General features: G+C 35.4%; 1 protein-coding gene across 2 annotated transcripts; it reads left to right on the top strand.

Annotated features, from left to right (window-relative positions):
• The first annotated feature begins 26,797 nt into the window (after nucleotides 1-26,797).
• usp43b (ubiquitin specific peptidase 43b) lies at nucleotides 26,798-118,162 on the top strand. Of its 2 annotated transcripts, XM_051102896.1 has the most exons (15): nucleotides 26,799-27,993; nucleotides 33,125-33,277; nucleotides 58,348-58,457; nucleotides 67,090-67,182; nucleotides 70,480-70,615; nucleotides 71,389-71,533; nucleotides 75,966-76,134; nucleotides 83,586-83,697; nucleotides 86,029-86,132; nucleotides 88,903-88,980; nucleotides 89,120-89,249; nucleotides 93,022-93,367; nucleotides 99,803-99,961; nucleotides 108,865-109,023; nucleotides 111,397-118,162. In XM_051102896.1, exons 1-15 carry the CDS (start codon nucleotides 27,406-27,408, stop codon nucleotides 112,440-112,442), a joined length of 3,528 nt encoding a protein of 1,175 aa, XP_050958853.1. In that variant the 5' UTR covers nucleotides 26,799-27,405; the 3' UTR covers nucleotides 112,443-118,162. The 2 variants fall into 2 exon arrangements, with proteins under 2 accessions (XP_050958854.1, XP_050958853.1); XM_051102897.1 differs by lacking the exon at nucleotides 108,865-109,023 and having other exon boundaries at nucleotides 26,798-27,993.
• Nucleotides 118,163-142,523: the final 24,361 nt, after the last annotated feature.

The raw sequence follows: 142,523 nt of genomic DNA, 5'->3' as shown, positions 1-142,523 counted from the left end.
GTAACTTACTTTTCGCAGCATCAGTCGCACGCACTTACAAGATCACCCCGTTCTTATATTTGAATCATCACTGGAGACTTGCTCTAAACGGATCATTTGAATCAGTGAGTTGCCGACTCAAGAACAGCTGCAATCGGATCATTCCAAATCGTAAATGAATCGTTTGGTGTGATTTGCGAAACAATTTAACAGGTTCATTGAAAAGAATCAGTTTGTTCAAGAATCAGACACCGCTTCTGCGTCTTGGAGCACGTGATATACTATAAGGAGTAATTATATGTTTTATGAAATGTAGTGAAGTGAAATGTAAAAGTTAAAGTTGCTCAAAATCCATAATAGGGGCACTTTATTTGCCATGAGCTACAGTTGAGGTCAACTGGTGGTGTTTACATACACCATGCAGAATCTGCAAAATGTCTCCAAAATAAGAGGGATCATACAAAATGCATGTTATTTTTTATTTAGTACTGACCTGAATAAGATATTTCACATAAAAGACGTTTACATATAGTCCACAAGAGAAAATAATAGTTGAATCTATAAAAATTACCCCGTTCAGAAGTTTACATATGCTTGATTCTTAATACTGTGTTGTTACCTGAATGATCCACAACTGTGTTGTTTTGTTTAGTGATAGTTGTTGCTTGTTTGTCCTGAACAGTTAAACTGCCTGCTGTTCTTCAGAAAAATCCTTTAGGTCCCACAAGTTCTTTGGCTTTTTAGCATTTTTGTGTATTTGAACCCTTTCCAACAATGACTGTATGATTTTGAGATCGAATTTTTCTCACTGAGGACAACTGAGGGACTCATATGCAACTATTGCAGAAGGTTCAAACAGTCACTGATGCTCCAGAAGGAAACATGATGCATTAAGAGCCGATCTCTTGTCTTCTGGGAAAAAAATGTAAATATCTTCTGTAGCTTCTGAAGGGCAGTACTAAGTGGGGGAAAAATTATATTTAGGCAAAATAAGAAAAATGTACACATCTTCATTCTGTTCAAAAGTTTACACCACTGGCTCTTAATGCATTGCTTTTCCTTTTGGAGCATCAGTGAGCATTTGAACCTTCTGTAATAGTTGCATATGAGTACAATGTAAAAACATGTATGTACACAGTAAGTGCATTGTACCTAATGATTAATTTCAATGTAAGTGCATAGTTAAGGCCACCATTTTTCTCTCTTACTTTCTTTCTATTAAATTAAAATCCATGCTTATTAATCTATATCCGAAACAGCTTGATCTAGACAAGCTTAAGTTCATGTTATGTTGAAAACGTCATGCTTTTCTTGGGACACCTTCCATCCATCTTCTCACCCTCATATTTCTCCACATGCCTCACAATGGGAACTTTTAAAATCTTTGCCACTTCTGCAATTTTAAAGTTTTCCCCCAGGCAACAACAGTTCATTCTGATTCCACACTCCCATGCCCCATTTCACATCCCTATAGCCAAATGTAAATTTATCCACTACCTACAGTTCAAAAGTTAGACACATTGAGTTGAAGCTCATGCTCGAGAATATATGAGAGCGTTTACGCTAAAACCACCAAGTGGTTTGCTTAAATTTAACAATTCATTTGCTTTGTAAATCTGAGTTTTATACAAATCCCCCCATAAAAGCAGAAGGGAATTGTATAGAATTTTATTCTCATAACTTCTGTTAAAACAATATTAAGAGGACACACTGTCAAGCGTCATAAAGTGCTTTCATGGTGATACTCTTTGAAGAAGTCATGGGAAATTCAAAACTCCCTTTCAACAATATCATAACAACATAAAGCAGCTGACCTAACACCTGTAAATTTCCAAATGTGGAGAAAGGCAAGAAGGAAAGGTTGGGAGACGTGTGCAGCTGGAAAGCTGCAGTACAGATGTGCACTTCCCCACTATGAGAGAGGTTAAGTGCTTGTGACCTTGACCTTTTCTATAAACTTTGATATAAAGCCAGACTTTCCCCAGCTTTCAAACTCTGAATCGTTCATGTGATTTATACAGATCAACCTTTACTCAAAAGTAAAGCCTCATAAGTCTGTATTTATTACAACAATAAATAACAAGCAGCAATCATCACTGTCCAGGCTGGAGGGTCAAGGGGAGAAAATGACCACAAATGCTTTAGATACTTTTAAACAATGCTGATACTGATTATTTTTTAATAATAGAATTTTTGTAGTTAATTACTCATTACAGACCACAACTCAACTGTAATTGGCTTAAGTTTATGAAATGGTTTACTGTAATTTGTCAAAAAATGAAACATCTTTAGATGAAGCAAATTCAATGCAAACTGGATTAATGCCCTTAGTTAGGTTTATAAAAGTAATTTGCTAACACTTTAATTAAAGCCTTTATGCATAATGTGTTATAAAAGTAGTTTTAATGCATTAATTTTGTGTGTATGTAATGTAATGCACCTTATAATGCATTGTACAATGTCATGAAAAACTGTAACCACAGTTAATACATTATAACACTTATCAGTTCATTGTTACACTACTCATTGTGAATTTGATTATAAATATGTATTACAAAGCACATTATGAATAATTATAATGCATTATACCCTTTACTAACCCTTTTTAATGCATTATACATAAAGGCTTTAAGTAAAGTGTTAACAGTAATTTTTCCAGGAAATTCAAGCTGGTAGAACCACAGGTGTCAGTGTTATTTTAGTATTATTTCTATAACATTATAGATTTTATTATTATATTTTAAGCTACCGAAATCAAATTTTAAAATGACTAAAACTTAAACTATAATTAAAATGAACACTGAAAATTATATATTTTTAGTAATTAATGATTGATTATTTTGTAATTTAAAAATTCTATTTAGCTTTATTTAATTTCAAGTTCAGTTTTAGTAATTGCAGTACTACAGTTTATTTTACTTCAGTTAGTTTCCAAGCCATCATTTCTAATTTTTACGTTTTCATCTTGGGGGCAGCTGTGGCCTAATGGTTAGGGAGTCGGGCTTATTCTCTGGGTTTGTGTTCACGGTGTGTGTGCATGTGTTCGTTCACTACTCACTACTGTGTGTGTGCACTTGGATGGGTCACCAAACTTGGCCTCACATCATGTCCTTTCCTTTAATTTGAATATTATTTCAGTTTTATTTAATGGTAATGATTTTTAGTTTACATTAACAATAACAATAACAATGCTAGAACATTTTCCCAACCCACATGATATGTAGATTTAGGGTATGCTTACAGGACAATGATGTCCTAAAGTGGAAAAAAATGTTTCCTTTGCGTTTTTCACATAGGGGTGAGTGGGGTAAGTTCAGCCAGTGGGTAAGTTGACTCACCTCCCGTATCTTGGCAACTGTACACTTTTACTGTCATGTTACCATGTATTTGTAATCACACATCATTTCTACCAGACTGTGAAAAGAAGAAACACATGGGAGGAGTGGAAGGCATTTACTTTAAAAACTGTTTTTGGCTTGTCAAAGTAAAATTTTAGCATAACAGATGTAATGACTGTTACATCAAAGCAAATGTATCCAGGTCTAAAAATATTTATGATGCATTTATCCAAATATTAGCCTGAATTTGTAAGCTAGCTTAAAATAATTTGTTTCCCTGCTGCCTTAAAATGTTAAGTTCAGTCAACTAAATTAAGTTTATTCAACTTGAAATGTTAAGTTGTATTAAGTAACAACTTAGATATTTGTGTTTGCTAAACTTAATAGATGGGTAACCCAGCTGCCTTAACATTTTAAGTTGATTCAACTCAAATATCCAAGTTGTCACTTAGTATAATTTAACATTTCAAGCTGAATAAACTTTTTTTTTAAGGTCAGAGTTGACTGACCTTAAAATTTTAAGGTAGCCAGGTTACAAATTATTTTAAGTTGACTCAACAAATTGTTTTTTACAGTGTATGGTGATAACAGACGACAATATTCATAAGCGCACTCTGTAGTTTTGTCGCTAGCCAATTTAATTGCTTTTTAAAGTCGGCCGTATTCTGATTGGCTGTCAATGTATTAATCATTCATCAAGTGGAAGACAATCTGAAAGTGATTCCTATATCCTTCTGTGTCCTTATTGCACATAACAACAAACACAGTTTGACCTGTTACATCCACTTTATAAACGAACTACTCTTATGAGACAAATCAGAAAAATTAATCTTTAATTCAGCATTTTACGTCCCTAATCACTCGTTCACTCACTGTTCAAGCAGTTACTGAGTCACTAAATCGTGAGTAATTTTCCATCATGTCCAAATGAAGGACCTGACCATCTACAGTGAGTGATTCTGTAATTTGGCATCTCAAAAAGTCATTCGGCTCCTAAATGCTTTCATTTTTGGAGCCAGTGGCCCGCTAGTCATTTTTATTTTTAGTCTGGATCCCTGAACCGCATTACTCAGGCATTATACGCCTTAAGTTTCCTGTAAGAATCAAGCCTTCGACCAAATTGGTCTCAGACACGCAAGAGTAGCACACATAGACACTGTATTTTTACAGCAGAAAGAAAGCCATTTTGTAAGAAATATGAAGACAGAAATGTGCGTTTTACTAAACGATCAAGGAAAAAGAAGAAAGAGGGAGAGCAAGAGATTCTTTATAATAGACGAGAGTTAATAGAGGTTATCCCCCAGCTGAGGAAACACAAAGGTTGGCAATGAGAGGCTGTTTGTGGTGGATCTGAAATCAGGGGCCAAAGAAAATGTTTGGGTACAATAGCTCTGCAATAAAGCCCTCAGTCAACACAGGAAACCAAGGTCTTACCGCAAGACACACCAGCCTACACGCAAGCGCACTGACGCTGACCCTCTATCACACACGGCCACCCAGAAATACATCTGTGTGTTTACAGGAAGCCAGTTCTTACAAATGTCCACGGTCAAAATCATCACTGTCGTTTAATAGTTCATTAAATTCACAGGGCGGCTTTCCAAGCCGTATTTCCAATATTGTGTGTGACGTTCAGTTATGCACTGGGCATAGAAATGGCAGAAAGATAGAAATACGATCTCGGTCATTGATCACGGTTCCTGTTGTGGTCAACTGATTGATCCTTTATGATTTTACGAGTACAATGTCGGTCAGAACATTATGAAATCTAGTCATTCATTACAACTCTCATAAGATTCACACACACATATCTAAATAGGGATATGACATAGACTTCTATTGTTTTTATATACAGATAGTTATAGATTTTATAAGCTAATCCTAACCCTATCCTTCACAGAAAACTTTCAGCATTTTTACAATTTAAAAAAACTTTACTTCATTTTTATACCCGTTTTGTTAATGAGGATGTCTCCAAAGACATCGTCTAAATGTGCCTATTTAGACGATGTCTAAATAGGCACACACACACAAACACACTTTTTGTTTCCATGTTTTATGAGGACATTCCATAGGTGAAAATGTTTTTTTTTTTTACTTTTCAAACTTTTTTAGATATTCAAAAAACTTTATTCTGTATTATTTAAGTTTGTTTCCTCATAGAACCAAAAATGTGGTATTATTATATTTGTGGGGACATTTGGTCTCCATAATGTAAGAAATACCAGGTACACACACATACACACCTTCATACCAGACTTCAGTTGTTTTGTTTTTTTTCCACAAAATATTTTACTTTTTCATTGTAATTTTTCATGAGGCCAAAGGTTAAGGAACACTGAGTTACTTCATTTACAGCTTATTGTATTACTGTATTAAAAGCAGTGTATTATGTGTAGTAGAGTATTATGAGAGAGAGATGGACTGAGTGAGTATGATTAACTGCATCTGATACAGCATTCATTCTTCAGCTTAATTTCATATTCACAATAAAACATTAGTTTGAATATCAGTTTGAATATCTGCTGAGGAAAGCGATGTCTTTGGTGATTTCTGATGACTGATAACATTTGTTTGCTGCATCAGGCTGTTGTTGAAACTAAATAACTTCCGTTTACAGTGTTTTTTTTTATTATAAAAGGTCTTTACTCGTGACTCATAAAAACAGTCTCTTGTTACCATCTAATGGCGAAACAGTAAACTAATCACCATCATGAACACACGCTGTTTCTCAATGCTTTCCATATCAAGTGATCTTTAACAGACATCTTGCAGAAGAATGTGTGCTATCTAGGAACAGTTATCATAAAAGTCACACTGAATTTACATAAACACGTTGAGATTTTGCCAAACGAGTAATGAGACCAAAGACTGCATGTTAGACTTACCAAAAAAAAAATTATATCTCATGTTTAACAACTATAGAGACAGAGCCAGCAAATTCCAGAAGATCTGACCAAAGTGAGATCAGCGACGCCTTGGAGCTCACATCTCTGAAAACGTCGAAGCAAATTTTCTGTATTTACAAACGGAATATTTGAACTATAAACAAGTACATTCTCACCTAAAAACCTCTTAAAATTACATTCCGTGACACAAAAACAGTAATATTTTTAAATTATAGTGGATTTGGACGTCCGCCATGACACCTGCTGCGAGAAATACCGCAAGCGGAGTGATACAATTACAAACGTGAAACGAGTGTTGGAGTTCTGTTGGACTGTAATATCATTTATTTATTTCGTTTTGAAAATAAATAATTAAATAAATACATTTAACTATTTATTTATTCTGTTGTCGTTTGGGCTGCTTCAGATGCTTCGGCTGCTAGCGGACGACAGATGCTGTTTTTACTTATTTGAAACCTTGCATACTACAGACGTGAAGCAAACAGGGACAGAGAACCGTACACCACAGAATGACATGGCAAACCACAATGTGTTTTGGCAGCTTCTGGTTTGTGGGTACACTGAGTGACCAAACAGCAAACATCATCTCCCTGGGAGAACATTATACATCGAATGATGAAAGCATAGGAACAACTAAGGTAATCCTTCAACTAAATGCGTCTTCAGTCCTTGGAATGCCTGTATTTAGTGTTGTTTGCCGTTGCCAGTGTCCAATTCACTTCTCATTCTGGATTGCAATAAATTTACGTGAATTTGTGAATCATTTATTACAAAGTTTAATATCTTTGTGTTAACATCATGTTCTTGAGTGTTGCAAACCAGCTACTGCTTGCAAAACATTGTTCAATGCTCAGAAATGAAAAATCTGTCATTAATTACTCACCCTCACATCGTTGCAAAACTGTAAGACCTTCGTTCTTCTTTAGAACACAAATTAAGAATTTTTTTATGAAATCTGAGAGCTTTCTGACCCTGCATAGACAGCAATGCAACTGACACATTCAAGGCCCAGAAAGGTAGTAAGGACATTGTTAAAATAGTCCGTGTGACATCAGTGGTTCAACCGTAATTTTATAAAGCTACAAGATTGCTTGGAAAACAAAAACAATGTCTTTATTCAACAGTATCTTCTCTTCTGTCTCAGCCTTCAGTATGCGTTTAGGAGAGTACCACGATGTGTGGTGCTGCTAACGCAGGAGACACAACTGTAAAAAAATATATGTAAATAAAAATAAATTAAAAATAATTTGGAACGACATAAGGTGGCTTGTTTGATCTCCAGCGAACCATGAACTACAATTGTTACTTTTTAATAAGTGTAGTGCAAGTCACTTTGGATAAAAAGCATCTGCTAAACTACTACTAAAATGACTACTGACTCGTTCGGTGTTAACTTTCTTACTGGGCATTAATGCATCAAACGATAGACAGATGGAGTGTGAATGTCCTGTGGACTCAGGTTGGACCGGTGTGTCCCTGCAGACGGATGCCCATTGATTTACACAACCTCATGGTGTAAAAATAACACCAGTGGATCACCCAGGTGGAATGCGCCATTTCCATGTTCCCGCTCTGCCTCGACACCTAAAAGGAGACGTGTGGAGGTGACGGACCATGACCTATGAAGAAACAGAATGGAATATGCATGAGCGTGGTGTTCAGAGACTGGCTCCTCCTGGAGCCAATAGCTGCTTGGGTTTGTACTCCCGCCAGGAGCTGACGTACTGAATCATTTTCACACATAGACATTTCTTTCCCCCGTCACCTCTTTTCTGCCCTTTTTTCACTCAACTCTTTGTTCTTACCTTTCATCCATTCTCAGAATAACTTAAATATAGGGTAAAAAGCACAACATTAAGCATCATCTAGGCACTAGCGAGAGGCCTTACACAACCATAACTGCAGTCATCCATTGCAGTGAACACAAGGTCAACATTATGCAAGTAGAACAGTGTATATATATATATATATATTTTATATAGCAATGCCTAAGTTAAATCTATTTGCAATCTACACATGCCAAAGTCTTTGTGCACAAAAAGTATTCTTGCAGCTTCATAAAACTACAGTTGAACCACTGATGTCACATTTTGTCGATGTTCTTGGTACCTTTCTGGGTCTTGAACGTAGTAGGACCCTTGCTGTCTATGGAGGGTCAGAAAGCCCTCAGATTTAATCAAAAATATCTTAATTTGTGTTCTGAAGATGAACAAAGGTCTTACAGGTTTGGAACGACATGAGGGTGAGTAATTAATGAGACAGTTTTCATTTTTGGGTGAACTATCCTTTTAAAGTTAGTGGCACACCAACAGAATTGAAATAATCTACAAGTAGTGTGAATTGTGATTAGGCTACCATCACCTTGCAAACTATTTATCCTCTCATCACTAGGATGACTACTACTTAAAGACTTTGAGGTGCTTGAAGACCTGCTTCAGATCTGGAGTGAGTGTGACTGAGAATAGCCAGGCTTGTAGTAGACAACCTCAGTTACATCACTCCATAATTGGACTCTATGAGCAGCCGAAGAGATCTCAGTGTATTCTGGGATACCTCAGGACTTTGAAACCTGTCTCAGAAGAACATAATAGCTCATTGACATTGCTGAAGTGGCTTTTTAAGGTCAAGAGTAAGGCAAAGCTGCCTGGTCCCTGCTTTATGAAATGCTTGGAGAGAGGATGCCATAGCATGAATACAAGAAAATCTTTTTATACTCAGCAGGAACGCACTGCTTCAGGCCCAGTGGTGTGAAAATAGAATTACAAAATACACTGAGGTGGGATATCATGTTCAAATACTAGGTACATTCATACTGACTACATTTTCTCTCGAAGTTCCCTCGACTAATGCAATGAATTCAAAAGCAGAGTGCATGAGCTTCAGGAGGCCTTTTTGTTCAGAGGCATGTTGTCTTTCACATCTACCTTGCTGGCAGCAAATCTAATTTCATGTCAGCTCACTCAGTGCCACTCACACTGTGTTATTACTGAAGCAGTATAGCCTCAAATACCTATGGCGTGTTGCAGAAAATCTACAAGCTGAAGAGGAGACTATTCAGAATCTACAATAATGCAGCTTACATGGCACAGATGTTAGTGTCCTGGAACACCTCAGCAATGACCTGGCAACCACTTAGATCACCTTGGCAACTGTGTAGCAACCACCCACACAAAGCAACAAAACCAGAATACTCTGGCATTAAAAACCAAAGAATTGGCAACCACCCACAACACCTTAGCAACACCCTGGAAACCACCCAAATGCCCTAGTGATTCAGTAAGGCACGGAAAACAAATAATGCATTCTAATAAAATAACGCCAGTGGCATGGTTAGCTGCTTGCTAGCAGTAGCCTGTTAGATGACATACAATTTCACTTACCACATAAACAGATTAAGGGGAGATGACTGAGGACGATGGTGAATGATTTGCAGATCCTGAGCACCAGTGACAAAACTAATCTTGTAAAATATGTGGTAAGTACTGCCACTCTAGTATACAGAGAGAATGTGCGATAAATCTCGAAAGTGAAAGTAAAATGCGATTGTGCATACAAAAGCAGTTTTAATGCCCTGCATATTAGTAGAGGCTCCCTGATGCCCGCAATTTATATACAGCATAATTACCCAATGATATAACTGCGAGAGAATGTACTGAAGTATATATTTTCCTCCCATCTCATATTTAATCCCTTTAGGGGTTCCGTAGAACACTTCATTCTTTCAAAACACAGTATTGGGATGCGGCGGAGAGGGGGGGGTCATGATGCCGCCTCAACATTGTGATGTGTATCAGGACAATGGCATTGTCTATCGGCCCAACCCTATTAGCAGCAACACAGTAGACCCCCACATTACCAACTAATACACTGGCAACCACCCAGAACACCTTAAAAACACACTGGCAACCACCCATGCATAGCAGCAACACAGAAGACCCCCGTATTACAGACTAAAGCCCTGGCAACTAACCAGAATGCCCTAAAAAATGCCCTGGCAACCACCCAGAACACCTTAACAACACGCTGGCAACCACCCAGAACACCTTAGCAAAACCTTGGCAACCACCCATGCATAACAGCAACACAGAAGACCCCGCATTACAGACTAATGCCCTGGCAACTACCCAGAATGTCCTAAACATGCCCTGCAAACCACCTAGAATACCCTAAAAATGCTCTGGCAACCACCCACAACACCTTTGCAACACCCTGGCAACCACCCATGCATAAAAGCAACACAGAAGACCCTCGTATTAAGACCTAATGCCCTGGCAACTGCCCAGAACACCTTAGCAACACCTTGGCAACCACCCAGAACACCCTAAAAATTCCCTGGCAACCAACCAGAACATTTCTGCAACACCCTGGCAAACATCCAGAACACCATAGCATCAACACAGAAGACATCACAAACCAATGTCCTGGCAACCACCCAGAACACCTTACCAACACCCTGGCAACAACCCATGCATAGCAGCAACACAGAAGACCCTGGCATTACAAACTAATGCCCTGGCAACCACATACAACAGCTTAGCAACACCCAGGCAACCACCCAGAACGCCCTAGAAATGCCCTGGTATCCATCCAGAACACCTTAGCAACTGTGTAACAACCACCCACACATGGAAACAACACAGAAAACCCTGGCATTACAAACCAATGCCCTGGCAACCACCCAGAACACCTTAGCAACACCCCGGAAACTACCCAGAACACCTTAGCAACACCCTGGCAACTACCAAGAACACCTTAGCAAACTGTGTAGCAACCACCCATGCATAGCAGCAACACAGAAGAACGAATGCCCTAGAAACCACCCAGAACACTTTAACAACAGTGTACCAACCAGCCATGCATAGCAACAACCCAGAAAATCCCAGAATTACAAACCAGTGCCCTGGCAACCTCCCAGAATACCTACCAACGCCCGGGAAACCCTTTTTTTTTTTTTTACTTTTTTAAAATGACTTTTTTTTTTAAAAATCAGACTTGTTTTAAACTGACTATTAAACGTACCTTATTGATATAAAGGAAAAGCAAAGATAAAAGATATATATGTAATGTACTCTAATTACAAGTATTTTTTTTTTACATTTCTTTTAATCTGATTATGTAATCCAGTCAGATTACATGTAATCAGTAACTACTCAGCACTGATCCTACATATGCCCTGAAGGCATTCATCTCTGTCATATCGCATTTGTAAAAGTGAGTTTACCACAAAATAAATATGGTTTTGGGGAAAACCACCAAAAATATGTTGTTGCATACACTTACAATTTCCAGTCAGTTAAAATGCCATGAACAATGTTTTAATGAGTATTTTAGACTAGTACAAATTGGAAAAAAGCCTTAATGGTTAGTTGTCATTTAGCTTTACTCACAATAACACACATTTATTTAAACTAACTAAATCAGTCTGTACATTTTGGACTGTGTTTGCATTAGTCCTCTTGAGAACATTATGTTTCGCTCAGATGGGCCTAAGTGGTGCCCTCCATTATTTGCCAAAATGAGCTTCAAATTATCACAGATAATGTCTGTTCCAAACACATTAATGAAAGGAGCATACTGAAGAACAATAAGACGTATTTCCATAATATAATGTGTCTGTCTGCCCCTGTGTGAATCATAATTTTCACTTCCTTTCAAAGCCCGCTTTCCAAGTTCAAAGTCACATCATCTGTTAAGACTCTTGCTCTTTACAAACCCTCTTTCGTAAAGTGTTCTGGAGGGTGAAGGGTGAAGAAATGTGTTGAAAATGATACTCGCAGTAGTCTGGGTCGTATCACTGTCAGCTTATTTTAGCCAAATTACCCTGACCTCACTGCACCGCTCTAATTACGCTCTATGACTGATTACATTTCCTACATTTTTCTGTTTCTTGTGGTTTTTAAAACCAGGTACAATTCCTACATGTCTGGTGACCTTAAAAGATTATCCTAAAACTGTAAATGTTCACATATTGTTCAGTTGGATGCATGCAACATTTTAAAATTCACTCTGAATATGTTTGATACAGTTGTCTATGATGGAAAAAAATAAAAGTCAGGCTTATCAGTAATGACAAAAATACACTGAAAACATTAAAAATAGATTATTAAAAATAATAAGTATGTGTTGATCGAATACAGTAAAAACACAACTCTCATGAAATATTATAAAATGTTTAAATTTTAATATATTTTAAAATGTAATTTATTCCTGTGATGCAAAGCTGAATTTTCAGCATCATTACTCCAGTCTTCAGTGTCACGTGATCCTTCAGAAATCATTCTAATATGATGGTTTGCTGCTCCAGAAACATTTCTTACTGTTACAATGTTTAAAACAGTTGTGCTGCTTATTTAGTGTAACTGCTTTTTAGCTGAATTTTTTTTTAAAGGACTAAATCAACAGGTTTTTTTCAAGTGGTTTTAGCTGGTTTTCACTTCAATGAGCTGGTTTTAGCTGGTTTTGCTAAATCAGCTGTTTTTAGTTAAATTAGCTGGTTTCAGCAGGTTTTTTAGCTGGTTTTCACTGCTTTGAGCTGGGTTTTAGCTGTTTTTGCTAAATCAGCTGGTTTTAGCTGGTTTTAACTGGTTTTAGCTGTCTTTTTCTAAATCAAGTGGTCTTTAGCTGTTTTAGTTAAATTAGCTGGTTTTAGCTGGTGGTTTTTAAGCTGGTTTTCACTGCATTGATTTGGTTTTTGCTGTTTTTGCTAAATCATCTGGTTTTAGCTGGTTTTACCTGTCTTTTTCTGAATCAACTGGTTTTAGCTGGTCTTTAGCTGTTTTAGGTAAATTAGCTAGCTGTTTTTAAGCTGGTTTTCACTGCATTAAGCTGGTTTTAGCTGTTTTTGCTACATCAGCTGGTTTTAGCTGGTTTTAACTGGTTTTAGCTGTCTTTTTCTAAATCAACTGGTTTCAGCTGGTCCTCAGCTGTTTTAGTTAAATTAGCTGGTTTTAGTTGTTTTTTAAAGCTGGTTTTCACTGCATTGAGCTGGGTTTTAGCTGTTTAGTTAAATCTGCTGGTTTTTGCAGGGTTTTACTTCAATGCTGTTTTGTAGCTGTTTTTTGTTGCATTAACTGGTTTCAGCTAGTTTTGCTGAATCAGCTGGTTTTAACTGGTTTTAGCTGTCTTTTTCTAATTCAACTGGTTTTAGCTATTTTTGTTAAATTAGCTGGGTTTAGATGGTGTTTTTTTAAGATGGTTTTCACTGCATTGAGTTGGGTTTTAGCTGTTTTTGCTAAATCAACTGGTTTTAGCTGGTTTTAGCTGTCTTTTTCTAAATCAACTTGTTTTAGCTGATTTTTTGCCGTTTTATTCCAAATCAAATGGTTTTATCTGGTCTTTAGCTATTTTTTACTTAAATTAGCTGGTTTTAGCTGTTTTAGTTAAATTAGCTGGTTTTAGCTGTTTTTAATCTGGTTTTCACTGCATTAAGCTGGTTTTGCTAAGTCAGCTGGTTTTTAACTGGTTTTAGCTGTCTTTTTCTAAATCAACTGGTTTTAGCTGGTCTTTAGCTGTTTTAGTTAAATTAGCTTGCTTTAGCTGGTTTTTAAGCTGGTTTTCACTGCATTGAGTTGTGTTTTAGCTGTTTTTGCTAAATCATCTGGTTTTAGCTGGTTTTACCTGTCTTTTTCTGAATCAACTGGTTTTAGCTGGTCTTTAGCTGTTTTAGGTAAATTAGCTAGCTGTTTTTAAGCTGGTTTTCACTGCATTGAGTTGTGTTTTAGCTGTTTTTAAGCTGGTTTTAGCTGTCTTTTTCTAAATCAACTGGTTTTAGCTGTTTTTAGTTAAATCTATCTATCTATCTATCTATCTATCTATCTATCTATCTAGCTGGCTTTTAAAACATAATTAAAACAAAACTATTTCAAACTGAAAAGCTTTTAAAACTACTTCAAACTTTCTGGTTAGGCTTTTTCAAGCCAACTTAAAGTTTGTCTACAAACTTTTTTTTATCTAGTTTAAAATGTAATTTATTGCTGTGACCGCAAAGCTGAATTTTTAGCATCATTACTCCAGTCATCAGTGCCACATGATCCTTCAGAAATCTTTCTAATATGATGATTTGCTGCTCAAGAAATATTTCTTATGTTAAAATGTTTAAAACAGTTGTGCAGGTTAATATTTATGTGGAAACTGCAATACTTTTTTTAATGATTTTTGATGAACAGAATGTTTAAAACAACTGTTAATAGGTTTATTTGCTGATCTGTAATTTATAGAACATAAATCTGTACAAATTTCCATTAGAAAGCACCACTACACTGCAGGCCAAACAGCAAACATGCATTCTGTATCTCCTCAAGGGATTCTGAAGGCCAGCTCTGAACATCTGGGCAACGTTTAAGAATGATATTACAATGACCTAATGCTAAAATGATGGAATGATTGTAACTGTTAATTTGCTACATTAACATTTGTCACTGCAGCGTGGCTCATTTTCACATATGCTGCACTCATGTGTCTTTGAAGACTAGTAGAACTCACATATACACTTACAAAAAAATAGTAATGACGTCTTTAACAGCAAGAGCTCATGTGGGCGTCAAAATGACCAATGATTATGGTTCCACATATGTCTAAACCCAAAGACCTGTCTTATACAATAGGAAAATTACACCCATACACCAACGACTACCTATTCGACAGTTAATATAGATGCATTTGACTTCACACTGACCCTCTGTTCCCATGTTATATAAACCAAGCGCTAATTTAAAAATGTACCTGCGGATATTCACTCAACCAATCGAGTGCATCTAAGCCTCCGCTAACACCAGAGTCTAGCTGATTAGGGACGGCTTACTTTGGTCTTTTACAATAGAGTTGCAGGAAAGAAGCCAATTCAATATGCTTTTATCTTTTGGCTTGTCTTAAATAAATGCATTCGTAAACAGTTCTGAAACAGGTCACATTGAACACTTTGATTATTCGTGTGTGAAATAGTGATGGTGACCACACACAGATCTTTCTTTTACAGCTCATGGAATCAACCCAGCATGAACCACTGGATCAAATCAATGCAATCCATGATGTGTTTATGCAAAAAATAAGGCGATAATATGGATCAGGAAGGTTTTCATTTAGCTGTTTAATGTTGATGTTTAATGTTTCAGTTTCTCTTGCAAAATGTTGAAATAAAGGCTGCAATGAATTATACTGAAACAGGACAAATTGGAGTGTTTGGCATTGAAACAAACATCCTTGCTTATTTTCTTTTATGTGTCTAAGTGTTAAATTAGTGGACATAATGCAATTTCACATCAGTTGATTTGTATAGTGTTATATACAACACAAATCGTTCCAGTGCAGCAACAAACAAGGTTATTAAAACAGCTTTAAGATTGGATGTGATCAGATTGACCAAGATGATACAAGTTAGTTGAGTTTATGTAAAATGCCACCGGTGTTTTTATTGTTAAACTAAAACAATAAGCATTTTTCAGTAATTAAGTAAACTTAAATTTGAATCAAAATCAGAAATGGTGCAAGAAACTGAAAAATAAGTTTTGCCTTGAATTACTAAAGTGACTAAAACCAATACAAAAAAGTAATTAAAGCTATACAGGGAAAAAAAAGGAATAAAAATGACACAAGTACTTAATCATATTACAAAACCATAAACTTAAACTACTGTAAAAGTAAAACAGGAAATTAAAGAATAAAAAATATAAATAAATAAAATTTAAATAAAAATCAATTGAAGCAATATAAAAATATAAAAACAACAACAAAAATGACAAAAGCACAAAACAAAAACTTAAACTAAACCTTAGGAAAATTACAGGAAAATGAAAACTGAAATTTAAAAAAAAATAAAAGCTAATAAATCCAGTTCCACTTTATATTAGGTGGCCTTAACTATGTACTTACATTTGAATTAATAATTTAATACAATGATACAATACATTCATGTGTTTTACATTGTTCTTATATTTTAAAAATACCTGCATGTAATTACATCCGTGATTAATTTCTGCAATTGCATTTATAATTACACTCTTGACTCATCCTTTACATCTTAAACCTACTCAATACCACCAAACCTGTTCCTAACCTTACCTATATCCCACCTCAATAGCAGCATGTGTTTTACAATACAATATGAATACAATAAGTACACTGTACTTATTTTTTTGACATAAAAATAGTCGTTCAGGCCACCTAATATAAAGTGGGACCACAAGACCTGATATAATCCTAAAAAGCACTGAACGCATTTCTTTCAGAACAGTGCCCTCTTTTGGTGAAAGTGCAATTTGCAACTCATTTAGATCACTGTAAAATCATCTTTGGTTAGCTTTCTAATTTGATCCAAAGTATATGCATCAACTCGGATCTGCACCTCTGAATCAGTCCATTTCGAAATGTCTGTATGAAAAGAACAAACCTTTCCACATGATTTATTAGGGTCAAAACATTCCAGTTATGACTACGACACAGTTGAATAGAGATCTGTTTGATGAAGTCTAATAGTCTGGCTCGTCCTTTCCTCTCCCACACATAGGGGAATCTCGAAACGTAAGGTTCTCTCTCAGCTGAAAGTGATTCTTTGTGTACGAGAGTCGTTTACTGTTAAACTGATTCCTACGCTGGAAAAGGTCAGCGACAAAAAAAATCCTTCTTTCAACAGGACAGCAAAGCACTTGCTTTGTTTGAGTCTGTTTTATGACTCTTTTTATGGTCATTTATCACACATGCTTATTGGGGTCTTCTTTCAAACATATGTTGACTTGAATGGATTTTGTGCATACTGATGGGTGGTCCAGCCCGGATACGACCCCAGTTTGACCTCTAAATTGCCCATTTCTGAGCAATATGAACTGAACAGAGGTGTCAGGGGGCAAATGGTCAATACACATTATGCATAATCGTCCATCACATATACAGTAGATTCCAGTAGATTTCTTAGACCGCATGTTCTGAATTATTCTAAACATACAAACTACTTCAAAACATTACAGTAGAGAATTGCTACTTAGCTAAACCATCAAATACAACTACAGAAATATTAGCTAAGCTTGGCCATTTTAAGAAAGTACAGTACAAGCTACATGGAAAAAGTGGCTTGCTACAGTTAAGCTAATCCATCTTTGTCAGTTCTACCCACTTCTTATTTAATAAAACAGCGTAGCTATACTAAACAATAATTAAGAAGGTGTGCACCGATTAGAGTTATTATAGTTACAATAAATAAATAACTAAAATTAAAACCAAGCCTCGTGGTTAGTGCGTCGACATATAGCGCAACTACGCTGACGGCGACCCGAGTTCGATTCCCGTCTTGAGGTCCTTTGCCGATCCCGCTCTCCTGTCATCTCTCTACTGTCCTATCGCAATAATAATAATAAAAAAGACATATATATATATATATATATATATATATGTATAACATTTTATTTAAATTCCGCTAGTTCCTTCATTTCTCTTATGCTCATTTAGTTTAACTTGATGTACTAAAATTAATATTAATAAATAACTGACATTAAATAATATAAATAATTAACAAATGATTTGTAATATTTTTAGTTAACAAAAACAACATTGATAAACAATAAACAATTTAAATAGCCAACATTAAATAATAATAATAATGTAATAATAATAATAATAATAATAATAATAATAATAGCTAAACAGACGTATAAAAAATGTACAAAACACAGAAAATGACAAAAAACTTTTCAAAGAAGTTACAATAAAAACAGAAAAATATAACAAAAATATAAAAGCATCTCACTGATACTAAAATAACACCAGTGTTAATTGCTTTGAGCCTGTAAACAACGTTATTTTAGTATAACACAGATACTATTAATGCATAATATTTTAAAGGAGTTTTTTTAATGCCATAATTTAGATCAAGCTTTATTTGTTTGTGGTTTTGTAATTTTTATTAGTTTTAAATATTTCCATTTAGCTTTATTTCTGATTTGAATTTTACGTTTAGTCATTTTAGTGCTTCAACTTCAGTTAGTTTTTATTTATGTTTTTCACTCTAATATTATTTAACTTCATTTTAATTAACAAATGATTTGTAATATTATTATAACATTGGTAAACAAAAGGTTTTAGACTGAATTAACCAATGCATTGTGCTGAACAACATCAATATTTGTCAACCATACTTATGCACTTAAGTTTGCAATATTTCTTCTTTCACTGAGTCATAGTCACTTAAATAAGCCATTTCAAGTTGTTTTCACAGCATGGGAGAAACAAACACAGAGGACCTGATAGGCCAAGATGCTTTTAAGGCCATCAAGTGGAAAGAGATTGATGCCATTTTTTTTACACTTCAGGAGCACTCCATCAGTGTTAGCCACAAAAGAGCAGTCATTCAACAACAACAACAAAAAAAAAACAGTCTTTATTACTCTTTATTACTCTTACTCTGTCTTTATTTAGGCCTATCACTAGAGGGCGCCCTAAGCTAACCCATATTGACGTGCACCTCACTGCACCACATCTTTAATCAATCTAATGAAACGAAAGCTTCTGGAAACGAAAAGTGTGTTCATAATTAAGGTAATACATTAAAATAATATGGTAAGACACACGAATTTGCAACATCAAGCAGCAAATCGAGCTGTTTTATACAGCTAAAAACAGCTGAATGGATGAGACCAGAAGCCAGACCCGTAAAATTTACAAATGGCCGTGCTAGCTCTTACGAGAAAAACATAACTTGGATAGAGACAGCCATAATGAGGTAATAATCTGCAAATGGTTTAGTGACACTGGTATCCTTGATCTAAAAATTGTGATATGGATGTCATGACATAAAAATCTGTGCTGTGAGATTTTAGAAGTGTTCACATCTTTCAGCCTGAAAAAAACAAAACAAAACAAAAAGATTAGATTGCAGTCTAGCATACTGCACCAGCAAAATATGCTGATACTTACAGTAAACATTCACAGTATGGAGCAACAGGCATCTTTCCCAGAACCAATGAATTCATAACCAAAAAGTACAAGTCAAACAACAGCTAATCAGAAATGTTAGACACGCACCTACTGTGCTATATATGAAAACATAATTAGGTCTTTATTGCTAAAAAGGTAAAAAAGCTGTCACTGAGGTACCCATTTGTACCCTTTTTCACCCTGAAGATGCATATTGGTACCTTTTTTTAGTGATGTAGAAATATTTTATTCTAAAACAATACATATTTTTCCCTGATACTCAAACCAAGAATCAGTTTTTTTCTCTTTGTGTCTTCATAGCGGGATTCTCTTATAGTAGGATTTCTCCCTGTAAATGACAAAGAAAATTAGTAAAGAAAAAAAGAAAGAATTTGCCTATTTTTAATCCCATAAGGGGATTATTCCTTTCAGTAGAAAATAAAGCTCCTTCATTATCAGTATTTGGTGTAAATCTGTTTGGTCTGCACAGCTTGCTAATAGAGTTGCGTTTGCAGTGCTGTGTTAACAGCGTGTTATCATGGCTGTTTAGAGATAATGATTGTTTTTAGATTCAGCCGACCCTATCATCACGTTGATTATTTATCCCCAAGGTCTCTCTTGATCCTTTCAAAACAGTTGAAGATAAGGTTAGACGTTTAATAAAAAAATGTAGAGAACCATGACGCTGTGGCTTGGCAAACCAGACTAGCGAGAATTACTCTGGTAAATTAAAACCAGACTTATAACTTCTCTTCTCATTTTCCAGTCCAGTCCACATGCAAACAGCCTGGTTAGCAGTTATGTCATGCTTTTCTGCATTGTTCTGTGTCTTTGATCACACAGAAGCAACTAAAAGAAAGAAAGGAAGGAAGTGAATGTACCTCCAAAGATAAAAATATCTTCGAATATGCTCTTTTGCAAAGGGATGGCACACTGAAAGAGATAGCTGCCAACCTGCACTGCAGTACTTTGAACTCATTTTGCATATAAGATCTCAGTAGAATTAAGCGCAAAGAATCAGCAATCTATAAATAAGATCATTTTGGCCATTATCCTAGACATTCATCTCCTCTGATTGTTCAAATGTACAGAGGACAGAATGAGTTTAAAACCACATCAGTGTTTTGGCAGTTTAAATGCTGGATAAATGGGAGAACTGTAGGTGGTCTGGTTTTGTGACAAAATTCTGTCGCTGTGGCAGTGAAGAGATAACCGGGAAACAGCACTGACGTGAATTCTGCTCTGACTGAGCGTCTGTTCTCTGTCCACAAGAGGTGATGATAAACCAGTGAAGGTGTGGGGTTACTCAGAGGCCAGCTACAGACATATGGCAACAGGACGCAGTGCCAACATCATGGAGGTGATGGAGCGATATTAAATAATCAGAGGTGATAACAACATTTACACCAATTCAACGTGAGGAAAGCAGATAGCATATATCATCAAATTTTTAAAACTTTTGTCTTTGCAGTCTATTCATTATATCAGATCAATGGCTGGTCACTGGAGCTACAGTGCAACATAATCATGACCTACTGGATACCTCTGATATTTAAACAGCAGGGGGCATCACATTGTTAATCTCCATGCAAAACCCCTAACCAGACAGACAGACAGAGGTCACTGCTATTTGAAGTTATCCTAACAAGAGTAGAAAGGGAGGTTTTTTAAAGCATATTTCATAATTTGATTGTACTCTGAAGCACAGTATAAAAAACTTGAAAAACATTTACAGATACCTCCAAGTTACTGGTGTTAATCTGGCACCTGGAGCTAATTTTCTCAATTATATGACAAACCATATTAAACTGGCAGCATTCCTCCAATTTTCACTGAGATTGCAAGATAGCAGGCCGCTTTAGGGTGCCTGAAACTCTGCGATGGCCAAAAAGATGACACTTTCAGCCACTGCAAGAGAGATTTCACAAAAATTGCAGGTTTACAATGACCCTGAATCATTCAAGTCCCCCAAAAAGGCTGGTCGTCCACGTAAGACAAATACACAAGAAGACAGGATAATGCAGAGACTCTCAACGGGAAATCGGTTCAGCACTGCAGCTGGAATTGCCAGCCATTTCAGTGCTGAACAGGGTACGGATCTGTCTGGGCATGTTTAAGAAAAGTCAGACTGAAGGCGGACTCTGCAGTGACTAAACCTCTCGTCAGCAGGAAGAATCAAAAGACTAAGATCACCTTTGCTGAGGAGCATGTTGTGTGGAGAGAGGAGAACTGGTCCAAAGTTTACTTTATCAATGAGAGCAAGTTTAATTTATTTGGGCCTGATGGGAAACATTCTGTTTGGCGTCAAATTGGGGAAAGGCTGAACCCTAAGTGTGTAAAGAAATCAGTGAAAGGTGGAGGACGAAGTGTCATGGTTTGGTGGATGTTTTGTGCAGCAGGAGTTGTGCCTCTCATACAGATATGGCAGAGTGAATGCAAATGTTTATCAGAAGCTCCTTCAGCAACATGCAGCTCCTTCAATCATCTCCCAATCAGCCTGCAATTTTCATGCAAGATAATGCCTCCATCACTCTGCAAAACAAAAAGCAGTTCCTTGAAGCTAAAAACAATAATGAACAAATAATGAAATCTCCGGCTCAGAGTCTATTCTAAGCTCGATCAAAAATCTGTGGAAAATCCTTGATGACAAAGTTATGGCTAAAAAACCCACTACAGTTACTGAACTATGGAAGAAAGTGGAAGAAGAGTGATCGAGTGACACCAGCACATCGCGAGAAACAAGTGGTGTCCTGCAGCCGCAGATGTGCTCAAGTCATTCAAAGCAAGGACCTCCACACTTCCTACTAATTTCTGCCAGCTGTAACCCTCCAAGATTTTACTTGTAATATTTTATGCTCTAATTTTGACCACTGTGTTTTCCACAAAATATAGGTTTTTGTTGAAATGCCCTGGTTATTTTGTCAAACATGTTAGTAGAACAGTGGTAAATTTGAATATGATGAAGATTAACAATATTTAAGAAAAATAGAAAGAGACAGACAAACAGACAGACAGATAGGTAGATAGATAGATAGATAGATAGATAGATAGATAGATAGATAGATAGACCAACAGATGGATGGATGGATGGATGGACGGACGGATAGATAGAACGATAGATAGATAGATAGATTGATAGACAGACAGATAGATAGATAGATAGATAGATAGATAGATAGATATTTGGCTTTCAAAAATTATAAAGTAACATTAGATAGATAGACTGACAGATGGATGGATGGATGGACGGACAGACGGACGGACAGACAGACAGCTTGATAGATAGAGACAGATAGATTGACAAAACAACAGAGACAGACAGATAGATGATAAAGTAACGTTAGATTAGATAATGTTAGATACAGACAGACAGAATGATAGATAGAACGATAGATACATAGATAGATAGATAGATAGATATTTGGCTTTCAAAAATTATAAAGTAACATTAGATAGATAGATAGATAGACTGACAGATGGATGGATGGATGGATGGATGGACGGACAGACGGACAGACAGATAGACAGCTTGATAGATAGAGACAGATAGATTGACAAAACAACAGAGACAGACAGATAGATGATAAAGTAACGTTAGATTAGATAATGTTAGATACAGACAGACAGACAGAAAGATAGACAGAACGATAGATAGAACGATAGATAGAACGATAGATAGATAGATAGATAGATAGATAGATAGATAGATAGATAGATAGATAGATAGATAGATAGATAGATATTTGGCTTTCAAAAATTATAAAGTAACATTAGATAGATAGATAGACTGACAGATGGATGGATGGATGGACGGACAGACAGATAGACAGCTTGATAGATAGAGACAGATAGATTGACAAAACAACAGAGACAGACAGATGATAAAGTAACGTTAGATTAGATAATGTTAGATACAGACAGACAGAAAGATAGACAGAACGATGGATAGCTAGATAGATAGATAGATATTTGGCTTTCAAAAATTATAAAGTAACATTAGATAGATAGACTGACAGATGGATGGATGGACGGACAGACGGACGGACAAACAGATAGACAGCTTGATAGATAGAGACAGATAGATTGACAAAACAACAGAGACAGACAGATAGATGATAAAGTAACGTTAGATTAGATAATGTTAGATACAGACAGACAGAAAGATAGACAGAACGATAGATAGATAGATAGATAGATAGATAGATAGATAGATAGATAGATAGATATTTGGCTTTCAAAAATTATAAAGTAACATTAGATAGATAGATAGATAGACCGACAGATGGATGGATGGATGGATGGATGGACGGACAGACGGACGGACAAACAGATAGACAGCTTGATAGATAGAGACAGATAGATTGACAAAACAACAGAGACAGACAGATAGATGATAAAGTAACGTTAGATTAGATAATGTTAGATACAGACAGACAGAATGATAGATAGAACGATAGATACATAGATAGATAGATAGATAGATATTTGGCTTTCAAAAATTATAAAGTAACATTAGATAGATAGATAGATAGATAGACTGACAGATGGATGGATGGATGGATGGATGGACGGACAGACGGACAGACAGACAGATAGACAGCTTGATAGATAGAGACAGATAGATTGACAAAACAACAGAGACAGACAGATAGATGATAAAGTAACGTTAGATTAGATAATGTTAGATACAGACAGACAGACAGAAAGATAGACAGAACGATAGATAGAACGATAGATAGAACGATAGATAGAACGATAGATAGATAGATAGATAGATAGATAGATAGATAGATAGATAGATAGATAGATAGATATTTGGCTTTCAAAAATTATAAAGTAACATTAGATAGATAGATAGACTGACAGATGGATGGATGGATGGACGGACAGACAGATAGACAGCTTGATAGATAGAGACAGATAGATTGACAAAACAACAGAGACAGACAGATGATAAAGTAACGTTAGATTAGATAATGTTAGATACAGACAGACAGAAAGATAGACAGAACGATGGATAGCTAGATAGATAGATAGATATTTGGCTTTCAAAAATTATAAAGTAACATTAGATAGATAGACTGACAGATGGATGGATGGACGGACAGACGGACGGACAAACAGATAGACAGCTTGATAGATAGAGACAGATAGATTGACAAAACAACAGAGACAGACAGATAGATGATAAAGTAACGTTAGATTAGATAATGTTAGATACAGACAGACAGAAAGATAGACAGAACGATAGATAGATAGATAGATAGATAGATAGATAGATAGATAGATAGATAGATAGATAGATAGATAGATATTTGGCTTTCAAAAATTATAAAGTAACATTAGATAGATAGATAGATAGACCGACAGATGGATGGATGGATGGATGGATGGATGGATGGACGGACAGACGGACGGACAAACAGATAGACAGCTTGATAGATAGAGACAGATAGATTGACAAAACAACAGAGACAGACAGATGATAAAGTAACGTTAGATTAGATAATGTTGGATACAGACAGACAGACAGAAAGATAGAACGATAGATAGATAGATAGAACGATAGAACGATAGATAGATAGATAGATAGATAGATAGATAGATAGATAGATAGATAGATAGATAGATAGATAGATATTTGGCTTTCAAAAAATTATAAAGTAACATTAGATAGATAGATAGACTGACGGATGGATGGATGGATGGACGGACAGACGGACGGACAGACAGATAGACAGCTTGATAGATAGAGACAGATAGATTGACAAAACAACAGAGACAGACAGATAGATGATAAAGTAACGTTAGATTAGATAATGTTAGATACAGACAGACAGACAGAAAGATAGACAGAACGATAGATAGAACATTAGATAGATAGAAAGATAGATAGATAGATAGATAGATAGATAGATAGATATTTGGCTTTCAAAAATTATAAAGTAACATTAGATAGATAGATAGATAGATAGATAGACTGACAGATGGATGGATGGATGGACGGACAGACAGATAGACAGCTTGATAGATAGAGACAGATAGATTGACAAAACAACAGAGACAGACAGATGATAAAGTAACGTTAGATTAGATAATGTTAGATACAGACAGACAGAAAGATAGACAGAACGATGGATAGCTAGATAGATAGATAGATAGATAGATATTTGGCTTTCAAAAATTATAAAGTAACATTAGATAGATAGATAGACCGACAGATGGATGGATGGACGGACAGACGGACGGACAAACAGATAGACAGCTTGATAGATAGAGACAGATAGATTGACAAAACAACAGAGACAGACAGATGATAAAGTAACGTTAGATTAGATAATGTTAGATACAGACAGACAGAAAGATAGACAGAACGATGGATAGCTAGATAGATAGATAGATAGATAGATAGATATTTGGCTTTCAAAAATTATAAAGTAACATTAGATAGATAGATAGACCGACAGATGGATGGATGGACGGACAGACGGACGGACAAACAGATAGACAGCTTGATAGATAGAGACAGATAGATTGACAAAACAACAGAGACAGACAGATAGATGATAAAGTAACGTTAGATTAGATAATGTTAGATACAGACAGACAGACAGATAGACAGAACGATAGATAGATAGATAGATAGATAGATAGATAGATAGATAGATAGATAGATAGATAGATAGATAGATAGATATTTGGCTTTCAAAAATTATAAAGTAACATTAGATAGATAGATAGATAGACCGACAGATGGATGGATGGATGGATGGATGGACGGACAGACAGACGGACAAACAGATAGACAGCTTGATAGAGACAGATAGATTGACAAAACAACAGAGACAGACAGATGATAAAGTAACGTTAGATTAGATAATGTTGGATACAGACAGACAGACAGAAAGATAGAACGATAGATAGAACGATAGAACGATAGAACGATAGATAGATAGATAGGTAGATAGATAGATAGATAGATAGATAGATAGAAAGATAGATATTTGGCTTTCAAAAAATTATAAAGTAACATTAGATAGATAGATAGACTGACGGATGGATGGATGGACGGACAGACGGACGGACAGACAGATAGACAGCTTGATAGATAGAGACAGATAGATTGACAAAACAACAGAGACAGATGATAAAGTAACGTTAGATTAGATAATGTTAGACACAGACAGACAGAAAGATAGACAGAACGATAGATAGCTAGATAGATAGATAGATATTTGGCTTTAAAAAATTATAAAGTAACATTAGATAGATAGACCGACAGATGGATGGATAGATGGATGGACGGACAGACGGACGGACAAACAGATAGACAGCTTGATAGATAGAGACAGATAGATTGACAAAACAACAGAGACAGACAGATAGATGATAAAGTAATGTTAGATTAGATAATGTTAGATAGAAAGATAGACAGAACGATAGATAGCTAGATAGACACAGACAGACAGACAGACAGACAGACAGATAGAGCATGGCAAGTAATATGCATCACTTTATTGTAGAAATAAAATCAAAATAAAACTTTCTGGTTTGTTAACAATCCCTGTTACGGGTTTGAAACCTTAGCTGGTTTATGCTGGTCCTTGACCAGCAACATGACCAGCCAAGGACCATCATAAACCAGCAAAGGACCAGCTTAAACCAGCATCAAAACATACCCAACCAGCATCCCAGCATCAAAACATGCCTACCAGCATATGCAGTTTTTAGGTTTTATTTGTGGTAAAACCATCCGTAAGAGTAGCCTACAATTTGCTTTAAAGCAAGACAAAACTGGTCATATTGCCGTGTTGAGCTGACAGAGACGGTAAACATTGAAAATGTAGAAGCACCTTAAAATTCATTTTAAAAAGCTGATTCCTTTAAAAAAAAAAAAGTCGCCCCCGTGAAAGTCATTGCACAGTTTGTACAGTGATCACTAGGTTTGCCGTACTGACAGTTCTTCCTGTCAATCATTCCATCGTTTCCCGCCAATATGAAGTTCCAGGAGAGCTCGTGCTGACCGCGGTTAACGGAGAAATGTCAATCATTCATTCGTTCCTAACCGCCTGCCACTATGACGTCACATGAGTTGCCGTACTGACCGCGCTACCTGTCAATCATTCCTTCACGGCGAGCGTAAGGAAAATCTCCGCGCTGATATGCGCATGAAACCACTACTGTCCACAATGCTGGATACCGACGCAGCATCAGGTGAGGATATTAACACTCGGTGTGCTTGAACGGTTCGGTAATCCAGAGGGAAATAAACACGAAGTATGGATAAACGCGACAAGAAAGCGAAAAGGGATCCAGGGAAGTCTACGAAACGCACAGGGAAGCTTTTCCGGAGGAAATCGTTTAAATCTGTGGAAAGTTTGGTGAGTAAGATCCTGAAAAGTTTGGGGAGCTTGGCCAGCGGCGGAGAAACAACCGAACGCTCGGATGCTGAGGATGATGACGGTGGGTTTGGAGAAAGCGCACCTTGCGCTGGAAACTCGGGACAGGTGAAAAAAGAGGACAGCAGCCAGGTGAGGAAAAGTTCCTCGCTTCCCTGCCGTTCCTCCGCGAAAGAGCGACTGTTCTCGCTGTACGGGGATAAAACGCCAGGCGTGCTGGGTCTGAAGAACCACGGGAACACCTGCTTCATGAACGCCGTCGTGCAGTGCTTGAGCAACACGGACCTGCTCGCTGAGTATCTGTGTTTGGAGCGATATAAACTGGATTTGTGTCACAGGGGAATGAACGGATTTATAAAGAATGAGAACGGGCAGCACGAGAAAGGAGAGGTTACGGAACGGCTCGCATCTTTGGTCCGAGCGCTTTGGACTTTTCAATACACTCCTCAGCTCTCGGCTGAGTTCAAGGTAGAGTCGACTAAATTATTACTTTACTGGACTGTCACTTCTCTGACGCTTTTATCTGCCTATTACAGGTACAGGAACATCTAGACATCCAGTGAAGGTTTCACAAAAAGGCTATTTCATTTAAGGAACTTAAATATGCATTTCAAGCTGCGTTATTATGCGGTTAATAAAGGAAACTATGAGTGTCCATAAAGTTCTTGCAGGAACTTGTGGATATGCATGCATTTTTATGACAAAATACGCTTTTTCATTGAAAATATGTAGTTTTAAAAAGTAATGCAATGCCAGGTAGCCTATTAAAATGAATTAAAATGGTGAAAAACTGGGAAATGGTGTCCGTTCAGCACCTATAACACACTTAAAATCTTGATGTTGACAAAAAACAACTCATGGGCTTGTTAAGTCAGCTATATATATAACTTGAAATCAGCTTGTGAAGCTTTCTCTGACCAGTTTGTTTAGTATGAGAGCGAATGCTTTCCCACAGGATGATCTCTCCGGAGCAAAAAATAGATCAGGATGAAAAACTTTCCACAGATAACATTATCACCAGAGAGCAAACTTAAAAACTAGAGTGCACTCTCAGATAAGACATCCCCACACTGGGTACTGACCACAAAGATGAGTGCAATCTGGAATGCACAAGGTCTTACGTAACACTTTGCTTTCTCAGAAATCTACTACTAGCGTAATACATTTACTAGAGAAATGATGACAAAAGAGTTTGCCGCTGTCTTTAAGACAGAGAGGGCAGATGGCAGAAAGCTAAAGGTTTAGCATGAATGTTTCTGCCCACAGATTTTTAATTCGGCCGTTGTCATCTACATAAAAGATATAGTCAGTATTGCCAACACATTCATTCAGCAACACTCTTAAAGATAAATGTTCTTTATTGGCATTGATGGTTCCATTAAGAACATTTAACACTCATGCACTCTTAAGAACCATTTTTGGTTCCCCAAAGAACCTTTCAGTGAACAGTTCCTAAAAGAACCATTTTGAAGAACATTTTAAAAATACTTTTTCGACTATAAAGAACCTTTTCTGCATTTGAAAGGTTCCATGGATGATCAAGATTCTTTTGTAGAACCTTTTGTGCCAATAAAGAACCTTTATTCCACAAAAGATTCTTTAGATTATTAGAATGTTCTGTTATGATATCATCTGCTTCTTAAAGCTCCACACAAGGTTAAGCCATTTATCTTGAGGAAGGAGTAGCTGAAGAAACTAGCAGGTGGGAGAAATCCAGAAATGATTTCAGTGGAAAAGCGTCATTGGGAAGAGGTGGGAGTGTAGCCATAAGGTGGACCTGATGCTCTGCTGGGAAACAGAGGCCCAGTTCTATTCACACCCTACTATCAGAAGACCCCCAGTCTGGGCCGACTGTTAGACGAATGGAGAATTACAAGATCGCTCAAGGCAAAATATAAGTCTGTGCCCACTCGAAAACAAGATATTTATGGATAAATCTAAATCAAGGATCATCTGCTGTAACAAGACAACATTAAGAGCCTCATCTGACTCTGAGTCTAATGACTTGCGTGTCATAAATTTACATGAGGCCGTCTGAGGCATGATTTGCTTTTTCCTGTTGACAGAGCCCAGAGTATCTTGTCTAGGGACGACATAAATAAACTCGCTCTGCCTGTCAGACGTCTACGAGAGTTAATGAGTGCCTAACCGCAGATACGGGGAGCCATCTATAAACAATCAAAAGCTCTACCCTATAATTTAAGTCTCCCACTGCGCTTAACTTCATTTGCGTAATATCAGCTTCAGTAAAGTGCAATCTATTCCTAATTAGACTGAAAAGTACCTGAATTATACAGTGAAAGCATTACAACCGAAGACCAAAATCTTGTGAGCTGGAGCTCAAACCAGGGAGTTGTTAAAGTGTGAAGGAGGTTGTTGGTAGAGATAGCATGCGGTTGATGGATGACAGGCTGGTATTTCTCAGATCACAAGGTCGTGTTGTGTGTAGTTCCTGACTGATATCTAGTCCAACTCTTGAGGGGAATGTAGCAGAGTTAATGGTTGAACAGAGTCTACATTAAGTCATCAAGTCTGCTGTGTCAGTTTTGAAGGAAAACAACTGAAAATTAAAATTTTAGTGCATGCCTTTTGGCTCTGACACCATAGTGTAGATATCACAGTGCAGATATACATGTATACATTTAATATATACATTCGTTCTCTCACAGGAAACCAAAATTGATGCCTCATCTTGTCAGGAAGGGTGTATAGAAATCTGAGATAAGAGCGTCTAAATTACATGTCCAACTTGCAAAGAAAAGAAAGTTATCATGGAAAACCTGGAAGTATTGCTTGAATTCCAGTCATCACGAACAATTTCAGTGGAAATTTATGTTTTAATATGAAATAGATCAGCACAGGAATAATAATTTCATGCCAAATAATTTCATGAGGTCTAACACTATTATTTTTTTTTTATATTTGGATTCACTGACGAGATGTTGAGCAGAAAAGGCCTTTGAAGATCAAAGCTTTGATATTTTAACGCTCCAATTTCTTTAATACTATTTTTTATTTTTTAATTATGTAATAGATCATGGCTCTGGGTGCTTTTTCTTCTATAACTCCTGTCCTTCAAACATTGGGATGTTTCTGTATGTATGCGGTACAAAACATTTTTGTTAGAATGTGGCTGGGGGGAAATCAAAAAAAGTCTGTGAACATCTAGGTTATTTAATCAAAAAAAGACCAATGAAATTCATGGCTAGACTATCTTTAAAGGACCTGCTTCCATACTAGTTCATCCATTTCTGCACAAAACGACTACTTGCAAGTCAAACCTCTTCAGGCTGAGCGCTCATTGATGAAAAAGAAGCCTTTCTTTTCATATAAAACTGACAGGAATACTTTCTTTAATACCACAGATAAGTGGAGGCCTACATTTCTCAAAGCTCTCACACACGCCAAAGACATTTCACAGGACTAGAATTTACTGTAAATACTCTCCTGTGACTATTGAGTATATGTTGTAAATTAAACATATATCGGGCTACATTTTCATTCTTACAACACGTCTTGTGACCTTTGACCTCTTTGAGGAGTTTATAGCAGTTTCTCTGTCACATGCGTTTAATTAGAAGCTGCTTTGAATAAATAGTTGTTCCTCAGAATAACTCCTTTGAGGGCGAGGCATTTAGAATACCATTCTGAAAACTAGGCTTTCATTCTTTTAAAGATGGGTTTAAACTCTGACCACATGACCCACTTTCTCACTATATGAATAATGTTAAGATTATTAAGTTATCTCAGTCTGTAGGCCTACGGCTTCGTATTATCTGCAATTTGCTCCCAGCTGTTAGATTGAGTTCGAATGGTTAATGCGGCTGTAATTAATCTTTATGTCACTCAGCATTAAAGTTATGATTTTTAAATACACCTGACATTCACATTTTAAATGATGTGTCCTTCAAGTCATGTTGGAATGAAAGAAGACTCTTTTGCTCAGCAAAGCTGCATTTATTTGATCGAAAATACAACAAAAACAGTAATACTATGAAATATTATTGCAAGTTAAAATAGATATTTTGTATTAGAATAGACAGTTGAGGTGAAAAGTTTACATACGCCTTGCAGAATCCACAAAATGTCAATTATTTTACCAAAAATAAGAGGGATCGTATGAAATGTGTGTTAATTTTTTATTTAGTACTGACCTGAATAAGATGTTTCACATAAAAGATGTTTACATATAGCCCACAAGCCCATAAAGTTTAATTTATAAAAATGACCCCTTTCAAAAGTTTTCATACACTTGATTATTAATACTGTGTTGTTACATGAATGATCCACAGCTATTTTTTTGTTTTGTTTTGTTTAGTGATAGTTGTTCATGAGTCCCTTTGTTTGTCCTGAACAGTTAAACTGCCCTCTGTTCTTCAGAAAAATCCTTCAGGTCCCACAAGTTCTTTGTTTTTTCAGCATTTTTGTGTATTTGAACCCTTTCCAACAATAACTGTATGTTTTTGAGATCCATCTTTTCACACTGAGGACTACTGAGAGACTAATATGCAACTATTACATAAGGTTCAAACGCTCACTGATGCTCCAGAAGGAAAAACATGCCTAGTACTGCCTTTCAGAAGCTACAGAAGACACTTACATGTTTCCCAGAAGACAATATAAGTTAAATTTACCCTGATCTTCAAATTCCAAAAGTTTTCACTCCCCGGCTTTTAAGGCATTGTGTTTCCTTCTAAAACATCAGTGAGTATTTGAACCTTGTGTAATAGTTGCATATGAGTCCCTCAGTTGAAACACAAAATCATACAGTCATTGTTGGAAAGGGTTCAAATACACAAAGAATTTGTGGGAACTGAACGATTTTTCTGTAGAACCACGGGCAGATTAAGTGTTCAGGACAAACAAGGAACTCATGAACAGCTATCATAAAAAAAAAACCACAGCTGTGGATCATTCAGACAACAACACAGTATTAAGAATCAAGTGTATGTAAACTTTTGAACGGGGTCATTTTTATAAATTCAGCTATTATTTTCTCTTGTGGACTATATGTAAACATCTTTTATGTAAAATATTCTATTCAGCATGCATTTTGTATGATGGCTCTTATTTTGGTAAAATAATGAACATTTTGCAGATTCTGCAAGGTGTATGTAAACTTTTGACATCAACTGTATTTCCAAATATATTCCTGTGATGCAAAGCTGAATTTTCTGCATCACTACTCGTCTTCATGCTGATTTGCTGCTCAAAAACATTTATTATTATTATTAACAGTTGTGCTGCTATTGCTCTTGCTAAAACCATTCCATAAGAACTTTTTTGCGATCACAGATGTTAATTTACACAGTTGTTGTCATGATCAGCAGTGAGGAGCATCATTCACTGTATAGCAGAATGCAATTTACATCCTCCATCTGTTCTCCATCACATCTCAGTAACTAACAAACTGTTTGTTCTGAGTCAGATCCACTGCAGCTATTATTCAACCACTTCAGATTTTAGAGATTCATTGGAAAACTCAGCATCATATACGTGGAGTGAATAAATAGCATCATGTTTAGTAACTTTTTGTGTTCAATCTGATACTACTACTACTACTACTACTTGTGTGATCTTTATTTTGTTTCTTGTCCAGATGACCGTATCTAAATATGGTGCACAGTTCCGGGGGAATTCCCAGCATGACGCTCTCGAATTCCTGCTCTGGCTTCTAGACCGCCTCCATGAGGACGTCAACTCATCTTCAACTCTCCCCAATGGGAATAACAAAAGCAAATCGAGTGGCAAGGTAAGAGCGAGCGTGGCTCAGAACCCACCCTGGGCTTGAAACAGCGTTGAAGAATTAAAATGATGCAACATTCAATCTCAAAAATTGGCTCAAAATTGGATTTTTTCCTCACGTTATGATATATTATTATATTCTGGACCACAAATCATCACCTGAAATATTTGCAATATTAGGTCTCATAATTATTTTGCAGAATAATAAGTTAGTATGAGTCACCACCAGCACTTCTAAACCCCCATATGGCTAAACAGCTGTTACCTTCACCATTAGAGTGACTTGGCAAGGTCAGAGAGTCTTGTATACACACCCTTGCCACCCGTAAACAACACATCTGTTTATGAAATATGGAGATGCATGCCACGCGCCACAGCGTGCATTGAGTTACAGTGGTCCTCTTGTACATAACCTTGGAATTGCCCAGATGAATAGCTTTTCACAGAGCCTGTGATCTTCACAAGGCGAGATTCACGGGGGTTGGGGCTAAAATTGATTTGAAACCCATAGTGTTTCGCAGGTCTACATGTGTGTAAAGGTTTCCACTCATCTTGGACCTCAAATGGAGCCACATCACCATGGCAGCAGGTTGCAGAAGCCTCTGCAATTATTGCCACTCGAAGAGAAACATGCGCTTGTTGTTTATTACATTAACTTTACACTTCATATAAAGGATTAATCTAATTTTGTAATGTAAAATTATTAGGGAAAAAAACATCTGCTATTTACTGTCTGAAATTAGGTCATGAGGATTTATGCACTGTATCTCCACTATTAGTGTTTGAACACAGCAGTGCCTTAATAATAGAGTAGACTATTTTTTTAATAAAGCCACTGCCTTATTTAGAAACCTTTTGTCAAGCGGTTTTCAAACAACTAGCACTGTGCTAGCTACAGAAGGCTGAACATTTACAAAAATCTGCTTTCATGCCAACTATCAGAGCTCTTCTTTTCTGAAGAAAGGCTATTCTATTTTTAAAATCACAAATGTAAGCAGCTGAAGATCACTGAAGATTACAGGGGCTTTGATTGGTGATGGTTTTTGAGGTCAGATGAGGTCTTTTGTTAACAAACATTAGAGATTGAAAAGAAGCTAATCACCACTGTAAAGTAAGGAGTTGTTGTCTACTAAAATAATTTTTGACAAAATAAATAAATTAAATATAAATATAATATCACAATATATAGCCAATGGAACAAAAAAGAGTAAATTATCGGGCTTTATATAGTTTGTATTTTATATGATGCACTATGAGCCTAAAAGAAAACATGCAAGGTTAATAATTTTAAAAGCTTTAAAAAAAACCTTACATATTAAAGAGATAGTTCACCCAAAAATGAAAATTACCCCATGATTTACTCACCCTCAAGACATCCTAGGTGAATGTGATTTTCTTTTTTCAGATGAATACGATTGGAGTTAAATTAAAAAATGTCGTCGAGCGCTACGTGGGCGTCCCGAGTCCGAATCCCGGCTCGAGGACCTTTCCCCATCCCGCCCCCTTCTCTCTATCCCACTTCGCTTCCTGTCAGCTATGATCTGTCCTGTCATAATAAAGGCAAAAAGGCCAAAAATAAATCTTTAAAAAAAAATTAAAAATATCCTGGCTCTTCCCAGATTTATAATGGCAGTGAATGGCTGTTGAGAAGTGCACCCATCTATCATAAAAAGTGCTCCACACAACTCCAGAGGGTTAATAAAGGCCTTCTGAAGGGAATCAATGTGTTTGTGTAAGAAAAATATCCCTATTAAAAAACTTTACAAGAGAGTGGCGTTTCAGCAGATGACGTAGGATGTAGGTGTAGCATAAGCTCTGTTGAGAATGACTCGTGAGTCTTGTGAGAACCAAGTTTTGTTACTGCACCGAAAACCAGTCTCCTCTTGGTTTATTCTGAAAGCATCCAACGTTTTTCTTTACAAATCCTCATTTTGTACTTAACGCTTATGTTATGCCTATGTAATCTGCTGGAACACCACTCTCACGTGAACGACAGTCAGCAGAAGCCAGAGATTACGGTTTATAAAGTTTTAAATATGGATATTTTTCTTACACAAACACATCGATTCACTTCAGAAGACCTTTATTAACACCGCAGAGCCATGTGGAGTATTTTTTGTGATGAATGGATGCACTTCTCAACACACTTTCACTGCCATTATAGCGCTTGGAAGAACAAGGACATTTTTTATATAACTCTGATTGTATTTGTCTGTCATATACACCTAGGATGGCTTGAGGGTGAGTAAATCATAGAGTAATTTTCATGCTGGGCTGAACTATCCCTTTAATTATATATTAGGTTGACTTATTTATATTTATTTAAATCCAAAGCAGATTACATCTTTGAGACAGTATGGGGTGACAAGTGACTTAATCATTTAAATCATTCACTTAACCAATTAAATTCAATTTGAATGAGTCATTAAATCAAATGACTGATTCAAAAACACAGATGCATTAAGGAACCAACCAAGTGACCATTTGTATTGGTGAATCACTGACAGTGAAAAAAAATGCACATTTACTACTATATGAAATACTGCTAATGTGTGTTGCTCACATACACCTAATCTGGCTTTGTTTAGAAGGGGCGTAAACAATTTCTGTAACTTCTAATGCTGCCTCATCTGATTTGGTGACCCTGGTGTTTATCTGTTGCTCTTCACATCAGAACAAAATGCTCTTTGGAGTATGAAACAGTGGAGATTAGTCATCACTAGAGTGAAGACAACAATAAAGTAATTCTATGTGAAGTAAAGGCAGATGACAGATTTCGGTGCTGCCTTGTCAGATTTGGTGACCCACTGTGTGAGCATTGTTGCTTTTAAATTGTTTATATATATATATATATATATATATATATATATATATGTGCTACACAGAGATCTTTGACCATCACACCACACACAGAAATGCAAAAGGTCCTGACAACCCATTAAAACTTTGATTCAACTTGATTCAACTTGAAGAAATTGTGACAGGAATATACAACATAGCCTCATTAGAAATATGTGCCTCTATATACATTTCTCCTATATGTACGAATCACTGCAGTTTCCAGTTGAAATGAACACTAGAGGCAGTAAAACTCTGACAACTTTTATTCCTTTTCACACAAAGTATGATTCACAGGTACAGAGTTTTCGATTAATAAAGCCTAATTTTCACGCCATTACTTGGAGAATATTATGTTATGACTTCAAAACAATTTTAACATTCTGTGCGATTTGAAAACTGAAGTTTCAGTCACATATACAGCTTCATATGCATGAGTTTTCTAATTCAGTAGGTTTGCTCAGTAGCTCACATAATACGGCGTTGCACTTGAGAGATAAACAGTTCCGGTACGAACCCTGTGAAACTGCTTTTTGACAAAACAGCTCAAATCTGCATAAAGAAGTTTAAACAGCATGGCTGCATCAACAAATGCGTTTTTATATCACTTTTGCATTTGTTAACACTATCAGTTAGGTCTAAGGTTGGGTTTGGTGCAGGGGATATTTCCAGCACGATAGAGCATTGATCTTTAGCGACACTCCCCGGATATTTGAATTCTGAACAGCCACAATAGATATCACAAACAGCGTAATAAAAACTCAGCAATACGTGCCTGTACCAGCATAATAAAAACGTGCCACGGTTACGTATTGAACGTGTGTTTTAGCACCGCTCTGTGGACATTTTACTTTGAAACTGCTACAGAACGTGCAATCACAGTGTTGCATAAATGTACGTAGAGGCGTGTATTTTCATGAGCCTGGGTTGGGAATATATTACTATTGTTAATTTCATATGGCCCTAATATTGTAAAAAATGTAACAAATTCTTAAATTGTTAAAGTCAGTGTATTCAGTTAATTAGATCTGCTTTATTAAAATAATTTTGGAAAGAAATTGTGAAAAATAAATAGAAAATTTGAAAAAAAAAAAAATAGAACTGAATTTACAATGCCCTACGTTTTTTGTTAAACATTTTATAGATTATTGTTAAATGGTGTAAGTTGCATGGTTTTAATTAATTAGACAGGCTTTTTGATTACTAAAAATGTATTTAACCAATAGAACAAAACAAAACAAAACAAAAAAATTAGATTTTAGTGCCCTAAAACTGTCATAAAATGTTACACACAATTCGCTGAATCATAGAAAGGATAAAGTTCTTTCCACTCAAAAGTTTAAAAAAAAAAAAAAAAAATACTGACATGGATGATTAAAGACACACATGATTATAAAATGACATTACACAATTCATACTGAAATGCTGGTGATATGCACACTAACTTAACACTTAAAAGTGTGACATCCCACAAGCTTTTACTAGTTCAGTGGCTTTTAGCACATAAATGCCATAATATGCCTACAATCTTCTGCCGTTGGCACCATGATGATTGTCTCTTTTTGAACTCAGCAGTGCTTGAATAGTTATCAGATGTGGTTTGATGTCGTTGGTTTTGTTCGCTAATTAATAATTTGTTTAGTGACACAAATTTGCATTGTTGCGTAGTGATGAACCAAGATTTGAGTCTTTGATTTTCTGTAAAACAACTGGTTTAATCAACGGTCTGGTAGCGCAGTGCCATACTGTCTGTAATTGATGATCTTTGTGTGTGTGTGTGTGTTTGTGTCATGAACCGGTTCAGCTCCTCCGGCTACGCCTGTGGCTACAACCCGGCTTATTATCTCTGAGCAGTACTTTCATCTACTCTCTGTTGGTTCACTTTTTGACTGAACTTGATCCATTATTAAAAGCCTGTTCTTGTTTCTTTTAAGATATGTTCCTATGCAGGCACACAGATAAAGTCTTGTGGTATTACGCTGTAAGAACATGAGATATACAAGTCTCAAAAGCCACGGCGAGGTCAGTAACAGTACAAACTGTTTTCTAAACTGAATTGACCGTCGGTGTTGATACAGCCAAACATCTGAACAACAATGATGCTAGCTATCACAAAACATACTTGGGAAGTACTATAGTATTTTTTTTTAATGTTTGAAGGAAACCTCTGTATCCCATTTCTATCCAAGTACAAATACCTAAAAAAATCTCAGCAAACCAGACTTGGTTCTGAAAAGCTAGAGCAGACTTGACTTTCAAAGGTAGTTGAGGTCATCAAGAAAGATGCCAAAATGAGACAAAAAGACAAAAATCAGAGTTGTTGCAGTCTAATTCTGATCTCCGCTTTGGCCACCCACCCTGAGTTCTTTGCTTCCGTCTCAAATTCAGTGTATTTTGAGTCAGGCTCAGGTCACACGGATGGTGGGTGCCTCAAAATGCCTCATTTATGAGTCAGTACACATCCTAGACTGAGCGCGACCATGCCAAAAACTCCTCCATACCAGCAAATGTGTAAGGACACAGCCAGAGCCCAACAGACTCACTTTTAAAGACATACATTATACATATTCTAATGGAGGTTGACGAGTGTATGTCTGTAAACAAACAGTTAGATCTATCTATTTTACTGTCTCTCTTTCCCTCTCTCTCTCTCTCTGACCCCTATGCCACTGATTTTTGGCATTCTCTTCACTGTGTTTACTGGGTATCACTCTGGAAACAGAACTGGTGTGAAGCCATCTCTCAACGGAATGAAAGGAAGCTTTTGTGAACAAGTGGATGAAAGAGGTGCTTGTTCTGGACATATGGACTGAAGGAGAGCAATAGAGAGAGGTGCAAAATCCTCCCTGGAGCCCTCATACAGGGTTTAAATTAATTTACAGTGATGTAATCATGACTGCGTCCAAAATTCTTACAAAGTTACGCATTCCCTTTAACTTGTCTGGCTGTTAATCACAGTAACTCAGGTAATAGTACCATCTGACGATAAATGATGGCTGTATTTTACACTGCACTATGAATGTAGCAAGTGCAGTTTGGAGGTGAATTGTAGGGCGAACATGCTAATGGACACTTAAGTAGCAGATGCGAAATAAAGCTAAAACAATAGTAATAATAACAGAATAAATACACTAAAATAAAAGAAATACATCCATCCACTTTCCAAACAGCTTGTTCTATGTAGGGTCGCAGGATAAATTAAATTAAATTAAATTAAATTAAATTAAATTAAAATAAAGCTGCAAGCAGCGATTACTGGAGTTCAAGCACTTAAGGCGTTTAAGCATATAAGTAAAAAGACATTACATATTATTTAGCAACGCTGTATCCACCTAAATCAATTATTAGAAAAGCAAATCCAGGTATTTTACTGTAGAAATATGATGTTTTTTAATGTTTCTGAATGTTATAGCGCCAGCTGTGGTCCGATCCACTTAAAACTTGGCATGCTTATTTAGAATCACCTGTCACATGTGCTCAGCAGGTTTCGTAAAGTTTTGAGTTTTTAGGCTTTATAGGATTTTGGGTAAATTTGGACAAGCCCATTTTCTAAATGACCCCGTTATAGCTTCATAAAGGGTAAATTTCAACATTTCTTTGATAATTATTGGCCTTGAAAGTCCAGAAAATTGTACTGCATTGTTTTTTTTCCAGATTGAGTGAAAGACCTAGGACTAGTTTGCAAAAGTAGGTTTTTTACATCATTTAACAATCAATTTGAATGACAGCAGTGGTTCTAGAGGCAAAGTTTTCTGGAATGAGAAGTTCTATCATATGATATGAATACGATGCGTATGTGCGAAAAAATATGCAACGTACAATCGTTTACGCCCTTGAAAAATGCGATATCGCCCCCAGTTGCCGATTTCTTTCATTCGATTTTGGCCTCTGATAAACTTGTCTAACAGGTGCTCAAACTTTGTCAGCCAATGACGACAATGTTTATTTTCATATTTTAATTATAATAACACAATTATAATGTCATTTTAATGAACCAGTATCGATTCTTAAATCTCAATCGATCATTTGGTCTTTGCTGTTTTCATTGGATGAATGAACAGTACATAGTGCACCTTCCTTCCAATAAATTCCTTCCAATAAAAGTCTCAGATTATAAATTCTGTCCATTACATTAGAAAATAAATATCGTTTTGGTGCTTTTTAATGTGGAGTGATAGATTGTTGTAGCTTCTGTGTACTCACCTGTGCGTAATTAAACGGCTTGGAAAACATTCGATAAAAAAATTCTGTCAATGACGGACAATTTTCGGTTAAAGCATCCTCTGGTGCACACTGATTTTCATGTTGATAGGACAAATGGTTGTGCAGTTATATCCATTTTTATGTTTTTTACATTCTTATTGCACCACCAAGTGGCCAAGCTCCATGATGTTTTTCCTGTGACCTCAGATTGAGCTCTTACATAAGTGTTCTGAGTTAGGCGGAGATATTTCATTCCGCTCAGGAGTTAAAGGCATTTTACTAAAAGTGGCCCTGCCCCTTTCGAGTGATTGGTCTGCATGATTTGGTCTGCATGATCGGTTTTACGCGGAGATCGCCGGTCAGTGACCATTCTAACAATTACAATAGGGTTTCAGCGATACGCACTTGAACTCCTAGTAAAATAAAAATGTAAAATGTGTTTTCTCTTGCATGACTGCAAACTTGTATATAAATGTGTGAAGAAGTTTGTTTCTAATTAGGATTTTGAAGGCGAGACCATAATCGTCTCTGCGGGAGTTTTTGAGGCCATGGCACTGAGAGTGTCTTTTTTCAGTCCCAGTCTAGCAATGTAAGAGTAGGTCGTGCCACCTGCAGATGTTTTCTGTGGACTCGTCATTGTAGTTTACACATCAGTAATGGAGATGAGTCAGAGTAGAGGAAGCTGCTAGAGGACTTCTGGTGTGCGGAAAACCACCTGCTGCTGAACATCTGCAAGACAAAGGGGTTGGTGTTGGATGTCCGGCAAATCAGGAAATTTCTAAAACTACCCAGAGAGACAGTATGGAAGTCGTCCAGTCTAAACTACCTGAGCACAGAAATGCCAGAGCGACCTGTACTGTCTGCACTCTTAAAGATAAAGGTTCTTTTTGGTGTCTACAGTTACATGAAGAAACTAACATCCATGAAATCTCTCTATTGCACAAAAGGTTCTTTTAAGTTGAATAAGGATCGTTAGATTCTTAAAATGTTATTCGGTAGGGCGTCGTGGGGATTCTTAGATGACAATGGGCACTGGCACACAAGATTCAATCATTTCATCTCATGTAATGTACCGTAATGGACGACAACCGATGCCATGTCTGTGATGTTTCACGACATCACCACAGAAGGACTAGCATGTTTCATTTTTTTTCATTGTCCACAACGCTGGCCAGTAGCAGCACACCTTCATGCTTTCAAACTTTTAATATTCCTGCATTTATGATATTTCCTGAACTACCACGACAGAGTGAAAAAAAGGTTAAATAAACACTATTTTACCTCAGTTCGCTTTGACAGTATTCTTCATTCAGTCCAGATTTGTGTCTGCTGTCTGTTTTTCATTCTTTTTGGGCTTTTCTGATGACAAGTCATGACAAAACTTGCTGTTTGCTAGCCATTGTTTGTTTACGCTCATGGCACCTTCTGTCTAGTCCCACCATATTGATAAAGACTGTGCACACAGCACGCACATCATTATGAAAAAGAATGTTTCCTTTAAGAACAGATCACTGAAAGGTTCTTTGGGGAACCAAAAATGGTTGCTCTGTGACATCACTGTAGAAATGTCTTTTGGAATCTTTATTTGTAAGAGTGTGAGGTGTAAAACATATTTTACATAAAATACATTTACATATAGTCTACAAGAGAAATAATAGGTGAATTTATAAAAATGACCCCATTCAAAAATTTACATACGCTTGATTCTTAATACTGTGTTGTTATCAGATGATCCACAGCTATATACATATAATGCATCGTGTTTCCTTCTGGAGCATCAGTGAGTGTTTGAACCTTCTGTTGAAGTTGTGAATGAGTCCCTCAGTTGTCCTCAGTGTGAAAAGATGGATCAAAATCATATAGTCATTGTTGGAAAGGATTCAAATACACAAAAGACACTGGAAAACCAAATAATTTGTGGGACTTGAAGGATTTTTCTGAAGAACAGCGGGCAATTTAACTGTTCAGGACAAACAAGGGACTCATGAACAACTATCACTAAACAAAACAGAAAAAAAAGCCGTGGATCATTCAGGTAACAGCACAGTATTAAGAATCAAGTGTACGTAATTGTTGACAAGGTCATATTTATAAATTCAACTTATATTCTCTTGTGGACTATTTGTAAATGTCTTTGATTTTGGTAAATTTATATATACAGTTGAGGTCAAAAGTTTACATACACCTTGCAGAATGTTATTTTATTTAGTACTGATCTGAATAAGATATTTCACATAAAAGACATTTACATATAGTCCACAAGAGAAAATAATAGCTGAATTTGTAAAAATGACCCTGTTTAAAAGTTTACATACACTTGATTCTTAATACTGTGTTGTTACCTGAATGATCCACAGCTGTGTGTTTGTTTGTTTGTTTGTTTTTTCTTTAGTGATAGTTGTTCATGAGTCCTTAGTCCTGAACAGTTAAACTGCCCACTGTTCTTCAGAAAAATCCTTCAGGTACCACAAATTCTGTATTTGAACCCTTTCCAACAATAACTGTATGTTTTTGAGATCCATCTTTTCACACTGAGGACAAATGAGGGACTCATATGCAACTATTACAGAAGATTCAAACACTCATTGATGCTCCAGAAGGAACCCCAATGCATTAACTTTTTGAATTTCAAGAAACATGTTTCTTCTGGGAAACATGTAAGTATCTTCTGTAGCTTCTGAAGGGCAGTACTAAATGAAAAAAATATGATATGTAGGCAAAATAAGAAAAATGTACACATTTTCATTCTGTTCAAAAGTTTTCACCCCAACCTTAATGCATTGTTTTTCTTTCTGGAGCATCAATGAGTGTTTTAACCTTCTCCTCGGTGTGAAAAGATGGATTTCCAAATCATACAGTCATTTTTGGAAAGGGTTCAAAGGGTTCAAAGGGTTTGTGTGAGCTAAAGGATTTTTCTGAAGAACAGCGGGGAGTTAAACTGTTCAGGACAAGCAAGGGACTCATGAACAATTATCACTACACAAAAAAAAACAAAAAAAAAAAAAACAGCTGTGGATCATTCAGGTAACAACACAGTATTAAGAATCAAGTGTATGAAAACTTTTGAACAGAGTCATTTTTATAAATTCAACTATTATTTTCTCTTGTGGACTATGTGTAAATGTCTTTTATGTGAAATATCTTATTCAGGTCAGTACTAAATAAAAAACACCATGCATTTTGTATGAGCGCTCTTATTTTGGTAAAAATAACATTTAGCAGATTCTGCAAGATGTATGTAAACTTTTCACCTCAGCTGTATAGAGAAAGATATAATTAATCAAAATACATACATACATACATAAATAATCAGTGCATTATTTACTATGTTATTAAAACCCACAAATATTGAATACATTTTCTAGTATTTTTCCTAATTTAATAATGCTCTGAGGTCCCAGTAATATAGTAGTACTCTCAAAATTGTGACAAGTGATATTGAGAAGCGATATCAGCGCCCTTCCTTTCATTAGAGCTCATTTCGCTTTCATTCCATCACAGGTGCCTCACAGAGGTAAATACGCTCCATGAAATGCCCCTCATTATTATTCATTTTGCATACTCTCGGTTCTCCCCGTCGATGTCTGAAAGGAAATAAATGCTGCTCTGCATCCAGTTCTGAAAGCATGCCAAGAGCTCTTCTCCACGGAGGACTAGCTTTTCTTTCCCCTGCTCTCTTTATCTCCGTCTCTCTGTGTCTCTTTGTGTATTTGCCCACTGGCATCTCCATAGAAACCAGCACAAGGTAGGAAGCCAGCGTCTCACAGCATTGCTGGATGAATTGCTGCCCACCTCTAGGGAAAGACACAGAGGGAGAGAGAACTTTGAAAGAGACACTTTTTTTTGTGCACGTCCTTATTGGACTCATTCTATTCTTAGCTCTCGCTTAGCGGAGCTTCACTTCCTCTTCCTAAACAGATGGGGAGATTGTCTGTTTGCACAATGTTATTGATCAGTCACACTAATGAGATTCTCCTGCATCTAAACACTTAAAATATTCATCTGATGCATTTCATCTCAACACAAAGCAAATAAACATACAGGCACATGATTGCTCCAGCATGTTTGCATAACAGAAATTATGACCAAAAAGTCCACATACACTCCCACTAGTTTCTTTCAGTGTTTTCTGTGTAGTCATATAAGACCAATACTGCTGCAGAGTTTTCCACTCCTTTTATTGCTGTATCAACATTTCCAGATAAGTCAATCCCTAAATCACATATATAAAAAAAAACAGTATTGGTTAGACAGTCTCTTCCTGTCTTACTTGTGGAAAAAGCAGATATAATTGCAGAATCCAGTCATAAAAACTGAACTGAATAACACAGAATGCAATTTTTAGATTAATCAAATTGCAAATACAATTAATCAAATCACAATATGTTGTGACACTACAAACCTACAAAATAAAAGTTTGGTTCAACTTGAAGAAATTTTGTATTATTATTTACCATTTATATATATATATATATATATATATATATATATATATGTATAATGTAACTAATTAGACATGTTTTGATTATTACAATTTGATTTAACGAATCTAGAAAAATTAAAATGACAAACTCTGGTGGAAAAAAAACAACTTCTTAGGGCCCTGCTTTACACACGTCTACTTACATTAAACGAGTTTAGCATGAAACTAAGACATTATTAAAGCTAAAAAAACTTAAATATGTAGTTTGCATGTGTCTTGGAGTGACTGAGTGTCAAATATGCACTGAAACTCAAAAAGTTTTCATTACAAATGACCAAAATCAAATGGTTTAACTTGAAGAAATTGTGACATAAATATATTACTATTTATCATAAGAAATATGCATAGGTCTTTTCACACTGAGGACAACTGAGGGACTCATATGCAACTATTACAGAAGATTCAAATGATCACTGATGCTCCAGAAGGAAATACAATGCATTAAGAGCCTGGGGGTGAAAACTTTTTGAATTTGAAGAAACATGTTCATTAAAGCCTTGTTAATGTAACTGATTGACCTGCTTTTCGATTATTACATATTAACTGACCAATTAAATCAGAATCAAGAAAACTTATGAAAAAGAAAAATATGAAAAACACAGCTTTACATTACAGTTTTTCTCAGTCGCTTTGGTGCATTTCTCACAACACTATTTACATTTGCACAACATTTACTTCAACCTCCACAACATTTAGTCATTTGTGCACATCATAGTAGCAGTTTCTCATTCCTTCCAACAAATTGCAAATGCTTTTGGACATGCATCAATTGCTTTCATACAACTCTCTGCTGTTTTATAACATTATCATTTGCTTATGTCATGTCAGTCAAAATTAACTAAACTTGTGAATGCTGAATAGTCATTCCATATAAAACTAATAGTCCTCATTTCATTGCTTGAGTCATTACATACAAAAATGTTGAACTAGTTGTCAAAATCTGTCAAGCAAATTTTATAAAAAATTTTAAATCTTTTTTTTCCTGAAAATGTCTTCTAAATTGAACAATTTCTGCAAATGTGCATGAATGATTTACAGACCTATGTATGTTGTAGGTTCAGTTCCAATATGTACTGCAATATTGTTTACAATTGTGCACAGCTCTACCCAAAGGTAGTTTATGTTTGTTGTAAATAAGGGTGTATTTATTCGTTTGCACAATGCTTTGAATAAATTAGAATTGCAAAGAGCATATGCAGTAAAAATGTGAAACATACATATTCAGTGTCTTGTACTCAGATACCTCACTAAATACAGTAATGTCTAGCTTTACTGTAGTTTTCAAATGGCTGTGCAAATAGTATATAGTGCTGTCTTGAGCATTTTCAGGAAGTTTCACCAAAATCTGACTTTTTTGCATAGGAAAAAATTTACAGAGTAAACTGTCATAATGAAAACATGACAAAGCCATTTGACTATCTTGTTCATAAACAATGGTGTCAGGACTTTTCATCTTGATGACACTGACACTTTCATTGACATGAATACTTGCTTTTGAGGAATGAGCTATCCATTTTGAGCAAGTGACACGCTTTTGCAGGTTATCAACTAGGTTTTGCAGTTTGTACTAATTGTTTTGAGAAATGCATTAACTGTTGTGCAAATGTAAATAGTGTTGTGAGAAATGCACCAAAGCGACTGAGAAAAACTGTAAACATCAAAAGTCTGGTTACACAAGATGGGTTTAGAATAAACTGGAATTTATTAAAATTCTGACTTAACACCAAGAGGCCAATGATTTTTTTCTTACAAATTTTTCTATTAGTTATGGGTGACAACCAGGGTCAGAAATTAAACTTTTCTATTAAGGAGAAGTATTTCCCCACTGGCAAATTATTTTCTTTATATTTATTTGTTTGTTTTTGACTTTTGTAAGGCCAGTTTTTATTTCCTTATTAGAAATGTCGAAAAATTGAATGTAATCAAATAATTCAATCAGTCAGAATACTGTAGTCTGTTACCAATAAATTGTGATCAACATCAACAATAGCCATATTTACTTACTATAGGGCTGCCCCCTAATAGTCGACCAACCATTAGTTGACGAGAAGAGGCTTGGTCGACCAAACTTTTATTAGTCGCTTAGATGCAATAAAAAATAAAAAATCCACAGGAAGTAGTGAAGTCACGCAGATTGCGAGATTGAGGACAGCTGGTCAGTGTGGTAATATAATTCATCGGACAGGCTTTCATGTCTTTTCATCTGAAAGATGTATATAGTGGCAACTTTACATGGCAGCTCAATCTAATGTTAACCTAGAAAAATGTGCGCTATTGAAGTGTCTGTGAGTAGTGTGGAAGCTGAACAGTAGCGCACTCACTGTATGACAGATGAAGATGCCGCTCACTTGCTCTTAAAATGCTCTATAAAATAAAGTAATACATCTTTCGAATCTGTAAAGACTCGAAACGTTGCACTTTTGTAAAATAATTAAAGCAAACAGGATGCGCTTTCTGCCATCTTGGTCTCTGTAAACTTGAGTGTGAAACTTCGAAACTCTGTGTATATTTGCCTTACAGACATGAAATGTCTACTTTTAAATGAACCAATTCAAATGGAAAACAAATATTCTCAGATTATGTAATTCATATAAAACATGCATAAAGGCGCATCACTACACTGTAAAAAATAAAAAAACACAATTTGTTGAATCAGCTTAAAATAATTTGTTACCCTGCTGCCTTAAAATTTTAAGTTCAGTCAACTAAAATAAGTTTAGTCAACTTGAAATGTTAAGTTGTACTAAGTAACAACTTAGATATTTGTGTTTGCTAAACTTAACAGATGGGTAAGTAACCCAGCTGCCTTCAAATTTTAAGTTGATTCAACTCAAATATCTAAGTTGTCACTTAGTATAATTTAACATTTCATGTTGAATAAACCTTTTTCGAGTTAACTGAACTTAAAATTTTAAGGCAAATTATTTTAAGTTGACTCAACAAATTGTTTTTTACAGTGTACTGTGTAGATGACAAGTCAGTGTTGTCGACTTCATCTCTTAAGCTGAAAACAAAGAAAGCACTAGATTATTAATAAATTATTAAAACGGTCTTTACCTGACACATTCATAATTATTATATCTGCCAGTGAGCTGTAGCAAGCTTTTTGCATGCGCTTGAGCGCTTATTAGGCTATGTACACAATTAAAGGCTCATTATGATTATTTCAGTGGTGACGTTTCACAAAACTATAGGGTATGGCAGTGGCATAAATCACGGCTTGTTTTTTAATACACTTCTTAATACAAATCCCATAATATAAGCACTATATGCACAGGATATTTAAAACATATGAAAGTATATTGGCTACAAGTATACGTTAAATGCTAAGACTCGCTCTACTCTCTTCAAACACACAGGCATAGTGTTTTGGTAAAGAAAACGCTGTACTTATGTTAAATATTGTAGTAGATCCAAGATTTGTATTGTGCTAAAACGGATCTGGTTGCCCAGGTAAGAACAGTAAAGAACAGTACAAATACAGTATGTGGACCAATTTATACAAAAACACCCTTAAATCATCAGTATAAAGACCCTTCTCTCTTTGAACGTATTTAGTGTGTCATCCTTCAAGAAAGAAGATCAGATCTTTACTGGAGGAGGAAGGTGGAAACCTTCTGTGCTGTAAATGATGTTTAGATCTTGTAATTACACTGGACTGATGCACATGAAAACACTGCTGAATTAGTATAAACACTGACTCTGCTCAGTCAGCACATCTTCTCTAACACTCGTCTTTCCATCGCTCTCTTGCTTACATTCTGACTGAGCAACGCTAACATTAGCGAGACAAACATCCACAGCTTCAGACACATCATTTAACAACTGTCTCTGACAGATTGACTGGACATAATCAGTTTTAATTAAATGCCTGCCCTGTTTTACCACAGTATATTTACATGGTTAATGCTTTATTGCTTAAAATGAAAGAATGCAAACAGAATCATGCAGATGACATTCATCTAGATTAACTTATTCGTTATTCTATTTCCTATTGGAATTAAGCAAACAACTTTTGTAAGAAATGTGGAAGAAATGCAAACAACAGCGATAGGGCACAAACAGCGCCCCCTATTGATTTGGAGACTTAATGTATGAACGTCATTGCATTAAATAGGAAAAAATAAAACCGGTGGAGAGAAGCACAATTTTAAAATTCTGCCTGAAGTCGACAAACAAGTAATTAATTCTTGTTTTTTTTTTCTTTTCTTTCTTTCTTTTTTTTAATTAGTTATGGTTAATAACCAATAAGTGGCGGGTATTTAATTTTTATTTTTTCTCTAATAAAATTAAAAAACTAAAATGTAAAAAATGAAAATGAAAAGTGTGAAAAATGAATATTCATTGCAACATTTTTTTTTAATTAGTAATGGTCGATAACCAGTTTTTTTTTTTATTAATCTAATAAAGTTACAAATAAGATGTAAAAAATTCTACAAGTGAGTTTAAGCTTCACATCATTATAATTATAAGTGTTAAAAATGAGTATTCATTTTAAGATTTTCTAAAGATTGCATTTCCTGTTTGTTGTTAATTTGTTTTTTTGTTTGTTTTTTTTTAAATATAACTTTAATCAAAACAAAATAATGTTATCAAAAGTAAAATTGAGGTAATGATCATTTCTGAATAAATATCTAATATCAACCAATACTAGTTTATGAATTAATATAATAATAATGATAAACTAAGCTATCATGTATTATTAAAATCAATTTTCAGTAAATATATGTATATATTTACTGAAATACCATTTTATTGTATTATATTATTATTTAGCATCACATTATTATTATTATACGTGTGAAAAATTAATATTCATTGTAAGATTTTCTAAAGACTACATTAAAGTTGTTAAATTAGTGTTTTTAAAAAATAACTTTGATAATAATGCTATCAAAAGTAAAAATAGAAGGAATGAGCATTTACAAATAAATATCCAATATCAACTAATACTAGTGTATTAATAAAAAAAAATAATAGTAATAATAAACAAAACCATCTTGAATTAGTAAACACTATTTTCTATTAAAAAAATATTGGAACAGTTCTGTCTGATACTAACAATAATTATAATATATTAATTTTAATATATTAAAATAATAATTTTCTTATTCATTTTTTTATTAGTTACGGCCAATAACTAAGAAATGGCAAGTTCTATACTAGTTTAACATATAAATAGTTTTTAAAAATGTTTAAAAATACTACAAGTGAATTTAAGCATCACATCATTACAATTATAAGCGTGAAAAATTAATATTCATTTTTTTTATTATTATTAGCTATGGTCAATAACCAATAAATAGCATGTATTACATTTTATTTTATATATTAAATTAAAAAAAAAAAAGTTTAAAAATGCTACAAGTGAATTTAAGCATCAAATCATTATTATGTACAGTTTGAAAAATTCAAATTCATTCTGAGATTTGCTAAAGGTTACATTTTACAGTGTTATTAAATTATTAGTGTTTTTAAAGAGGACTTTAATAAAAACAAACAATCTTATCAAATCTAAAAATAGGACAAATTAACATTTACAATTAAATATCAAATATTAACGACTACCAGTATTTAAAATTAAAACTGAATTGTAAAAAATTGCTATAGCCAACTTTCTATAGTTTTATTGGTGCAGCACTTTTCACAAAATAATGTTTTTTTGAGTGATATGTTCTTAAAACTTAAAACTAAAACTTAGCTTTTTAAAGCGTATTTGTGTTATCTTTATTTCCCAAACAGTTTTAGGGACACTACAGTAGATTTACTCCATTACTCATGAATTACTCCTTGTAGAGTTGCTTATACTATATGTTACATGTTTTCTGTTGTGAGACCGGTGCAATTTTAGAGTCTGTGAGCAGGATCTCCTGTAGGCCATAAGTAGAGGTGCAATTGTTCATCCCTGGTTTTCTCTCCATCTTTTAAAAGGGGCGATATTTATAGTTTAGAGCCCAGCAGGTAGTTTTTCTCAGAGGAGTGGGATGTCCATTATTCATTAATGCTTCCAGTGTACGTGTGGGCATGTGTGTGTGTTTCTGTGTTTAAGTGTTGTAAAAGGCCCTTTTTGCTTATCTGGGCCACGCTGTGTTGTGGCCGCAAGAACAGATGCAATGAATGTATCGCTTCACAAGGTACGCATCCATCTGTCTGATCAGGGTTGTGAATTATTCATCGTAATGCCATTGCTGTGACAGCATGTATTGCCCGACTAGAGTTTTCAGATAGTTTTCAAACATATATCTTCCCAGTAAAGCGCAGTTTTCTTCTGCATATCTTTGACGGTTATGCCTGCTGACACTCAAGACCGCAGAAGGATGAAAGACTGGACATAAATTCCACTGAAAATGGCTCACACGGGCTGATTTAGGAAGCTCAGCCAGAATTACACTGACAGAGGAGAGAAAGAACAAATGATCAGAGTAAAAACCGCCTGCTTTAACTATTTGCTCATTTAAAATAGCATTTCTCCTATCATTTTTAATGTTGCAGTGCTTTAATTAAAAGGAAATCTGTGCAAGCTTGCAAAAATGCATGTACTGTATATGCTAATGACTGCAGAACAAATCTACATACTGACTACACTTAAGTTTCTTAGACCAGCTCGCATTTGCCCTGTTAACTAAAACTCCCTTGCAGCACAAGTTTTAAGGAGTAGTTGACCCAAACATTAACATGTATGCCAACTCCAAGAACACTTTAAAGCACCAAGTAATCCATTTGACTTTTTCCAATTTTTTATAGGAGAATCTAAAACAAAAACTGAAGAAATTGCAATAAAATTTCAAAGACAAAAAAGACCCATTGTCTGTCGTCAATAACGTAGTACGGCTTAAAAAAATAATAATAGACCAAATTCCATTTTCATGACTGGATTTTATGATTCAGAGTTTTCTGCATCATGGCCTATACATTTAATCAAATGTAATACACTTTACGAAAATATGTCATTTATTAACATTAGTTAATGTATTAACATTGTCAGTGCAAAATTATAACAAATTAAAAAGGATTTATGCCAATATTGTCCAAAACCCCACTTTTCTAGGGCATTTCCAAACTTTTGGAGGACAGTGTAAATATGCACACATACAATGTATATTTTGAAAATATTTACATGTATATATTTGTATTCATATAATTGATATATATATATATATAGATTAGTTATATATAGATGTAGTTACACAACTACAAGTAATGAACCTTATTGTAAAGTGTTGCCCTTTATTTTAAGAAATATTGCAATTTTTCTTTCATATCTTTATCTCAACAGTAAAAATCTGTTGGGCAGTAATTTGTTCACCAAAAATAAAAGATGTTACATTTGATTGTAAAATATATATATATATATTTATGTATATATATATATATATATATATATATGTGTGTGTGTGTGTATATATATATATATATATATATATATTTTTTTATATATGTAATGTATTTAACAATGTATGAAGCAACAAAGCAGCTTTCAGAATCTTTCACATGTGAAAATCTTTCACCCTTATGCGAAATTCTAAATCACATGGTTTCATTTTGAAATAACTGGAAATGACCAAACAATGGTAAATATGACTACATCATCAGTTACAGGACCAAACATGTTTGACATAATGGGTTGCACCCTATATTTGAATTAACACACCATATAATCATATGGATTATGGTACTTTTCTGGTTTCTTTTTGTTTCATCTTTAATTTGTATAAAACAAAACAACGGTGAGTGAACAATGACACTATTGTGTAGGTGAGCATTGCCGAGATGGCCTGCATGTTATTTTTTAACTTCCAGTTAGTTGTACAGTCATGCCCAAAAATATCATCACCCTTGCAATTCTGTCAGAAAATGCAACACTTCTCTCAAAAAATTGTTCCAATTGCAAATGTTTTGGTATTTACATGCTTATTGTTTTTGTTTGCACTGCAACAACACACACACAAAAAAAAAAAAAAAAAAAAAAAAAGAAAAGAAAAGAAAAGAAAAATTTCACACAGAACTCAAAAATAGACTAGACAAAATTATTTAGAAAATAGAAAAGTTGACTCAACCTTTGTGTTGTGTCACACTGAGCATGGAGAAAAGAAAGAAGTGTATAGGAGTTGTCTGTGGATTTGAGAGAAAAAAAATGTGGAAAAACATGGACAATCTCAAGGCTTCAAGTCCATCTCCAGAGATCTTAATGTTCCTGTGTCCACTGTGCACAATATCATCAAGAGGTTTACAGCCCATGGCACTGTAGGTTACCTCCCTGGACGTGGACGGAAGAGCAAAATTAATGAAAAAGTACAACGAAGGATTGTTCAAATGGTGGATAAAGAACGCTGATTAACTTCCAAACAAATTCAAGCTGATCTGCAGACACAGGGTACAACAGTGTCAGCTCGCACTATCCGTCGCCATCTGAATGAAAAGGGACGCTATGGTAGGAGGACACCACTGCTGACACAAAGGCGTAAAAAAGCAAGACTGGAGTTTGCCCAAACTCATGTGACAAAACCACAATCCTTCTAGGAGAATGTACTGTGGACGGAGACAAAAGTAGAGCTTTTTGGTAAAGGACATCATGGCACTGTTTACAAGAAATTAGGCCTTTAAAGAGAAGAAAACAGTTCCTACAGTCAAACATGGTGGAGGTTCAAAGATGTTTTGGGGTTGCTTTGCTGCTTCTGGTACTGGATGCCTTGACCGTGTGAACGGTATCATGAAATCTGAAGATTACCAAAGAATTTTGGGGTGCAACGTAGTGGCCAGTGTTAGAAAGCTGCATCTCCACCAGAGGTCATGGGTCTTCCAGCAGGACAATGACCCGAAACACACTTCAAAAAGCACTCAGAAATGGTTACAAACAAAGCGCTGGAGAGTTCTGAAATGGCCAGCAATGAGTCAGATCTGAATCCCATAGAACACCTGTGGAGAGATCTCAAAACAGAGGTTGGGAGAAGGCATCCTTCAAATCTGAATGACCTGGAGCAGTTTGCAAAAGAAGAGTGGTCCAAAATTCCAGTAGAGAGGTGTAAGAAACTCATTCATTGTTACAGGAAGCGACTGATTTCAGTTATTTTTTTCCAAAGGGGGTGCTACCAAATATTAAGTTAAGGGTGCCAATAATTTTGTCCAGTGCATTTTTGGGTTCTTTGTGGAACTGGATCAGATTTTACTTTTCTTCTCTGTTTTTTGTGTTGTTCCAATGCAAAAAAGCTAAAAATAAAAATAAACGTGAGTAACAAAACATTTGCAACTGCAACAATTTTCTGAGAGAAGGGTTGCATTTTCTAACAGAATTGCAAGGGTGCTGATATTTTTGGCCATGACTCTATGTTAATAGTTGCATAGCAAAATCATTGCTATAAATCCTTAAAATCAATCATGACAGTATTAAGGTGTCAGGAGAGGCGACGCTCTTCCCGGTCAGGACACGGTTAAAGATGAAGCTGTCATTAAACACACTCACTTAAAGGCTCCAGATGCAGGACATCAAAGCGCTGCCCAACCTGCCATTTTCAAACGACACCTTTGGCACCGGGTACATTTGGCCGTGTTTCAAGCAGCTTGGACTCTCCTACTTTGATTGGACCAATTCACTCATCCACAACCTCCTCTGTTCAAAACAAGGATCACATAGTGGGGTCATCAAGCGCTTTGATGTCAGCCTCATTCTGCCTGAAGCATGAACAATATACAGTACTGACAGGATTAAGATCAACCAGGCTTTTAATTTATCTGTAATGTCCTTTAATTTAATCACAGTGTGTTTGTCTGTGCCATCGAGACTATGATTAGAGCAAAGTATGTTTATTAAACTCACAGAACAAACTCGGTGGTACAGAAAACAGTGAGTCCACAGATATAAAAGTTGCAGGTATACAAAGAAAACATTTTTTTAAAATGTTAACTTTTTCATTTTTAATTGTTATAATTCATTTAATGCACCCTTGGACCACAGGTTCTCTCGTTCCAGCAGTATGGTACGTTTGTTGAGTTACTATCTAAAGACACATTCCCAACTAAGTGTATGGGAGCATTTATCTTCTGAGACCTTCACACTCATTAACCAGGCTGGGGCAGGCAGAAGAATTTAAAGAAGTGATAAGCCCACTTGTTGAATAATGGCCTGAAGTCTTTTCCTCCTTCTTGCCCTACACAGATAACAATGGAATGTGTATCTGTACAGCACTGCACTTCGTGGTGTTGCCTATGGGACTTACTAACTTAGTACTCGTCTCTCAGTGGAGATCACAGGGCTACTAGGGGGGAAAAAAAAACTTCACTTCGTAGACAGCAGCAATAAATTTGATGCTGCAAAATTCCCGGTGCACTACTAATTCATTATTTGCAAAATCAGGATAATTAAAATTCCATTAGAGAGCCTCTGTTGTACATCCTGCAGTAAAATGATAATGATTTCGTTTAATATGAGTAGCTAGTAGCTTGGCAAGCTACAGTTTCAAAGTGGTGAAACTACTTGTTTGAAAAAGTATGAAGCTACAATACAAGATGTTAACCATAAAATAGCTACCACAAGATATAATACAGAACTGAGTTAGAATCGTATGTTTTTTTGCTGATTTGCTGGAACACATTGGATTTTCCAATGCTACATATGAAAGTGACAAACTGATTCACTAGAATCAATGAGACTAGAGTGAATCAGATCATTTAAGATGATATGATTCACTACAAATAATCAGAACGAAATGAATCAGATCATTTGGGATTATACGATTCACTACAATTAATCAGAAAAGAATTCAGTCTGATCATCTGGGATGATATGATTCACTAGAATTAATCAGAACAGAATGAATCAGATCATTTGGGATGATATGATTCACTAGAATCAACAAGACTAGAATAAATCAGATTATTTAGGATGATATGATTCAGTACAATTAATCAGAATAGAATGAATCAGATCATTTAAGATGATATGATTCACTACAATTGATCAGAACAGAATGAATCGGATCATTTAGACTGATACGATTCACTATGGTTAATCAGAACTGAATGAATCAGATCATTTAGGCTGATTCAGTTTACTAGAATTAATCAGAATAAAATGAATTAGAACATGTAAGATGATATGATTCACTAGAATCAATGAGGCTAGAATGAATCAGATTATTTAGGATGTTTCAGTTTACTAGAATTAATCAGAATAAAATTAATTAGAACATTTAGGATGATATGATTCACTGGAATCAATGAGACTAGAATGAATCAGAAAATTTAAGATGATGGTTCAATATAATTAATCAAAATAGAATGAATCAGATCATTTATGAATATAAGATTCAATACAACTAATCAGAATAAAATGAATCAGATCATTTAGGCTCATACGATTCACTACAATTCATCAAAAGAAAATTAATCAGATCATTTAGACTGATACGATTCATTACAATTAATCAGGACAGAATGAATCAGATCATTTAGGATGATTCACTAAAATGAATGAAATCAAAGCATTAAGGATGAACCAGTTCACTAGGATGAATCATAATAGAGTGAATCAAATAATTACCAATGAAATAACTCACTAGAACAAAGCAGACTAATTTAGACTATTGAGGACAAACTGATTCACTTCAATTAATTAGTTCCAATGTAATTTAAGAGAGAGAAGACAGTTTAGCAAAGTGTGTTTGATTATTACCAGTGTTGGGAAAAGTTACTTTTAAAAGTAATGCATTACAAAATTGTGTTACTCCTTAAAAAAGTAACTAATTGCATTACTTAGCTACTTTTTATAGAAAATAATGCATGATTTTCTTTTGGACTGGGCATGCTTCTTTGTTTTTTGGCAAATGTAAAAGCCCCTTCACACTAAAAGTGAAATGAATAAGCTGAAGGAAATGTACAGTCACGTCTCTACAGAAGAGGACACAGTTTAAACAAACCTTTTAGCTGTGCTGCCCTAACACAAATTTTATGTTTCTCTAAAGTCATTTTTGCTTATTAGTATGGATAAATAGTCATCGACGGTCAGCAGCAAAGACATTGTTCAGTAAAATGGGATTAAATACATACAGGATATTTGTTTTATTTAACATTTAATTATTGCAGGTTTGCATCATATTCACTGTTTTTATTAATTTTGAGAAATACTAAATCTGTTTTTGTATAAGTGAGATGAGTAATGCATGTTCACATTTAATCTAGTAACATTCATGCGCACAAAACGCCTCTGCACTTAGCAGTACTTCTAGTGAGTTACTTCCCAACACTGCTCTTTTTTCAACTCTAAAAACTACTAGACTCACAAGTTCTGCAATTACGCCACTGACGCCACTGAATCTCAAGCTTTTAGAAAGACAAAAGAGGATTTGTTCCTCTTTGTGCTCTGGAGTACCATTCTGCATAAAACTCAAGGCCCTAATTATTAGCTAAGGAGAATTAAGTAGACTAGAGCACAAAAAGAGCAAAAGAGAGAAAAACAGGTAGTGGTATTAAAAACGAAAGTGGCTATTTGAGAGAAGTAGAAAAGGGAGAAGATAAAGACTGCATGTTCTTGGGTTAAAGAAAGGAGGTGAATGAACGCTCCCTTCATTCAAAACTCTTTGATGGTGTTTCTTTAAGGTAACATTTCCTTTACGCACTGGTAAAAGTAGACTTTCTAGTCAGGACTTTGCTGTGTCTCTAGTTTCTCACATGTAAGACAACTTTCCAACCATATATTTCCAAAGCTTTCAGATTGTCAGTGAGGGGGCAGACGTGACTCAGCTGACAGCGAGGAATCGTGGGGAGTTTGCTCTGCCAGACTTCTTTGAAAAGAGCCAACCAACTGAATCGAACTGCAAAGCTTTGATAAGGACAATATGCTTCAAAGTGTTTTGCTTAAGCTGCTAGTAGAAGTCTAAGTTGTGTGGTCTGCTTTTAAGAGAATATTTACAGATTAAAGCTTGATAGAGTCCTGAATTACTTGTTTACATGAAATTAATGACAGAATTTTCATTTTGGGGTAAGTTATCCCTTTAAATGAAGGATGTATTGTTTTTTTTGTTTTTTTTGCAATGGTTTTATCAATAATGCATCTGAGTTGTCTGACTGTGGTTAAAAGTCCTCACATCTTGGTTATATTAGATTATCATGCACTAAAACAGATGATAGAAGGTGTGTAGAATCATTAATTCGTTTAGGTCTCGTTGGCCACCGCTCAGCTTTCATCTCATGATGAAACCGCTTGAAACTTTTCAATCAGTTGTAGTTCATACACCTGCCTTTTCGCTCTCTTTGTCTGACATAAAATCTTAAGCTGTAGTAAGCATATGGTCTCTACCATCTCTATCTTGTTTTTTGACCTTGAGAAGTGTGGAGCAGCTCTCCCCGTGGGTTTCATCCTCCTGTCTTTCTTTTAGCTGTTGTCAAGTTCACTACTGCCGGTAGAGAACTTCAAACGAACTGTAAGAGTGAGAGTGCAATATTGGCGCGCTGTGTGAGGCAGAAAGCAGGTCGATGTTCTTATTAACACTTCCTGGAAGTGTGGCCAGTAAGGCACAATCTATCTAAATGTCTACATGACCTTTTTGTTTTCGTTGCAGGGTCAAGAAGGAGGTGATGAAAAGCCCGTCTCTGATAACCTGACCTCACCACAGACACAGACTGGTGTACATCACAGCTTTGTGCAAGAGCACTTCCAGGCACAATATAAGTAAGTCTACTGAAATGGGTCTTTTTAGCATCAGTAGCGAAACTGGTGAGAGAATGATCCTGGGATATGGTCAGGTAAGTCTATAGATTTTGAGATCCATCTTTTCACAACTGAGGACAACTATTACAGAAGGTTCAAACGCTCACTGATGCTCCAGAAGAGAAAAACAATGCATTAAAAGTCGGGGGGTGAAAACTTTTGGAATTTGAAGACCAGGGTAAATTTAACTTATTTTGTCATCTGGGAACAATGTAAGTATCTTCTGTAGGTTCTGAAGGGCAGTATTAATGAAAAAAACAATATGATATTAAGGCAAAATAAGAAAAATGTACACATCTTCATTCTATTCAAAAGTTTTCACCCCCTGTCCCTTAATGTATCATGTTTCCTTCTGAAACAGCAACAACAGTATTAAGAATCAAGCGTATGTAAGCTTTTGAACGGGGTCATTTTTATAAATTCAACTATTATTTTCTCTTGTGGACAATATGTCACATAACTTCTTTTATGTGAAATGTCTTATTCATGTCAGTACTAAATAAAAAATAACATGCATTTTGTATGATCCAATTATTTTGGTAAAATAATTGACATTTTGAAGATTCTGCTAGGTGTATGTCAACTTTTGACCTCAACTGCATATAGGACACCTTAAAGCTGGTCTTTTTAGCATAAATAGTGAAACTAGTGAGAGGATGATTATTATTCACGACCAGCAATGTGGGAAATAAAGCCTTCCCAGCACCAGCTTTCCAAATGTGACACTCCACTTGCTATGACATAAGATGAATCGGTTTATGTTAACTCCTGGGATATGGTCCCCTCTTTTCACCCAGTCCAGCTTATCATCTGTGTTAACGAATATTGATAAAGCCAACAGATTTGGGAGGCAGCATACCGTATGTCCAACTGCAGCAAGCTGTTCTTAGTCAGAAGATCCAAGCAAACCATCACCATCAAGCAACTGCAATCAGGCCAGATGGTTTGGTTGTCCACTAGGGATCTCCATTTGAAGTCTCCATCAAAGAGATTTAGTGGTGCATTTAAAGTTTGAAGACAAATACCTCCAGTCGATTTCTACTAAAACCAACCTCACCTTCAGACTGACTGCATAGACAACTCAGACTGTATTTCTTTATGTAATAACAAACTATATCTAAAAACCATCGCTACAGTTGAGGTCAGAAGTTTACATACATCCTGCAGAATCTGCAAAATGTTATTTTACCAAAATAAGAGGGATTAGTACTGACCTAAATAAGATGTTTCACATAAAAGATGTTTACATATAGACCACAAGAGAAAATAATAGTTAACTTATAAAAATGACCCTGTTCAAAAGTTTACATATGCTTGATTCTTAATACTGTTTTTACAGCTGTTTTTTTTTTTTTTTTGTTTAGTGATAGTTGTTCACGAGTCCCTTGTTTGTCCTGAACAGTTAAGCTGCCCACTGTTCTTCAGAAAAATCCACAAATTCTTTGGTTTTTCAGCATTTTTGTGTATTTTAACCCTTTCCAACAATGACTGTATGATTTTGAGATCCATCTTTTCACACTGAGAACAACTGAGAGACTCATATGCAACTATTACAGAAGGTTCAAATGCTCACTGATGCTCTAAAATGAAAAATGGTGCATTAAGAGAGAGGGGGAGGGGGCTGAAAACTTTTGAACAGAATGATGATGTGTACATTTTTCTTATTTTGCCTAAATATCATATTGTTTTTTCATTTAGTACTGCCCTTCAGAAGCTACAGAAGATACTTACATGTTTCCCAGAAAACAAAATGAGTTAAATTTACCCTGACCTTCAAATTCCAAAAGTTTTCACCCCCAGCTTTTAATGCATTGTTTTTCCTTCTGGAGCATCAATGAGCATTTGAACCTTCTGTAATAGTTGCATATGAGTCCCTCAGTTGTCCTCAGCAGTGTTGGGGAGTAACTAGTTACATGTAACGGAATTACATAATTTAATTACAGAATAAATGTAATTGTAATTAGTTACAGTTAGTAAGAAAAAAAGTGTAATTAAATTACAGTTACTTTTGAAAAATGCCAGTGATTACAAAGGGGATTACTTCTGAATTTTTCACACACCCATCCCCACTTACAGATTCAATTGACTTCTTTCATAAATTGCACTGACTGCTCTAAAATGAGACACCAATGTTTCAGAAGTTTAGGACACAGAATAGGACACATGCTTATTACATTTTAAACTTATTAATACTTATTACATTTTAAATCAAGTAAATTGTAATCTGTAACCCATTACATTTCCAAAGTAACCTTTCCAACACTGGTCAGTGTGAAAAGATGGATCTTAAAATCATGCAGTCATTGTTGGAAAGGGTTCAAATACACAGAAATGTTTAAAAACCAAAGAATTTGTTTAGGATTTTTCTGAAGAAGGGACTCATGTTTAACTATTTACTAAAAAAAAGGGACTCAGAACTGATCATTCAACAAACAACACGGTATTAAGAATCAAATGTATTAAAAATCAGAACAGGGTCATTTTTATAAATTCAACTATTATTTTCTCTTGTGGACTATATGTAAACATCTTTTATATGAAATCTTATTCAGGTCAGTGCTAAATAAAAAATAACATGCATTTTGTATGATCCCTGTTATTTTGGTGAATAATTAACATTTTGCAGATTCTGCAAGGTGTATGTAAACTTTCGACACCATGTACTTTAGGCTCATAAATTGAAGCAGAAGTGTACGAATCCCATTCTAAATTCTAAAACCTACACAGTTCAGATCGACCACCTCATCCTAACAGGCATATTCCCTCTAAATCTTCTTCTCGCTCCAGTGGGTAAAACATTTTTGAGCAATTTCAGCAGATGCATTTTTGCCAACTGCTTTCACTGCAGTTCTGGACTGACATGCGTCTGAACAGTTAGTCACTCATCCTGCCTCACGTAAGCTGTTACCTGTGTTCTCACTGTCATTCTGAGACATCATTACTTTACTTTATCCTTCTCTTTTGGTATCAACATTTCTGTTTTTCCCACCCTCCATCTGCTCCTAGCTGGTTAATTTGTTCACTTTACGTAAATTTTATGATGAATCACTGACAACAGTCGAAAATTACTGTTTATCATCTACCAACCGCTGACAAAAAAGTTCTGCGCAAACACCTGGCCTGCAGTCCAGACATCAGCAAGCCTAAACACGCAACATTGATTAAATGTGTGACACAGGCTGAATCTCTCGTTTGTAAGAACTGTAATTAGTAGTTTTGAAAATTACAGCATACCAGCCATCTGCTCCTAAAGGAAGTAACTCATGTTTTTGCTGTACTTTCAATCAATATCTGCCATTTCATCATAGTGTTACTCAGTGGCCCTTAAAAAAAAACACTTGAAATCCATCAATAGAGTGCAACAGTTGGATTCAGATAGACAGATCTGTTGTACCGTCGCACAATATGATTCACAGCACCAGAGATTTCTGGTAATTACAAGCAAGTTCAGGCCAAAGCGTCTCTCTCTGTTGATAGTTAGGTGGTACAGTATTATCCCACAGTCACTTTTATCCTGAGGCCCAGAGGTACGCCTTGGGTTCTGAGAGTTTATGGAAGAAATTATTGAGAGTGCTTCAGCTGCAGCATAGGAGAAGAGAAGCTTTAAAAGCCACAGATTCATTGCGCTGTATACCGCGACGGGCCCTGTGTGGAATTTAAATGACTCCCACTCAAGCGGACTTCATACTAATGCAGATCATGGCATGAATGCAATTCACATCAACGTCTTCCAAATATTTAGTGAGCTCCTTCTGTTGGCAGGATACGTGTAAATATTGAGCTATATGAAGAAGAAAGATTATTTCAGAAGGGTTTATTTGCTTGTTTGTTTGCACTAATAATGTGATCCTTAATTGTCAATACGAAATACAAATATTACGGTATGATATGATACTACTTATACTAAAAATTGCCACAATGAGCAGTATGCAACAATATATTTTTAAAAATGTTTTTTAAATATACACTACTAGTCAAAAGTTTTTGAACAGAAGTCGCTTCTGCTCACCAGCCTGCATTTATTTGATCCAATATAGAGCAAAACAGTAATATTCTTAAATATTTTTACTATTTAAAAAAAGTGCGTTCTGTTTAAATATATATTATAAAATGTCATTTATTCCTGTGACTTCAAAGCTTAATTTTTCAGCATCATTACTGCAGTCTTCAGTGTCACATGATCTTTGAGAAATGATTCTAATATGCTGATTTGCTGTTCAAGAAACATTTTTATCATTTATTGATATATTGATATGTACTGAACTTTCTATTCATCAAAGAAACCTAAAAAAATTCTACTCAGCTTTTTTCAACATAATCATCATAATAATAAATGTTTTTAGAGCAGCAAATCAGCATATTAGAATGATTTCTGAAGGATCATGTGACTGGAGTAATGATGCTAAAATGCAGCTTTAAAATCACAGGAATAAATTACATTTTAAAATACATTCAAATAGAAATCAGTTATTTTAAATTGTAAAAATATTTCAGAATTTTACTGTTTTTGCTGTGCTTCAGATCAAATAAATGAGGCTTGGTGAGCAAAAGAGGCTTCTTTAGAAAACATTAAAAATCATCTTTTGACGGGTAGTGTACATATTTGTGCGCCCTCTGCTGGGTAGGTGGATTTTGGAGTTATTGGGGGTTGATGTTAGTAAAGTTGATTCTGTATTAATGAGTAAAACTGATTCAGATGGTACAAATTGTTCCCATTTTCTCAATGTGATAATGGTAGATGCACTTGGGAAATTCTCTTTGTTTGTTAATATGTGTTGACGGTGTCTCGAGATGAATAATCCATTTGATGACCTCTTTTGTCTGGGAAGTTTATTATCCCAGGCAACTTTGTATTAATTAACCAGATTTGCATATTCTTCATCTGTAATGGAGCACTCAGTTATTTTGGGACATCCCTCCAGTTGTGAACTGGTATGTTCAAGCTCTACTTAGAAGGTGGGATTTGGCAAATACAGTGGCAGATAGCGTTGAAGAATCGAGACCTGTTCCTTATTCAGCCCCATTAAAAAACACAGAAAAAACAATGACGTTCAGTTCTGTTAAAGATTCTTGTTCTTGTGTTCTTCCAAATGACAGCACCAAACATACAATGATAGAATGATTCTTGAACAAAGGACTGTTCTGAGCTGAATCTTTTTTAGTGAATCAAACATACAACCTCAATTTGCAACCGCATACTCTTGTGAGTCGGATTGTTTTAGTGAATCAAAAACATACGGAGAAGCCAAATTATCCTCATGAATTGGTTCTCTTTGAAATTATACAGCTCAAACAATGTAGTCCAACCGATTCCCTAAAGAATGACTTTTTTAGTGAACCAAACACATACTACAGTTTAGGATTGTATAAAAAATCAAATTCAGCGAAATAAAGGTTTGTACACATTTTATGGAGTCATAACATCTTTCAGCTACGAGTGAAATGCGAAGTGGCGGTCTGAGATTCAGTTTTCCTGGCGAACAGCAGCCCATCATTGGCTTAAATTTAAGAATAAGTGCTATTTCAGTGAACAGTTATTACAAAGAAAGGTTGAATACACTTAAATTAAAATGCTACTTTTAAATGTACCATTTTTTGTTTCTAAAATGCTTGGTAAATGAGTTTAAATAAACACTCTAAAAAAATGCTGGGTTAAAAACAACCCAACTTAGGTTATTTGGCAACCCAGCGTTGGGTAAATATTGGACACACTCAAAAAAATGATTCTACAACACTGTTCAGTTTATTTAAAATAATCATTTTCATTTAACACCATTGTGTTAGGTTTCCCATTTAAACAATTGCATTGTCAAACTGACTTGAAACAGTTGCGTTTTGGTTCAACTCAATATTTTTGTTTTGAAAGAACATGTTTCAATTAAGGAGGCCAAAAATAACATTTGATGCTTGTTCAATTTACTTAAGTAAATTAAGTTAATCCAACACAATTTTTTACAACCACTTTACTTAATTCATTTGAGTTGAGAGTACATTCATTATTTTACTTGTGTAACTAGGAAGTGGATTTTCCCTTACCATCATGCTCTGCACACGGTTGGATAAGGACAGTAAATGTTGAAATAAAATGTTATTTTATGCATTTTTTATTAAGATGATAAAATTTTTAATGTTCTTCTATGTTTGTACTTAAAACAGTTTCTGGAGAGTTAATGTTTTTGGGGGTTACCATTGTGGTGAAGTGTAGAGCATGTGCTTGGGTTGAGGACCTGCTAACATGAGTTAAAGTTGTTTTAATAATAAAATAAACAACTACTTCAAATGGGTATGACATTTTACCTCACATGCTGGGTTATTTTATTTAAGTTAAATATTGTTTAAAAATTATTATATTGCTGGTTTAATGTAGACTGGAACTGAAAAACACACACACAGAATTACTAAAGGCAACAGGAATAATCAGAAGATGAACATTTATTATTAAGCGAGAGAAAATACAAGACATATTTGGTTTATTTGGGTGAATACAGCATAGTTTACAATATTACATACATTTAAACTTGTGTAACAAGCATTTTAGACATAAAAATGTCACATTTAAAAGTAGCATTTTAATTTTAGTGTATTCAACCGTTTTCCAAAATAGCGCTAATTCTCATGTTGGTGTGTCGCTGAAATCTGAGCCAGTGAAGGGCTGCTGTTCGCTGGGTTAGCTGCAAACTTCAGACGGGTTTCACTCGTAACTGAAAGATGCCATGACTGACTTCAGAAACTGCCCATAAACAAACAGTACTGAGATTAGAGAACATATTTTAAGATTAAACTCTGTACAATAACAAATAAAATCCATTTATTTTATGCAAGGCAGAAGGCGTTTCCATCCTGTGAAACAACCGCTGCTGACGCAGCTGACTGACATCTTGTCCTTATCTTGCATTGCATAAAATAATACAATTTACAGCACAGTAAAGGCTTTATAAATGAAATAAAATAAATACAAACCTTTATTTCACTGAAGAAGTGGAAATCGGTGGCACTGAGAATCGGTTTCTCTGTAGAAGACTCAAAAAGCCCACGCTCTGACTGACTGTAACTCAGCACCTGGATTGTTTGGTCAGAGACAGGCTCAACTCAGTGGTTGTGTAGAAAAAAAAAAAAAAAACCTGGGTAAAAAATATTAAAAATAACCCAATAAAATGACCCAGCAAGTTGAAGTTGATCCAGCAAGAACCCAGCATTTTGGTTAAAAAAAAAAAAAAAAAACAGCACCTGGGTAAAACTATTAAAAAAAAAAAAAAAAACAATAAAATGACCCAAAGGGCTGAACCCAGCATTTTTTAACATGTATGAAATATTGTAAACTATGCTGTATTCATCCAAATAAATTCATCCAAATGTCTTATATTTTTGTATTTTTGTATTTAAATTTCCAGCCCATTTTAAGGCAGCAATATAATATTTTTTAAACAATAGTTGACTTAAAATAAAACAACCCAGAATGTTGGCTAAAAACATTTAACCCAACCAGCTGGGTCAAAATAACCCAGCATGTGTACTGTCCAATATTAACCCAGCGCTAGGATGCCATGTAACCCAAACTGGGTTGTTTTAACAGACTTTTCAAGAGTGTATCGGAGTCATTGTATGCTCCCTCTAAAGAATTGTTTTAAATGTGTTTATTATAAAGATGATTCCCTTATTTGGCAATGGAATAGCTTGTTTTTCATTAAAAAAAAAAAAAACAGCATATGTTGGTTAGGTATGTTTTGAAGTATGGTAGTAGCAGGAGCTAGTTGCTCAGGACCAGCTTAAACTAGTTTGAAACATACCTAACCAGCATATGTTGTTGTTTTCAACAGGGGTATCATCTGTTACATTCTCATTTCATTGCTGGCTCAATGCATTGTTTCTTTTTGATGACAACAACAACACAAGATTTTAAATGATAGTGACCGAGATCATTTGTGTGCTTATACCTGCAATTTTACCATCCGCACAGACTTGGATCAGGCTCTCTGATTCTGTGGAGCGCTGCTGCTGCTGCTGCATTGTTTGTCTTCAGCAATAAGACATATGTGGGCGAACTGCAGCCGTAGAGCTCAGAGTTAAAATGCTGAAGTCTCCACATAACACTCTGACAGCTGCTGGAGATGAGCAGGGCTTTCCTTCACACTCTAAAAATATCTCTAGCCACCCCTCTTTATTTGTCTCTCCACCAGCCTGGCCTGGCAAGTGCCAGATATGTAGAAAATTTATTGTTTAAATTAAAAATATAGATAGATAGATAGATAGATAGATAGATAGATAGATAGATAGATAGATAGATGCTTCGTCATCAAAGCCATTCAGGTTCTGAATAAGTGTACGTAGTGAGTGAAATCATTCTGTAAATGAGTGGCAAGGATGATGCAAAAAAACGCAATTGTGATTTTGTGAGCATCAGTTTCCGTAGCTACAACAATAATTCGTCCCAAGAGATGTTTTGTGCTTCCTCTTCCTTGTGACATCACTTCCTCTTCCACTGAGCTTCCCTTGAGGCTCATTCAAGCAGTACAATAGCTAATAACTTGATTGTTTGTGTGTGTTGATTATATAATATTTGTATATATTTGTGTGCTGTTCTTTTTTTTTCCAGGTCATCTCTGACATGCCCACATTGTCTTAAGCAGAGCAACACGTTTGATCCTTTTCTGTGCATTTCCCTCCCCATCCCTCTAAGACAGACGAGGTGAGTACAATCATATCAAAGAAAGGCTTTTGAAGTCATTGATTTATGCAAAAACGTAGTTGTTTTTCATGTTGTGGTTGTATTCTGACATTTTTGCCTCTCTGTACTCAAAAACAATGAGGCATTCAAACCAACACCAGCAGATGGATTGCCAGGGAAATCCTTTTTTGGGAGGAAATGACCACTCTCATGCTCACAAATGCAAAACTATCGTCCCACACACAATATAATGTATTATGTTTCTGTATATACATGTTTATGTAAACCAGCTTTGCAATGATATATGGTAATACCGGTTATACTAGTTATGAGGGATGATACTGGTATGAAATTTTATACTGGTTTAAAGGAAGTTTAAAACTTGAAGAGTTCTTATATCAATATCCTGATGAATACAATAGATTTAAATGTGACCCTGGACCACAAAACCAGTCATATGGGTCAATTTTTTGAAAATGAGATGTATACATCATCTGAAAGCTGAATAAATAGCTTTCCACTGATGTATGATTTGTTAGGATAGGACACTATTTAGCTAAGATACAACTATTTGCAAATCTGGAAAATGAGGGTGCAAAAAAATCAAAATATTAAGAAAAAATCGCCTTTAAATTTGTCCAAATTAAGTTCTTAGTAATGTATATTACTAATCAGAAATTAAGTTTTGATATATTTATGGTAGGAAATTTATGAAACATTCTCATGGAACATGATCTTTATTTAATATCAGTTTTTGGCATAAAATAAAAATCGATAATTTTGACCCATACTATGTACACTGTAAAAAACAATTGTTGAGTCAACTTAAAATAATTTATTACACGACTGCCTTAAAATTTTAAGTTCAGTCAACTCAAAAAAGGTTTAGTCAACTTGAAATGTTAACTTAAATGTTAACTAAGTGATAACTTACATATTTGAGTTGATTCAACTTAAAAAAAATTTAGGCAGCTGGGTAACTTACCCAGCTTTTAAGTTTAACAAACCAATTTTTTTGTTAAGTCAACTCAAATATTTTAATTGCCACTTAGTACTTAACATTTGAAGTTGACTAAACTTATTTGAGTTGACTGAACTTAAAATTTTAAGGTAGCAGGGTAACAAATTATTTTAAGTTGACAAATTGTTTTTTTTTTTGTTTTTTTTTTTATGTTTATACAGTATATTTTTGGCTATTGCTAAAAATATACCTGTGCTACTTAAGACTGGTTTCATGGTTCAGGGCCACATATAAACCTAAACATTTACGCAAAATCAAATTTTCTTATTCGTCTTTTTTTTAGTGGAACACCAAAGATTTAGCAGAATATATGAGCTGCTGTCTTCCTTACAATAGAAATAGATGTGAACCAGGGTCTGTCAAGCTCCAAAAAAAAGCACTGTAAATCACCATAAAAGTAGTTAAGACTAATGTGCTGTATGATAACTTTGTGTGAGGAAACTCAGACTGAAACTAAAGTCTTCTTCACTGAAAATCTATTCACTTTCGTTGGCTTCAGCTTGAACATTCTACTATATTTTTCTTTTTGTGTTCCAAGAAATAAAGGGAGTCATACTGGTTTCATGATAATACAATCTTCATTTTTGGTCGAGCTATTCCTTTAGGGCAGAACACATGGCCAGTCAAAAGGAAAGTAAACTGTTTGAGGTGTGGCAGTTTTTACATGACCGATTGCCTTATTTCTTCCGGCAATTCATTCAGCGCTTACCCCAACGCCTCCCTTGTTCACAGTAGTTTATGTCTGAGAAGGGCGTTTTCAGGCTTTAGGTCATATATCAGCAGGGTTGTAATAGTGGAGGAAAACTAGATGACAGTCTAAATAATGGTATGGTAGTAGATGATGTCACTTCAGAGGAGATGACATCACTTTAACAAGAGCTTTATTGACTGTAGAGTTCAAAAGTTTGAGGTCAGTATTTTTTTTTTAAGAAATGAGTACTTTTATTTAGTAAACAGGCTTTAATTAATCAAAAAGACGGTAAAGACATTTGTACTGTTATAAAAGATTTCTATTTTTGTGATTGATTCCTAAAAAAAAGTGTCATGGTCTCCATAAAAATATGAAGCAGTACAACTGTTTTCAACATTAATAATAATCAGAAATGTTTCTTGAGCAGCAAATAAGCATATTAGAATTATTTCTGACACTTGGGACTAGAGTAATGATGCTGAAAATGCAGCTTTGATCACAGGAATAAACTTGATGAGTAAAGTTTGAGAACAAACTTTGAAGGTGAAAGTTTGAAGCAGCTGTAATAGCCTGAGGTTTGAAAGTTTAGATAGATATGTGTTGATAGAATGTTGCTAGTATGATTTAACACATTTAAATGATTTAACATGTTGTTTTAGCATTGTTAGCATGTTGTTAGCCTGATTACCCTGGTGAAAAAAACAGCATATGCTGGTAGGCATGTTTTAATGCTGGTTTAAGCTGGTCCTTTGCTGGTTGATGCTGGTCCTTGACCAGCAACATGACCAGCAAAAACCAGCAAAGGACCAGCTTAAACCAGCTAAGGACCAGCATAAACCAGCCAAGGACCAGCTTAAACCAGCATCAAAACATACCTACCAGCATATGCTAGTTTTTTCACCAGGGAATACCACTTTAAAACCAGCCTGGGAGACCAGCCAAAGCAGCCCACCAGCTTAGGCTGTTTTCTTTCCCCAGTAGGGAGTTGTTAAGCTTTGCTATAGCAATAGAGAGCTTAAATACACCATGAGTCTCATTGTACAAAAGTTTTCACCCCCTTAATGAAGTTTAAGAGATTTTGGGTGGTTTTGATAGTCTGGTTTACAAAAACATGTAAGCCAGATCAGTTAGAAAAGATATAGCAACCTGAGTCAGACCAGTTGAGTTTGGTAGTTGTAGCTTGAAAACTCTTAAAATTTAGTCTCAGAAGAAGAATTAAAAGAAGATTAAATAGTAGATCAATAAGTTGGCTTTTTCAAGCCAACCTAATTACATTTTAGAAATAGAAATCAGCTAGAAAGCTGTAAAAGAACTTACAGACCTCAAACTTTTGAAAGGTAATGTATATTACATGGTCAGAATACACAGCTACTTTCAAGTGATGGTGTAGTTAGAATCTACCAATAGGGGTTTAATACATAACTTAGTGACCAATGAGATTCATTCTTTAGCCACACCCACTTGCTGAAGCCACACCCACTAGCATTTGTAGCCATTTAAAGAGGTTGTTTGAGATTCCAAGGTGCCCTTTATTGCTATCAGTAACATTTTAAAGTTAAAAGCTGCTTTTAGATAATAAAGGATGTGTTTTCTTCTCTCTCTGCAGACCCGTGTGTGTGACTTTGGTGTTCAGCAGTAAAGGGCAGCGGTATCTGAGAGTGGGGCTCGCTGTGCCTCTTTTCGGCTCTTTGGCATGTCTACGCCGGATGGTGGCAGATGAGGGCAAGATCTCTCCTGATCAGGTGACAGGTGCACACAGCATCACACAGACAGACCTCATGCCTGCACATAATATATCATCTGACCAAACCACCTTGCCTTCTGCATTGCTGCAGTGATTGTGTCAGATGGTAATACTGTGGGACTCTGATATATGCCATGATACCGAAAGATTATCATAATCATATGCTGTGGTATCTGCATGGTATTTGAAAGAATATAGAATTTAAATGCAACTGCTTTATCGGAGGATTATTTTATAGTTATTATTTTAATGAATTTTAATTACCAGTAATAAATGTGAATTGCTTGATCAGCTTGATAGATCAAATGTGAGATGTGTTTCAATTGTAAAAATGTAGTTTGATCTTTATCTTTCATAATAATATTAAATGAATAGGCTAGTTCACCCAAAAATGAAAATTCTGTCATTAATTACTCACACTCATGTTGTTCCAAATCTGTAAGATCTTTGTTCATCTTCAGAACACAAATTAAGATATTTTTGATTAAATCCAAAAACTTTCTGACCCTGCACAGACAGCACATTCTGGCACGTTCAAGATCCAGAAAGGAAGTAAGGACATTGTTAAAACAGTCCATGTGACATCAGTGGTTCAACCGTAATTTTACAAAGCTATGAGAATACTTTTAGTGCGCAAGAAAACAAAAATAATGACTTTATTCAATAAAGTGTAAAGAGTAATTAATGACATAATTCTTTTGGGTGATCCTTTTAATAACTGCATTAACTGAGTCATTTTATTCCGGTTGTAATTGTAATCTGTTCTTGTAGGTAATATTAACAGAGATCTACACAACAGGATTCCAGCGCTCGTTCTTTGATGACGATGACTTGACCAGCATAGCGGAGAGTGACATCATCTATGCCTTCCAAGCTCCGCCCCTTTACATCAGGGGTGGATCTGCACGAATCTCAGGTAAATGCAATGGGGTTTTTTTATTTTAGAGGATGATTTTGAGGATTTTAGGCACCTTCTATGGGGATTTTAATATCAACCGTGTCCAAATATAAGAGTTGTGTTTCTTTCTTTTTCTTTTTTTTATCTTTAAGTTTTATTTTTGGGCATTTTTGTGTCTTTAATGGACAGGACAGTAGAGAGATGACAGGAAAGTACTGGGCAGAGAGAGGGGAATGGGATTGGCAAAGGACCTCGAGACGGGATTCAAACTCGGGTCGCCACAAGCATAGCTGTGCTATGTGTCGGTGCACTAACCACAAGGTTATTGGTGCCGACACGGTCTTGTTTCTGACTAAATTTGGGGATTTAGATAGAGTCAGTTACTGTGTAAGTTCTTCAGTGATTTTGTTTTTGGGCCAGTATAGCCTGATGGTCAGCCTGAACATAGGCCACGATTTGAAAAGTGTGGTCAAATCTGTGTTCACCAGGGTTGGGCCATATTCATAACAGGCACACTTTCAGTTCATGACAATGTGAGGCAAACTGGCAACACAAGATAGGAAGAGTAATCTTACAGCATTACAGCAATCTGATATATAGTGGCATAAAATGGCCAACACATTTTCCATATAATTACAAAAACATACAGTTTGGGCTAAATTAGAGCATTTTGGGGAAATTAAAAAGTTTTAAATATGGATATTTTTCTTACACAAATGCATCGATTTGCTTCAGAAAGTCTTTATTAGCCCCCCAAAGCCATGTGGAGCAATTTTTATGATGGATGGATGCACTTTATTTTACTTAAAAATCTCAACAGCCATTCACTGCCATTATAAAGCTTGGAAAAGCCAGGACATTTTTTAATATAACTCTGACTGCATTCGCCTGAAAGAAGAAAGTCATATATGCCAGAATTTTCACTACAACAGGGCATATCAATGCATGTGTGAGACCAGGTTCTGTCTAGTCTTGTTAGGTAATTCTTCTATTAAGTCAAGGTTTTCTGTGGAGGTGCTCTGTGCAGTGGAGGTCTGTGGAGAGGAGAGGTGTTTAATTAACAATCTCACTGTGTTACTGTCGAGTGATAACCTCAAACGCATTCAGTGGAGTTCGTCAAGCGTCGGCAAAGAAGAGAGATTGCATGAGTGTAGTTTCAAAGCACAGATCACACCTTCCCATTTATCATTTTAAAAATCCGGATATGAAAAGACCTTGAGACGGGGTGCTGGGAAACACAGCTGTCCTGATGTTCAGCCATAAAAACGTCCCTTCTTGATTAAAAAGCCAGCCAGCTCTCCATCTGTCCCTGATGGCACATGTGACCTTCCTGTTGTAATGTGTTCATAACGTGTAACGGTCTTGCTAAACGTCATCGTCAAGTTGATTTGCCATAAATCTCAAAGCGAGTCATAGGCCAGTGTTTATGCAAATGAGAGCGAATGATTGAAATGGGGTTTGTCAGATAGTAGCTAGACTATGAAATTCAGATCCAGAGGGGATTGCTTATTTTTCCTCATCATATACTAATGAGCATTCTGACCCTCCATAGACAGTAACGCAACTACCACATTTAAGCCCTAGAAAAGTAGTAGGACCACACACATGCATCATGGTACTCTTGTGAACGTGCAGCAAAGACTGAAATGGAAGAGAAGAAATTGTTAAATGAAGTCATTATTTTTGTTTTCTTTGTGCACAAAAAGTTCTCATAGCTTTATAAAATTACGATTGAACCACTGATGTGACATGGACTATTTTAACAATGTCATTACTACCTTTCTGGGTCTTGAATGTGTCAGTTGTGTTGCTGTCTATGCAGGGTCAAAGAGCTCTCAGATTTCATCAAAAATATCTTAATTTCTGTTCTGAAGATGAAGGTCTTACGGGTTTGAGACAACATGAGAATGAATAATTAATGACAGAATTTTCATTTTTGGGTGAACTATCCCTTTAATGTGCAGAGAAAACTTCAAGTAAGTTAATTCTCCTGAAAAGTAGACAAAACAACATTGGCTTAACCAAAAGCATGAATCTGAGGTGGGACTATTTGTTTGTCCAATAAGGAGTATCTTTAAAACTTTAAAACTTATTTTTCTTTTTGACTAGTAGTCATTAATTTAAGCATTAGTCGACTATTAGTCACACGTTTATTATTAAACCATATAAATCATAATAATGAGAGTTTAATTGCCTACATAGCTTAGTAAGCGCTCAAGCGTGCGCAAAAAAAGCTTGCTAATTTATTGATAAACTAGTGCTTTCTTTGTTTTTGGCTTAAGAGACACTTAAGAGATGCCTGCATGTTTCATATGGATTACATAACCCGAGAATATGTGTTTTCTATTTGAATTGGTTTGTTTCAAAGTAGACATTTCACTCTCTATAGATATTTTTCATGTCTGCAAGGCAAGTATGAGCTACACAGAGTTTCGAAGTTTCGTGCTCAAGTTCACAGAGACTGAGATGGCAGAAAGCGCATCCTGTTTGCTTTCATTATTTTACAAAAGCATGTTTCATTGTTAGTCTGAGTGCACACAAATAAACATACAGTCTTTACAGTTTCAAAAGATCTATTACTCTTATCTGTATGACCAACAATGACTATGAGTCTTTTAAGAGCAAGTGACAGACACTTGAATAGCGCACATTTTTCTAGATTAAAGAAGAAGTCCACTTCCAGAACAAAAATTGACTGATAATTTACTCACCCCCTTGTCATCCAAGATGTTCATGTCTTTCTTTCTTCAGCCGTAAAGAAATTATGTTTTTTGAGAGAAAACATTTTCTCCATATAATGGACTGATATGGTGCGGATTCAAACGATCCCAAATGTGGTTGTAAATGATCCCAGCCGAGGAAGAAGGGTCTTATCTAGCGAAACTATCATTTATTTCATTAAAAAAAAATACAATTGAAATGCTTTTTAATCTTAAACGCTCGTCTTGTCTTGCTCTCCCTGAACTCTGTGTATTCTGACTCAAGACAGTTAGTGTATGTCGAAAAACTCCAATCTCATTTTCTCCCTCAACTTCAAAAATCATTTCAAAATCATCCTACATCACTGCAGAAGTACAGACCCAGTCTTTGCAAAGTGAACATGCAAAGAAGATCAAACACCCTTAACAAAAAAGGTAAAACAGCGATATAGGACAATTTTGAAGTTGAGGGAGAACATGAGATGGGAGTTTTTCGACATACACTAACTGTCATGAACAGGAAGAAAACAGAGCAAGACAAGACGAGCGTTTGACGTTAAAAATTATATAAATCGTATTATTTTTGTGACAATAACCAATCGTTTTGCTAGATAAGACCCTTCTTCCTCAGATGGGATCGTTCACAACTGCATTTGGGATTGTTTGAAGCCGCATTTAAACTGCATTTTGGAAGTTCAAAATCGGGGCACCATAGCAGTCCATTATATGGAGAAAAATGCTGAAATGTTTCCCTCAAAAAAACATAATTTCTGTACGGCTGAAGAAAGAAAGACATGAACTTCTTGAATGACAAGGGGGTGAGTACATATTTGTCAATTTTTGTTCTGGAAGTGGACTTTTCCTTTAAGGGAAAAAATGATAGAGACATCTGTAGATTATTTATAGATAATTTGTACATTAATTTGAACACATTTTTTAGGTTAACATTAGACTGAGCTGCCAAATAAAGTTGCTACTATATACATCTTTCAGATGAAAAGCCATTTCTGAGGTTGATAAATGATAGGTGAGTGTTTGGATGTCCTACACGATGTATTGTATAACCACATAGACCAGCCGTTAACGATCTGTCCGTCACGGACTGCGTGACTTCGCCACTTACTGTGGATTTTTTTTCTGCGACTAAGCGACTAATGACATTTTGGTCAACCAAGTCTCTTCTCATCGACTTTTAGGGGGCAGCCCTATTTAAAACCATCCCAAAGTCATTTCAAAGTACCAATTCTGTTGTTGATCTTCAAGACACAGTAATAACACACGTATCCTTTTAATGATGTCACCTTGAAGATATGAGGTTCTTTTGTCCCTGATAAATGTAACTGAGTGACTTTTGGAAAAGAAATAATATACCAGCCTTTGGCCTTTTTTGGGTGTAGTTTGTTCTGGGTGCTTAATTAATGGCGGCTGCCTAGACGTACTTTATTTGGAAGAAAACATCTGAAAGCTTGACGTCCATTTAGTATGTATGTGTATGTGTGTGAAGGCTGGCGTCAGATCACACACCCCACTGTGTTCAGTCTGCTGTCTGCTGCGCTCTATTTGCATGTCTCCATCTGTCTCTCTCTGTCACTCACTTCCTCTCTTTATCCGTGCGTGTGTCACCTTGTTTTGTCAAACAATAAAATTTGACATTATTCAGCTATATAGAGCCACAGACAATAAATCTGCCTGCAGATTAGGCGTGTTAGGAGATGACATCTACTTCTCCTTGGTTTTCCCTCTCATCCCAGGGTTCCACCACAGTCTTCCGTCCTCTCCGTACACCTCGTCTGGGCCAGAGGGTCACAGACTGGCTGCGTCCGGAGCGCTGTCCTCAGAGTTCCTGAACCAGGCCGATGGGATGGTGAAAATCTTGCTGCTAGTGTGTAATGCAGCCGGAGCGGGACAGCAGGCAGTGAGGTACCCTACAAAATGATGAGTTTTTTGACTGGTAGCTCTTTGTTATTCAGTTTGGGCCATACTTTGTGAACACTTTTACAAAATTGTCTTAATTTTAGTCTTAGTTTTTTATGTTTTGGTGAAAAAGGTCATTTAAACTTTAAGGCCTGGTTTCAAAGACAGGGCTTAGACTAACCAAGGATTAGGCATTTAAGTAATTTTTATAAACTTGCCTTAGAAAAAAACACTACTGGTGTGCATCTTGAGATGGTGTGCAAAGGCACTCATATATTTTAAGATCAGTCAGGGCAAGTTTCTTTCAGTTGAAACAGCTCAGACTTACATTTTAGTCTAGGACTAGGCTTAAAATTAAACCAGATACTTGAAGTTTTTATCTAACATGTATCATAATATATGAAAAGAGCTTTATTAACTCTGACTGGATTATTTGAAAATTGTCTACAATTTTCTACTTCATAAACATATTCACACATTCAATATCATATTCTTTTTTTTATCATCATAATGTTAAAAAAATATTTTTTTTTAAAGTCTCTTTCGCTCACCAAGGCTGCATTTATTTGATAAAAATACAGTAAAAACAGTAATATTGTGAAATATTAATACAATGTAAAATCATTGTTTTCTATTGTAATGTATTTTAAAATTTTCAGTATAATTTATCCGGTCTTCGTTGTTGCGCCTTATATTTTTGTGGTAAGCAATAATACATTTTTTCAGGATATTTCAATGAATAGAAGGTACAAGTGAATGTGATTAATTTAAAATATACATTTTTGTATCATTAATAATGTCTTTTCTGTTACTTTTGATCATTTTAATGCATCTTTACTGAATAAAATATTAATTTCTTTTAAAAAAAAAAAACCACAGGAGAAAAAAAACAGACTGTTAATGCCCATCGTAACAGTTTATTTACAAAAAGAAGTCTTAAAGGGTCAGAGAAGGTGAAAATAGTGTGTACTAGCATCACAAGTGAACAAGAACATGCCTCTTTATGCCACGTAAAGCTGGCAAATATCAATCGTGACAACTTTACCTCACCTTTACTTTTGCTCTAAAAGCTTCTCAAAGATTCTTTGACTTTTGTCACGTCAGAGTACTCCTCCAGACACACTGCTGACAGTGACAGTCACTCAGAGATCAATACTGTCTTAGGTGTGAATGCCTCCAGAAATCTAATTTTGTTCCATGGCCCTTTGCAATGTGAGTTTCTCCCTCACTTTAATGGAAGTGACAGAGAGAAGGGAGAGAGTTATTATCATAACATACGTTCGTCTCTTACAGATGAGCTAGAGTGAGTACATCTAATTTTGAAAGCTGTGATATTTTGATTGATTTTCTCCAGATACAGATAAAAGTGATATTCCTATCACTGCAGAGCTAGAGTGTGGAAAGGACTAGATTTGACGTACAAGATTATTAACTGGGAATGTTTGAATATAGAAACTTACATTGACACTACACAGATGTCATAACAAGGCTGTAACCATATCTTAAATACTGGGGGGGACAAAAGTGATTTAAAGGGCACCTCAATTGACCAAGACGCGCAATCGACTTGACATTGCAGGGAGGACATGTTTGCTAGCGCCACTGAAGGGACTGTGCAGCGCAAACTAATCTCACCAGCGTAACACTTCGATTGACTATACATACACATAACCTTAGACAGACTATACAAGTAGTTTACATAATAACTGTGCATGATGTGCAGAAAAGGTATTTAAAGGTTAAGAAGCAAATAGTGCAGTATGATTTGTGGTGGACTGACAAGTAAACATTTGTTAAGTCCTTATTAGGTCCTTGTAACATGGAGTGTTAATAAGAAAGTGTCTGGTGCATATAGAGATGAAGAATGTGTTACTACAGGTGGTTTGTCCAGCCCACTCACCTGTATGTACCACACTCAGAATTGCACCGTGTTTTCAGTTTTTCAACAGTTTACATTGTGGATAAGGTTTCAGAGGGACGTAAGGTGGTTGGAATTGAGGGCTCTCACAGCCTGGGGGAAAAAGCTGTTGAGCAGTGTTGCAGAGCGGGCTCTGATGCTCCTGTAGCATCTTCTTGATGGCAGGAGCTGGAAGAGATGATGGTTGGGGTCCTTCACGATACTGGTGGCTTTACCGTAGCATCATGCAAGGAAAATGTCCAGAATGGAGGAGAGAGGGGTACCGATGATCTTTGAGGCTGTGTTCACTCTCCCTTGTAAGGTCTTTTGGTCAGCACAACGCAGACAGACACAAAGCAGTCTGTCCAGTAGTTGTTCATTTTAAGCATTAGTCGACTATTAGTCGCAGGTTTGTTAATAAACCATATAAATCATAATAATGAGCTTTTAATTGCCTACATAGACTAATAAGCACTCAAGTGCATACAAAAAAACTGTGTCAGGGAAAATCAGCAAGTAGACTGCATTAGTGCTTTCTTTGTTTTCGTCTTAAGAGATGAAGTAGGCGACACTGACTTGTCATCTCCACAGTATTTATGCGCCTGTATGCATGTTTCATACAGATTACGTAATATGAGAATATTTGTTTTCTATTTCATTTGAAAGTAGACATTTCACTCTCTATAGATATATTTTTCATGTCTGTAAGGCAAATATACACCGAGTTTCTAAGTTTTCGCACTCAGGTTCACAGAGACGGCAGAAAGCACATCTGTGTGCTTTCATTATTTTACAAAAGTGCAATGTTTCAGTGTTATTCTGAGTGCACACAAATAAATGTAGAGTCTTTACAGATTCAAAAGATGTATTACTTTTATCTGTATGACCAAAAATGACAGAGTATTTTAAGTGCAAGTGACCGCATTGGCACCTCCATCTGTCATGCAGTGAACGCACTACTATTCAGTATGTGTTTAATAGTGCACATCTTTCTAGGTTAACATTAGATTGAGCTGCCATGTAAAGTTGCTACTACTTACATTTTTCAGATGAAAAGCCATATTTGAGGTCGATGAATGATAGGTGAGTGTCCTGCCCATTGTGCTATTTTACCACATAGACCAACTGTTAACAATCTGTCCGTCAGACTGCCCAAAGAATTTCTTTTTTCTGCAACTAAGTGACTAATCAAGTTTTGGTCGACCAAGCCTCTTCTCGTCAACTAATGGTTGCTTGATTATTATCATGCTTAGTCTTACATTCAAACACAGAACACCAGGATTGCTTATGAGATATTGTTGACGTTAAAGCTGAAGGACAGCATACAACCAAAGACAACTCGCTGAGGGCAGAAACTATGGCAATGCAGGACTGTCAGTCAGCGTCCGTGGGCGGGGCCTAAATAATGTAACGTCACATTGCTTAGAGCAGGGGTGCTCAACCCTGTTCCTGGAGATCGACGTTCCCGCAGAGTTCAGCTCCAACCCTGATCAAACACACCTGAACCAACTAATTAGGACCTGAAGGAGCACTTGATAATTACATACAGGTGTGTTTGATCAGGGTTGGAACTAAACTCTCCAGGAAGGTAGAACTCCAGGAACAGGGTTGGTCACCCACTGGCTTAGAGAATTAAAAACGCATGCCTAAAGAAACTGGTTTGGTTAAATGGGGGTTTTATAATTATAGGGTTGTTGTGTTCACACACTGCCAAAACACATTTACAATCAAACCAAAATGTATTCACAGTTTATTTGGTATAGTTTAGAAAATGGTAATAAAATATGACAAGAACTCAGAGTTAAAGAACAAATTCATTTTGATAATGTCAGATAACTTTGATAAAATGTAAATGGATTACAATCAACCAAAAATTCAGACAACTGTTAGTATGACAATATTTACACAACTATCAATACTTTGTTGACCAATACTTTGTGTAAAAAAGCTTGCATTAGCAATTAAAGAAAAAACACTTAAGCAAAACATGGTCAGGTCAAAGTGTCTGAGTAAGTTTTACTGGTAGTCCACTGTATGAAGAATGTTTGGGTATAATATGTAACAGTTTACTTTATTTTGCTATCCTCACTTTCATAAATGAACTATTTGTGTCCTGCACTCACTAGTAAAAAAAACAAAAAAATGCATAATAGGTGCCTTTTAAGGGAATAACTTAATTAAATTAAATATAATTTTTTACATTTTTATAATGCAATTTTTAAATATGCACTCATTTACTCTTAATCATATGCCTACCATGACGGAAAAGTTCTGTTAATGTTTTTTATCTCCCAACATTCAGTTGCATAAAACATTACACGAGTCACATAAATGATGAAGGGTATTTTAATAAAATGAGTTAAGTTAAACTGAAATAATAATTTAAACACACACACACACACACACACACACACACACACACACAAAAATGATAATAGCACAAATTACTAAAATGAAAATAAAAACTGAAGTATAAAAAAAATAATAATAAATATAAATACAAAACTAATTCAAAATATTAATAAATGTGACCCTGGACCACAAAACAAGTCTAAAGTAGCACAGGTATATTTGTAGCAATAGCCAAAAATACACTGTATGGGTCAAAATGATCAATTTTTTATGCCAAAAATCATTAGGATATTAAGATCATGTTCCATGAAGATTTGCAAATTTCCTACCGTAAATATATCAAAACTTAATTTTTGATTAGTAATATGCATTGCTAAGAACTTTATTTGAACAACTTTAAAGATGATTTTCTCAATATTTTTATTTTTTATTTTTATCTTTTTTTGCGCCCTCAGATTCCAGATTTTCAAATAGTTGTATCTCAGTCAAATATTGTCCTATCTTAACAAACCACACATCAGTGGAAAACTTTTTTGTTCTGCTTTCAGATGATTTCAGATGTATAAACAAATCAGTTGAATTCAATTTAACAGTTGACGCTTATGACTGGTTTTGTGGTCCAGGGTCACAAATGGTATTACGGTATACTATTATAAATAATATAAATAATATAAATAATATTAAAAAACCTTTTGGAAGTATTAAGATTGATAAACTACTTTCTGTTAGATGCAATTTAGGGTTGGTAACTTGTATAGACAGAAAGTACTGTAGGAAATATAGAAAGAAAAAAAATTGGATTGTAGAAAGAATAGCAGGTTCCCTATGGAGTTTTCTAGCCCAAAGGACTCTGCTGTCATTTTAAGATCGTCACAGGAGCAGGTATATTGCAGGAGAACTTTCTTTTGATGTTCAGAATGTGCAGCATCAAACATAGTGGAAAAGTTCAAAAAGTCAGCAAAGTGTTTCTCAATTGTGTCCACACTGATTGCTGGTTGTAGGCTTACAGTAGTGATTTCAGCATGTCCATCTTTACATTCAACATAAAATCTAAATTTACAATATTGAATTGATTAATTCAAGCCAAATGGGGTTAAATAATGTTCAAAATAACTACTCAGTCAATGTTTTGGACTATTAAAATTTTGCCTATAAGTAATTTATGAGTTTAATAACAATTACAATGACACAATAATAGCAAATAGTGATAGATTTAAAGAAGCAGCATTCATTTGAGACCATAGTAGTATGTTAAGATGCTCTAAAGAGTGAGTTTGACCTCCTCAAAACTGTCCTCACCACCTTACTGAATTGAAATTGTTGCAAATGCTGTTTTATGATCATTTCTATCTGTTTTCTTTGCTATCCGGAATGCGTAAACTGTGTGGCGTAAAGCATAGTAGACGGATAGTTAAATAGACGGACAGACAGACACTTTATTGCTTTATAACTTGGTAAAAACCTCCCCGTGAGTTGCCTGGGGCGAGCTGTGACGTTAACAGCATCAAAGCATGTTTGTTCAGATATCAGTTCTCTCTCTGCCTCCTGTCAGGGAAAACTCCAGCGTTGTTTTTGGCTGAGGCGAAACCCCAACACAATTACGTGTTTATCACATTCTCAAAGGCTCGCTTTCCCACAGCTCACTTTTGTTTGTTTTGTCTCCTTTATTCATGCTGTACGGGTCCTGTAGCACAAATCTGGATAGAAACTTAATCACTAGCCTCCTGCTGAAAAAAAAAAACCAAAACACTGAACTAAAAAGGGTGGGGTGGATTTCAAGGGCACTGCTGAGGACACTGGAACATAGTGTCCAAACACAGGCAGTAATTTATCTGACAAACACGCACATCAAAATATGACCTAATGTTTACATATAAATCTCATGTGATTTCAGGTAGTGACTAAGACCTTTGCAGTAGTGTGTCTTTAAACTTTTTAGGCCAAGGACCACATTGTGGAAAGAGAGATTGTGCAAGAGCCCCTGTTATGTATTATATAAAACTGATTGTTGTTTTTTAATCCATGTCAATAATAATATAAGTTCATTCCAAAACATGTATCAAAAAAAAAAAAAAAATATATATATATATATATATATATATATATATATATATATATAACTTGTTACTTAATATAAATGTTAACTGAGACTAAATTTTAAAAAAAAATCACTTTATTTCAAGTGTGACAACTAGCCCCAGTCACAACTGAAGGTACATAATATGTGACCCTGGACCACAAAACCAGTCATAAGGGTAATTTTTTTAAATTGAGATTTATACATTGTCTGAAAGCTGAAAAAATTAGCTTTTGTTAAGATAGGACATTATTTGGTCGAGATAACTATTTAAAAATCTGGAATCTGTAGGTGCAAAAAAAAAAAAAAAAAAAAAAATCTAAATATTAACAAAAATCACTTTTAAATGTGTCCAAATGAAGTTTTTAGCAATGCATACTACTAATCAAAAATTAAGTTTTGGTATATTTACGGTAAGAAATTTACAAAATATCTTTGTGAAACATGATCTTTAATTAATATACTAATGGTTTTTGGCATAAAAGAAAAATCTATAATTTTGACCCATACAATGTATTTTTGGCTATTGCTACAAATATACCCTTAAGACTGGTTTTTTGGTCAAGGGTCTAGTTGAAACGCATTGCCTAAAACAATACAAAATAAGAATAAAAAAAAAATCATCATTAAAAGCTTAGTCTAATCATGACAAACTATACATCGTTGGGAAGGTCTAAGACTCCTAAATAGATATTTTACCATATTTTTGTGTTACAAATTATGTAGGAAAAATAAAAGATGAATATATGTCAAGAGTGCAACTTAAAAAAATCTACATCATAACATGACTTCTGACCTTTGTCACAAAAGACTTTCTTTGTTTCCTTTTTCCCTATCACAATTTAGAAATCATAAGAAATCATATATCAGTGCAAAACTTTAAATCTCAAAATTCATCCTTCGAAAGACATTTTAAAATCAGACATTGTATTACCACGGAAAATGTACATCAAAATCATATTACAAAAGTCCGGATAGTGCATTTTTATGTCTGTGTTCAACAATGGGAGTGACAATTAGAGAGTTAACTAAAATATTGTCATTCATATCTTAAATGACATTAAAGTAATGAATTTGTTTCTGTGTTAGCTAAGTAAAACACACATTAATCTGGCATCTGTTTACCTGCAGATTCGGTCCTCCGTTTTTGATGAGAGAGGACAGATCAGTGTCGTGGGACCAGCTACAGCAGAGCATCCTCAGTAAACTCTACTACCTAATGATCAATGGATCACAGGCACATGTGAGTAACTACTATACTTGATGGAAGTTATCATGGCTATATTCATTTAGCTGATCTGAGCTGTACATATTATAAGAAAATACAAAATATGGGCAAACTTTGAACACTCAACACAATTCAAGATCTTTAGGTTTCAAAGTCAAGTCTCTCACAAGATTCCATCACTTCTTCTAAAACATCTTCCTCCTTCCTATTACATTCTTGTGGTCATTCCTGCTGCTTTACAGCAGTTGATTGGATCCCCCTGCTGGGTGTTTTCAGACACACCAGCCAGAATAAAACCAAATCAGTCTACACCAACATTCAGTTGGCGTCTGTGGACCCCTGTGGGTCTATGAAGGTATTACAGTCAGTCTGCGAACATAGTAAAGGATATACACTGCTGTTTAAAAGTTTGGGGTCAGTATGATTTTGAAAGTTTTTTTTTTCATCAAGGATGCCTTAAATGGATTAAAAGTGATAGTAAAGACTTCTACTTTATTACAAATAAATGAACTTTTGAGCTTACTATTTATCAAAGAATCCTGTATCACAAAAATATTAATCAGCATGACTATTTTAACCCTTTAACTGTCACCGTCCCCTCTGTGGGACGCCTAAGTTTACTTCACCATATTACAAATAAATCCTAATCTAATCATGACCAACTACGTTGGGAAGGTCTAAGACTCCTAAATAGATATTTTACCACTCTTTTGTGTTACAAATTATGTAGGGAAAGTAATAAGTTAATTTATGACAAGAATGCACCTCAGAAATCTACATCATAACATGAGTTCTGACCTTTGTCACAAATAGACTTTCCTCATTTCCTTTTTCCCTATCACGCAATAGAAATCTTAAGAAATTATATATCAACTGAAAACTTAAAATCTGAAATTTCATCCTTTGAAAACCACTTTAAAAGCAGACATTGCATTACAACTGTACATCAAATTCGTATTACAAAATATTTTCGTTTATGAATTATGAAAATTTAACTTTGGATAGTGCATTGTCATATCTACGTTCAAGATAGGGGTGACAGTTATAGGGTTAATAATGATATTAGTAAGTAATGTTTCTTTAGCACCAAAATCTGTGATTGCTGAAGGATCATGTAACATTGTAGACTAAAGTAATGATGCTGAAAATGCGGAATAAGCTCTATTTTAAAATATATTAAATTAGAAGTAATTTTAAATTATATTAAGATTTCAAAATATTAATGCTTTTACTGTATTTTGATCAGATAAATGCAGCCTTGGTGAGACTTTTTTCAAAAATATAAAAAAAAATTGCTGACCCAAACTTTTCTATAGTAGTGTATATAATTTATATATATATATATATATATATATATATATATAAAAATATGTATTTTATGTATTCAGATTTTAAATGTATACTATTTAACATGCACCGAAATACATGTATATACAGACCGCTGTTCAAAAGTTTATGATCATTAAGATTTTTAATGTTTAATAAAGAAGTTTTTTATGCTCATCAAGGCTGCATTTATTTGATCAAAAATCCTGAAAAAATTTTAATATTGTGAAATATTATTTCAGTGTAAAACAACTGTTTTCTATGTGAATATATTTTAAAATGTAATTTATTGCTGAGATGCAAAGCTTTTGTAATCTTTTGTAACAATATACACTATCATTTTGGGGTTTTTTTTTACCAAATTTTTTATTCTTTCTTTGTTTGAATGTAATACTTTTATTCACCAAGGATGTGTTAAATTGATAAACAGTGATAGTAAAGACTTATATTGTTAGAAAAGATTTTTATTTTGAATAAATGCTGTTCTTTTTAACTTTTTATTCATCAAAGAATCCTGAAAAAAGAATCACAGGTTCCAAAAAAAATGTAAGCAGCAATGATATGATAAATCATCATATTAGAATGATTTCTGAAGGATCATGTGACACTGAAGACTGGAGTAATGGCTGATGAAAATTAGCTTTGCATCACAGGAATAAATTATATTTTAAAATATATTAAAATCAAAAACAGTTATGTAACTGTAATAATATTTCACAATTTACTGGGTTTTTATATATATATATATATATATATTTTGATCAAGCACATGCAGCTTTGATGAGCAAATGAGAGAAGTCTTTAAAAAAACATTAATGTTGTCAGTTTTAATTATGGTTGAAAGAAACACTCTCATGTAATCTGCAGCCACTTCTTGATATTTATAACTGCAAAATTCTCAACAACACAATATTAAAGTAATTACATCTTCATGATAATGGCATAAATCAAAAGCAGCTGCTCAATGTTGTATGCTTCTTTGGCCTTTTTCTACTAACATCTCCATATCTCTTTTATTAGAATTTCAGGGTGTTGTTCAAGATTCGTGTTGTTGGGGGATCTGCAGCTTACAGCTACTTAAATCCCCAAGACGGACGGCCGCTTTATCACCCTGCAGTGGACAGGTAATATCGTGTGTGTGTGTGTGTGTGTGTGTGTGTGTGTGTGTGTGTTCATACAGACATGGATCAGAACAGAATACAAATGTCATCTTTCTCAGAGGCACCAATAACAGCAATCCAGTTCAGAGACCGTTATCTAACAAAACAGACTCTAAAATAAACAGTTCATATGCTTTTTATAAATCAAACAACTTTCAATATAACTTTATTCATTATTCATAGTTAGCACCACTTAATAATGCATATCGTATTTACAGGTAGAGGCATCAGAGAAGCTACTGAATATATTGTCAATTTTTTATCCTAAACATCAAAAGAAACCTCTGAGCTGCTGCCAATGTTTATCACCCTCATAAAATTTCGACAGCCCTCGAGGAGCCTTTTAAATCAAACAGGGTTAAATGAAGTCGTCAGCCCTCGAAACCTTCAGATACTGTCAGCTGTGTCTTCAAAGATGACACTAATCTTATAATCATCTTAACGTCTCCTTGCACATCTTCCTGCTGACATTCTCCTCGTGATTCTCTTGTTCGTATACTAGATGTGCTGCAGTTACAGGTTGTTCAGGATTGGAAAGAATTATCCTTAAATTTTGTAATATGTCATACTGTAAATTACAATAGTAATAGTAGTGAGTTTGTACTTAATATTTCACAACAGTGGTGTTTGCTATATAAGGCGGCTTATTACATGGCTGTCTGGAATACTCAATTCTGATTGGTCAATCATGACATTCCAAAATTTTTAAATATCCGTCTTGTCTAGACTCAAAGCCATTTGTTAGGAGCTGTTTTTCTTTACAAAAGCTTTGTGTTTAAATATTTTAGCTCATCAATAATTTATGTCTAATTATTTACTTTATGTGGCAAGTAGCCGTATAATAAGCGGACAGAGCTGGGTAGATTACTTACAAATTGTAATCCATTACTGGTTTCAGATTACATGAGAAAAACTGTAGTTAGTAATGTAATCCATTACATTACACATTTTAGGTATTGTAATCTGACTACTTTTAGATTACTTTTGACATAACTCATTTATCACATTGATTTAAATAGTATAATCTTGTACCATATTGATATAAAAATACAAAGAGTTAGAAAATATATTCAATTTGTTACAATTAACAACATGAAGTGTATTAAATATTACATTACGTTAAGGTTTACCAAACTGGGGTTCTTAAAGGAATGCAGGGGGATTGTGAGTTTAATGAAAAGCTAATAATTAACTAAATCATAAAAATGTAAAATTAAAATAAATCATTCAAAATAACATCAATCCAAATAAAACACTTACTAAAAAATTTTAGTTTTTAGGGCTGTCAAATGATTAATCGCGATTATTCGCATACAAAATAAAGTTTGAGTTTGCATAATATATGTGTGTGTACTGTGTGTAATTATTAAGTATATATAAATACACACAAATTAATGTATAGATTTAAGAGAAATATGTTATGTTCAAGATATTTTTATTTACATATAATATAAATTATATTAAAATTATAATAAATACATATACTTGTAAATATTTCTTAAATATCTACATGGATGTGTTTGTATTTATACATGCATAATAATCACACACAGTACACACACATATATTAGGCAAACTCAAACGTTTATTTCGTATGCGATTATTCGCGATTAATCGCTTGACAGCCCTGAATTTTATTTGTTAACCTGCATGTCATGTGATCATAACCAATGTCAGAGAACCAATAAACATGCATATGTGATATTTAATTATTAAAACATTTATTTTAAAATCTCAGGGATACTTCAAGTAAATATATTACGTGAAAGAGGATCAGCTCACAAAAGAATTGTGAGTTTGTGCATCTTAATGCTTTTGAAAGACAAAAGCCTTCAAAAGACATAGAAATACATGGTTAACCTACAGAGTGATAGTTAAAAAAAAAAAATCAGCATCTTTATCAGTAGTCTATGCAGTGTTGAAACACTTCTTAATCCTGAAGTGATTTCTGTAAATACAATGGTCAAACATTATGTCGCAACCTGACTGGTCCACAAAACTGGAAATCTTTCTGAATGTATATAAGGAATTAGGGAGAATCAATAAATTATGAATGTTTTATTGATATAGTGAGAAAAACATGAAGAGTTCAGAATCAAAAGCCTCTAAATTTTTCTTTAAAATTAGCATTTCTTTCTGGCTACTTTGTATAGGTTTCTATGGAAGTACTGGTACTTCTGATTGAGCTGAGGCTGGAATTTAGCGAGTCTGAAGTAAAAGTATTTGATGGATGTATACTATGTGTCAGGAGCATTCACTCAGTATCATTATCTCATTTTTGACCGAGATGGCTTTTCTGAACTTTTTCATCAGAACTCTTCACATGTAATCATGTGATCCATAAAAAAGTAACTGTAGTCTGATTACGAGTATTTTAAAATGTCATTTAATCTAATTACAAGTACTTAATTTTTGGAATCTGATTATGTTATTTAGTTGTTGTAACAGAATAAACCATAATAGGGTGATCATTTATAAAGCATCATACAGCTTTTCAGCATAAATCAATCTTTGTTATATTTACAGCTTTAACATCTTTTTTTACACTGTGCTTGTTTAATCACAAACTATCAAATGTGAAGTCAAATATTATTCAAACATGGTCATGCAGTGGATTTACTGAGAATATACTGTATATTTTTAAAACCTCTAAATGTGTATGTGTGTGTATACTTGTGTATGTATGTAAAGCTCTTTTAACACTGTCCCTTTGGCTTGGTCTTTATCTCCCCAGAGCTCTAAAGCTGTGCGGCTCAGGCGGACCGCCGCATGTGAAGCTCATTGTAGAGTGGGAGCACAGAATCAAAGACTGGTAATACAATCTTTCATTTCCTTTTGAGTACGTGTGAGAATAGAGAACATTCCATCTGCACTTGGTTTTAAAGCACATCAAGCCAACAAAACAAGCTTGACGGTCCAGTGACCTGGCGTTACTGTGTGTCTGTGTGCAGCCTGTTTGGTAACATCCAAGAGGAGGTGGTGAAGGACTCAGAAAGTGTTCGTGCTCAACAACAACACCATGTTCAACAGCACAGCTGCACCCTGGATGAGTGCTTTGAGCTCTACACCAAAGAAGAACAAGTAACTCACAAAAACACATATCGCACTGAACATTAGCAGCACAGGAACCCAGCCTTAAAGTCAGCATGAGTGCAAGGGCAATATTGCTTTTATATAATGTTATACAATACAAAAAATATATATATATTATGAAACACTCCAGTGAAGCTGTGCAGTTATAAGAAATATTAAAATGATTTTAGATTTTTTTAATTAATTGTAAGATTTTTACTGTAATAAATGATAATTTATTATTATTTTATTATTATAAATAAGATATTTTGTGTTAAAGAGGTCATATGATGTTGCTAAAAAGAACATTATTTTGTGTATTTGGTGTAGTGCAATGTGTTTACACAGTTTAAGGTTAAAAAAACACAACATTTTCCATATACTGCACATTTTTGTTGCTCCTCTCTGCCCCATTTTTGTGAAATGCATCGATTTTTACAAAACTTGTCGTTCTAAAAAGCACAGTGTGCTCTGATTGGCCAGCTATCCAATGCACTGTGATTGACCGAATACCTCAAGCGTGTGACGGAAATGTTTCGCCCCTTACCACGTTGTGATGCCGTGTCCCAGCGCAACAAGACAAAAACAATAATCCCATTATAAATGAGACATTTGTTGCATCCAGTGGAGACATAATTACTGATTACAATGACTTACAATGTCTTTTTACACGTAAACATAAAACCATGTCTGGATTTGTGATCTTAGAAATGACAAACAATCACTATAGTCAGTAGTAAATTCTTTAAATATGAACACGTACTTACAGGCTGTGAGTCAGAAGCGCCAGACTGTCCTTGCAGCGTTGGAATTGCCCCACTTTATGGCCTTAACCTTTTGTGCACAGCTAGCATTGTAGGCTACTCTCCCAGGTTCAGGAAATAATCCTCTGTAAAATGCGCAGCACACACTCGAACAATTGCATTGTACTGTTCTGGAACAGTGTTTAACAACTGATTACTAGTTGTGTATTCATTTGGAAAGCCAAACAAAGTAGTTTTGCTTTCGCAACGAAACACATGACATGGCGGCGGCTGCAACAATACTACGGAGAGAATAACAGTTATGCCTTCTTTTTTATTGACCTCATTCTCCAGAGAAAAAAGCACGTCACCATCTTTAGAATATTGTGTGAACTTCCATTTGTGCGGTAGCTTTGAATTTTTCTGTTGCAATTTATCTGGTAAAGTAGATTTATGTATTGTAGAGTTAAGGAAAGTTATCGCGAGCATTGTAAGCAGATGTCTTAAAAAATGGCGGGGGTTTGATTGAGCCGTTTTAGAAGTCTTAACATTTATAAAGAATATCTCTTTGGGTTTGAGACTTTAATCTTTGCAACTTTACAGATGTTATATATGCACAAACAGCTTGTAACTCTCCAAAGCCAAAGGAAAATATGAAAGCGCATCATATGACCGCTTTAAGATTTTTATTATAGTAAATTTTATTAGTATTATAAAATAGTATTATTAATTAGGGCTGTCCTCGACTAAAGATTTTTTTGGTCAACTAGTAGTTGTTCATTTTAAGCATTAGTCGACTATTAGTCACACGTTTATTAATAAACCATATAAATCATAATAATGAGCCTTTAATTGCCTACATAGCCTAATAAGCGCTCAAGCGCACAAAAAAAGCTTGCTACAGTGCACCGGCAGTTATAATAATTATGAATATGTCAGGGAAAAACAGTAAAGTTTAAATAATTTATTGATAAACTAGTGCATTCTTTGTTTTCTGTTTAAGAGACACTGACTCATCATCTATGCAGTAGCCTGTATGAATGTTTCATATGGATTACATAATCAGAGAATATTTATTTCTTTTTGAATTGGTTGATTTGAAAGTAGAGATTTCACTCTCTATAGATATATTTTTCATGTCTGTAAGGCAAGTATAAGTTTCGTGCTCAAGTTCACAGAGACCGAGATGACTGAAAGCGCATCCTGTTTGCTTTCATTATTTTACAAAAGCGCAATGTTTTGTTTTTATTCTGAGTGCACACAAATAAACATACGAGTCTTTACAGATACAAAAGTTGTATTACTCCTATCTATATGACCAAAAATGATGTAGTATTTTAAGAGCAAGTGACCGCACCGGCGTCTCCATCTGTCATGCATTGAGCGCACTACTGTTTAGCTTCCGCACTCCGCACAGACACTTCAGTAGCGCACATTTTTAAATGTTAACATTAGACTGAGCTGCCATGTAAAATTGCTACTACTTTAATATTTCAAATGAAAAGCCATTTTTTAAGTTGATGAATGATAGGCAAGCGTTTTGATGTCCTGTCCGATGTACTATATTACCACATAGACCAGCCATTAACAGTCAATCTGGATTTTTTTTTCTGTGACTAAGCAACAAATAAAATTTTGGTTGATCAAGCCTCTTCTCATCGACTAATGGTTTGGCGACTATTAGGGGGCAGCCCTATTATTAATTATATTGTATTATTATAAAAATGTATAATAATATTAATCATTTTAAACTGAATTTTAATTTATTCTAACAAATATTACAATTTAATAAAAATGTTTCTACAGCTAGACAAGGTCCATTAGCATATTTCTATCTTATTTTGCTAAACTGCTTTAGAGATCACTGTATTAGCCTTAATGGCCTTTTCTTTATGCATTTTACAAAAATTTCTGAATTTCAGAGCAGCAAATACAAGCATTGTTTTTCCTCTCTTCATTTATAAAAGTAACTGTGTAAAGCTTTTCAACTAGCTTTCAGTGTTTCAGATAAACAGCTGAGACCTGGAAATTTTCTGAAACACAATATTGTGATGATTGAGACATCACCCTCTCATTCTGAGTAAATATAACCGTGGCAGTCACTCTAGTGCAGCAGGTGTTTCTGTTTGGAAGAGGACAAATACAGGAAAAGATTGACAATGCAGAAAAAATTTGCTGTTTATAGTACAATGGGATGTAATTCAACACTCTTGAGGATTTTAAAGCCAACATAACATTCTTTCCAATGCGAAACACAAGAGGAAGCGATGTGTCCTGTTCTTTTCCATTAAAACATATTGTGACCACTGGCTGTCAAGCTGCAAAAGGAAAAAACTCTCCCTAAAAGAACCATAAAAGTGGTCCATATAGTTTGTGTACTATATTTTAAGCATTCTATAGTCTTACAATAGCTTTGTGTGAAAAACAGACTAAAATTTAAGTCATTATTCTCTGAAAACATTGCTTTTAAATTTGATTTGCTCTCATTTGTTTGGCAAGTCATTGACATCAAACCAGTCACACCAAGTTCAAAAGTTCAGGGTCAGTAGGATTTTCTTGCTTTTTTCTAAAATATTAAGCAGCATGGCAGTTTTCAACATTGATAATAAATGTTTCTTGAGCAGCAAATCAGCATAGTAGAATGATTTCTGAAGGATCATGTGACACTGAAGACTGGAGTAATGAGGCTGAAAATGAAGCCATCTGCTTTTTTGAGTAAATGAGAGTATTTTTGACTAATTGAGACTTCTTTTGAATCGTAGTTTAAATGCAAATGAGATTTGCATAATATCATCATTTTTATCTTTTATATTAAAGAAAAAAACATTAGTTTAGAAAAAGTTTAGACTTTTTCTCTTTTTGAAAGTCATGAAGCTCCTTTGTTTTTACTTCCCTTCATTTAATTAATGCGAGTTGTTCAAAAAAATGCTATGTGATCAATTCAAATCTGTCAGGACTATTTATCCGGACCAAAACGCACTCACATAATATTTCCTTGGTTTGTCCTAGTCCTCATTTTTTCATCCGTGTTTACTTAGCTGGCCCCTGACGATGCATGGAAGTGTCCTCACTGTAAGCAGCTGCAGCAAGGCATGGTGCAGATGAGCCTGTGGACCCTCCCAGACATCCTCATCCTTCACCTCAAGCGCTTCCGACAGGTAGGAGAGCGCCGTAACAAGCTCTCCACGCTGGTCCACTTCCCCCTCACTGGCTTGGATATGGGCCGCCATGTGGTGAAGAGGAGCAGCTGTGCCCGACCGCCGCCCGGCTGGAAGCAACAGGCCCATCAGCGGCCCGAAGCCAGCCGACACACGCTGAACTTCCTGTATGACCTGTACGCCGTGTGTAACCATCATGGAGGCATGCATGGAGGCCATTACACAGGTGTGAAATGAGAAATCATGTTAAATGTACAGCCTTCCTGTAGCTTAAAGAAGTCATGAACTGCATTTTTTGTTATTTTGTATTGTTCTTTGAGGTCCACTTATAATGCTATCAAGATTTACATCAAAAAACATCTTAATTTTGAAGGAATAGGCTATTTCCTGTCCTGTTTTGACCCGCCTCATCAGAACGCTCTGTTTGAACAGCATGGTGTATTGTAGACAGTAACAGTAACAGTTACTCACACTTGTGTGTTGCGACATTACTGTCAGATCCAATATAGTCGGCACATGATCAGTAGTAGTTTCAGTCTTTCTGAAAATCCTGCGTCGAATTGTGTTTTGTTTGTAAACGAATCCACGGTAAAATGACGTGAACAAAGGACCAAGTTCTTACTGATGTGGTCCAGATCTTCATTAGAAATAGAGTTAATCCACTCTTTCCTAATGTTGTGATCAGAAGGAAGGCAATGCAAAGGTTTTTCCACAACCTGGCACTGCACAGCGTCTTGTTGTCTTTGGATCCATCTTTATCGTTTGGTTTCTGCGTAGATCTGCGCGTTCGCCTCTCTCTTTATTTACACTACTTGCATGAATTAGTGGGCGGGGCTAAACAGGTAGTGATGTAGAAGGAGGCGTTGATCTTCTTCTGTGGAGGCGGAGTTTAGAAACACTATTACATCATAAAGTGGCACATTCCACAACCTGTCATTCTGTCAGATTGGCTTCAATATAAGCTGCATTTAGAGTATGCATATTAGAGTTTCGAGTACTGAAACTTAGTGGATGTTTTTATAGTACAATGACCTCTTATATGTCAAAAGATCAAGGGAAATTTGGTTTTGGCTCGTTTAAAGGGATAGTTCATCCTAAATGCCTTTTTTCCCCAAACAATTTCTTAACTAAAGGAGTAAGAAAAAAATAATTTACAGAGTGTCTTAAATAATATGAAGAGGAATATAATATCAAATACTGACACAAATAATTGGGATAATTAAAATGTATACATTTGAAAATAAATTGCAACCAGTGAATGTCCCCTCTGATATTAAGTGGAAACGATTTAAGTAAATAATACGTAATACAATGGTGTGTATCATATGAACATCCATACTAACATCCATACCAATACATGACTTTTTTTTGTTCAGTAGAACAGTAAAGAAGATTTTTAGCTGAAACTGCCATACTTGGTGATTCATAACTTGTAAGGCGATATACATATACAGGCAAAAAAAAATTAAAGGATTATTTGAGAAGGGTCTTGCTGCACCCTATTAGATTATTTGACTTCCAAAATAAACATTTCCTGATAATTTATTCACCGCCATGTCATCCAAGATGTTCATGTTTTTCTTTCTACAGATGAAAAGAAATGAAGGTTTTGGAGGAAAACATTACAGGATTTTTCTCTGTATATTGTACTTAAATGGGGATCAATGGGTTGAACTCCAAATTGCAGTTTCAGTGCAGCTTCAAAGGACTCTACATGATCCTAGCCGAGGAATAAGAGTCTTAACTAGCAAAACAATCTGTGATTTTCTTTAAAAAAAAAAAAAAAAAAAAAAGTAATTTCTATACTTTTTAACCACAAATGCTCATCTTGCACTAGCTTGACCTCACATTACATAATCATGTTGGAAAGGTCACGCGTGACGTAGGCGGAAGCAGTGCCAATTCTAGGGTTTTCATTTTAGGGGGCTAAGCCCCCAGTGAGGGTATAATAACAAAAAATAAATAAATAATTAAATATATAAATAAATAAAATTAAAAAAAAAGTTTGACTAATAGGGGTGGTATACTATACTTATTGCAATATTCCACTGTATTGTATAGATAGGTATAACATTTGATTACTGAATAAGCCAAATACCACAAATACAAATACAGTCTTTCTTATCTCTCTCACACACCTGTTTACTGTACAAATACAAAATTTTACTGTTTGCATTTCTAGTACAAGCCTCTTTCTTTAGCTGAAGTACGCAAACCTCTTTGTCACATGCACTAGAAACTACTGAAAGTTAAATTTTTAAATGAAAATGACAATGTGATCGTTTTATAAATGCATAAATGCATAAAGTATGCATTTATGTGCTTCATTTTCACTGGAGGAAACAGCTGTGGTGTGATGAGGGGTGAACACAGCGAAAAACATAGGCTACAGTAGATGGGAAACCGATTGCTCCCCCATGATATTTTATATACTGTATTTAAACTGTACAGATGCAGATATTATAACAGTCTATCCATAAACACAGCCCTTGTCCTTTGTTTTTCGCTCTGCGCCACCGCAGTCTGCAAATTGAAGAATGCGCTGAAAGAAAGACAGGGAGGAGCCGATCGAAGTCGGCTGCAATTTTCATATGAAATTTAAAGGGGGGCTGAGTAGTCAGTGACCTAAAAATGGCCTAACAATGCTCATGGGCGAAAGTACCATTCCAGTGTTTATGAAGTGAACGTGCAAAGAAAGTCAAACGCGCTTTAACAAGAAATGGTAAAACAACGATATTGGGCGATTTTGCAGTTGGAGTACACATATGAAAAGCTAACCATGTGTGACCTTTGTGACCAATGTGATTACGTGAGGTGTGTAGTCGTAGACGTGCATCACAGAACTAGTGCAAGACAAGCATTTGTGGTTTAAAAAGTATATACATTGTTTTTTAGAAAATTACTGTTTGTTTCGCTGGATAAGACCTTTATTCCTCAGCTGCAATTTGGACCTTCAACCCATCGGCTCCTATTGAAGTCTGCTATATGGATAAAAATCCTGTAATGTTTTCATAAAAAACCTTAATTTCTTTTCGACTAAAGAAAGAATAACATGAACATCTTGGAAATTTGAAAATTCGAAATTCTGGAGTGAACTAATCATTTAATACCCATGGCTCCTGACGATATATTGAGATGTTACGAAGCGAAACTATTGGTCTGTGCAAGAATAATTTATAACATTATATTTAAAAATTTTAATTTTGGGGTGAACCTCATATTAACCTGTAGAGCATGTCACTAGCAAAATAATATTAGTATTTTAGTTCCCACTGAAAGCAAGAAGTGTTAAAATGTGTGCCTTTAATCCAACAGATGTCAGCTGTGATAAAAATGTCTGTCAAAAACACATCTAAATGCAAATGTGTTAACAATGATCTAATGTGTGCCTTTTAGGAGAAACAGATGAGGAAAACATAAGGATACGTAACTGAAATATTAATGAAAACTCTTAGTCTGATGATACATGGGGGAACATTTTAAGCAATTTTGCTGTTGCCATTGAGAATGGGTAACACATTTCTATCTGGATACTTTAGATCGGTCATGCAACCCGTATCTCACTTGGTTGTCTATTGATGGCAACATTGCCCAAAGCTGCCTGGCAACTGGCAACATTGCTCAAAAAGTTGCTCTGTGAATCATCAGCCTTACTAAATCTCAAGAGCTAAAAAAAAAAAAAAAAACCAGCAACAACAAAATCTAAGCAATAACATTTAGGGATGCATTTATATTAAATTGTGGTTGATAAAAAAATAGCAATTTTCATATGATTATTTGTTTATTTTATTCTGTCTAATTGATTGTTTTAAATGGTTTCAATTAAAATGTATTTAAGTGTCGCGATTTAGCTCAAAGGGAAATGTATATAAATAATTGCAATAAATTATAATTAATTACAATTATTTATGTCAGCTGCCAGTAGTAACTGTAGCAGAATTAATTTTACATCAACTAATCTGTTCACCCAGCGATTATTCAGTACAATTTTTATATCAACTCTAAGAAATTATATTTTCTTGGCCACAGAAAATAACTTTCTTAAAGTACTATTGCATTAGAGCATGTAGCTCGAATCGGAATCGTAAAGGGACGTTAATTTGCAAGGCAGAATCAGAATCAAAACTCATGTAATTTGTGCACAATAGTTTATTAACGAAGGACTAACACATAACTAATCTAGACAAACAAACATAAAATCACTCATACATGGGAGAAGGGCAAGTGAGAAGCAGTTAGAGAGACAAGAGAAAGTAGCTATGAAAAAGAGTCAGTTCACCACCTGAGTGAAACCATCAGTGCTGTCTACAGCTTATACTAAACCTCTGTTTTGTTTAGTTAAATGTACAATACTTGCATTGCCTTGGTCGTTGAACAAGTGTCCAAATGCAGTCTCGGGCGAAAGTCGTGATGGTTTGGAGCAGTGGTGGTTTTGGAATCGCGATCACGTTCTTCTGGGTCCGAAGAGTGATGAACTCCAAAGATGTTCTGACTCGATGGTGACTGGGAGTTTCTTCCCATGTGAAAAGTGAAGAAGAACCAAGAGCTGAGAGGGACCCAACTGAAGTCCTTTGATCTTTGGGGAATGGAAAGACAAGGCCGCAAGGCCTGGCGCGTGCTTAGGGAAGTCCTGCAGAGTTCTAGCTCATCTTCTTAGGTTCTAAAAGAACCACTGACTGACTGAGGCGAGTCATGAAGATGACTTTGTGGTCGAGAGCCACAGCTCTGTATGTTGGGGCCTGTCGGGCCCGCCGGGCACACCCTGTGCCGGCTCAGGCTCCCCGTGGGTTCCTCCGAAGCGAAGTGGAAGAGAGTGTGAGGCGATCAATCGTTTGATGCCTTTAAGCTCTCTGGAGGCTGCGCCTCCAGGAGGTCCACGAACTTTCACCTTTGGAGGGAAAGTTTACGACTCTTTGTCTGTGAGCATGGTATTTTGCATATGTAATTCGATTGGGTGTTGATGCAAAAACTACTAAGGTTTCTTAAAACACTAATATGTTACATAGGTATCAACATCTAATTTGCACCATCTTTTAGATCATCAAAATACGAATTCAAAGAGACCAAACATGGCATAGGTGGGTTATACGACTAGTCATCTATCATAACGCATGCATAAAACAGTAGAAAGACAAATACAAATACAACAGACAAAATTAAAATACAATGCAGTAATACTGTACACAATGACCTGGGCTATGTGTGATAGGAAGGTCAAAGAAAGGTTTGTTTGTGAATGAATAGGAAAGAGTCTATTTCTATAGGCATTGTGTCTTTCCTATGGGCAAATGTAGCATGGGCAAATGTGCATTTCTCTGGGCAATAAAACCTCTTATCAGCAGGTCGTCCTGGCAACTGAGCCCTTTTGGGGTGTTAGTTGCTTTGGGGGGTTGTCTCCAGAGTTCTAGCATATAGCTGGCTTGTTGGGTTTAATTAGACTATTTGTTAAATGTAACAATTAATGTATGTCTGATTGGTCCAGATGCTACAAGAGCATAAAATATACGATAATGTACATTATTAAAAATTTCTGAAATTTATTAAAAAGTTCATTTTGAGATATGCTAAAGATTAAGTTTAACAGTGTTATTAAAATTATTAAAGTTTTTACAGATCAAATTTAAGTGAGCTTTAGAGGATTGCAAAATTAATATAAATGCAAAAATGAGCATGTACAAATATTTCCAACATCAGCAGATACTTGTACATTCATATCACTAATATCTGAAATGATACTGATATATTATGAATCCTTAAAAAAAACGATCTCTTTGAGTCCCTTTACAGATGGCATCCAATACGATGGGGGTGTTTGCAGTGTTGCACATGGTGGGATCTCGGCCGGATTTATGGGATTATAATGAGAAAATAGAACTTGAAAATCCGTCAGAAATTCGCCATCCCTTCTAGATCAAGGATGGATCCACATTTCAGCAAAATAATGATCTCAAATGTTTGTCAGAGTCCTGCAGCAGCTATTTCAAGCGAGAAGCTTGCGTCAGATTGTGTAAGGCGACGCTCTGGTCAATTCAGTCCATTGGCAACGGAAGCACAAAGTTAAAAGGCAATGGGGAAAAAAGCGGCCAAGCGACACACGGCAGCTCATGATGTTCACCCAGGAGGAAAGAGGAAAATATTCCAGCTTTGTTTCTACACAAGCTGATGGATGACCAGAATTGACCAAATATAGTAGCTGCCATGAAAGAAAACTTTGATGAGGCAGAACGGTCGCATACTTCAAAGCACAAGCTGAAATACAAACTATTTTATGTGAGAATTATGTGCTAAATAATTACACTGCAAACCCTCTTTCTCAATTATTAATATCGCTATGAAAAAAACATCATAAGACTGGGAGTTTATGTTTCATACCTTAGTGACAAAGAGTCTATTCTAGTTTGTAAGCATGATAATGATGCTGATGCAATTTAACCTTATGCAAATTTGTTATGTAAAATTTATGTGTAGATATTTTCATGGAAAGCAAAAAAATAATAAAGAATAAATAGGATGTAATTTAATTTAATTTAATTTTTTCATTTAATTTAATTTATGAACCCCCATGCAGCTGTAAAAAAAGAAAAAGAAAAGGAAAAATGAAAAATAACTTGAACATGAAGTATAGAGCATAGTGAACATAATGAGTCTCTGTTTTGAGCAGCATACTGCAGGAACTCAGTGGACGGTGTGTGGTATGCCTACGATGACAGCAGTGTGGAGCCGGTGCCTGAGGGGGAAGTGTGCACGCGTGGTGCTTATATCCTCTTCTATCAGAGACGAGATGCCATCCCATCCTGGTCTGCTAGCTGCTCGCTACAAGGTGAATGCTCATCATCTTTGTATCTCTGCCTTAATATATACATACATTACCAAGGGCAAACAAGCAGAAAACATGCTGAAGTTTGCATTGCCAAGAGAATACATGAATCTGCTACTGTCATTTTGTTTAGTAGACCATTTCAGCCTGTATAGTGTGGTCTTTTAATGGTTTTCACAAACTTTACGCTAAGAAATTTATGATTAAATCTTTAAAATCTGATATTGACTTTGTTGGAATGTGTGCCATTCAAAATGCAGTGCTGAGTGCTTTTATTGTTAAATATTAAAAATTATTGTTTTGTTTTAGTGCTGTCAATCGATTAAAAAATTACATATTACTCACATAAAAAAAAATTACATATTATTTACACTTTTTTTCTAAAGTTAATCACAATTTATCATAATTAATCCCACTTACCATACAAGATTTTAAATATACATTTATAGTGCAATAATTTCACATTCAATCTTCAAATTAATGTACAAATTATCTATAAATAATCTACAGATGTCTCTATCATTTTTTCCCTTAAAGGAGAAGTCATGCCTCCAGAACAACAATTCACAAATAATTAACTCACCCCCTTGTCATCCAAGATGTTCTTGTCTTTCTGTCTTCAGTCATGAAGAAATTATGTTTTTTGAGGAAAACATTTCAGGATTTTTCTCCATATAATGGACTTCACTGGTGCCCCGATTTTGAACTTTCAAAATGTAGTTTAAAAGCAGCTTCAAAAGGCTCTAAATGATCCCAGTCTTATCTAGTGAAACGATCTGTTATTTTTTTCGGGAAATTTTTTTTTTTTTTCTTTTTAAGCACAAAAGCTTGCGTTGCACAGGCTCTGGGATGCGCGTTCACAATGCTATATACTATTAAATCACTTTGAAAGGTCATGCGGAACATAGGCGGAACTAAAGACCCACTGTTTACAAACGTGCAAAGACTAAGAAAGTGCAAGTAAGACAAACGCTGTTTACAAAAGATGGAGTTTTTCGCCATACTCAGTACACAGACGATGAACTTAGATGTGAATCATAGTAGTGATGAGAAGTTCTGATCATTTTACCGATTTGGATCTTTGAGTCTCGTTCAGCAAAATGAACGAATCTTTTTTCATTTTCATTTCGTTCATTTTAGCAAAATATAATTAAAATGTTACGTGTTACTTCCCTAACACATCTACTGCTTACACAAATGTTGATCACACTACAAATAAGACAAAACTACAATGTTATAAGAAACAGAAAAGATTCATTCATTGTTTACCTGAGTCTTTAGTCTATGATTAGCTCAACATTATATATCTGACAAGTTTTCTGGCTTGAGTTGTTTGTTCATTCTGTGACAGCAGAACATGAACATCTTCGATGACAAGGGGGTGAGTAAATTATTTGTAAATTGTTGTTTTGGAAGTGGACTTCTCCTTTAATATTTAACCGCTGACTATAGTTATTCAACATTACAGTATAATTGAAAACTATCAATTTTAACATTTATTAGACTTTAAAAATACCTTCTAATGTAAGTACACTTAAAACAATCTTTACATAAACCCATTATGATAAATGTCATACACTGTAAAAAAAACAATTTGTTGAGTCAACTTAAAAGAATTTGTAACCTGGCTGCCTTAAAATTTTGAGTTCAGAGTTCAAAAATAGTTTATTTAACTTGAAATGTGAAATTATACTAAGTGACAACTTGGATATTTGAGTTGAATCAACTTAATTTTTTTAAAGCAGCTGGGTTACTTACCCATCTGTTAACTTTAGCAAACACAAATATCTAAGTTGTTACTTAACATTTCAAGTTGACTAAACTTATTTTAGTTGACTGAACTCAAAATTTTAAGGCAGCAGGGTAACAAATTATTTTAAGCTGCCTCAACAAATTGTGTTTTTTATTTTTTTATACTGTATTTACCTGTGAAATATACAGAAACTGAATAAAGTTATCAAACACGAAATTCTAAATTAAATATAGATGAATCCTTAAAGCTATAAAACTTATTGATTTCCTTTTTTCTTTTGTTCTTTGATAAACAAGACATCACAGCAACTGTGTTATTAGTTTATTCGCCTGCTATTGCTTTAAGAGCTATGAGAATTTAAGAGAAGATGAATTTATAGGCTATTGCAAGTTAAAGATATGAAGTAGCTGCATTTTGCTGTTTAAGCACTGGTTTAATATACTAGTGTAGTTTTGCATAGTAGACCGCAAGCTTAATAATAAAAAAAATTATGGTAGAATTTTTAAAGCCTGTTCTTGACTTTGCAATATTGACTTTGCAATGCTTTTATTTATTTTATTTTTAATGTATTTTATTATTTTATTTACCTACAAACACAGATAAACTAGTGTAGTTTTGACTTTGTTAGAATTTCGCCATTTAAATTGCAATATTGACTGATTTATTTTATTTTATTTTATTTTATTTTATTTCACAAAAACACGGAGAGACTGTAGTTTTGTTTGGTAGACCAAATACAGCCTGTCAGGTGTGCTATATCTTTATGGTTTCATAAATTTTATAATAAAAAATAAAAATTGTATGATTAAATTTTTAATACCTGTTATTGACTTTGTTGCAATATTGCCTTATTTTTGTTATTTTTTTTTATTATTATTTTATTTTATTTCACAAAAATACAGACAGACAGTCTGGTTTTGTTTGGTAGACCATTTCAGGTGTCAGGCGTGTTATATCTTTATGGTTTTCACAAGCTTTATACTATAAAATGTATAATTGAATTTTGAAAACCTGTTATTAACTAGAATGCTAAAATGTTTGCATTTGTTCAAAGCGTAACATTGACTGCTTTTATTTTTATTTTTACATTTATTACTTTGTTTTTATTTTTTTTACTTTTACTATTTATTTATTATTTTTACATTTATCACATTTATTACTTTATATATATATATATATATATATATATATATATATATATTTTTTTTATCACTTTCACAAACTCCACTCCACAGAGCACAAACATCGCTAGTAGAGTAACTTTATTTGCTATCTATTTTAAACAAAGTTTTTTTTTCTCTCTTTGCGGCAGCAATGTTTAGAACTAATATTTTACAACATTAATGTTTTACAGTATTTCTGATTAAATAAATGCAGCCTTGGTGAGCTTAAGAGATTTCAAAAACATTTAAAAAACATTACCAGCCCCATACCTTCGAACGCTAGTGTACCTGCATCAATGTCAAATGACAAAGTCCCATTCAACCTCTGGGTGGCTCCAAGAGCTTTTCTACAGCGCTCTCTTCAATTTCTCTATGAGAAGCACAACTTCAGAATCCAAATATAAGCACAGCAGTGATACAAATGAAATGATATGTATTCAGTGTCTGCCAGATCGCTGTGTATAGCCACAACACAACCTTGGTGCTGCAACAAGAAAAAAAAAACATTCCAGGAAGGACAAGGTGCTGATTAGGCACAGACATGGCTTTGAGCTGCTTGTCTCGGGGGGCTGGAAACACAAAATTTCACAAACACACACACACGCGTAATTGCTGACAGAGTTTTCGAACTTTCTTTTCTGCTGCTGTTCAGCTGCTCAACTCTTGTCCCTCTGCACACCACTGATGTTACATTATACTGTATGATACTTCAACAGATCAAATCTACACAATCATATCACAAGTAAAAAGATTAAAGTTATTAGAGCCCAAAGAAATTATGATGATGACTGAATGTATCCACTGAAGCAAGCTGAGCGGGCGTTTTCAATTCATTCTCTATGTGAGGTGAGCGGCAGGCTCGCACATCAGAAAGTTGAGCAATTTTCGACTTTATGCAAATGAGAGGTACAAACGCTGTGTGCCAGTGAATAGATGTGAGATGAATGCTGTGACGTCCGTCTAAGCTTTTTTAAATCTGCCTGCAGTGCTGGTGCATTCTGTGCCTAAATGTCATTCTTGCATATTACTGGATTAAATCAGATTTCAATGCTTTTTGCACACATTCTCTGTAGCTCGGTTATGGCTGCATGGGTTAAAAAAGTTCAGCATGATCGTGGAAGCTGTTTTGAACATGTGTACATTTTACACACATCTTACAGCAAACACTACCATTCAGAAATTTGGGTTTAGTAAGATTTTTAATGTTTTTGAAAGCTGGTGATCAAGGCGGCATTTATTTGATTTAAAAATACAGAAAAAAAATTATTTTGTGAAATATTATTTCAATCTAAAACAACTGTTTTCTGTTTTAGTATATTTTAAAATATAATTAATTTCTGTGATGCAAAGCTGAATTTTCAGCATCATTACTCCAGTCTTCTGTGTCACATGATTTTTCAGAAATCATTCTAATATGCTGATTTGTTCTCATTCTATCAGTTTTTGCTTCTTAATATTTTTGTGGAAACCATGATATATTAGTCAGGATTCTTTAATGAATAGAACGTTCAAATGAACTGCATTTATGTGAGACAGAAATTTTTAATGAAAAAATAAATACATCCTTGCTGAATGAAAATATTAAGTCACTTTGGATAAAAGCATCTGCTAAATGACTAAATGTAAATGTTGAACAGTAGTGTATGCTAAGAGTATCTTTGGTTGCAAAAAGTGCACTTCACTTGGTAAATTAATCATTAAATTAATAAATTAAAATGTGTTTGAAAGGTTGAAAAATATGCATATTAAATAAGTAATATAGTACTAATGGAAGGATGTAATTTCACAGGTAATTGAGATATTTAGCCATTACCATTATGCCTAACAACATATTTGAAAAATTCCAAATTTTCTAAACTAGTATATTTTTTCCATAGTGAAGCAAGGCATAATTAATTTTTTGCATATTTTAATATTTTTGTATAATTATCATCCTGACTACCAGAACAAATGTTTTGTGGTTTAATGTCATTGCATTGTTTAGAGCATACGAAAATGTAAAAACATTTTTGAAAACGAATATTTTATTCATATGTTATATTATGTCTTTGCTAGAGGACACCTCTAGACATGAGAAGGCAAAAACAGTGGGATTTTTTTTTAATCACCAATCTTTATTTTTTTATACCAAATGTTATATAAAGATTATTCTCAACTATGTTATGACATGTCTGTTAAATGGCCACAAATGGGTTTTCCTGTCTAATTTGTATATTGATATGTTTTTGGGGAAACATAAAATTAAAAAAGAAGTGTAATAATGGAAGTAATAATTGGTTGTGTCTCCCAAAATAGATAACATTTGCTCTTTATACAGCTGATGTCCTGTTTCATAGCAGAAAGTCCACTTTTGATTTGAAACCCCATAACATTGTAGTCAGATTTAAATTATCATTACAAAATATTCTCATATTTCCATAAGGGTTTTACATTTGATCACTAAATTATTGTCAGCCATTTTAAGGACCAAGGAGAAGTAGTGATCATGGTGTAACTTCCAAATATTTGGTATCTCTGAAAAGCCCTGAATGTGCTCTTTACAGGATATCTAGACTTAAAACTTTGACATGAAAGGTCACAGAGAATCTCACTAAAATATAATGTCCTCCACAGGGGACAAAACTATGGAAGCCCATTTCCACCACTGAATATAAAAATAAAAAAGGTAACTGCGACTTTTTATCCCACAATTCTGACATTTTTTTCTCGCAATTGCGAGTTTACTTATCACAATTCAGACTTTTTTCTCAGAATGAACTCGCAGATCTGAGAAAAAAAGGCAGAATTGCACATTTGTATCACGCAATTCTGAGTTATTCTCATAACTCTGACTTTATAGCTCACAATTGTGATTTTTCACACAATTCTGAGGGGAAAAAAACGAAATTTGTGAGTTTATATCTCACAATTCTGACTTAATAACTTGCAACTATGAGTTTATTTTACGCAATTCTGAGAAAAAAAGTCAGATTCGTGAGTTTATATCACATAATTCTGACTTCAATAAATGGCGAGTTTATATCTAGCTGCACTTCTGAGAAATTAAGTCAGAATTGCAAAATATAAACTCACAATTGTGACTTTTTTAACAGAATTGTGAGTTTATATCTCACAACTGTGACTTTTTTCTCATGGCACATTTTTGTCTTGCAATTGTGATTTTTTTTTTTTTCTCCGAATTTTCTCAGAATTGTGCATTTTTTTACTCAGTTGTGACTTTAAGCAATTGTGACTTTTTTTTACCAGTTTATATCTCACTATTCTCACTTTGTAACACAACTGTGAGGTATAATTCTGAGAAAATAGTATTTATTCTCCCAATCTCACAATTGTGACCCTGGGCCACAAAACCAGTCTTAAGTCGCTGGGGTATATTTGTAGCAATAGCCAAAAATACATTGTATGGGTCAAAATTATTGATTTTGTTTTATGCCAAAAATCATTAGGATATTAAGTAAAGATCATGTTCCATGAAGATATTTTGTAAAATTCCTACTGTAAATATATCAAAACTTAATTTGTGATTAGTAATATTCATTATTAAGAACTTTATTTGGACAACTTTTAAGGTGGTTTTCTCAATATTTGAATTTTTTTGCACCCTCAGATTCCAGATATTCAAATAGTTGTATCTCAGCCAAATATTGTCCTATCCTAACATCAATGGAGAGCTTATTTATTCAGCTTTCAAATGATGTATAAATCTCAGCTTCGTAAAATTGACCCTTCCGACCTTGTGGTCCAGGGTCACAATTCTGATAAGTAAAGCAGTTCTGAGAAATTAAGTCAGAATTGCAAAATATACTCACAACTGTGACTTTTTTCTCATGGCGAGTTTTTGTCTTGAATTTATGATTTTTTTTATTTTCCTCAGAATTGGGAGTTTTTTTACTCAGTTGTGACTTTTTTACAAGTTTATATCTCGCAATTCTGACTGTATAACACAATTGTGAGGTATAATTCTGAGAAAATAGTATTTATTCTCCCTCAAAAATAGACAACTCACAACTATGTCTTAAGCCACACTTCTGAGAAATTAAGTCAGAATTGCAAAATATAAACTCACAATTGTGAATTTTTTACTCAGTTGTGACTTTAAGCAATTGTGACTTTTTTTACGAGTTTATATCTCACTATTCTCACTTTATAACACAACTGTGAGGTATAATTCTGAGAAAATACTATTTAAAATAGTAATAGTATTCTCCCAATCTCACAATTCTGATAAGCCGCAGTTATGGCGAGTTTTTGTCTCACAATTATGATTTTTTTTATAACACAGTTGTGAGGTATAAACTCGCAATTCTGAGAAAATAGTCTTTTTTCCCCCTCAAAATTGAACTGTATAACTCGTAAGTGCAAGTTTATATATATAAAAAAAGTCAAAATTGCGAGTTTATGCTGTATCTCACAATTCTGTTTCTCAGAATTGCAAGTTTCTATCTCTGAATTCTGACTTTTATAACTCGAAATTATGACTTTGTATCTCACAATTCTGAGAAAAAAGTCAGAATTGCAAGTTTGTATCACGCAATTCTAAAAAGTCAGAACTTTGAGATAAAAAGTCGCAATAACCTTTTTTTATTTTGTATTCAGTGGCAGAAACAGGCTTCCATAAAAAACTCCATAGCTGCTTGTCAGGAGGAAAAAGTAATTTTGTAATGCTTCAAGTTGTGCATTTTAGTGTTAAAATGCAGTGAGCTGCTTTTTAGATGATATATGACTATATGATACATGAATCATTTTGATATTATCAGAGGTGCTGTAATTAGCCATGAAATGTCATGCAGCAGAGTCCTTAGGTTTCTCCATTGTGGTAGTAATTAAAATGGATCTGTTATCAGTAGCTCTCACTGACATACGATAGAAGCGAATTCTGTGAAGTCTGAGTTGAACTGAGTTGAACTCTTTGAAATGTTGTGAGCAGCTTCAAGCAACAGTTTCAAATAAAAACAGATTCCACAAACGTGAACAGTTCAGTTAAGTAATCACCTTTAATGTTCGCCGCTGTGATTAGAGTAAAGTCACATAATTCACCTCCACACTAACATGCCCCACAGCAATCATGCATGAACCTTCAAAAACATCTGAATATGTCTGTGTTGAAGCTGGTTATGTGCTTCGACACATTTTGCATTCCACTGTGCTTTGTCAATCCATTGTCAATCCTTAGATATAATATGAAGCTTTTCATCTTAACCCACACATATATATGAGAGCTGTTGTTTTTGTCTGATCCAAAGAACAAGCTGTTCCCTTTTCAATGGCTCACTTTAGGGGGTTCATTTGCTCAACAAAATGACAACTCAGGCATGTCCTTCAAAACGACTTTCTGCAGGACACAAAAAGAGAGATTTCTGAAGAAGGTTGGGGTCAAAACAACACTGGACCTTTTTTTTTTTATATCGAGACGCTGAAATAATTCAAAATAAGACACAGAAGGCTGGAGTAATGATGCTGCAAATTAATATATATATATGAGCAAACGAGACAACCTCAAAACAAGTGCCAGTTACATTAATATGAAGGTTAGATTAAATATGCATGTCTGAAAGGTCATGTCTCAATGCATCGCTTCTTCTTTCAGCCCTTCTGAGACATAATTTCATATGCTGCAATTTTCCCAAGGTCTGTAACTCAGGTCTGTTTCGTAAGGCTGTTGCGCCAGCTGTCGACTAGCAGCGTGCGATCATTTGTATGCGTACCGTAATACTTGTTTGGATCTATTCCATCTCATCTTCATGAGTGTTTAATGGAGACGAGCCTCCCAGATACAAAGGCTAAAGCAAAGTCAGAACAGGTTGCTGGTATTTGCATGCACTTTGGTGCAAAATACTTTACCATCAAAGCATGAAATAAGCTTACTTATTTCAAAATAGCCAGCATTCAGCTACCATGTGCATTTGAGTCTGTTATCAGAAAAACCCAATGGTGTTTTGACTTGCATCAGTGGAGCAAATTTGACTAAGTAAGCTACTTTTGACCTACAGGTTCCTCCAGCCCCTCTACATCAGTGCACTGGCTCATCCGGCTGAACGCAGATAACCGAATCTCAAATTCAACCAGCAAGCTGTCTATTTCATCTTCAGCACCTGAGCCCCAAACACCACCCATTCCTATCGTCCATAAAACTAAAAATGAAGACAACGGTCAGTACATTCTCGCTGTGTATCTACTACTTCCATGACTTCAGTCAATTGTAAACTAGAAACTAATCATTTTACTGCCGCTGTGACGTCAAAACCCAGACCAATTCATCAAGAGTTCCCTCAAGATTCCCTTAATAGAAATATCCAAGTGGCATTTGTATTTACCACAGGTCTTGCTTTACTCATTAACTGAAAAAAACGAAACCTAAACAAACCTATAGGACAATCTCGAGGGAACCAGTGGCAAATTAGTCTTCCGGGTTTTGACGTCACAGCTGCAGCACTCTGATAAAACAATAATTAGTTTCTGTTTTACAACTGATGGAAGTCGCATGTGACCTGCTTCATGATTTTAAATCATTTTGACTTGAGTCGTTTGTGCACGGAATGGAAAAAGGAAAGCCTCTGTCTTTCTAATGAAATAATTATGTTTTAAGATCAAATAAAATAAATTGTGACTGCCGTAACTTGTTTTTGATTGCGAACATTTTTCTGCTTTTTTTTATTCAAATACACATAATCACTAACAGGTTGATGAAAACGTAAACTTACAAACAATAAGGTTTCATTTATTAACACTGAACTGGATATTAACTTTTCTAAAATAATTTACAATTTATACTTTTCAACCTCAAATGCTTGTCTTGTCTAGCTCTGCGTGAACTCTGTGTGTTCTGGAGCTCTGTAACGGAGCGAAGAAGACATGAAGCGGGCGAATCCAAATGCAAAGCTTTATTTGATCAAGACAGAGACGTGGTCATAAACTGGCAGGGTCGAACAATAGCAAACAGGTATATTAGGACAGGACACAAGAGTAGCCCATGACACAGGCGAGGGTCGATCAACAGCGAACGTAATCCAGGGGGCTGGGCAAAAGGGTAATCCAATAAACGTGCGAGATATCCACAGGGCAGGCAGCGAAACGGACACAACGAGAATACAAAAACACAGGAAACTAGGAAATGGCTCTGTAAAGGTTGGTAACACTAGGAGAGTGCTAAACGCAGCAAACACAATACAATCCACAATCCAATCCAATACTCAGCAAAATGCAGGAGGAAGACCGAGGCTTATATAGAGAGTCTGAGTGGGTACAGGTGTGTGCGTGTAATCAGCGCAAAGGATGATGGGAAACGAAGTCCGGGAGTGGTGCAACAGTCTGTGTAGTGTGAAATGTCAGTGAGATGCACAAGCGACCTCTGGTGGCAGGCAGACCAGACAGGATTCATGACAAAGACAGTCAGGGTTTGTCGAAAAACTCAATTTTTTTGTAAAGGGCGTTTGATCTTCTTTGCATGTTCACTTTGTAAACACCGGGTCGGTACTTCTGCAGCAACATAGGATGATTTTGAAGTTGGGGGAGAAAATGAGATGGGAGTTTTTTGACATACCCTTACTGTACTGAACCGGATTACACAGAGATCGTGCAGAGCTAGACAAGATGAGCATTTGAGGTTAAAAAGTATATAAATTGTCAATTTGTTTAGAAAATGACAGATCGTTTTGCTAGATAAGACCCTTCTTCCTCGACTGGGATCATTTAGAGCCCTTTGAAGCTGCATTTAAACTGCATTTTGGAAGTTCAAACTCACAGACACCATTGAAGTCCACTATATCGAGAAAAATCCTGAATTGTTTTCCTCAAAAACATAATTTCTTATCGGCTGAAGAAAGAAAGATGTGAACATCTTCATTGACAAGGTGTTACCAAGTTAACTAATGGGAACCTACAAGTGCTACCAGAAAATTTAACGCATTTATTATAATACATATATTTATGATTTTACAATATTTACAACAAAACAACATTTATTGTTTGAATTTAGCAATAAAATTTGAATTAAAATTAATTTGAAAGCTAAGACTTTGTATAAAATAAGTTGTATGTAATGCGAGCGGCCCAAAATGGCAATGAGCTGTGGAGAAATGTTATTTTTAAATGTTTATTTTTTTATTTTTATTTTTGATAAAATCTGAGTTTTCTGACCCTGCATAGACAACAACACAACTGACACGTTCATGGTCCTGAAAGGTAGTATGAACATCATTAAAATAGTCCATGTGACATCAACTGCTGAATGAAGTCATTATTTTCATTTTCTTTGGATACAAAAGGTATTCTTTTAGCTTCAAACTGATGTCAAATGGACTGTTTTATGTCCTTACTACTTTTCTGCGCCATGAATGTGGTAATACCGTTGCTGTCTATGCAGAGTCAGAAAGCTCTCAGATTTCATCAGAAATATCTTAATTTGTGTTCCGAAGATGAACAAAGTTCTTACATGTTCAGAACGCCACGAGGGTGTGCAATTAATGACAGAATTTTCTTTTTGCGTGAACTATCCCTTTACAGTCCCGATTTTCTGCTTTTAGATGCAGTTGAGCCGCCGCCATTTGTACGAGGCGTTCGGGGCCACAGTATGAGTATGCGCTATCCCTCCAAATCCAAGACGGGCCCAGGGAAAGTTCTTCCACTGCGCTGGTCATTTGCTTCCAAGGACCGCAGAAAACCCTCCAGCGTCGCTCCACAAACCGGAAACGACGAGCTGGTGGAGTACCTTGAGTCCGGCCGGCGACCTCGATGCACCAAGGAGCCCATAGTAAGTATTGTGGCCAGTCCTTCACAGGTCAAAGCCCAGCTTCGCGAGGACGATTCTCTAAGTTCCCCGAGCTGTAGCAGTATTGTGGAGCGAAGTAGCTATCAAGGTCCAGATTCGCCCAGACTCCCCGAAGGCCAGAGCAGACCAGCGTCTGACCTCAACGGCATCAAATCCGACAGCTCATCAGCCAAAAACAGTTCAAAAAGCAAGCAGGAGCACGAAAGGACTCAAGCCATTAAGTTGCTTCAAGGTTCTCCTACTGCGCTTCCCAATGGTGCTAGCAACAGTGCATCTCATTCCAGAGACTCCACGTTAAAACGCCTACGAAACAAGCCGGCTGTGACTAGCAGGACTCATCCCAGCCAGACGCAAACAGCCACGGGGGAAAGCAGGGGGAAAGACGGGGCCGCCATCAGCACTGCCCAATTGCAAGATAAGGATGTGGTTCACGGGAAAACGCTTTCAAGCAAGAGCTTGATCAAACTGTCTCAATCCAACGGGACTCTAAATGGAAAAGGCACTGAGGTGAGGAAAACTGGCACTGCTCACAAGAGTACCAGTAAAGTGGTTAACAGCAGAGAAATCCAGGATTGTTCGACCACAGCTGATATAAAACGTGCCCACAGCTCATCCAATATTCAGAGCAGGCTAGATATGACTTTGAAAAGGACGTTGTCTCTCCAAAGAAATGGTCCATTGGTACCGGCCCCCCATAAAGGACCTGCGGTTGATAAATCCTCCTATGCAACACTACAGAGAATCAGATACAACAGCACTTCACTGGGCAGGCAGAGACCTGTACCTGAGTCCTGCTTCTGATTTAATCTTCACTGTGGGAAATAGTGTTTGTATATATGTTTTATGCAGATGACAACATTTAAATATTACATACTATTGCTCTTTTCCAAAACCTAGTGAGCATTGCAAAGCATTTTATGCACATTTCCAACACAAAGCCTGGTTGAAGAGGATTAAAACGCCTCGTTTAGCAGGCAGCAGGTAGACGTTAAAGAGATTGCAATCCAGTGATGCATTGCAACAAATTCAGAGCACAAATCCAAGAGAATTATTTATAAAAATGCATATAAAATTATTTAATAATGAAAGTGTTTAAAAAAAGTTAAAAATAATTGAAAATTACTGTATAGACAGTTGTTCAAAAGTTTGGGGTTGGTAAGATTAAATACGCCTTCAGGATTCATTTTAATGTGTTGATTTGTTGCTCATGAAGCATTTCTCATCAAAACAACTGAAAACAGTTGTGCTGCTTAATATTCTTGCAGAAACCATGACCTTTTTTTTAGGATTCTTTAAATAGAAGTTTCACGACATTATAAATGTCTTCACTGTCACTTTTGATACATTTAATGCATCCTTACTGAATAAAAGCGTTCTTTATAATAACAATAACAAAAAATCGTATTCACCCCAAACAGTCGAACGGTATTAAATGATCATTCTTCAACTATGTGCACTTTTGACCCCGTGGACTTTTAGAAAATAACTCTGTCTCTTTTTGTCTGAAAAATGAAATGAATTTCCACCATACTGTCATTTTCAGCACATCTGATGTATAATGACATTCTGGGAAGGACATTTTGACATTTGGAATAAAATTACAGACTGTTTTGCTGAGCCTAAATTTGCAGCTAGCATTTTATGTATTATATATAAACACAGAACACATGAAATATTTCACACTTTTTGGATAATTTGATAAAATTACAGCTTGATTAGGATTGGAAAGTGATTTTTACCTTGTTTTGTCTCATTTCACCTCAAGCAATTCACTGACACTGTTATCTTCTTAGTAACCAAGAACACAAATTTTTATGTGATGTGATGTTGTGGAAATGACACAACAACTGTGGGACAGTCGTAACTTTTGAAAAACTGATATACAGGTCAAAAGTTTACATACACCTTGCAGAATCTGCAAAATGTTAATTATTTTACCAAAACAAAAGGGATCATACAAAATGCATGTGATTTTTTTTTTTAGTACTGATCTTAATAGTTATTTCATATAAAATAAATTTACACATAGTTTGCAAGAGAAAATATTAGTTGAATTCATAAAATTTACCCCGTTTAAAAGTTTACATACACTTGATTCTTAATACCACGTTGTTACCTGAATGACCCACAGCTGTGTTTTTTTGCTTAGTGATAGTTGTTCATGAGTCCCTTGTTTGTCCTGAACAGTTAAACTGCCTGCTGTTCTTCAGAAAAATCTTTCAGTTCGCACAAAGTCTTTGGTTTTTCAGTATTTTTTTTTCTTGAACCCTTTCCAACAATGACTGTATGATTTTAAGATCCATCTTTTCACACTGAGAACAACTGAGTGACTCATATGCAACTATTACAGAAGATTCAAACACTCATTGATGCTCCAGAAGGAAAAATTATGCATTCAGAGAGATGGGGTGTGAATACTTTTGAACAGAATGATCATGTGTACATTTTTCTTTTTTTGCCTAAATATCATATTTTTGTCATTTAGTACTGCCCTTCAGAAGCTACAGAAGATACTTACATATTTCCCAGAAGACAAAATAAGTTACATTTACCCTGATCTTCAAATTCTAAAAGTTTTCACCCCCCGTTTTTCCCTCTGGAGCATCAGTGACCTTTTAATCTTCTGTAATAGTTGTCCCTCAGTTGTCCTCAATGTGAAAAGATGGATCTCAAAATCATACAGTCATTGTTGGAAAGGGTTCAAATACACAAAAATGCTGAAAAATTAAAGAATTTGTAGAATTTTTGTGTGGATCATTCATGTAACAACACCGTATTAAGAATCAAGCGTATGTAAACTTTTGAACTGGGTCATTTTTATTACTATTATTTTCTCCTGTGGACTATATGTAAATGTCTTTTACGTGAAATATCTTATTCAGGTCAGTACTAAATAAAAAATAATATGCATTTTATATTATCCCTCTTATTTTGGTAAAATAATTAACATTTTGCTGATTCTGAAAGGTGTACAGTATGTAAACTTTTGACCTAAACTGTATTTTCACACAGTATCTATAGACATACTGTAAAAGACAGTAGAACAATTGCAAAAAAGTCTGTTTTATTGTGACTGTCATATAACAAAAAACAAAGCTAACAGTTGAAACTCCACTGGGACATAAAAAGGCTGAAGTGGAAGAAACACTTCAATATAAACTAATGTAAGTTCCTCTCATGTCATCTATATTAGAAATGATTGCAGACTTCCTATTTGTATGACAGCTTCTGCATATAGAGCCTCTTATGAGATTCTAATTCAGTCAGGATGCTGCCTCAGAAGATAGAGCCTATATCGGGTGTAAGCAGTGAGGCGGCTCACTAGGTTTTGGATCAGAGCTTGTGTTTCCCATGACTTTCTGTAATATAACTTTCTATTGTTGGTATAAGCAATATTTAACTTACATATATCAAAGCCTGTTCTTAAATCCCCATTTATACCCGCGAATATGTAGCATCACACGCTAGTGGCTGGAATTAGCTGTAATGATACAGTAGGATCTGCTTAAATGTCAGAACTGAAGTCTGCTTTACGCGTTTAGTGGAACTGTTTATGCAAGTGCCTTTCTGTAATAATCTCAGGAGAGCGACGGATTTTTTTTTTTACTTATAAATATACATGCGCACACCTCACCTCAGTTGAAATAAATCCACAGACGGCACCAACATTTATTCACTCCCATAATATCCCAAAAAACACTCACTGTTTCACATCAACGTGCACCTTGTTCACTGCTGGAGTGATTTGTTTGTTTTCTGATAGGAACGGACTATGCGAGTACAATCAGACATAGAGAATGCTTGTGTCGAGTTTTATCAGCGTGTTTACGCTGGAGATCTAGCATATAATTGCAAAAATGATCAAGATGCCGATGTTGGAAAGCAGCAATATCTTCAACATGGATCTTCAAGGATTGAGAAGCTGAGGTCGGAAAGTAGCAATATCTTTGGCGTTTTCCAAATAAATATTCTCATGAAGTGAAGGTAAATTGAAACACAGTATTGTTTAGCAAAATAAAATAAAGCACTGAAATAGTAAAGAATAACATTACAAAATAAATATCAGAGAAAGCAGCTGTCTGAAAAGTTGTGATAACGATGCGTGTCATATTCTTATGTTAGGAAATTTTAATTCAGGAAACAGCGAAACGTTAAACTATGTTGGTAACAACTCAACCTGCGACCATAGTTGGGAAATGATGCTTTTGGGAAACACACTCCTGGTTGACTTTTTAAAGGGAACCCTGGGTATTAAGACTTGTATGGCTTAAAATAATGTAAATTATGTTTCATGCTGAAATATGTAGCAGAAAACCCATGAAAGACTTAGGTTATTTAAAAAATTGGAATGGTTTTATTCATATTTTAGACTATAAGGGGCGCCATTATGACATGAAATGGTTGCACTCAGTGATCTACTGTCACTACCTATTGCTATTTTATTGCACAACTTGGAAAATTCAAAGCCACATTGTGCAGCTTTGGTTGTAATTTTTTAGTCGAAGGGCAACAAGAGAAGCGATGCAAGTCTTCACTGCTTTCCTAGCGATAAGAAGAGGAGAAAAACTTCCTAAAGACCCGCGTCTTTGTTCTCTTCACTTTAGCCCTGAGTTCTTTGAGGCTTTTAGTAGCCTACAGTTACTGAAACAGCTTACAAATGGCAGAGACAAGAAACACGATGCCGTCCTGGTAGGATGTAAACATGCCAATTAACATGCTATTTATGTGTTTTGAGTTGTAGCTGACCAGCTTACCAAGTGCAACCTTTTCACATCATAATGGCGCCCCCCATAGTCCAAAATATGTATAAAATTATGTGGATTTTTTTGAATAACCTAAATCTTTCATGGGTTTTCTACAACATATTTCAGTAAAAGACATCTTTATGTTATATTAAGCCATGAAAGTCTTAATACCCACAGTTCCCTTCAAGCAGCTGGACTTACGAATTTGATAAAACTGGAAAATAAATGCCACAGACTTGCACTGAAGGCCAAACAGAGCCCAAAATATTTGAGACTATAAGGTGAGGCTTTTTACTTGGGACAGTAAGAAACCAGCTTAGCAAACAGTACATTTTAGCCACAACAATATGATACAGATGGCCACAGATGCTTTTTTTTTTTTCCTTTTTCTTAAATATTAATCACCACTGATGTTTATTGATATGATGATGACATGATGCTTTTATTTTATTTATTGTAAGTTTAAAGGGGATATCGGATGCCCGTTTTCCACAAGTTGGTATGATTCTTTAGGGTCTTCGTGAAATGTTTCCAACATACTTTGGTTAAAATTCCTCAGTGGTCATTTAAAACAACTCCGTTTTTACCTTGCCAAAATCAGCTCTGTTCACAGCGACACGTTTCAGTGCATGTCTCTTTAAATGATAATGAGCTCTATTCACTCCGCCCCCTCCTCTGTTTTTTGTGTATTCGATGGCACAGTACCATCAACAACAAAACTAATCCAATGTGTGCTTCTGATTTCAGTAGAAAGTAAAGACTCTTATGTGCACTTTTACATTCATCTACAAAGCACCTGCAGTGCTTATGAGACAGCTGCTCAAACGAATATGTTAATACAGGACAGTCCGTCAGCGGTCGTGGACGAGGCTTGAGCAATATGACATCATACTGTTTAGAAAATAAAAACAGCTTGATAATTAAGAAAGTCTAGGTTTTGGAGAGATTAAAAAAAGGAGTGAATGGATTTTTATCATTGTACAGCTAAGACACAATAACGTGCAAAATTTGCATCCGATGTCCCCTTTTAATATGAATATCACTCAGTCACTGTAACAGAAGTCCCTGCCATGTGACAGAGAGTCAAACTGGCAAGGAAGACGTGTAATATTACTTAACTCTGTTATGCCACTCACGTTAAACAATTCATTAAATTATAATCCCAGTGCACTTTCCTGATCTCTGGAGTGATGTGCTCTCATATCACTGCTCAATCTGAATATGATAATGTTTTATGTGAACCATTCACCTGAAATTAGACTCCCTGTGTTATCACTAATGCACTAAACCTGAAGATCCATGCTTATGTAATACTTAAAAAGCTATGTATTAAGATAAATGTTGTTGGATGTAATGATTACTGTGGAAATGTATTCTCATCTGCTCCTGAGAGAATTATGTTTTTTACACCAAGCTTTTGTACTGCACATTTTTAATTGGATGTATTAATAAAATTATGCTGAGATGCTTGTTAGGTAGCCAGAAAACAAGCAAGTCAATACAGACTTAAAAACTTTGTGCTAACGCATTGCAACTGGTTTTATCCTTTAAGCACATGTTTTCTAAACACGTTTTAATGTGTTAAACTCATGCACCTCAATCAATAAATCTTTTCGCTGCCTCTGAGATTGTCATTCCTAACATGGCTTTGATATGACGCAGTATAGTCTATTTGTCAATACCACTGTACGCTGTGAATATGACTTTGATTGATTTTTGTTGTTACAGAGATGGCAGCTATATTGCAGATGCAAATAAAGCATTGTGGCCTACGTATGTGCTATTGTGAGCTGCATTATTGTACTTTAGATGATTGCAAAACTCAGAGCAGCTGTTTTCCCCTCCTTTATGTCCAGGTTTGTTTTGTCAATTTATAATTATGCTTTTTTGTATTACATTTGTGATACTGCAATAATACACAGATGAGTCATACTTTAATTCTCTTTTTTTTTTTTTTTTTATTTGTTTGTTAACACTTTACCATGCATTAACATTAGATAAAGGAATAGCCCACCCCCCAAAAATGAAATTTTGCTTAAAATGTAATCAAGAAGTAGATGAGTTAATTTCTTCATTGGAACTGATTTGAAGAAATTTACCATTACATCTTTTGCTCACAATGCACAAATCTTCTGCACTGAATGCGTGCCTAAACAAATCCATCCACTTTAAACAGTCACTTCTGAGTAAAATACCAATCCATAACAATCCATTTTGCTTCCTCCAGTGAAAAACTCCATCCCCTGTTGTCATCTTGCATCAAAATACACCAATATATTTGTGTTTTTGCTTCTAAACAGTGCTGGAAATAATTATTTGTCGTGATGGATTTGTATCCTATAAACATGCATTCTGACGGCACCCATTTACTGCAGAGGATCCATTGGAGAGCAAGTGATGTGATACTGAATTTTCTACAAATCTAACCCAATGAAGAAACAAACTGATCTATATCTTGGATGGCCTGAGGGTGAGTACATTTTTGGCAAATTTTAATTTTTGAGTGAATTATGCAGGGTCAGAAAACTCTCGAATTTCAACAAAAATATCTTAATTTGTGTTCCAAAGATGAACAAAGGTCTTACAGGTTTGGAACGACATGGGAGTGAGTAATCAATGACAGGATTTTCATTTTTGGGTGAACTATTTATTTAATTATTGTTCATTGTTTATGTTAAATAAACAAGGTTAACTAATGTACAAAAATGGAATCTCATTGTAAAGTGTTAACAAAAACTTTTAATTTGAAAGTGAAAATGATACGCAAACAGTAAATATATAACACAAATATGCAGTGTTGGGGAGTAACTAGTTACATGTAACGGAATTACGTAATTCAATTACAAAATAAATGTAATTGTAATTAGTTACAGTTACTGAGAAAAAATATGTAATTAAATTACAGTTACTTATGAAAAATGCCAGTGATTACAAAGGGGATTACATCTGAATTTTTTCACACACCCACCTCCACTTACAGATTGACTTCTTTCATAAATTGCATTGACTGCTCTAAAATGAGACACCTGTTTTTTTCAGGAGTTTAGGACACAGAATAGGACACATGCTTATTCGATAACTGTTTTATTTCCTATTTGGGTTTATGCATAAACTTTATTTTTTAAGATTGTTTTTTCCAAGGCATTGGTTAGATGCTAGTGTTTTCTGTCATAACTATACAAACATTTGATTTCAAACCCAGTATCATAGCTATTAAACTATTTCTTGTTATGATGTTATTTATGTTATGATCTTGTTATGACATACAGCGCAACTGCGCTCACGGTACCTGAGTTCGAATCCCATCTCGAGGTCCCGATCCCGCTCCCCTCTCTCCTCCCAGCTCTTTCCTGTCATCTCTCTACTGTCCTATCACAATAAAAGGCATAAAAAGCCCAAAAAAATATGTAAAAAAAAAAAAAGAAAGAAGTCTGAATTTGTGGTGGCTGTGCTTTAAATTTAATTATTACACAGCTCAGGCTCATTTGGGGCAACTTAAGTCATATTTTTTCTTGGTGGAAACTTTGCGTTTGGTTAGCTAATAAAATATTAAAGCTTAATTCAATATTATGTGGACAATTTCTTAATTCTGTCACCCTGGTATCGTGGACTTGCTCTATTGTTTCATACAAACGCAGCTGCTGCCTTTTTTTTTGTACACTGTAATGGATTATAAAATAACTAACAAACTAGTACTACTACTTAATTATTTATGTGGTGAAATGTTGTGTAACTAAAATGTCTAGTTTGAACTTTTCTTCATGGAAGCTTTGCGCTCAAATATTTCAACTCAGATCAGCGTTTCGTGTCTAATAATTTTGACACGAAACATCTAAATAATCTATCAAGCAGCTGTGTAATCAAGTGAGATAATGTACATCCAGCCAGTTGTTATTGCAAAATAAAGATGTATATTATCCCTTACTTATAATCTTAATTCAAGTGATACATTTTTATACAAAAAAAGTGTAACAGTAATCAGTGTTGAGTGCTACTGTACGGTTAACTCTGCCTGGTTTAAATGTTTCAAAATGATTAACAGTTGAAAATATTAGAAATTTAGAAAAGTAATCAAAAAGTAATTAAAAGTAATAAGTTAAATTAATAAAGTAATTGAAAAGTTACACTACTTATAACATTTTAAGTAACTTGTAATCTGTAACCTATTACATTTCCAAAGTAACCTTCCCAACACTGCAAATATGTGATATAAATGAGCAATATCAGGTGAGATATGGCTGTATATCGGCACTGCTTCAGCCATAGGTAATCACAGCGTGCCGATAGACAGCCATATCTCACGTCTACAAGAGTGATATTGCGTTTATACAACGGCACGAGTGTGAAAATGCATAAGAAAGAACAACAGAGTGTCTTTAAAAACCGTTTTTTGTGCAGAACTACTTCCTTCCGCCACAGCCCAAGCCTCCGTTTCTAATGGACCCTTTTCACAAGCCTGTGATGACGCTTTTCAACGGTCATCGTCATCATAAATCCTTTAAAGTTTTTTTTTTATTTTGATTTTTAAAAATATGAATGTACATTTATAACACTATACTTTGTATTATATCACCTTTTTATCAAGTTACAAAAAAACTAGTTAATATGCGAGCGAGTGTGTTTCTAATGCAGCGTCTATGGGAGGAACCGTAAATTTGACATTGATCTCTCTTCTGACTGCCGATATCAGTCTCTTTCAATTTTTTCCTTCGAGTGAAAGTCGTGAAAACACTATTGTGTAGTTTTTCTTTTGCTATTTGAGCAAATGGGAATGCAAAAAAATATATTTGTGGTACTCTCCCATTCACTACTCTCGAATTTTAGGCAACTGTGATGACTTCCACTACGAGAAACCCGGAAATGTGAGAAAGGTCCATTCGAAAACGTCACTTTACACCTAGTAACGAGGGAGCATTGAGTTCATTAAGCTTCACTGAAAGCCTATTGTATTATTACTGTATTAAAAGCTCACTTTATAATGTTAAGTAAAGTATTATGAGAGAGATGGACTGAGTGATCGTGATTACCTGCATCTGATAGAGCACATTCATTATAAAACATTAGTTTGAATGTCCACTGAGGAAAGTGTTATCTTTGTCGTAATGTTACTTTCCTTTCATCTGTCAAGGGTGATTTCTGAAGACTGCGCTTTGTTAGCTGCGTCAAGCTGTTGTTGAAATGAAAAACCACCTAATGGTGGAACAATGTAACTAAAATCACCATCACAAACACAAACATCATTTTTTTAAAAAATACTAAACACTTTTAAGTACTACTGTTTTTATATAAAATTTTATTTATTGAATAATAATATTTAATAAACAACAACAAAAGCCATCATGAAAGTTGCTAGGCAATTCAGTCAAAGACAGCATTCTGATATACAGCATTGAATTTACATAAACATGATGAGATTTTGTATGATTTATTCGCTCTGGAACAAATAATAGTTTAATGAGACCAAAGACTATCCGTTAGATTTACCCAAAATTAATTATATCTCATGTTTAACCACTATTTTCAAATAGACGTTATCTTTATTAACAAACTGCATTTTTGTCCTACAAACAAGTACATTCTCACTTTCTAAAACTACATTCCGTGACAAAAACAGTAAAAAAGCTGGTCCTTTGCTGGTTTATGCTGGTCCTTAGCTGGTCATGTTGCTGATCAAGAACCAGGTTGTACAAAACATTTTAATTATCCACCATGAGACAAAAGTTCACATACAGAATTTAATTTTCTACATAATATACATAACAATGTCCTAATCATACATGTTTCACCCTTCTTTCCACTTAAAAACAAGAAAACCATCACTAGAGGCTGCAAACACTTACATAATTATAAGACAAGACAAGAGCTGTATCAGAATTTAACGAGCAAATGTAAGAACAGCGTGATTTGGATTTGATTATTCACTATTGTCCTGCAGTCTCTGAGACACTGAATTGCATGACTGAGTGAAATAAATGAGGTTAATCTCCTTATGTTCCTCTCCTCCAATCATGAAAATTAGACCAAACACAGACCTACTTCTTTCTTTTTTTTATTTTCTTTTTAATGATTCCATTCCTCTTGATGGTTCTGAGAATTTCAGCAGTTCCTCACAGATGAAATCGAAGGTGTGTTCTTATTACCGCATGTTCACGTAACCCGTCGTTTTCTGGGCTTTTATAACAAGATATTGAATCAGACGTTTCCTCCTCCTCTCAGCATGAGTCATTTAGCCCTGACACAGGATTAACACCCAGCTGTTGGACCGTTTTATTTCAATGTGTCCCATTTATTTCCTCCTCTCATCATTTGATACCTGATTATAAGCTTGCTTGAAATGTTTCATAGATGTTCCTTGGTATTACATATTGCGTATGGTTACACAACAAGCAGTCAATGCACTGTATTCTATTCCTCTCAAATGAAATATGATGCTGTTAGCCGCTGCATCAGTCCTGAGATCAATAATATTTACTCACACATGAATGATGTTTGATGTTACTGATGTCCTGCAGTCACCAATCACCTGAGAGAATAACATAATGATAGAAGAGCAATTTTAGAATAGACCAGATCAGAGTGCAGCAGGGATGTTGTATTTTTGTAAACCAAAATCTAGAAATGTGCATTTTAGCAGACCTTAGTTCAGGCTTTTAAGCTAAACTGGGTTGGCCTACAAAATCTATCATTACTGAAGCACTTTATGTAAGAGGAAATGCACAAAAACACTGAAATCATGCCCATTTGGAAAATGTCTGATCACTATTTTGACTTGTTTTTAACTCAAAGCACTGTTGTGGTCTCATTCCCAAACCATTGATTTCATGCTGTTTTTTATGACTCTGTGGAACTAGGTTTGATGCATTAATAATGCATGACATTTATCATGAAGGGGTAGTAAACAGAGCATCATAAGACCTCATCATAAATATGCAGCCTCCCTACAGTGCCATTAGGACGATTTCACTCAAGAGTCAGGAGAGTTGGAATCTCATCCGACGTATCCCAGCAACTCATCAGCTTCTCCAGCTTCTCCGCACTGGAAGCACCCAAATGTTGTTATCTTCATAATACTTCCTGCGTAATAAACAGATTATGTCCCATCTTTGTAAAATCACTTAACTCACACTACTAATGCCCTATGGTTACTCAACAAAACTGCTATTCACAAATGATTGTTCCGTTTTAAACATGATTGCATGTTTCAGTTTTCAATTTTATTTTTTGTTCTGGCCTGTTCTGTTTTTAAATTGTATTTTCTTACTGAACAATGCAATAGGCTAGAACAACAACAACAGCAAAAAAAAAAAAAAAAAAAAAAAAAAAAAAAAACACTGTGAAGAGAAACTGAGGTAGCCTGTGGTGCCACAGCTAAGCAAGTACATTCTGAATAATCAGACCTTAAGTTAATTAGCGGTTTGTAAAAAAGAAAAAAAAGTATACTTAAAAGTTCTGTATGAAATATACAAATCCCTGTAGCTCTGAATTGTGCCCATAAAACAACACTTTTTTTTATATTAAAGGGTTCATCAGATGCCCATTTTCCACAAGTTGATATGATTCTTTAGGGATTTAATGAAAAGTCTATAATATACTTTGGTTAAAAATTCTCAATGGTTGTGTAAAACAACACCCTTTTTCCCTTGTCAAAATCAACTCTACAAAAATCATCTCATTCTGGTCAAGGCTGCTTTAAATGCAAATGAGCTGTGCTCGCCCCGCCCCTCTCTTCTTTCTGTGGATAGACACGCCTGTTTACATTAGCCGCATTTAGCCGCTAAACTTGCTAACTAGCACATTATTAGGAAAGGCGATCGCAAAGATTCATAAAAAAAAACCCTTATACTCACTTCTGCTGTAAGTGAAGCTGGATCACAAATGATTAGTGCGAACATAGACGGATATATGTAGATCAGGAGGTGCATTCCCCTCACAAACAAACGTAATCTACTGCAACACTGGCTATGAAGGTGTAAGCTGAAAACCATGTGACTAGTTCAAAACGAGCAAATCCCAGCACTGTTTCCCAATGGTGTGTGCACACCAAAAGCAAAAGAGAATAATATCGCGCTCTCCAGCTGAAATATTTGAGCTTGCATGGAAGACGCGATCGGGGCAAATATCACGAGTTTGCGGCAATCGCGTTGGCTAATTCGCATCATTCGTGTCGCCTGATGGTGCGTTTACACCAAACGCAACTTGCGCGAATAAATCGTGCTATTCGTGTGTAGTTGGACGCTTGAACATTTTGCGTTTACTCGCTTCATTCGCGCTTGAAATCCACTTCACAACAGATGCGAATTCACATCATGGGAGGGGCTTCTGCCAGGCGACATGGATTTTGTTGAGAGGGTAGCTCCGCTTTATGTGCTACGGAAGGCTGAAAAACGGCGTAGACTCGTTCGGCGCCGTGTCTGGGTCCATCAGGTCCTTCAGAGGCGCACCCAGCTTGGTGAGTTTCACCAACTCCTCCAGGAGCTGCTCCTGGATGACACCTGCTTTCAGCGGTACTTCTGACATGAACTCAAGTCTGGTTAAAAATTCTCAATGGTTGTGTAAAACAACACCCTTTTTACCTTGCCAAAATCAGCTCTGCAAAAATCATCTCATTCTGGTCGAGGCTGCTTTAAATGTTCATGAGCTCTGATGGCCCCGCCCCTCTCTTCTCTCTGTGGAAAGACGAGCCTGTTTACTTGAGCCGCATTTAGCCGCTAAACTTGCTAAATAGCACTTTACTAGGAAGGGCGATCGCAAAGATTCATAAAAAATACTTCTACTCACTTTTGCTGAAAGTGAAGCTGGATCATGAATGATTTGTGCGAAAATAGACGGATATATGTAACAGATCGGGAGGCGCACTCCATTCACAAACAAACGTAATCTACTGCATCTTCAGCAGCTCAGATGTCGGGAGTAAATGACGACCACTATGTTCATTATTACATCCAGCAACACAACACCTCAATCGCTCAATCGGAGATATTCTTGTCTAACTTACATCCCTGCTCCGGCATCAAAACAAAAGAGGGCGGACTGTTTCAGCTGATCTAAGGTAAAATGCTCATGTCAATCAACTATTGTGGGAGTGGCCTCTGTTGGTGTGACGCCACACTGACAGGTATCTGAGAATGGCTCGATCTGAAAAAGGGGATATTATTTTTACAGATTAATTAAAAACCACTGCATAGATTTTTATCATTATAGGGTAGATTTGTACATACACTGACAACACACATTAATGTTCAAACAGCATGTAAAAGTGAGCATCCGATGACCCCTTAAAATATGCCATGGAGGGATATATAAACTATTTTAAAATCAATATGGTGGGTAACAAGGTTAATTTGAAAGGGAAAGTTCACAAATCACAAAGCAAGCAGGAGAAGCCTCAAGTTAAGGTCAGTAACATAGTCTGAACTAGTTGAAAGAAATGGAATACGCTACTCAAACAACAAAAGACGGAAACAACAAAAAAGTATATACGCGGCTGCTCTATGTAGGCCTGTCCACATTTTGTACAACGTAAGCTTTGAAACAGACCGAACGCATTCAGTCAAGGTCTATGAGCATTCAGAAAGATAAGACACTTAAACTTAGAAATCTGATATTACTTGTCAAAACGAGCAAATCCCAGCGCTGTTTTCCTAATGGTATGTGCATACTGCACACCAAAAGCAAAGAGAATAATATCCCGCTCTCCAGCTGAAATATTTGAGCCTGCGCGGAAGATGCGATCGGGGCAAATATGACGAGTTCGCGGCAATCGCGTTGCCCAATTCACATCATTCGTGTCACCTGATGGTGCGTTCACACCAGACACGACTTGCGGCTTCTGCCAGGCGGCTCCAGTTTCGTTGCGGAGAAGCAGGAGAAGCCTCAAGTTACGGTCAGTAACATAGTCTGAACTAGTTGAAGGAGATGGAACACACTACTCAAACAACAAAAGACGGAAACAACAAAAATGGATATACACGGCAGCTCTGTAGGTAGGCCTGTCCACATTTTGTACAACGTAAGCTTTGAAACAGGCCGAACCCATTCAGTCAAGATCTATGAGCATTCAGAAAGATAACACTTAAACTTAGAAATCTGAATATTACTTTTAAGTGTTATTGTTTTGTGAGTGCCACTGGCTGTATCATTCACACTAAGACCCATTGTTATAATGAACCATCCAGGCTAAATTGGTACTTCTGTTGATTACTTCCCCCATTTTCGCCTGACAAACAAATTCCTTCATTAACAGTTTGCATCATTCACTGAAACATTGTCTCTCATAAATATACATTTTTATGTAGCTAAACTAATTTCACACTTTGGCAAGAAAATGTAACTTGCGGTTTATGAGATTAATGTTACTTCACAGGAAAAAGCAGGTTAGATAAATTAGTCAGTGTGGATACTAAGTTTGTAATGTTTATGTTTATTAGCTATTGCATCATGCACCAGCAGAAAAAAAAAAAAATTGGGGTAAACTATTCCTTTCATTTGATCTATTGGTTAATTAAACTTATGCCAGAAAAAAACAAAAAAACACCAGAGCTCTAAAACAGACAAACATCGATTGAAAAACAGCTTACTGGCTTTTCTTTAATTCCAGGGCTGTTCATGATTATGTGGCCTTGTGAATTCCTTAGACAAAGTGAGTACTTAGTATTCCACCATAATTGCTAGGCAAAAGGGATCCTGTTGTGACTACAACCATTAATTTTAAAATCAAAGTGCAAATCAAACCAATTAAAGTGGCTTTATGACAGAACAGCACATGAGACCTTTTATTATCATTGTTGCACCCTGTTGTAATTTTCCTCTTGCATTACTTAAGAGCACATTCTCAGTGTGATATCGTAAGTTGGGGTGAGGTTTGTTTTCGATTTTTTTTTTTTTTTTTTTTTTTTAAATCTAACCACCGCAGTGTGTTGAAAATTTTTACGAAAGCATCAACAGCTCTTTTTGAAAGAAGGATCTGTTCCATAAGAGATTATAATAATCCTCCTGTCTGCTTGTAAAGCCCTCCAGTAGAATCTGTTTGAGTTTTTCACGCTACCTCAAGGTTTACAGAGTGATGTCTTTGTGGAAACGCTTTTATTACGCTAACAAAGCTTGCGAGAAACAACGGAGGAGCGATGGTGGAGGGCATACAGTTCATGTTAGGAACCAAATTCCTATTTGAGTGTGGATTGTGCATATGAGAACATGAAATTGTAGTATTGTTGTATAATATAGTAGGAAATATTCTCAGCGCTCAGGGCATCTGTTCCAGAGAATTGAGTTCATCCGTGACAGGTCAGAGAACTGTTCCAATTACTGTCTTTTTGCCTTACATACTTAGACACTCAAAACAAGTATTCGCATAAAGTATTTGGACACGTAAACATATCTGAATTATATTGCATTTTATTTCATCAGATCACAAAATATTGTTGAATGCACACTCTGAAAAAAAGATTGTTCTTTAAAGGTTCTGTTTAGAATCATATTTGCCTCAACCACCTTTTCCCCCTCTGAAATGGTTCTTTTTGTTTGAGTTTGGTGTTCTTTATTCCCGCCTTTTTGTTTTTAAATCTGCAGCTGTCACAGCACCTCATTACTGATCATTTGGAGCTCAACCATCCAGCTACACAGATTGTGAAAAATGCTGGGTTCAGCTTGTTGGGTCATTTTATTGGGTTATATTTTATATTTTTTACCCAGGTGCTGGATGGTTTTTCTGTAACTGAGCTGCCCTTACATACAGTGCCTTGCGAAAGTATTCATACCCCATACTTTTTGTGTATTTTATGTACTTTTTGTTTACAGTCTTTTTGGGTATGATGTGACACGTTTTGCACATCTGTATTTATTAATTATCTGCCATTATTCTCCTCACATCTTCACCTCTCAAGTTTTGTCAGCTTGGATGGGAGCTGGCAAACATTTTCAGGTTTCTCTGGAAACATTTGATTCGGTTCAAGCCTAGGCTGTGGCTGGGCCACTGAAGGACTTTCACAGAGTTGTCTATAAGCCACTTTTGCTGTGTGCTTAGGGTCATTGTTCTGTAGAAGATGAACCTTCTGTCCAGTCTGAGGTTCTGAATGCTCTGAACTGGGTTTTCATTAAAGGAACACTCCATTTTTTTTTTTGAAAATTCCAACTCCCCTAGAGTTACACAGGTGAGTTTTACCGTTTTTGAATCCAATCAGCCGATCGCTGGGTCTGGCGGTAGCACTTTTAGTGTAGCTTAGCATTGAACAGGGGTGTCAAACTCAGTCCCTGGGGGGGGGCCGCAGCCCTGCAGAGTTTTGTTCCGTCCTTGCTCCAACACACATACTGTGCAGTTTTCAATTAAGGACTTGATTAATTGGATCAGGTGTGTTTAATTAGGGTTGCATCTAAACCCTGCAGGGCTGCGACCCTCCAGGACCAGAGTTTGACACCCCTGGCCACCAGGAGTTTCAGTATTTTTCTTGTTTAAAACCTGGCTCTTCTGTAGTTACGTTGTGTACTAAGACCGACAGAAAATTAAACGTTGTGATTTCTATGTCGATATGGCTAAGAACTATACTCTCATTTCGACGTAATAATCAAGGAACTTTGCTGCCGTACTATGGGTGCAGCAGGCGCAATGATATTACGCAGTGCCTGAAAATAGGCAAACTTCCATCAACATAACCAACGTGACCACCTGCTTGTACAGGGAGACTATTTTCAGGCGCTGTGTAATATCATTGCACCTACTGCACCCATAGTACGGCAGCTGTTCCTTGATTATTACGCTGGAATGAGAGTATAGTATAGAAAATTGCAACTTTTTATTTTCCGTCTTAGTACACGATGTAACTACAGAAGTCAAGTTTTAAATAGGAAAAATATCGAAATTCTTATTTTTGTGTGAGATGCTAACGGTCTAATCAGATTCAATGATTTATGCTAAGCTATGCTAAAAGTGCTACCGCCAGACCCGGAGATCGGCTGAACGGATTTGAAAACACTAAAATGCAACTGTTTACCTCTAGGGGAGTTGGACAATGTGCCTATTTTCAAAAAAAGTGGAGTGTTCCTTTAAGGCTGTCTCTATATTTTGCTGTGTTGAGCTTTCCTTCTCTGACGAGTCCCTCACTCCCTTCAGCTGAAAAACAGCCCCCACAGCATGAGGCTGCTACCAGCACACTTTACTTTTGGGATGGTACTGTGCAGGTGATGAGCAGTGCCTGGTTTCCTTTAAACATGATGCTTGGAATTTAGATTCATCAGAACACAGAATTTTCACAATCTGAGAGTTCTTTAGGTGTTTTGTTGCAAATTTTTTGATGTTTGATGTGTCTTCACTGAAGAGAGGACTGAGTTCGGCCACACCGCTATAAAGACAAGATTGGTGGAGTGTTGCAGTGATGTTTGTCTTTCTGTAAGTTTCTCCCATCTGCATATATGATCATGGAGCTCATCTAGAGTGACCATCAGGTGCTTGGTCACCAGTCTAACCATTGTGTCCATCAATTGCTTATTTTGGCCAGGAGGGCAGTTCTAGGAAGAGTCCTGGTTGCTTCATACTTCATACTTCCATTAAGGGTGACGGAGACTGCATGCTTCTGTAAACCTTCAATGCAGCAGATTTTATTCTGAACTCCTCCCCAGATCTTTGCCTTAATGCAGTCCTTTTGACCACAGGGCTTGGTTTTTGCTCTGATATGCATTTTCAGCTGTTAGACCTTTTATTGAGATGTGTGTGCCTTTCCGAATCATACCCATTCAATCAAATTTGCCACAGGTTAACTCCACTAAAAGTGTAGTAACATCTACAAGTAATATGAATGGTCTTGAGCTAGATTTCAAGTGTCCCAGAAAAGGGTATGAATACTTATGAAATGGAATCATTTCAGTTGTTTATTTCTAATAAATTTGCAGAGTTGTTACAAACTTGTTTTGTGCTTTGTCATTATGGTGTATGGAGTGTAGATTGATATGAAAAAAAGCAATTTAAAGCATTTTATGTAAGGCTGCAACAAAATGTGAAAAAAATGAAGGGGTGAGCACTTTTGAAAGGCACTGTATCTACCTGCGCTGGGTCAGGGTAACCCAGTGTTTGGGTAGTCTGTGCCAAAATGATTAAAATGATACATTTGTCAACGTTCGTTTTGTGTTCTGTCCCTTTAGAAAACTTCCTGAGGGGAAACTTCCTAAATGAAATTAAGGTTTGTATTACATTGTGTGTCTTTGAAATTATTTCTGTATAAATAGAAAACCATCTTTTTTAAAATATACGTCCCAGCTAACATCTGCTTGAAACGCTAGCCTTCACCTGATCTACACTCAAAGCGAACAACGCGCAGACACCACTATGGAGGTTTCCTCCCGCCAATCAAATGCGCAACCAGGGAGTTTTTGAAGATTTTATGATCGTAAAAGACTTGACGTTGAATAAAAAATATTGTATATGAACTTTTCTTGTCCTATATATGCTGTATAAAACTGATTTTAGACTGCATTTTTATTATTTCAAATAAAAAACCTTCAGTTGGTTGACTGACCCAGCACCATGTCAAATTAACAAATGTGTTAATGCATAAACCCCAGGTAGGTCAAAATAACCCAGCTTGTGTTCTGTCCAATATTTACCTGGAGCTGGGTTGCCAAATAACCCCAAAGTGGTTGTTTTTAAGCTAGCAGGCTTTTGCGGTGTGTACTTCGATCCTAACACCTTTAATCTTATTATTTATTATTCTCAGGTTAGGTAAAGAGAGCTTCAGCTCTGGGCTTCTAAGCATTGGGGATACTGATGGTATTAGTATCTGAAGCAGCTCATCAAGTCTTTTATACTCCAGTTGTTTCCCACATACGTAAGTCATCTTCCTTGCAGTTTTTCCCCTAAAATTTAAAATTATCCTTCCAGATGTAAGCATGGCCTCCTCGTGTCCTTGAACTCCAGTGAACTCAACCAGGATGGCTGAAGTCCTTTTAAGGTTCCAGCAGCAGAGCCACAGTTTCTCTTGGCCTTGAATACACACACATAAAAAAGCACATACTTCTGTGTACTTCTAGCACACACATATAACCAACAGTTTATTGTACACATCTGTCCATACATTATAAGGCGTTTCTTTGGAATCAGAAATAAATAATAACATATTGTAAGCAAAGCATTATACTGAATACATTATCCAATTTACATTTGTTTATACATTTTACTGTTTAAATTATAACTACACTGTAAAAAACACAAAAAAAAAAACAATTTGTTGAGGCAGCTTAAAATAATTTGTTACCCTGCTGCCTTAAAATTTTAAGTTCAGTCAACTAAAATAAGTTTAATCAACTTGAAATGTTAAGTTGTACTAAGTAACAACTTAGATATTTGTGTCTGCTAAACTTAACAGATGGGTAAGTAACCCAGCTGCCTTCAAATTTTAAGTTGATTCAACTCAAATATCTAAGTTGTCACTTAGTATACTTTAACATTTCAAGTTGAATAAACTTTTTTTGAGTTGACTGAACTTAAAATTTTAAGGCAGCCAGGTTACAAATTATTTTAAGTTGACTGAACAAATTGTTTTTTAACAGTGTACTTCCTGCTAATAATGCCTTTTTCTATTTTTAGTTTAACAGAACGTGTGAGCAGCTCGGTTCATTTGAAAATTATATTGAGTATTCAAAGAGCCTTCAAAGATGATTCAACATGATACAGGATCTGTACAGTTTTATCTGCTATAAATTAGCCGTAATATACTTGAAGAAGATGTGTGGGTGATTGACAGAAGTTGTGTAGCGGTCAGGACAATCTGTCTCATACAGAAAACATTTTTAGAGCATAAGAACAGCTGGTGAGCACAGCGGGACCTGAAGTGAAGCTGCACAGTGAGTCATTATATAAAAATGCTACATAAATAATATATCTCTTATTAATTCTCAGCTGACCTCCTCCTTCTAGGTGTTGTTTAATGAGCTGATTTTTTTCAATTTTCCAATGGATAAAACCCACACGTAATTCCAGGAGGAGTCCGCAGGAGTTCAGCGCATCAAGGGCAGAACGGGAATAGAATAGAGAATCCCAAATACAACCTTAGTGACTGTTTAGTATCTGGAGACTGATTATAGGTGTCTGATTGCATGATCATGCAAGCCTCTTTAAGTTCAGTGGTATAAAGAAATTGCTTCACAGTCTTAGCGAACGCAGCAATTCATCCAGACGTTTTTCATCATCACTGGTCATATCATGAATAGCGAGTATTTGAGCATCCTATTCATTCATCACAATGGTTTGTGCATACTTGGTAGCAAGAAAGGATAAATCTTTGGTTGCAGTGCGTGAACATGGAGGAAACGTACAACTTTTATATTGAAATCAAAAAGACTTAAAATTGAAAACTGGAGCCAGAATTGCTCAAGAAATAAATGCTTTTTTAGCAAGAGTGCATTAAATGGATCATTTTTAACGCAGATTTCTATTTCAAAAGTGTTATTTTCTAAGAATTCTGGGGGAAACGTATTACATAGGGTAAGATGAGAAAGATGGTTTAAGAATATTGTACGTTTGCTTTTAAACTCTAACATTTAGATGTAGGTCCAGAATTATGATGCATCAGCCAGTGTAAAATTATTCAGAAGCCATCTCCCCTGGATAAACGTCAAGAGAAGGTATAAATTGCTTTTGATATGATTCTTATTAATATTTATACATTAATGTAAAAAACTAAATCAACTGTTCTATTTAAAATTGTAGTTTGACAGTTCAGCTGAATAATTAAAGAACCAATGACAGACAAAGCAGAATCCCAGTAAAAGAGATTGATCTGAAAGGGAAATTTATTCGGTGACTTATATAGAGGCGTATAAATATTAATATATTTAATTGCACATATTTTAATTGAAGATAGGACATAATAGCAACATTATGAATTCAAATTAGATTATTTCAGTTAGCCTGTAGGCTTTACTGAGAAGTAAAGATGTCTGATATGTACACCTGATTAATGGAAAAAATGAATAATAACTCAATTACAGTTTAAAAAATATTCGCCTCTCTGTGCCAGTTCTGCACTCTTTAAAATGCTGGGTTAAAAAAATTACATACATTTACAATATTACATACATTTACACTCATTTAACAAGCATTTTTTAAATAAAAAAATGTAACATTTAAAAGTAGCATTTTAACTGAAATGTATTCAACCATTCTCTGTATTCACTTTTCACAGAAATAGTGTTAATTCTCATTCCGGTGTGTCAGCAATCGGGTTTTTAAAAAAAAAACTGCATTTTTTTTAGAGTGCAGAAAAACAGCATTTTTTAGAGTGCAGGAAAAACTACCCAGCGACTGGGTAAAAATATTAAAAACAACACAATAAAATGACCCAACAGGCTGAACCCAGAATTTGGGTTAAACAAAAATTTGCCCAGCTTTTTTATAGAGTGCAGAAAGACAAAAAAATAAAAATAACCCAGCATTTTTTCAAATGCAGAGAAATTACCCAGCAACTGGGTTAAAATATTAAAAACAACACAATAAAATGACCCAACAGGCTGAACCCAGAATTTGGGTTAAACAAAAATTTACCCAGCTTTTTTTATAGAGTGCAGAAAGACTAAAATAAAAAAACAATAACCCAGCAATTTTTTCAAATGCAGAGAAACTACCCAGCAACTGGGTAAAAATATTAAAAACAACACAATAAAATGACCCAACAGGCTGAACCCAGAATTTGGGTTAAACAAAAATTTGCCCAGCTTTTTTATAGAGTGCAGAAAGACAAAAAAATAAAAAATAAAAATAACCCAGCATTTTTTCAAATGCAGAGAAATTACCCAGCAACTGGGTTAAAATATTAAAAACAACACAATAAAATGACCCAACAGGCTGAACCCAGAATTTGGGTTAAACAAAAATTTACCCAGCCTTTTTTATAGCATGCAGAAAGACTAAAATAAAAAACAATAACCCAGCATTTTTTTGTTTAAATGCAGAGAAACTACCCAGTACCTGGGTAAAAATATTAAAAACAACACAATAAAATGACCCGCTGAACCCAGCAACTGGGTTTAAAAAAAACAAAACATTTTTTTTAGAGTGTGGGGGTATTTTAGTTCCAAAAAATATATAATAATATTTACAGAAATCTAAAGACATGAATTTATTTACAAATCCCTCGTCAACACACACACAACAACTTTCAACATATAATGTCATACATCACTACTTTCCAGAGGCACAAAATTGGATCAGTTAACCTCAAAACCATTTTGTCATTTCATATAAAACAGCAACAGTGCTGTCTGTGGTTAACTTGTAGACAGGCAGGAAAAAAAAGAAACTCGGAGCTAAGTCTAAATTGGAAAACGATTTGCTAAATTGCTAAACAAATTAATACTCTTTTTCAGCAACGACAGATTTTTCAAATTGATCAAACGATCTGTTTCCATTCCTTCCGTTACTTGTTTAGACAGCTGCTTTACTAGTAAAGATCTGTTGTTTTCCGATCCTGTTTTCCACATTTGCATTAGCTGAATGTGTCTGAAAATCAAAAACCTGTCAAGAAGAACATTTGTCTCCCCTTTGTTCTCAGACAGGTGATTTGACATTGAATGAAAAACAATTTTTGGAGATTTCTCCCTCTCCTCATTCTTCTCCAGTGAAGACTTTGATAAAACAGACCCAAGAAAACAGAAACGCTGCCCTAAATCGCTGTGTTTGACTCTTTTCAAGATCAAGACCTACAGCTTGTGCAACCAGGATGATCCAAAACACTATCGATCCGGACGTTCACATCACATTGCCTCATGATCGAGTGTGACTCAACATGAAAAACACTTATTGATTCCTCAGAGGAATGGAAGCCAAACACAGTCTACAGCAGCGCTTGCAGACACGAGTCATGGCAGCACTTAATGAGGTTTTGCCAGATAACAATGCCAATGCAAATGTGAGATTTTAATCATTGCAATATGCTTTCAAAAGCTTTGTGCTTGTTGTACTTAATGAATTGCGACTGTACTTCTTTCACTGAATGACTCCATGTTTTTGCAGTTCTGTAGCAGTCTTTATAACAAACAGGAACAAGACCACCAACCTTCCTGCACATCACTTTTTGAAGTTTCTATCACATCTGTCCCTAGGACAGCCATCATTTTTCAAAGATCCCTTCAGTACTTTAAACTGTTCCTCCACTCCTGCTTTAGGGAACTCAAAACAGTTTAAAATCAGATTATTTTAAGCTCCCCGTGGTAGAAAGTACAATGAAAGAATTGAATTATGCAACTCAAAGCCATTGAGTGCAAATCTTGTGGAACGTTTTGAAGATTGAACTATCGGCTCTGTGCCCAGCTGCTGTGTTTAGTCCACTGAGGATTGTAAAAACTCATTACTAAACTGTGACCAAAATACACACACTTCTATTAGTAAAAATAGAGTGAACTATATAATGCACATTTATTCCTAACTGTAATAGGAAAACCTATTTGACCTCTGCATTCTGTATACATTTATATCCTGCTTGGATGCAGAAAAGGAAAACATTTTGGGTTCTTTTGTATGCAGTCTATACATTAGCATTTAAACGTTTTGGGTCAGAAAGTTTTTTTTTTTTTTTTTTTTTTTTTTTTTTTTTTTTTTTTTTTGAAAGTAGGTACACTAGGATCCATCTATTTGGTCAAAAATACTAAAAAAAATACAAAAGGGAAGCTGAATTTTCAGCATCATTTCCCCAGTCTTTAGTGTCACATGATCCTTTAGAAATCATTCTAATATGTGGATTTGCTGCGCAAGAAGCATTTGTTATTATCTATTAATCTGTTAATCTATTTTTTTCAAGATTCTTTGATGGATAGAAAGTCAGAATTTCAAGATATAAAATTGCAATTCTGAGAAAAAAGACAATTGTGAGTTTATATCTTGCAATTCTGACTTTATAACTTGCAATCATGAGTTTATATCACGCAAATTTTGATTTATTTTGTCATAATTGTGAGTTTATATTTAACAGTTCTAAGAAAAGGTCAGATTTGCGAGAGAAAAAGTAAGAATTGCGAGATATCATCTGATGTCATCTTGAGAGTTTACATCTCACAAGTTATAAAGTCAGAATTGCAAGATTTAAAGGGGTCATCGGATGCTGAATTCACTTTTTCATGTTGTTTTGAACATTAATGTGTATTGGCAGTGTATGTACAAATCTACCCTATAATGATAAAAATCCATGCAGTGGTTTTTAATTAATCTGTAAAAATAATATCCCCTTTTTCAAATCGAGCCATTCTCAGATGCCTGTCGTTGTGCCGTCACACCCACAGAGGCCGCTCACGCAATAGTTGATTGACATGAGCTCTTACCTCAGACCAGCTGTCACAGTCCAGTAACTGTCCATGTTTTGATGCCAGAGCAGGGATGTAAGTTAGACAAGAATATCTCAGATTGAGCGATTGAGGTGTTGTGTTGCTGGATGTAATAATGAACATAGTGGGAGAGTGGGGGTGAGAATTTTTAATCAAAGTATATTAGAGACTTTTCATTAAGACCCTAAAGAATCATATCAACTTGTGGAAAATGGGCATCCGATGACCCCTTTAAACTCGCAATTCTAAGAAACAGTTGTGAGTTTATATCTTGCAATTCTGACTTTATAACTCGCAATTGTAACTTTCTATCATGCAATTCAGAAGCATTTATTTGAAATAGAAATTTGTGCAAAAATTAAAAAAAAAACAAAAAAAACATCCCCAACCTTGCAGGCAGCAAATTTAACATAATAGATGTGTAAGTATTTTTAATACGGTTTTATTATTGGTTTTTAAAGCTTTACACAACTTGGCCCCAAATTATGTCAGCGATCTCTTAGGGTCTTACATACCAGCTAGGTCACTTAGATCAGGAAATCAGTCGTTGTTGACCGTTCCTCAATCAAGTAAGAAGTCAAAAGGTGACCGTGCCTTTTCAGTAGTAGGTCCACAGTTATGGAATGGTCTTCCCCTGTATATTCGGCAGGCTCCATCGATAGAGGTTTTTAGGACTCAGTTAAAGACACATTTTTTTAGTCTGACCTTTGAAATAGGGAAAGCTTGATTTGGGGAACCTTTTACAAATGTTGTTTACCCGTATGTAAGTTTGTGTGTCTATTTCTGATTTTATTTTAATTTTGTGAAGCACTTTGGGCAACAACGTTGCATTTAAATGCGCTATATAAATAAATGAAGTTGTGTAATTAAATACTCAAATGTGTAATTTTAAAAAATAAAGTGAAACAGATGTGGAAAATATTAGCCATTTAATCAATAGTCCAGTTTTGACAGAGTTCAGAATGTATGTTAACACAAAGTGCAAGAAAATGTTTTAGACAGACTCACTGTACTGGAAATGATTCAGTTATTCATGCTTGAACCCCTAATTGACATTGCTGCTTTTGTGAAAAGTTCATGAAGAGTTAACATGTAATCAAGTTTGCACTTTGAATTAAATTAAATGTGACCTATTGTGCCCCTTTTTACAAGATGTAAAATTAGTCTCTGATGTCCCTAGAGTTTGTATGTAAAGTTTTAGAAGAAGAAAAAAACCATTTTTTTATACCTTGTTAAAACTGCCATTTTAGGGTATGAGCCAAAACATGCAGTTTTTGTTTTTGTCCCTTTTAATGCAAATGCACTGGTGCTCCCTGTCCCTCTTTAGAAGAGGGCAGAGCTTCAAGAACCAGGAAAAAAAAAAAAGACAATTTCACGCACTACAAATGTCAGAAACTCTCAGTACCCTGTTGAAAAAGACAGCATATGCTAGTTAGGTATGTTTTGAAGCATGGTTGCTGGTTTGAGCTGGTTTAAGCTGGTCCTTAGCTGGTCATGTGCTGGTCCTAAGCTGGTCCTGACCAGAAGCTAGTTGCTTAGGACCAGCTTAAACCAGCTCAAACCAGCAGCCATGCTTCAAAACATACCTAACCAGCATATGTAACACGTTCTCACTCCCAACTGTACTGACGCCTGGTTAGATCAATTTAAAAGTCAGTCATCTGATTATACTGTGCATAATAAATGCGCATTTATGAATTACACAAAAACGATAACTCAGCGCAATAAAAATAACAACATAGCTGGTCTCATGGTGCCTTTGCATGCTATCACAAACTTGTGATTATGAGCTCGACAAATTTAAGCGTCGACTTCACGTTGCATTCATATGCAATTTGTTACTACAACATTCTTATTTACAGTCATTCTGGTAGCACATGAAGGCAGCATCAGTGAAAATAGGCAGAGACAATGGTAGCTTTAGCAACATTAGCTTTACATAGTGCCAAGAAGCACTTTCAGAAAGGCAGTTTGGAAAACAAACACATGACACTTACTTAGTCTGGAGATGATGTTCATGTGCAAAGTGTTGGTATTGATTCCTAAACATATACGAGACTTTTTCTGGGACATTTCCTTTGCAAATGAAATTTGACCACAGTGTCCTCAGCAGCTCAGATGGAGGGAGTCTATGGAGACTCCTATGTTTGTTGGTGCATCCCAAAACACAACACTTGTAATGCCTCTTTGGCGCTGACATTGTATATCTCCAGCAGCTACAGCAAGAAAACAGTAATGGCGGACTGCTGCTTCTCACTCAGGACTGTGTCTATGCTAATATAGTCTCGCATAGCCTGACCTTTAGACTGACGGCCGAAGGTCTGGGAATCTTGGCCGCTTTGAATGGCCAAGGCCCGCCCAAGAGGCCATATGACTGACAGGTAAAGCAACCAATCACATTTCGTTTTGTGCCACGTCATGTTTTAGGGGTGTGGAAATGTTGCCACAATAACAGACCGGTGTGTAAAACTCTCTGACATATTTTAAAGATTCTATGCCACAAACATATTTTTCACATGCTTTTGAAAATCCAGCATTTAGTTGATTGATAAGCACTCATCGTCACAGTTGTCGGCTTCCTTTTTCTTTTGTTGAGGAGGTTTGGCACCACAGCGTTTTTGTTTCCAGGCAGAACATTGAAGAACGAGACACACGTCTCCTGGAAATTCTGTAAAATCTAACCAATTCGATGACGACTTCAAAACTCCTAAAGTGTTTCCAGCTAAGTGTGCCGTATCGGACGTTTAGCCAGCAGTCCATGGGCGTGACGTCTGAGGCCGAGACTAATGCTAATAGGGCAGAGATTGTCACAAATACACAGGACTTTTTCCCTGCAGTGACGTGTACATAGGGAAAATCTAGAATCGTGTTTCTGATTTATTGGGAATATAATAAAATGAGTGGGTGGATTTTTTTAACCAGTATAGTCTGGTTGTTTTCACACACTGCTACCACACAACTGTGTTCAGATACCATATAAAAGTGATTTTTTTGCATAACAGGTCCCCTTTAAAATGTGGCCACTTATCACATTTTGTATATTAATAACTTTTATTTATATAGGCCTATTTGTTTTAGATGCTTGTTTAAAGCTGAATAAATAAGCTTTCTGTTGGTGTATGGTTTGCTATGATAGGACGATATTTGCCTGAGATACAACTATTTAAAAGTCTGTAATCTGAGGGTGCAAAAAAATCAAAATACTGAGAAAATCGCCTTTGAAGTTGTCCAAATGAAGTTCATAGCAATGCATATTACAAATCAAGAATTAAGTTTTGATGTATTTACGTTTAGAAATTTAGAAAATATTTTCATGGAGCATGATCTTTGCTAAAAATCCTAATGATTTTTGGCATAAAAGAAAAATCGATTAAATTTGACCCATCCGATGTATTTTTGGCTATTGCTACAAATGAAGAGTTCAGATGCAAAAGCCTCTAAATCCATCTGACGTATTTCTTTAAAATGAGCATTTCTTTCTGGCTACTTTGTATAGATATAAGTACAGGTACTTCTGATTGCGCTGAGGCTGAAATTTAGCGAGTTTGAAGTAAAATTATTTGATGGACGTTTTGATGGATATTTGACGGATATACTATGTGTTAGGAGCATTCACTCAGTATCATCATCTCATTTTTGACCGAGATGGCTTTTAGCTGGTTTTGCATCTGAACTCTTCAAATATACTCGTGCAACATAAGACTCAGGTTCAGGGTCACATATTACAATGCACCATGATGGTAAGTATCGGTTCTTAGAGAGATTTGAACTGCAGCAAAAGTTAAACAAACACAGATGTCATGAATCAGCTTACAAATCTCAACAACGGTGACGATCAACAAAACATTCTAAACAGATGAACTCTGAACATCACAAAAAAGCAGCTAAAGTCACAATAAAAACAACTGAAACAAAAAAAAGCAACTAGTCCGAATAGTAGGAATGTTCTTGCTGAGTTTAATCAAAACTACATCATGATGCTACTACAAGAAGATAACATCTACTCATATTTTTTTCATGGTTATTCCTGCTGCTTAGCCACAAAAAAGGAGTAGCGCCAAATGTCCAAAATCCGAAACACAAGTTGGTGTGGTGTGTAGATCCAAAAAACATCAAGCAATCAAACAATCAGGATCCGCACACGACTGTACATCAAGCTAATACTTCTTCAAAAATTCTTTATTATATGCTGCATCAGAGGTCATAAAAATACGTGCAAAAAGTGCAATAAATGTGCAAAGGTGCAAAGCGTTTTTGAGACAAAGCTCTTCCTCAGTGCCCCATGAATTGGCGCACACATGGACATCATAATATACACGCAGGCACAAAAGATGTACATCCAATATCATAAAAGTATTTTCTTGGATTAGATCTAAGTGTACAATTGGATGGATTTATATATATCTTGTATTTTTGGATATTGAGATTTTTTCTATATGGAGGTATTAAGGATTTTGTACTATTAATATATGTATAAGAAAATACTTTTATGATTAAAACAGCTTGTTTTGCTGCTTGATATTGCAAATATCTTGTGTGTGTCTTACCATAGTATTTTAATGTATTATCTTAATTATGAACACGCTGGTTTGTAGTGCAAACAGTTTTACTGTTTACTGCATGTTGTTATTCTTCTCATTATTTCCTTAAAGCGGCTAATGAATCAGATGTCTCACCCATAGGCTTACTTTCGCATTGATGAATAAGGTGGATAGGGCCGTTGTTAATGATGTCACATGCATGTAGTGGAATAATAACTTCTGCTAATTAATTAATTCTAGATCTCCGAGATGCTGCTGTGTTGATCATTGCACCTGATGACTAATTTACTACTGTTTGTTTTTTGTCATTTTGCTTTATTTGATGTTTGATACATCCCATTTTCCCTCTTATTTCATAGTGGGGTTCCCTTATGATGTGTGTACACCAAAAGCAAAATTAATAGTGCTGTCAAACTGAACATGTTTTTTACAGTTTAATGATTTTCAAAATATTTATATCAAAATTGTTAACACAGGGGTGGAGCTAAGGTTGGCCACCCCACTCACAACTGCTGCTTCTGTTTCTTTTTTCTTTATGACCACATTAAATAAAAAACTTTTCAGATGCACACTCTACTTTGCCTCAGTGCCAGGAGCTTGTCAAACGAGCACGGGAAAGGTACAGGTACAGTCAGATGAGATTTTGTCAGGCCAAATGTCAATAAAAATAAATGTTGAAATATGGTGGCACGCTGTAGCCTGTATCATTTCATATTAAAGCACAAGTGAAACTACAAGTATGCCTGTCAGATCTGCATCACTTTCAGCAGAGGTAGGTCTTAAAGTAATAGCAGCCAAATAAGCTAATAACCAGCTGTTGTGATATCTGTTAATCAAAGAACAAACTTTAAGTTCACTTAAATTAGAAGTTATTTTTAAAAGTCTAATAAATGTTAAAATTGATAGCTCTCAACTATACTGTATGTTAAATGGCTATAGTCAGTGGTTAAATATTAGGAACAAAAGAACAATTTCCTAAAGACATCTATTGGTATCATTGATACTTGCCTTCAGTCATAAAAAAAAAAGATGCCATTAAACAAATATTAAAAATATACTGTCTTTACATTGTTTCTACAGTCACTTTAAGACTGAATGTGAAATTGTGCAATATATATGTATGTTTAAAAACCTTAATGTTAGTTAGGATTAATTGCAATTCATTTTAAAATGTACAATTAAAGTACTATTCTTTAATTTTTTAGTTAATTTCACTAGAAATTAATTATTTGCGCAATTAAATACAAAGTCAGTGCAAAGATGCAAATTCACGTGGGGTGATGCGAATGGCGTGAATT

The sequence above is a fragment of the Labeo rohita genome, chromosome 3 (genome assembly GCF_022985175.1).
Source record: "Labeo rohita strain BAU-BD-2019 chromosome 3, IGBB_LRoh.1.0, whole genome shotgun sequence".
Classification (NCBI taxonomy): domain Eukaryota; kingdom Metazoa; phylum Chordata; class Actinopteri; order Cypriniformes; family Cyprinidae; genus Labeo; species Labeo rohita.
This window is presented reverse-complemented; position numbering and strand designations above follow the sequence as displayed.

Bases quoted from the DNA above. Each gene is read 5' to 3' on its own strand.
- usp43b (XM_051102896.1), top strand. From the start codon at position 27,406: ATGGATAAACGCGACAAGAAAGCGAAAAGGGATCCAGGGAAGTCTACG. The intron at 33,278-58,347 runs GTAAGAGCGAGC...TTTTCGTTGCAG, and splicing joins AAAGCAAATCGAGTGGCAAG to GGTCAAGAAGGAGGTGATGA. The intron at 71,534-75,965 runs GTAAATGCAATG...CTCTCATCCCAG, and splicing joins TGGATCTGCACGAATCTCAG to GGTTCCACCACAGTCTTCCG.